Below are 144,179 nucleotides of genomic sequence, written 5' to 3'. Positions count from 1 at the left end.
CACAAGGGGCTTGTGGTCAACGAAGGCCGTGAACGGGTGGCCCTCCAGCAGATGGTGGAAGTGTCGGACCGCCAGGTGGAGTCCGAGCAACTCGGGGTCGAAGGTGCTATACCGGCGTTCGTGCGGGCGAAGCTGCCGGCTGAAAAACGACAGCGGTTGCCAAGCACCACGCACCCATTGCTCATGCACCGCGCCCACCGTGTAATCCGACGCGTCGGTGGTGAATGCGATCGGTGCATCGGGCGCCGGGTGCGCCAGCATGGTGGCGTCGGCCAGAGCCAGCTTTGCGCCCACGAACGCCGCGGCCATCGGCTCCGACCATGCGATGTCACCTTTGCCCGGCTTGCCCCGGAGGGCCTCGTGCAAGGGGCGGAGGAGCTGGGCGATGTGGGGCACGAAGCGGTGGTAAAAGTTTACCATGCCCAGGAACTCCTGGAGCCCCTTGATCGTGCGGGGCCGTGGGAAATCCCTGACCGCCTCCACCTTGGCCGGTCAAGGGACGGCCCCGTGCTCGGTGATGCGGTGCCCCAAGAAGTCGATGGTGGTGACACCGAAACGGCACTTGGCAGGGTTGATGATTAGGCCATGCTGGCCCAGGCGTTCGAACGGCGTGCGGAGGTGGAGCAGGTGGTCCTCCCGGGATGCGCTCGCGACTAGGATGTCGTCCAAGTAGACGAACAGGAAAGGTAAGTCGCGCAAGACACTATCCATAAGCCGCTGGAACGCCTGAGCCGCATTCTTCAACCCAAAGGGCATCCTTAGAAATTCGAAGAGGCCAAAAGGGGTGATGACGGCCGTCTTCGGGACGTCATCCGGTTGGATGGGGACCTGATGGTAGCCCCGGATGAGGTCCACCTTCGAAAACACGGTCGTGTTGGCCAACCGGGCGGAAAAGTCCTGAATGTGTGTGACCGGGTAGCGGTCGGGGGTGGTGGCATCATTGAGCCGGCGGTAGTCCCCGCACGTCCGCCATCCCCCGCCGGGCTTCGGCACGATGTGCAGTGGGGAAGCCCACATGCTGTTGGAGCGCCGCAAGATCCCCAGCCGCTCCAGTGTGGCGAACTCCGCTTTCGCCACCGCGAGCTTCGTGAGCTCGAGCCGGCATGCCCGGGCATAGACCGGCGGCCTGACCGTGGGGATGTGGTGCTCCACCCCGTGTTTAACAGCCACCGCTGAAAAGGTGGGCCACGTGAGGGCCGGGAAACTGGCGAGGAGGCGGGTAAAGTCGTCCGCTGCCGGAAGCGTGCAAACCAAACTCTCCGGGACGGAACCGTCCAGCAAGCCGCTTGGCAAGCCACTCGGTGAGCCGCACAGTAAGCCGCTCAACGAGCTGCTCAGCGAATAAGCGAGCAAGCTAAAGGTTTCGGCCTGGACGAGCCGTCTGCGCTTTACGTCGACCAACAACCCATGCGCACATAGGACGTCCGCACCGAGCAATGCCATGGGCACGCTAGAGGTCACGATCGACCATTGAAAGCGCTGCCCTCCGAACCGCATGGAGAGGCAGTGCTTCCCGAACGTGCAGATGGGTGTACCGTTGGCGGCAAGCAAAGCGGGGCCCCGGCCCACAGTTCGCTTGTCGGACGTGTAGGCTGGGATGACGCTTACCTGCGCTCCTGTATCGCAGAGGATACGGCGCCCGGACAAGATGTCCGTGATAAAGAGGAGGCTGCCGGAATGGCCGACGCTCAGGGCCGCTACCGAGCGCTGGCCTGGTCGTTTCCCGACCTGCCAAACGAGCACGGCAGGCAACACTTCTTAGCCTTGAGGCCGAACCTGGCGTGGAAATAGCACCAGGCTTGCGGTGGCAAGGGCGGTGGCGGCCGCGGTTTTCTCGGCGGCGGTGGTGGTGGGCGGGGCGCGGCAGCGGCCACGAGGGACGCAGTAGCATCAGCCTCGGGATCCATGACGGCTGCACCGTAACTCGCCCGCGTGTCGCAAGCCGCGAAGAACTTGTCGGCCTCTACGGCCAGGGCGTGGGGTTCCCTTATGTTGGAACCGGCCAGCGCGAGGCGTACCTGTAGAGGTAGCTGGCATAGGAAAAGCGCCTGGAATAAGAAATCCGGGGCTTGGTCACCCAACAGCAATAGCATATAATCCATCCGCACGGATGGTCATGTGTCGCCGAGTTCGGGAATGTCCAGGAGGCGGTCGGCCCGTTCGATCTCAGTGAGGCCGAACATGGCGATGAGGAGATGTTTGATCGCCTCGTACTTGTGGTCGGCCGGCGGGTGCCGCAGGATGGACACGACTCGGGCGGTAGTGCCGGGCCCGAGGGAGGCGACCACGTGGTAGTAACGGGTCTCGTCCGCCATTATGCCTCAAAGCTGGAATTGCGCTTCGGCCTGCACGAACCACACATCGGCCTGTGCTTCCCAAAACTCTGGGAGTTTTACCGTGACAGCGTTGTTGGCTATGGCGTGTTCGGTTGTCAGCAACGGTTGAACCCATCGGGGTCACCAGTGAAGTGTGGTGCTGCGCACACAACTTGCTTGCCAAAGAGGTAGGCCACAACGCGTTTGATAAAACCAAGAGTCTTTATTATGAAAGCTCGAACTGCAGCACTGAGCGGCCCCGTGCTTAGAGCCCGCATATTTGTGCCGAGGCCACGCCTCGTCCCCGGGCGTGGCCGATCGGTCGATAGGCAGGGCATGCATTCCAGTTCCCCGCCTGGACGTTCACGCCACCTGCTGGTGCGCTGAATTCGTGTACCTTGCTTGTGTCCGCCACAATATAATTGTTATACAGTGCATTCAGAAAGTATTCAGACCCCTTCACTTTTTTCACATTTTGTTATGTTGCAGCCTTATGCTGAAATCGTTTAAATTCATTTTTTCCCTCATCAGTCTACACTCAATACCCCATAATGATAAACAGAAAACAGGATTTTAGAAAGTTTTGCAAATTTATTAAAAAGAAAAAACTGAAATATCACATTGACATAAGTATTCAGACCCTTTGCTGTGACACTTGAAATTTAGCTCACGTACCTCCCATTTCTCTTGATCATCTTTGAGATGTGTCTACACCTTGATTGGAGTCCACCTGTGGTAAATTCAATTGATTGGACATGATTTGGAAAGGCACACACCTGTCTATATAAGGTCTCACAGCTGACAATGCATATCAGAGCAAAAACCAAGCCATGAGGTCGAAGGAACTGCCTGCAGAGCTTAGAGACAGGATTGTGTCGAGGCCCAGATCTGGGGAAGCCTACAAAAAAATTCTGCTGCATTGAAGGTTCTGAAGAGCACAGTGGCCTCCATAATTCTTAAATGGAAGAAGTTTGGAACAACCAGGACTCTTCCTAGAGCTGACCGCCCGGCCAAACAGCAATCGGGGGGGAAGGGGCTTGGTAAGAGAGGTGACCAAGAACCCGACGGTCACTCTGGCTGAGCTCCAGAGATCCTGTGTGGAGATGGGAGAAACTTCCAGAAGGACAACCATCACTGCAACACTCCACCGATCTGGGCTTTATGGCAGAGTGGCCAGACGATGTGAGATGTGAGAGAGGTGAGAAGTGTTTCTATTGCGCATTGCTTACAACATTATGGCAAAAATATTGTCAAATTGTCTGGAACCTGTGTTGCCAAAATTAGTATTCCCTAACCAGTCATATGCTGTTCCTGGTAGAATAATACATGATAATATATCTCTGGTCAGAGACTTGATACATCTTGCAGACATGACTCGATCTCAAATCGACTTCCTTTCTCTGGATCAAGAGAAAGCATTTGACCATGTGAGCCCTGACCACATCTTCGAGACGTTACACTACTGGTTAGGAAAGAGATATGTAGACATATTTTGGATCTTTGAGACTTTGCCTTTTCATGTCAGCAGAGTTCCTCATTAAAGTCAATAGTTCCTTGCTTGAGACTTTTCCTTTTGAAAGTGCAATAAAGCAAAAGGCCTTTATCTGGCCAGCTCTATTCCCTGTGCATTGAACCTTTTATCTGCCCAATGAGATGAAGGTTAACCGGCATGTGGTGCTACACAACAATATTGCCTTCATTCTTTCTGCTTATGTGGATGATGTTCTTGTGCTTGCAAATAATGCACGAGAAAGTCAAACAGTTTATGACCGTCATCAAATCTATTGGGCAGCCACATCTACTAAAATAAATTGGCGGAAGAGCTCTGGACCTTGTGGTTGGACCCATGTAAGTTGAAGAACTCCCTACGTAGTTCATCAATTAATAATAATAATAATAATACATTTATTTTATATAGCGCTTTTCAAGAAGCCCAAAGGCGCTTTGACAGAGTACAAAAAACAAGTGCAAAAAGACAAAAATCAAAAGGTAAATAATGAAAGCAAAAGGAAGGAGAAGGAGAAGAGATAGTCAGGGGTTAAATGCTGTGGGTTAAATGTTGAATGCAGTGCTGAACAGGTGGGTCTTGAGTGATGTTTTGAATGTGGTGAGTGAGGAGGAGTCTCTGATGGTGTGAGGTAGTGAGTTCCAGAGGGTGGGAGCAGTGATGGAGAAGGCCCTGTCCCCCCAGGATCTGAATTTGGTCCGGATGGGGGGGGGGGGGGGGTCAGGAGGTTCGTACCAGCAGAGCGGAAGGTTGCGGGTGGGAGTGTGTCTGGAGAGGAGGTCAGTCAGGTAGGATGGGGCCAGGTTATGGAGGGCTTTGTAGGTCAAGAGGAGGATTTTGTACTGGATTCTCTGGGGGATGGGGAGCCAGTGAATCTTGTAAAGGACGGGGGTGATGTGGTCACGGGTCCGGGAATGGGTGAGTAAAGTTGACATGAAGTTGCCATGAACTTAAATAGTTGGGGGTCTATTTGTCATCTCACGTAAATGCTCATCGATTCACAACTGGAGGACTCTAGAGGAAAATACTGGTTAAACTGAGAGTCGGGACTGTCTCCACATGGGAGAACTCTTTTCATTGAGAAATTTGTAATTCCAAAACTGTTCAAGCTTTCTTGCACAAGTATTCCAGATGAGCTTCTGGCTAATATGCAAAGGAAGTTGTTAGACTGCTTTTGTAATAGTAAGCATTGGATATCCTTAGGAATCCTGAGCCTGCCTCTTGCTGCAGGTGGACAGAGTTTTCCCTGCCTTCATAGTCACTTTCATACCTTCAGGGTACAAACCATTCCACATTACTTTTATGTGAACCCAATACCAAAATGGTGCATGCTAGCACCATGCTTCTTCAGTAAAGTGCTCAGTCTTGAGTAGAAAAGGCACATATTCACCATCACCTCCCAAAACCTTGTCAGTAGCCAATTGCCTTCTTTTTTAATCAGAAAATGCTGAAGGCCTGGCATGCAGTCAGCTGGAGTAGATTCATAGCAACTTCATGTCAATTGATGAAAAATGTAGGGAGTTCTTAAACTTACATGGGTCAAACCACAAGGACCAGAGCTCTTCCACCAATTTATTTTAGCAGATGATGCTGCCCAATAGTTTGATATGAAAAGAGCAAATGGTCCTCGCCCCGGTGAATACCTGCGAGGAGAGCCGCTTTTCCTTAAACATTCAAAAATAGAGACGACTTACATCAGTAAGCCAAAATGGAATGTGAAAAGGACATAGCCAAAAATATTAAACATAACAGCAATACATTAAGTACTGTATATGAGGGAAAGAAGGGCTAAGGAGTGTTGGACCATTGAGGAATATAACAGGAGAATTGGTGGATGGCAGCCTTTTTTTAAATAGGTTTTATGCTTCTACATTTACATGGGAACAGTCAGGAGAACTTCCAATAGTAGAAAGTATCTCCATTGGGGATTAGCAAGGGCTTTAGCAATTAAGAGTGTAGAAAGTGAAAAAAGCAGCTGGACAAATTAAGAGATGATGAAGCTCCAGAGCTGTATAATGTGCATTATCGAGTATTTCTGTTGGTGACAGAGCAGATACGTGTGGTGTATCTTTAACAACTTTGGAGTCAGGACAGGTACCAGAGGATTGGAGAGTAGCAAATATAACACCACAATCTTAAGAAAGGTTCCAGAGAAGAATTAGGCAAATATAGACCTGTTAGTTTGACTTCCGTTGTGGGAAGGTGTTGGAGACATTAATTAAGGAAATTATAGGGAAACATTTGAATAATTTCAAACTAATTAAAGGTAGTCAGCATGGATTTACCAAAGGGAGATCATGTTTAACAAATTTATTGGAATCCTATGAAGTAGTTTGTGATGTACAGTGCACACAACATTAATTTTAGAATTACTCTAAAATACACAATTTGGTGTCTGTCTGTCTGTCTGCTTTTTGACCGTGATACATTTGATTGTTACTTACCCAATCGCAACCAAACTTGACAGGGAGACTAAGGGTCACACGATGGAGGTTGTAGCAATTTAACTCCCCACTCCCCACCCTAAGGGGGTTTTCCTGGGGGTTGCATGTTGAGGTGTATATCTGTTTTAAGATAGCTTTATCATGGCATTTTCCCAAGCTGCTTTTAATAATAAAAGTAATAACAATGCCAATGATAATAGCATTATATAAATGTTTTTACAAATCAATATTATTATTAATAATACCCCTCTCCCAAAGGGATGTTTCCTCCTTGAACAATGGTTGTGTTAACATATTGTCGTGCGATTCTCCTCGGTGAAGACCGGGAAATCACGGCTGGAAACTAGCGTTAATGAAGGCGTTATTAAATAGCGGATTTCACTGTATACGCGTGGGTGGAAGAGAGAGGAAGAAGAAGTGGGAAGCTTTTACCTGACACAATCTCGTTGGGCAGCCCTCAATCCTGGGGAAATTAACTCAAGCGGGAACGGGTTTAGAAAATACAGGGGAAAATAATGAAAAGGTTTATTTTAACGGAATGCCGGGACAAGGAAACGCGACGATAAAACTAAAACCCCCTAATGAGTGCTCCTACACCAGACGCATCCAACAAACAAAGGAATTTTATATCAAAAATAAAGGGGTCATCATGCGTGTGTGTGTGGGCTTATCTCAATGGCTGAAGTGTCAGGGATAATCAGGCCCGTTGGAGGGAAGAAGGCCTCGACGCGCCCTTGTTCACTAGGCCTCAATAAGGCCTCCCGCGCGAAGCAAGCGAGCGGGCGTGCAACCCGCATCCTCAGCCCTGCAATGTCCTCACGGATTCGGCACGGAACTGTGATGCACCCAACGTTCAGATCAGAAGGGAGAGAGGGTCGAGTGTGAAGGAAGGCGTGAGGGCAAGAGGTCAGAGCAGAAGAATCTTGAGGGCATTAGCGAACGAGGTCCAGGCACCAAGGTCTCCAACAACGAGACAGGAAGAAGAGAGAAAATGTCGGTCTCCTCGAACCTTTAACATCAGCTCCTGATGTCACCGGCACTTCTCCTCCAATCAGCGCGTCACTTCTTGCTCGCCCCTCATGTCCTCCAATCTGAGGGAAGCTTCTTGCCCCACCCCTGGCCAAGCACCAGTCCTTCCTGACTCTGCCAATCGGCGGCCTTCATCCTGCCTCGTGTTTTCCTTCCACCAATCAGTGGCCAGCTTCTTGCCCCGACCTTGACCAATCAAGAGCTTCATCCTGCCTTGTCTCCCTATTGGTGGTGTCTTGTCCAATGGTGTGATCTCCCCATCAAACCCTTTGACCAATCCTTCTCGAGGTGGGCGTGGCCTCAGCCTACCTGAGCAATGTGCGTCTGCCAAGTCAGGGTTGTCAGCCCAATTGCGTCAACTGGGTTCCGGTTAGTTTTATTGTTGGGGGGATTTAATTAGTGTGTGCACTAATGGGCCTAACTACTCTATGTGTCTGTGTGCTTCGCCACATGGGACAATGGATAGATCACAGGTTTCACACACAGGGGAATTAGCATAATCCCTACTCTATTAAACACAAGGCCATCCTTGTATGACCACAAATATACGCTTAATCCGACATCCGGGCTAGATAGGTCCCTGCTGATGTACATAGAGATGGTTCTTCTTCTTCACGATAGTCGGAGCATGATACCTACACAGATCTACCTGATCTAAATATCACTCCACCCCAAAATTCATAACAATATATAAACAGTTTATTGTGCCGTTTTCATGGCAGCAACGACCTCTACCAGAAGTAAAAAAAATTATAAACCAGAAACACATACGATTGATTACCTTTTTAAACAGTCGTTGCTGATGTTTAACAGGAGGCTTAAAGGGAGGAAACCTGGGGTGTGTTTACTCACCAAGCAGCCAGCTAGCACTTGCCAAGCCAGCCGTTCCTTATCAACAGTTTTGAATGGAGTGCTTGCTCGATTGCTCAAGCCACATTCCAAGCTCGCTCTCATAAACTTGGTGAATGGACACACTGCGGGATTATACATTTTTACAGAAATACAGGCGCTTCCAACCAGAAAGTAAAACTAGATTTACTTGGAAATTTTAGCAAATAAGCAAGAGCAGACCCAGTCTCAGGCGCCATTTCATCTGCTTCACAGCAGGCTTCCTCAGGCCAATAGACCACAAGCGCTGGCAGGTATCGGTTTTTATTCACTGTGTGGTCGCTTCTGGTCATGTGCTGGTGTTGGATATCAGATGGAGGAGGTTTTTATTTTTATTTTTGGAAAGCTCAAACAAGATAAACGTCAAAGCACATCATTGATGGGTTGTTCTGCTCTTTGTTTGTTATGACTCACACTTTATCTGATGTTGTATGAGTGTGTATTAGCATGTGTGTGTGCACTTGTTGTTGTTGTTGTGCTACCGGGGCATGACCATGGGTGGTTTCATGTCTGGGTGGATGAGAATAGGTGCGGGTTGTGTCCTTATTGGAGTTTCCGTTGGGTGTTTCACGTGGGTGTGGTGTTTGGGATCGAGTGATGTTGTTGTTTGATACTCACCTTATCCAACTGTTTGCACCATCCAGTTTTCACCATTTGTATGAAAGGTGTGTATTGTGTGGATATGTCCACCGTCTCCCCAGTTAGACCACCCTCTTAGCTCTTCACATGGCATGTTTCCAGTGTTAATCTGTGTCGTTTGTTGGATGTCGTGTCTTGGACACGGGTCCCATCAAAGTGAGATTTGTGGCCAGATTGCGGGAAATGCCGTGATATGGCTGACTGTCACCTTTCCCAGCCCAACTGCTCTATCATGTTCATCTTGCGGCCTTTGTTCAAATTTCTTCCAGTTTCACCAATGTAAAATTGATCACAGTCTGTGCATAATGAGTGGTAAATTACTCTGGATTTATCACCACTTGATATTGTGTCCTTCAGTTTTGAAATGACATTGTGGATGGTGCTTAGAGGCTTGTGGCCTACACCAATCCGTGCGACCAGTACTATCTTGCCAATTCTTTCAGAAAGGCCCCGGGTAGTAAGGCAATACACAGTGCCCAAGCGTCTGGCTCCTTCCGTTCTTTCAGGTTAGTGAGTATCCTTTTGCTATACCCTTTTTTTGAGAAAGACTCCTCCAACTAATCTGATTTGTTTAATTGCATCGGCTTTGGAGGATGACACAGTCCATGCCTGAGCTGCCAAGGTCCGTACTGCACACCATTTGTGGGAGATTGCGCTGCAGGAATTAAAATCCAGTGATTTGTTGGTGTGGGTTGGTTTCCTGTAGACCGACGTCTTTAGGTAGCCATCAGGCTCATGGGACCCAAATATGTTGTGTTCATGTTACTCCATTTCCAAGTTAGCCACAACAGCAGAGACTGGTGAACCCATAGATGTGCCAAATATTTGTCGATAGTGTCTTACCATAGTATTTAAAATACCATCTACAATGTTTTTTGGTTAAATCGCCCCCGCACCTCATCCTAATCCCTCCTCCTTCTAAATTTCAAGTTTTTACTCCTTGGAGTTTCCTTATGTATCCATCTTGTCTACCCTATGCATTCTCTCCTGCTCCCAATCTTCCCCACATCCATTGTTTGTCCAAGTATCCCTCGATCTAGGCCTTCAATCCGCTGTTGGCGATTCCCCCCTCTCTTGACTGTTCCTTTTGCATGCGCCTCTACTGTTCCATTTGCCTCCTGTTACGTTCTGATCTGTTCAGTGTACTATCTCTTCCACAAGCCTCGACAATATATAAAACAAACAAACACGAGACATCATGCAGAGCACGATACGTGCAAAATCCATCCCTCCCCAAAATTAAAGAAAGTTGCCATGGAGACATTAAATTGTCCATTTCATTAAGATTAAAATTGACGATATTAATCAAAGCTCAGGTGAATTGGATTAAAATGATTTTTCAGCTGAAAATTGATGATATTAAAAGTTTGACCTTGAGTTGACGTTTGACCTCAAAAATAGTTGGTTTCCCAATTTGATGAGGCACTGTGCAATTGCTGTTTTATTTTCAAGTCAATCGGATGAAAATTGATGATTTTAGAAGTTTGACCTTGAGTTGACGTTTGACCTAAAAAATAGTTGGTTTCCCAATTTGATGAGGCACTGTGCAATTGCTGTTTTATTTTCATGTCAATCGAATGAAAATTGATGATTTTAGAAGTTTGACCTTGAGTTGACCTTTGATCTCAAAATAGTTGGTTTCCCAATTTGATGAGGCACTGTGCAATTGCTGTTTTATTTTCAAGTCAATCGGATGAAAATTGATGATTTTAGAAGTTTGACCTTGAGTTGATGTTTGACCTAAAAAATAGTTGGTTTCCCAATTTGATGAGGCACTGTGCAATTGCTGTTTTATTTTCATGTCAATCGGATGAAAATTGATGATTTTAGAAGATTGACCATGAGTTGACCTTTGATCTCAAAATAGTTGGTTTCCCAATTTAGTGACTCAATATGCAAATGCTGTTCAACTTTCAAGTCAATTGGAGGAAAAATGACAATTTTAGAAATTTGACCTCAAGGATCTTTAACCTCTTTGAGAACATTTGACCTCAAAATAAATAAGAGTATTTCTTTATGACCAACTTTACCATCTGGTGAAGTTTAGTGAAGATCGGTTTAAAATTGTGACTTGTAGGCGATTGACAGACAAACAAACAGACAGAATAACGCACACGACCAACCAATATACAGGACAATCAATTTTGCAAGTAAAACACCAGCGAAGTGTTGCTCTGTCGAGCCCCAATAAGAGTGAAACTATTCGGTAGCTTTGCTTTTCATCTGCTTGGTGACAGCATTTGACCTTGAGATATTTTCACTGCTTGAGGCTGGCCCTTCTGGGTTTTGCAGTCATGATTTCATCTTGATGGTATCATCATGGCATTTGTTTACCTCAATAATATAATTTGTAGCAATCTGGACTGCTTAAAACATCGGTTATGCCTCCTGGTTGTGATTTGTGGGGCGAAAGACAATATTTCCAGGTGGCAGATGACACTTATTGGTTGCAGTTGTATTCTAGTTTCCTCACCAATCACAGTTGGAGGTGTATCAGCAACAAGTATAAAAGCCGAAAATCTTTGTTGCTGTTTCAAACCCTTCCCGGGTTCCTCTACAGCTGCAGACATTCACAAGTAGCACATACAAAGGGCTTACCTTGTGTAGCTTTTATCAGTTGCTTTATGCAGCTTTCTTTGGATGGAAGAGCAGGGGGTTAATCTATAATAATAAAAGACAGTGTCCGTCTGTCTGTCTCCTCCATAACTCCTAAACCATGAAACCTAGTGGCCCCAAACTTTGCATGCATACACCTGGACCTCCAACAGATTGCAATGATGAAAACTGGGTGTTTGGGTGTGTTATAACACCCTTTTTGAAGATGATTAACGAGGTGCTCATAAGAAAAAAAAACCCCAAAAAGCCTCACCAATATGGCACCCACCATCCTGGTCAGCCCACTGCCACTTGCTAGGTTCTTAAGCCGCCATTTTGTTTTGGCCTATTCAAACGTTCCTTGCCTTGCAAACACGATCGATTATCGTTACATAATTTAAGTGTATCATCAAAACCTGGATTTGGATATGACGATTGTATGCTGTAGACGAAATAAATGTCCAAATCTGGAGTGAAATCTGACAAAATTTACCATATCTAGCGATTTTTATAACTAAGTGTATATATTCATTTATCTAAGCAAGGCTGTCATTCTCCTTCTGGGGATAGTTTTTTTTATTCAACTTAATAATAATTATTTAACTTAATTCATATTTCCATGGGATAGGGTGTCACTCCACTGTACCTGCGATCGGTTTTTGAAATTCCTTGGCCATTTCAACCAGAAGCAATCAGCTTGCTATCGCTTGCTAAGCCAGCCGTTCCTTATCACCCATTTTGTTGGAGTGCTTGCTGGAGTGCTTAAGCCGCTTGGCGAAGGCTCAACAAATGAAGTCAGAAATACCTGTGTACTTAATTAATTGGTCACAAGGCCAGGGAAGTTTGGCTGTTATAATATCCTTTTTGAAAATGATTAACCACCACTTGGTGAAAGCTATTCATGCTGCTTTTGCAAACCATGGCATTACAGTAGAAAGAGCTCCCTTTTTATTTTTATTCAGACTGCTTTTGCAAGCCATGGCATTACAGTAGACAGAGCTCCCTTTTTGTTTACGTACCCATTTTTTTATTGACTAACATTTTTGTGTGATATACTTTCATAGTATTTATTGATAGTTATATTAATATACCTACAAATATGTACTTACTAAAAAACAACAAATCAAACGTCGTGTTTGGAACTCAAATCAAATGTCCACCATTTCGAACTGTATCATTGAAAATGTAAAGTCGACATTTTGTCTGCTCTCAGTGGTTTCCACATTTCGCTGATTTGCTGCTTGATTTTCACATTTTTAGAAGACTATTTAAAGCTAAATCTTTGTGGTTGCTGTTTTTTTGTTTGGTGTACTTCATCTGTGCTGTCCACCTGGAGATGTCCGAAGACATCCAGAGAACAAACTAATGCTTTTTAGCAGTCAGAACTGCTGCTAAGCTCAATTTCGTAGGTTAAATTTTTGATTAAGTCTTAATTCAGCTATATAATTAATTAAGAGTCTCCTGCCATCATAACCTATCATTCTCATTGCATATCATTCTCTTTGCTAACTCCCCCTCTCTCACTCACATTTTCTACCCCCCCCCCCCCTCTCCACCCCCTTCCTCTTTTCCCTCCCCCTCCCCTTTTCACCCCTCTCCTCCCCCTTCCCATTCCCTCTTCCCTTCCCTTCTCCTCCCCCTCCCCTCATCCTCCTCCTCCTTTCCCTTTCCCCTTTCCTCCCATACCCTCTCCTCCCCTCCCTGTTTATTTTTGTGCACCGCTCCTTTCCTATGCCATCTCCAGGCGCTGCATAACGTCATTGCCGGGCACCGAAGGGGGCTCGGCAATGACGCACACTGAAAGGGAGTACTCAGTTTTCACTCCAGGTGTTTGTTTGTTTTCTTGTTTGTTTATTTGTTTGTTTGTCCGGGCCATTATTTGAGCTAGGAAGGTGAAATTTTGGCACAATAGTGAGTACGTACTTTGTCAAAAACATTATTGATTTTTTTTGATTAATCAATTAATTGATTAGTTACTTAATTATTATCGATTAATTAAGTACTTGTATATTTCCTTTCTCTTCTGGGCATTATCTCAGGCACATTCATATTTTATTTATTGATTTTTTTTGATTTTGATTTATTTTTGATTTATTGATTAATCAATTAATCGATTAATTACTTAATTATTCGATTAATGACTTAATTAATTACTTTTTTTAAGTTACAGATTCGGATGAAATGGTGGTGGTTTATGTATTATTTAGCCAATTGATTAATTTTTTTAATGATTATTATTTATTTATTTTCATTAATAGTCATTGATTTATTTTCTTTCTCATCTGGGCAATATCGCAATATCACAATAAGCTGATATTTGGACAGGGCAGTGACCAAGTGATGTGGCTATAAACTATAAAGGATATTTTTGATTTATTGATAAATCAATTAATCGATTAATTATTTATTGATTAATAAATTATTTAATTTTTTAGATTAATGACTTCTTCAATTAATTTTCAAAAAGTTACAGCTTAGGATGAAGTACTGGTGGTTTAGGTATGCTATTAGCCAATTAATTAAGAAAATATTTTATGATTACTATTTATTGATTTTAATTATGCAATTAATCAATTAATTTATTGTACACCTCTCCCTCCCAATACATTCACTATGAGTTGCACGGTGGTATCGCCGGCGCCGAAGGCGCCCCGGAAATTCCGCCCTGGAGGATATTTATTTATTTGGCATGGGGACGGAGTACTTTGAATGTATCTGTACTTGTTATTATTTTCTTTTTTTGACGTTATTTTTCATTGACATTTTTATTTCAGAGTTTACAGTTATATAAATTACCATTTCAAATGCTAGATGTTGATTGAAGTGTTTTGTTGTACGTTTATATTTACGTTTTTACGTAAATTTCATTTACGGATGCTTTACAATGGCTCTGGGATTTTTCCTGGTGTACCGGCTTCGATGTCCGTTTGCACACCAAATTTCTTTCAAACTAATGACAGTTCTATGACACCCGAAAGGTACCGAACAGTAAGCTCAGTCAGTCAGTCGTTAAAAAAAAAAAAAATATATATATATATGTATATATATATATGTATGTATATATATATATATATATATCTATATATATATATACAGTGGTACCTCGGCTTACGAGTGCCCCAACGTACGAGTTTTTCGGGATACGAGCCGTCGCTCGGGCGGTTTGTTGCTTTGGGATACGAGCCGAGATCCGATGTACGAGCTCAAAAAATTTATTTTTTTGAATTTTCCGGTTGTGGCTTCCGGTTCCGGTCACGCGGTTATCTTGCCGTGAAAGCATCTCTGCTTGGATATAAAACACGCAATCGTCGAAATACATGAGCGAGGAATCTCCTTGCTCCAGCCGGTGACGTCATCGGCGGGGATCCCCGCCTCCAGAGTGGCTGGTCACGTGACCGCCAAAGCGTGTCGCGCGTGCGGGTATAATGAGCTACACCTGTGGATCACGTGACCACGGAAGCACGCCTCGCTTGAGAGGCATGGCTTTCGGTTTGCGTTTTGCTTTATAAGGCGCGATAAATGGGCTTTTGAGTGTTAGCGGTTCATGGCGTTGACGGTTCATGGCGGTTCATGGCGGTTGACGGTTCATGACGGTTCATGACGGTTCATGGCGTTGACGGTCAAAAACCCATTACATCAATTTTACCAGGCACTGTACAGTAAGTACAGTGGACACCAAATGCACGGTGGAAGGCTAGAAGTAGAAGATCGTCCAAGACAAGTGAGAATAAGCCATACTTTGGAGGAGATGACGTCATTCGCTGGTCCGATAACCAAAGATGTGGTATAAAAAACCAGGTGAGCTAACAATGCAGCAATGAAGGAATTCGGCCAAGGCACCGGCACACAACGACCTACCTACATCGAAAGACTCAATGCCAATGGTGACAGAAGCCAAGACGGCCGGCTTAAACACCGCCGAAAGACCACGGTGTACCAACTTACGATGCAGAACATCTTGCACTTAATATGATGACAACAGGTGCCATCCTCTGACGTACCATTACAGGTACAGGTACAGTACACGTGAGCACAGAGCAAAAGTTCACTGAAACCGAGATTAAGAAAAAAGAAAAAACACCTCGTGGTCCGTGCTCGATATCCGAGTTTCAATCTTTTCAAACACATGATGCTCTCGGTCACGGTATCTCCTGCGAGCTGCTTCTCCTTCAACCACACAAACAACAACTTCTCCATATCTTCATGGATAGAGGTCCGGAGCTTTGAAATAATCGTAACGCCCTTGGCTGGCGTTATAGCCTTTATGGACTCCTTCTGCTTCAAAATCGTACATATCGTAGAAGGAGTACGATCGTACTGCCTCGCCAAGTCGACAACACGCACACCTCACCTGGCATGCTCTTCTCCTCTGCTTAATAAAACCAGTTTATTTCTTTACATTCTCTTGTATTATGTACAGTATATACGAGGTCGTGCTTGTTTATACATTATTTGTTATTTATAAAGTACATTTTTGTTATTTAAAAGCACCTAACAAAAAAAATTGGTGTTTTTTTTTTGAGGCTGGAACGGATTAATAGCATTTCAATGCATTTGAATGGGAAAATTTGCTTTGACTTACGAGCGATTTGGCTTACGAGCTCCGTCACGGAACGGATTAAACTCGTAAGCCGAGGTACCACTGTATATATATATATATATATATATATATATATATATTGTCGTGTGACTACCCTCTGGTGAACACAGCATGGGGACACAGATGACTAAACAAGCTTTAACTCCGAGGTGTTTAATTCAATTGCGGACCGTCGTTATACGCGTGGGCAGCAAGTGGGGGAGAAGCCGTAAGCGCTTACCTTCACGGATCCCACCAGCAGTCTTCAAACCTGCAATAATTAATTCAACCGACAGGATTTACAATGTGCAAGAAAATGCCGGATTTATTCACCAAAATGCCGGTAACAAAGAAAATGCATGATAAACTAAATTTCTAATTGGAGCGCTCCCATGCAGACCCGAATACAGATAAAATAACTGAAAATAAATATGTGTAGTTTGTGGGACTTAGCTCGAATCGGCTCTTGAATTTCGTCAGGAATCGTCAAAACCCCCTCGCGTCCTTGGCGGGAAAACCACAAGCTGCACTGCCGTGGGCGCGAACTAGGCCTCGCACACCCGCGTTTGCCCAGCCGTGCTCGTCTTTGTCGTCCGTGCACGAGAAACCGCAGTTCTCGATCCGCAGCTCTTCCTCCTCACGATCACTATGAAGATGTCGGAACACAACCACTCGTGATGAATCTTCCTTGCACAAGAGCAATAGCGACCGTTCACTATGGAATCCAGAACGAGCAGCACAAAATGTCAGCACACGACCGTTCACCACCAGATCCAGAACCCGAGACAAAATGTCCACCACTCCAATTGTTTTGTACGCGAGGCTCTGATGTCATCCCACGACGTCTCGGTGTCCGCTCATATCAGCGAGTCCCATCTTACCAGTCCTTGTGCCAATCAAATCCCGGACGAATCACTGCTCTTCTAGGCATGGCCTCACAAAGCTCCTTGTCCTGTGTGCTCACCAAGTTGGTGTTGTCAGCAATAGTGCTCATTGTCTTGTTTCTGGTTGGTTATTATTTTGTGTTATTAATTATGGTGTCGATTGCTTGGCTTGTCTATGGTGTGCAGTGCGATGTCATAAGGAACACAGGAAAAGATTACAGAGGCAATTACACACAGGGCATTAATTTACCCATAATCCCTCGCTAACTAACAAACCCCACCCCTCTCATGGGAACGAAGATACAAGCTCTTCCACGAAATACGGTCTACACAAATTTCCTACTTATTATACCTTGAGGTTTCTTCTTCTTCTTCAAGACAGTCGGAGCACACTAATCTATACACTCTTTTTTGCTCTCAGGTAATCATTGTCTACCACCTTCAAACGCAACAATGTATATATAATTATATATATATATATATATATAATATATATATATATATATATATATATATATATATATATATATATATACATATATATATATATATATATATATATATACATATATATATATATATATATATATATATATATATATATATATACATATATATATATATATATATATATATATATATATATATATATATATATATATACATATATATATATATATATATATATATATATATATACATATATATATATATATATATATATATATATATATATATATATATATATATATATATATATATATATATATATATATATATTACTGTACCTCCATTACAAAGGAAAGATATGGTGTCAGCTCACCGAAGGGCAATGAGTCAGTCTCATTACACATTCACGAGCAGTCCGTGCCTTCTGTAAGATAAGAAATCGCGGATTGCTTCAGGGATTTGCATTGATTTTGTTGGTTTTAAAACCCATGTAAGGTGACCTTGGCCATAGTCTTTTTATGGTCCGCAGTTACATCATCAATAGAAGCAAGGCGTCTGAGTGATTTTTCATCTACAATTTGCTCTCAGCTCGCTTTGCAGTGGTAAGCGTAGCCTTGGCTTGCATTTTTAATGAAATCGATGATCATCAGGAACCGGAGATGGTTTGCACTGGATTGCAAAAAAAATGCATTGCTGATGAATGTGAGACGAAGATGGTTTTGACCAACTTTAAATGATAAGCAAACAAGGATCGTTTGCGTAATTTCTCATATTGTGGGAATATGTAATTCAATGCAGACATCTCACTGTATATGGGATTAAAGGAAAATAGTCAACAAAATATTGTTTCTTATAATTCATAATAACATAGTAATAATAATTGTAATAGGCTAATTCAGGGTAGCATAGAGGTCTAAGCTGTCCAGCCTGGGTTGGAATCCTTACCCAGCTACAAGCGATCGCCCTGTGTGAGTTTCGCATGCAGAGCATCAATGTATATGCACTGTTCATCAGAAGGACGTTAAATGACGTCAAAGATCAATCTGTGTCTTTCACGAAGAGCAAGCGAGTTATCACTTAACAAATTGCAAAACCCTGCCAACATTACGTTCGGTCGAACGGGAGGCCTTGCCAGCCGGTTCGTGAAAGACTTGTGCACAAAACGTTCCACGGTCGACTGCGCAAAGAATGGCACGGGAAGGATTGGGGTCGTTAAATAATTAAAGTGGTCATATTTTATGTTCTTATAATAATATTACATCACTGATTCATTGCATAACAAGGAGATTCAAAAAGGGCTTCTTCGATATACAATTGTTGCAAAGGATGTAAATATAGTGTTTGAAAATGTATAAGCAAATTGTATAGTCGGTTGACATCTTCAGATATTTCTTAAGAGCGATGCATGCGATTAAAAGTTTTAATGTGTTCTTTTTTCTAGGAAAGCCACTCGTGTGCCACTTATTCCGTCAATAGTATGCGCAAAATGGCGGCTAATGGCTTGCATCAGTTGCATGCATACTTTATACCTTGGATATTCTTTCTCATCAAGGTGAACAGATGTCTTCTGCATTTCATCCATTTTATGCTGTGTCGTAAAGCGTGCGACCATCGAGAAATGCACGAAACGCGTGGGCATCGCAGGCACGTACAATGATGATTAGGTTACCTGCATCGAGTTCTTTGCGATTCAATTTTACGGATCTCATAGGTGGTCACATTCACGGAGAATTGCGACATCGTCGATGTTTGTGTTTATACATCAGACGAGCTGCTGGAGAAATTGGATAAACCCTTCAGCGAATCCACATAGGAAGATGTCAAGGGCAGCTGAGATGGCGACAAGAAAATAGAAATGGATGAAAAGGAAAGAAAGTGTCAGAAAGGAAGAAAATAAGCAAACAGGCTCCTGAATTCGCCTCCAGGTATTGACCAAAATATCTCTGCAGTTTTCTTTGCATTTTATAAACAAGAAATATTTCTGAAGCAGAGGTAAAATTATTGTTGTTGAAGGAAACCAAACGTCTTGCTGGCTACATGTTGTGTGCAAACATATGCAATGCGCTCCTATATGGTAAAATATACTGCAGTAAGCATTGTCGTATTTGACCAGTATCTATATAATAATAGCGTAAGGACTCGACTTTGTTATCCCTTTTACGCCGCACCCAGTGACCCGATGCCCACGGCACTAATGTATTTACGATCTACGAACCGCGCTCTTTGTTTATCACGTACAGCCATACTCGAAAAATCTGAATTAGCCGACGTTGGGGCCCAAAAGCATCCGATTAACTGCCGATACGACGCCATCTTACAACGCCATCGTATTGGCGTCTGCTGGGCGACGGCGAAACAAGCCGTCTGCTGATTGGACAGGCGAAGGCGAAATCAAGCCGTCCACTGAGTGGACAATCCAGAGCATGCATTTGTGCCGGTGTCGGCGATCGTTGTTCATATACGCACTCTTCATTCTCATCTTTCTTCCTAACTCTTACTCGGACAAGCAAATCCCCTATGCCATCCATAATGGTACACTCTATCCATACACCACATCCTCCCTTCCGTGGATGTTCCACGGGTTTCGGCTAGTACTGCAGTATTATCAATGCATCTTGATGAAATGATCACATCGTGTTCTGTTCTTTATTATAATTACTACTTACACATGGACACACCATGGCAATACTCATAGGTGTTTTGAAGGCAAAACGAGATGGAAAAGTGAACTGATTCAATTACAGATTAGAAAAAGGTTTTTCCAACTCAATTTCACCTCCAAACACAGTTTCATGCATGGTGCATCCATGTACTGTTGCTGATTAGAATTGATGACTTATCAAGATGTGATCATTTCGAAATAAGGTTTGATGAAAGTGTTGCAATGCTTATGATTACAGTATACAGTATTTCTTTCACGTGACAACTCTGGACCATAAAATCCAAAATAACAAATTATGCAGTACATCAGAATAATGTAGACATTTACAATGGGCCATTTATTTATTACATATGCTAGATTGAGGGCTCGTGGGATGGCCTAGTTATACGCAGAATGGTCTATAAGTCGTATCGAGCCAGGGTTCGAAGCCTGGCCTAGTTTAGTTATAAGCTGCCATCCTGGTGTTACACATCATTGTTTGCTGTCCTTCGGATGAACGTTACACCGGGCATCCTGTCTGCTGGCATTAGTTGGTGGACGTAAACTATCCCATGGTGTCCTTCACGAACAGTAGGCAAGCTATCTTGAACAAATTCCAAAATTTGTTTCCAAACAAAAAAAAATTGTTGGCATCCTTAATAAATCCCAAATTACTGCCCTGATTTCCTGAGTCGGAGTGGCGACTCGTCCAGTAATATAGCCGATAGTAACTGCTTCGGCACAGCACTGACGCTAGGCCTAGGCCATGGTGCATGATGATGATGATGATGATGAAAATGTTGATGCTGATGATGCAAATGTTGATGATGATGATGGTATTGATGATGATGGTAGTGATGATGATGGTGATGATGATGATTATGATGACGATGAGTGTGATGCTAGAGTGGGGGGAATTTTGACTTTCTTTTCCCTTTTTATCCCATTCTTTCCCAACATCCTTTTATTTGTTCCACAAACGTTTCGCTTCACACCCCTCCCTCCCTATTCCTGTCTACTCCAAATCTTTTTTTCCATTTCTCTTAATGTTTCCCGAACCACTACTTATTTTAACGACCCCAATCCTCCTTATTGTAGGGTTGTTGTGGGGAATCCTTTTGGCCCAAATATTTCACAAACCGGTTGGCCAGGGTTAGAGTTAGGGTTGGACTGAAGGTGGCAGGAATTTGTAATTTGTTCAGGATGTCGGTGCCAACTCACCTACTTTTCACGAAGGACTCACCTACTTTGGAATATTTATCATTCACAAACGACCAGTGTCAGCAGACGGATACTCCAGCTTAATGCTCAACTGAAGGAGCGCAGACATTGATGTCCTAGTTTAAAGTTTGTCAAATAATTGCCCTGCACGAGAAACACCAGGATGACAGTTTAAAGTTGGGTCGAGATTCGAACCCAGGCTGGACAACTCAAAGGCTGGAGGGCATACTATCTGGAGCAATCCTGCAAGCGCTTATGCCTCCCCTAAATCCGTGGCACGATTCACTTAGTTTTTCACATTTATCAACCACCCCACCCCAACTCACAACTCATTCCCTTGTGTCCATACTAAGTATGTGCTCCAAATGGATTTCAAATTACCCTTAATTCCTCAAAACTTGGGTCTGGTTTGATAGCTCTTTCAGTTAATAATGCAACTCTGTCTGAGTGTGAGAATAAATATATCTCACATTCCCTTTAGTACACATTGATATTTTTCACATTTCTCTGCAAAATAATAAACAAGCGTTGCTATTGTATGATGTGTTGTTTGATTTGAGATTATTATACTTTCACTAATTTGCAGCAGAGTCTACATGCGTAGCATTTCGGAGATGTTCACCCGGTAGCACCTCTTTGTGGATGCCTAAGGCCTACCTATACGTTACCTTTCGTTAGCCAACAACCCAGTGCAATCCTGGCCAATCCTTCAGGCAGCACACCAGAAAGAAAGTGCGTCTACCCACAATTCAATGCTAAAAGGGATTTCCAAGCTCGCAGATCTCCATTGTGCATCGGTTCCCTCTGAGTAGTGGTGCCAGTTATAGAGTTTGGATGTTGGTTGTGCAACTAAACTTATGCCATCCACTTTGCTATTTTTCTATATTTTTGCCGTTGATTTTTTTTTAAACCTGTTCTATAAGTTCCTCTTCATGCCTTGCACTGGCACATTTCCAAATACATGGTGCATAAGTGGCCTTGAGCACCAAAGTTATAAGCTGACTGCGATACAGGATCAGAAGGAGACTGGTGCATTGGCAGGACGGAAGAGTTATTGAAAACGGACTTTGGATGTAACCAATAAAAAGTATCAAGCCACTCTGCACGTGGAAAGCATCAATATAGCCTTCGGCACGAGACAAAACAAGCTCCGATTTGGGAGTCCGAACGTATGAAAATTGAGACAATATGGAAAACACGAAGTACTCAAAAAGGGCATTTATGATTTTGCGTAACCTTAGCAGTTCCAGTTCAAATTCACCTGGCAGCGGTGTTGTGTTGAGTGAAGGTTAAAATTAACTTGTGCGTTTGCGAGAAGGGGAAAAAAAAAACCAAACAACAATTGCTTTGACAGGATTTAATGAAATACCAGTGTACCTATCCTATTTTTATTCTTAGCTGTGCGTGTTCGAGGTCGAAGATCGTGAGACTTCATTCGCGACAGAGACATTTTGTGCTGTTATGCGACGGAATATTTGAAATTTTGTATCCAAATGAATTTCCTTGCACTCAACACCTGGTCCCCGTATTACCACCTTACCGACGACCCTGCACTGCCCAAACATCTCTTCCTTTCAGCCACAGGACGTCAAATCCCCCACCTCTCCTTTCTCATCCACTAGCATCCACGCGCTTTTCCCCTTCGCTGCTTTATGGGCGCTATTGTCTGCTGGTGTCCTTGAGACGTGTTCCCAATTTTAAAAGGGTTGCAGCTTGTGCGGGTATTTGCCTTGGCTGTGTGCACGGTTCTAAAGCTGCGACTGTAAGCTGTTTGCCAACCATCCTACAGCCTTGAGAGATCATCAACAGCTGAGCCAGACACAAGTTGAGATTGAGAAAGGTGTCTACTTTGAAGGCCGAGTTACCGAGCTATCGAGTGAGATGCATTTTGTGTGCTTCTGATTGGTGGACTGGGTTTATGGAAACGCATCGGTTTCGCTTGTTAAGAATATTTGCTGTTATTTCACCAGATACTTCCCCAACACGTTTGAGCAGTATTGCTTCAGATACCGATTCAGGCTTGATTTTAATTTTGATGATTCATCATGCTGGTAGAACCTGATGAGGTTTGGACCATTTAAGTAACAGGAATAGCATCCGACAGGAGAAACAAAAGTACTTGGTCTCCTTTTTGGTCCAAACATTCCATTGTTCCCAGGAACTTGGACCTCCTGAAACTATACTTTGTTTGCATGATGCTTGCGTACCGTGTGGTTTATTAGAGAGTTTGGTTTATCATTCAATGGATGAAAGTGAAAACATCTTTAGTATAAATTAGTGTGATATTGTGTTGCATTGCATAAGCTCATTGTTACCTCCGCCACCGAAGGTGGATGGCGGTTATGTTTTCACCCCTGTCTGTCTGTTTGCGAACAAGATATCTCAAAAGGTTGTGGACGGATTTGGACGAAACTTGGTGGAGAGGTTGGGTGCTTGACAAGGACGATTCGATTTTGGTGAAGATCTGAAAATGGATTCGGATACGAGAATTATTTTATTCTTAAGTGATTATTCACCATTGAGAGATCGGGCTAAAACCAACATATAGCAGGATATCTCAAAATGTTATGGACGGATTTGGACGAAACTTGGTGGACCGGTTGAGAGAGAGACAAGGGCGAATCGATTCGATTTTGGTGAAGATCTGAATATGGGTTCGGATACGATAATTATTTAATTCTTAAGTGATTCTTCACCATTGAGAGATAGGTCCAAAAAATGATACATAGCAGGATATCTCAAAACGTTATGGACGGATTTGGACGAAACTTGGTGGACAGGTTGTGTGTGAGATAAGGACGAATCGATTCGATTTTGATGAAGATCTGAATATGGATTCGGATACGAGAATTATGTAATCTTTAAATGATTCTTCGCCATTGAGAGATTGGGCAAAAAGCGATATATGACATGATATTTAAAAAGGTTATGGATGAGTTATGACGAAACTTGGTGGATGAGTTGGTTAGGTGACAATAACAAGCCGATTAGATCTTGGTTCAGATCCGGATCCAGATCCGGCCTATCAGTGGGATACAAAACATAAACTGTTCAGCCTGGCGGAAGTATGCTCTCTACCGAGTGCCGTTCTCGTTACAAATAATAAAAAATTTAATTTTTTTTAAATTGAAGATACAATTGAAGTTAATATGGATGTGTAAATAAGGGAGATGTAAGTAGTGATCCAATGCAGTGAGTCCAGAAATATGATGTGGCATGAAGAATTTGGCCAAGTGAAAGCAAAGGGTTGGACCGTTAGTGTATAAAAGGTTGACAGACGTTGGCAGAGACAAAAACGTGGCGATGACTCCAAGCGAGAACTATATTAATTCCCTGAACTCTTCTCCTCTCAAATTAATGGGCTGCTATTAGAGGCACTGACACAAATGACTTGCATTTGAAAAAAAGGTTTGGGGGAAAAAAAAAGTAAGCACTTTGGAAAAATGGCTTGCTTTTTGCAGATTTCACGTCAGGCAGGTGATTCCTTTTTGCCTTATCACTACCGCACACCTTGTTTCTTGTTTGCTACCCGTACAATGTTCCCATGCGGATCCTAGTTGCACAGCACAACTTCGTATTTTTCACTTTTCAGTCTTCTGTCAACCTCGACGACACAAAACCCAAATGCACAGATTGTCAATTCCGTCGAGTTTAAATAGTTCTCTTTATAGAACTGCATTGATTCACTTTTAATTATCATCAGTATGTAAGGTGGGTATTTATAATAGTGTGGAAATGGTAAGACCTTTTTAACAGAAGTAAGAACTCATTTCCAAATGTTCAAAAATAACAGCCTTTGGTATATATACAGGATTAGTCACAAAAATGTCCCCGATTTTAATTGTTATATCCGCCATCAAATGTGGATGGAGGTTATGTTTTCACCCCTGTCCGTCTGTCTGTCTGTTTGTTACTTGCAAGATCGAAGATTTTTCAAGTATATGTTGCGTTTATGGTCCATTGCGTTTGTTATTCTGTTCGTTTGTCTGTCTGTCTGTCACGATAGGTCATAATCCTAAACCGATAGTCATGAAACTTCACCAAGTTGTAGAAGTCGTCACGATCAAGAAGCCTATTAATTTTGAGGTCAAAGGTCATCTGGAGGTCAAACTTCTAAAATCATCAATTTTCATCTGAAAAATCATCACTTTTCATCCGATTGATTTGAAAATTTAACAGCATTTGTATATTGAGTCACTAAATTGGAAAACCAACTATTTTTGGTCAAAAGGGCAACTCAAGGTCAAACTTCCGAAATCATCAATTTTCATCCGATCAACTTGAAAATTGAACAGCATTTGCACATTTGGTCAGGAGATTGGAAAATTAAGTATTTTGAGGTCAAAAGGTCAAAGATCAAATCAAGGTCAAACTTCCAAAATCATAAATTTTCATCTGAAAAAAACCATCAATTTTCTTCCGATTGACTTGAAAATAGAACAGCATTTACACATTGAGTCACTAAATTGGGAAACCAATTACTTTTGAGGTCAAAAGGTCAAAGGTCAACTCCAGGTCAAATTTCCAAAATCATCAATTTTCATCTGAAAACCTGTCAATTTTATCTGATTGACTTGAAAGTTTAACAACAATTACATAGTGCCTCAATGAATTGGGAAACCAACTATTTTAAGGTCAAAAGGTCAAAGGTCAACTCTAGGGCAAACCTCTAAAATCATCAATTTTTACCTCAAACATCGTCACTTTCATCCTTTAAACCGAGCTTTGATCAGGATAGTCAATTTAAATCTTGATGAAATGGACAATTTGATGGAACAATGGCATCCATTTTTGAGGGAATGGGGGGGGGGGGGGGAGGTTGGATTTTGCAAGTATCGTGCTCTGCATGACGTCTTCTCGTTCTGTCATTCGTACATTCCTCTGGTAGTGGATGTCATTTATCATAATTAAATTCCCGGTTTTTTTTCTGTCGTTAAATCATGTAAATAATTCTAGAATAAAAACAAAGGAACAGGTAAATTACCTGTTTGTTTTGCTTCTTATTACCCTGCACACATAAAGCGAAATGCGGGGTTAAACAATTAATTGGTTCATATCCGTCCATATATGTTGGCTTAGCCAACAGCTATGTCCATATATGTTGTTGTCCAGTCCATATATATGTAAGTCCATATATGTTGGCTTAGCCAACATATACTTTTTCCACATGCGAAATTTGCATTTATGTTTATTTAAATGATACAATGGACGACAAAATGTAAATGTTTCATGATATTTGTTATATTACATCACATTTATCTATCAATATTGTTGAAATGAAGATCAAATAGCTGTATGTTGAAATATGTTGAAAAAGTCAAAACTTTACATGGGGTGTACTTACTTTTTCACGTGACTGTATATATATAAAAATTCACTTGCTGCAGAGGAGACCAAAGTCAGAAACCCCCCCCAAAACAAACAACACTAAAGTGGCTGCAGTAAAGGCTTGACAAAGGATATCAAAGGAAGATAGCAAGAGTTTGGTGATATCGATGGGTCACAGACATATATATATATATACATATATATTGTTGTTGTTCTCGTTTTTTTCCCTTTACAAGTGGTGAGCTCCAATGGTACTAACCTCCTACCCTGCCTTGACCACAATGCTCCTCCACTCCCCTCTGTCCTGAGCCAACTCTCTCCACTCTCCACCACCCCCACCTTACTGATATACTGTACATCTTCACACAATACTTCCATCTCAACCATGGTCTAATCTACCTCTATTCCTCCCACCTTGTTCTCTCCACCTATCCAGTCTCTTTGCCATTCTCTCTTCCCCCAAACACACCAAATGTCCAGCCCATCTCAGCCAGCATTTCATCAATCTCCCCGTCAAGCTCATCAGCACACCAATCTCCTCCCTCAGTTCATCCATTCTCCTTCTATCCACCCTCCTCACTCTGGCAATCCTCCTGACCCAGTTGTTGTCTCTCTGGCAGTGCCTTTCTTTTATTGTCAGTCTCTCTTTTATTTCTCTCTCTTCACATTTATCAATGCAGTTATTAGTCCCCTACCGGTGTACACCGGAGGGGACTATAGGTTTGCACGCCGTCCCTCTGTCTGTCAGTCCGTCAGTCCATCACGCAAAGAACAGTTTTCTGGACTTTCTTTTTCCTAAACTCTTAATGCTAATGATTTCAAACTTGGTACATGGTTTCCTCATGATAAGCTACAGATAAAGTTCGAACTTCACGACGTTTCGATCATTTTTGACAAAGTTATGGCACTTTGAACTTTGGGAATTCTGATAATTCTGATGATCCTTAAATCAGTGCCATTTTAAGTTTTAATTTCCTTTAAAAAATATTTTCTCTGCAATAATAGAACCTATTGAGATCTAATTTTCAGCGTAGGGGGGACTCGGTCTGTAGAATATTTTAATGGTAATTATGACGTCACAGGTCACGTGGTTCAGCCGCCATATTGTTTTTCGTGAAAACACGAAAACCCCTTTTTCTCTGCAACGGCTGAACAGATCGAGGCCAATTTTTGCAGGCAGAATCGCAAACCCATGTCGAAAAAAAGGTCAGTGAGCATGACGTCATGCGTCACATGGTTTCAGAGTTATGACGTTTTTAAGCATGAACCTTTAAATTTTTGATCCAATCGAGGGGAAACTTCACAAATCTGTTCAGCATGTCAGTCTACTAAAATGTCCTTTTGGAATTTGCGATAGGGCACGTGGTTTGGCAGATATCGTTAATAAAACGAAAATATTTTTTAAAAATGGATATCTCTTGAATCGCTAGTACCTCAGACCGTGAGTTGGTAATTATATAATTCACACAGTGCAATACGTGCAGGCCGCTCCACGGAGCGACCTTGCGGGCTTATCAACGAGGCGAGGCGTGACACACATGTGTCTCAGCATACCTCAGATCAAGTTTGAAAACCAGCATCAACCGTGCATAAATTTGCATATTAGATCATTTTTGACAAAGTTATGGCACTTTCAACTTTGTTAGGGGACATGTATTGCAGCGCAATACTCAGAATGCTTGTGTTATTTAAGGCCTGGCCTCGATGAGGACTATATAGTCCGTGACTGGAGCGTTCAACATTAATATAAAAAAAAAACTTTCAAAATATCAAGCATTTGCACAATGCAAGCAACTACTCAGATGCATCCCACATGTGTTCTACGAACAAAATTATACATAAAAACTTGAGAGATCATATCGAACACGATGCCCCGTGCAGTGCTGCACAAGTATACACAAGGATACTAGACACAGGAGGAAGCCATTCGGCCCATAGCACCTATGTCACATCAACACCAGATCCATTTTATCCATCAGAACTATGCAATTTAATTGGGGGATGAGAGGAGGAATACGTACAAATGAGATAATGTTGCTGGTCTTGCTTAACACGAGATTGACATACATTTGGAGGACATCCGATGTCCTTGAGGCTTTCTATCTATATACTTGAGGCATTCTATCGATGCGCTTATTACATTCCCCCACATATGAATCGGAAACGGACCCGAGCCACCCTGACTAGCTAGGCCTCTAGATAGGCCCCAATTAACTTTAGCTAATAAAGGAGCTTAAATGAGTCTTTACCCATGAATGATGTATCCTATTGCCTATCTGATTTTTCTAATCATCAGATTATATGTGCACTGTATTCCTAATGGCTGCTACAGTTGTTTAATACTCACCTGAGGGAAATTTGGAGTGAATTGGATGCATACATGTATACCTACACACGGACGGTGGATAGGCTGAGTCACTGGTCCGCACACCTACCGGAAGTAAAAAAAATTATAACCACAAATTAATCAGTCAATTTCGTCCGATGTTAATGGCATAATGAAAATGATTGTGGCATAATAATATTAATGTTATGACAAAATAATAGCAATGTTAACAATAGTAATAATTATGAGGATAATGACATGGCTGAGTCTAAAGCATCATAGGCTCAGTGAGTGTGAAAATGTATAAATAAGGCATAAAGGATTTTGAATACAAATGGAACCAGCCTACTATTATATAGAATGGTGCGCATATGCACATACACAAGTCAGCCCTCCCCCCGCCCATCCCCTCACTCCCTCTCGACCAATCCCATGGGAGCTTGTGCATGCACCAATAACTGTCTTGTTCCTGATATTATGAACAGTGTACTGTTGGTTCACCACTGGTCATGATCATGTGCAACCATGCTCTATACAGAGCGTCGGTTCTGCCGAAGCAGCTTCTTGGCTCGGGTTCGAATCCTGCACAGGTTGCCACTCCGACAGAGTAAGTCGGGGCATGAATTTGGAATTTGGCCAGGGTGCCGGCGATTGTTAATAGCTGAGTTGAGATTCAAACCCAAGGTTAGACAGCTGTGCGTACCTCTAGGGCAATCCTGCCAGCCCACAGTGGTAAGTGTGCGTACGGTACATCTAGGCCACCTTGCCAGCCCACTACCTGGTCCACATGTTAATTAATGGAATTGTTTCTTCCCAATCCCTTTTTTTTGTATGCATCGATGAACCATCTCGATTTTCATAAAGTGTCAATATGCCTCTCTGAACACACATCCTTTGGACAGCAGGTCAGACTGTCACTGCTAATCATGCCAATATCGTTTTTGGCCTAGTCTCTCAATGGAAAATAATCACTTAGAATTTTCAGATCTTCACCAAAATCTAAATTCCTCCTTGTCACATACCCAACTTGTCCACCAAGTTTCGTCCGAAATCGTACATATTTTTTTGAGATATCCTGCGCACAGACAAAAACAAACAAACAGACAGACATGGGTAAAGGTGGCAGAGCTAACAAGAAAAAGAGCAATCGGAGATTGCAAACCCTCACCAGGATGTATTTTCAGTGGTTTTTAAGGCTTCTGTGTTAAAACAAATATGGCGGCCGAACCACGTGACCGATGACGTCATCATTATTTTTTTTCTAAACTAATTTATTCCGAGATTATGCTCAAGAAATTTCATCTTGATCGGATGAAGTTTTGTACTTGTCGAATTATGACGTCATAATGGAGGCACCTATGACATCATCATTAACATATTTCATTCCCCATGGAGAGTTCTTTACAATGAGCCATGTCTCAATTTTTTCTGTGCAGCACTTTCGGAGATATCGAGGTGCAACGTTTTTCGGGTTTTCCAAGATGGCGGCCGAACCACGTGACCTATGGACGTCATCAATATTTTTTTTTCTCCACCAATTTATGCCGACAGGACGCTCCAGAAATTTCATCTTGATCGGATGAAGTTTTGTACTTGTCGAATTAGAATGTGATAATGGAGGAACCTATGACATCATCATTAACATATTTTATTCCCCATGAAGAGTTCTTTACAATGAGCCGTGTCTCAATTTTTCTATTCAGCACTTTCGGAGATGTAGAGGTGCAAAATCTTTCGGTTTTTCCAAGATGGCGGCCGAACCACGTGACCGATGACGTCATCAATTGGGCACAGTCAATTTCAGGGCTAGACAAATACATGTGCAAAGTTTGGCGATTCTACGTGCAAGGGTGCAGATGTAGTACTGCAAACAGACAAACAGACAAACAGATGAAAAATCGGTCAGAGACCGAGGACTTGCCGGAATGTACTTTTTTATCGACCATTTTGGACAAATATGGCGTCCGAACCACGTGACCGATGACATCTCATTAACATATTTTATTCCCCATGGAGAGTTCTTTACAATAAGCCATGTCTCAATTTTTTCTATTCAGCACTTTCGGAGATATAGTGGTGCAAATTCTTTCTGTTTGTCCAAGATGGCGGCCAAACCACGTGACCGATGACATCATCATTAACACATTTTATTCCCCATGGAGAGTTCTTTACAATGAGCCATGTCTCAATTTTTTCTATTCAGCACTTTCGGAGATATAGAGTTGCAAAGTTTTTCGGTTTTTCCAAGATGGCGGCCGAACCACGTGACCGATGACATCATCATTGACATATTTTATTCCCCATGGAGAGTTCTTTACAATGAGCCATGTCTCAATTTTTTTCTGTTCAGCACTTTCGGAGATATAGTGGTGCAAAGTTTTTCGGTTTTTCCAATATGGCGGCCGAACCACGTGACTGATGACATCATCATTAACATATTTTATTCCCCATGGGGCGTTCTTTACAATGAGCCATGTCTCAATTTTTTCTATTCAGCACTTTCAGAGATATGGAGGTGCAAAGTTTTTCGGTTTTTCCAAGATGGCGGCCGAACCACGTGACCGGTGACGTCGTCATTATTTTTTTTCTCCACCAGTTTATGCCGTCATGTCGCTCAAGAAATTGCATCTTGATTGGATGAAGTTTTGTACTTGTCGAATTATCAAATTATGACGTCAAAATGGAAGCCTTGGGCCGAGAGAGTTAAAAATTGGGCACAGTCTATTCCAGGGCAAGACAAATATGTGTGTAAACAGGGTGGGGCAAACAGACAGACAAACCAACCGATCAACATATTTGCTGGAATCTTTTCCGGCAAGTAACAAACAGAAATGAAATACCCTCTCCTCTGGCGAGGGTAATAATTTGTAGCACTTCGATGAGGCGAAATTTTTTTTATCCACAAAAACATAACGTGAAGGAGACTTGCTTCCCGTAACAAAAGAATGGAGAGAGAAGAGGATTTCATTGAACAGGTGGAGTTGGGGTGGGGGCAAGAGGGGTAAAACGTCCACCCATACTTCATGACCCAGTGACCATTCATAATTAACTCCTCTCACGTTTTCCAAAGTCGATAAATAAAAAAAAGAATGGTTAATTGAAGAAACAGGTTCATATTTTTCGAAAATTAACTCATTTATATTTTCAGAAAATGTCTCGCAACAAATTATAGTTGTAGAAATATTCTCTAATGGAGGAACTTTCTTTTAAAAAGAACATTGATTTCTCATTTTCCCTAAGTGCGGGCAAAGTAAAACAGGAGGGTTATTGATTTTTGAAACAGGGTGGGGCAAAAGTTTAAATAATTCATCACGTTTTAGTATCCCTTCTTCAGTATAACGATGTAAATAAATATGACATAATGAGTGAAAAACGACTCAAGTTATTGGGCTTTTATTCTCCTATTCCATTGCAATTTATATTTATATCTAAACATATCAATACGTATTTTCGAATTCTCAATTCGTACCTCCTAGCTCAAAAGATGTCCAGTTCTAATCAACAACGATTTTCGACGATGTGAGATACAAGGGGTATTCAAAAAGTTAAATGAATCAGAGCTGATCGAAACATATCCATAACTGTTTCTCATGACTAATACATCATTACAAATTGTAAGGACGAGGACATCTCGAAAAGGCTTTCTTTGTATGCTGCGTAATTGAGTCTTGAAGTCCACACTTTATCTCCTCATTAAGTCCTTAATAACACAAAATCACCGAGTGAGCCTTTAAAGGAGACCTGCCTATTGAACAATGACGTTGACTCACAAGGGTAAAAGCTTTGCTGATGCATGCATATGTCCATTATGGCTTCTGTTCAAATCCCAAATAATTTACCACGTGCATATTAGTTGATAATTGCACTGCACTAGTCTGTAAAACACTCAATAATCGACTCTTGCAGACATAGCAACTTTGCAGGCTATAGTATTGTCGTGCGAATCCCTCCGGTAAATACCAGGGACCGCGGATGGACCAAACGGATCTACTGGAGGCGACGGTCAAACACGGATTTTACTTATGTAGAGGAAGAAGAATGGAAGAGGAAGAAGCAGGAAAATCGCTTACCTGGAGCGTGCCGACTGCAGCTCCGGTCCTGTAGGGAATTAATGTACTCGAACACCGAATTAGAATGTACAAAAAGAGAGATTTATTAACGAACCCGTGACAATGAAACGCGACGATGAAACTAAATCCTACGTTGGGATCCCACACACCTCACTTCAGATACGAACAAGGGGAGATGAATTAATAAAATAAATCGTCATGTACTTGTAAATGTAGGGTGTGAGTGCAGTCTTATCTTGTCTGTAGTCTTGTCCGTGTATCGTCCAACACGGCTCCAAACTCCGGTGCAGAGAAACCCTCCGTCCGCCTCGCACGCTTCGCTAGGCCTGAGCCAACGCCCTCGCTCCAATCCCCTCGCCGTTCGCACACGAGGTTCCGCCCGTTCACAGCACCGAGCCTCGTTCCTGCACCACGCTCCGCTCCAAGCACCACAACGAATGCGAACCAACGACCACCAAGACCTCTCAAGATAGCCAGAGAGCGCAGGAGCTCGAGAGACGTGCAGCGCAAGAGGCAGAGAGAACCAAGAGATCGAGAGACGTGCAGCGCAAGAGGGAAAATGGCATCCGGGACGCCCTTTTATAACATGGGTCCACTCTCCTCCAATGTTCTGTCCAATGAACCACCTCCTTCTCAGTTGCATCTTCGCGCCTCCCGCCCTGATTGGCTGGAGGTTCGCGCCTTCCTCATCACCCAATCACACGTTCCCTGTAGCGTGGTTATAGCTCGTGTCACTCGATGTTGCAAGGCCTGACGGAGGTGTAGCTGGCGGCGGCCATCCGGCAGTGCCCCGATCTGGCTTCCTGCCTGTCTTCCAAAGTTGTTGTAAGGGGAGGGGATCTAATTATTGTGTGCATTAAAGGGCCTATCTCAGTGTTTATATGTGTATGCATTGCCATCAGGGACAAAGGTTTGGCGACAGGGACGACGACGAACAAAGGAATCTTATCCATAATCCCTTGACTATTTAGCACGCCCTGCTCCCCCGTAGCGGGGACATCAATACAGCTTATCCCGACAATCCTGACTACACATGGAACTTATTACAGGGTATATTCCCGATCGCGACAGTCGAAGCATGTTACCTATACAGATCTACCTGGTTCTAGATATCACTCAACCCAAATTCATAACACAACACTCCCCCCCCCGCCCCCCCCTGGAACCGTAGCTCCTGCAATGTTCACTGCAGGCGCAACCATTCCAGTCTTAACACTTACTGTCACACACTTAATTAGCCTATGAAATATATCAGGAGGGCTGTGGGAAGTGAGCCGGACTTCCTACCTATTCTCCTTAACATGCTAATCCCTTTAACAACCATGCAAGTATGTACATTTCAAATATTTACAATGATCCTGGTTCGTTCCTGCGGTGGGAGGAAACAAACAACACTCAAAAATCCTATCTTAACCACAAACTTATCCTTATTCAAAAATTCAAAAACTTCCAAAACTCTAAACATTTGTACAACCCCGGGTCTACAGACCGCGTCCCCCAGTGGATGCCACAAGACACAACCTTACCTGTGGGGTCATACCAATGCGCCTCTAAATTTCCATGGGCCCTGTCCTGGTGTTACAGGTGAGTGACATGACTCGGTGGATTTCGCCCCCATTCATGCAACACAAACCCTTTATCCACTCATTCACATTCCATAAATCCTTGCACACAAAATCATTTCAAGAACTTACTTCACCCCCCTGCAGGACCATAGCATTGATGTCATTCGTGTGTGCATGTCTCAACTAGGCAGAGGGGAGGTACCGCACAACAAGATGGTGGGGGCGCTTCAGGCTGTGGTGCCCGCAGTCCCAAACACATGTCAATCGACTCACAAGTTCATTGCCCCCCCCCCCTTTACCTCTTGGCCCCGTGACAGCCCTTTCCGCCGTTACCCCGTGGGTGAGGGTCTCCACACACCAGGCTCCATTGCCTTCTGCTTCCGCGCAGGTCCACGGGTCGCCGAGGGTCTCCTTTACCCCACATCGCCCAACCAGACCCTCCACCGGCAAGCACCAATTTCCAGATACCACTGGCTGCCAGGGGTAATTGCCGCAGAGGGGGGGTCGCAGGCATAGCTCTTCCGAGCTTTATCTGTACCTGTGGGGACACACACCTTCCCCACCCACAAGGTCCCAAAACACATTTCCTCCCCCGCTGCCATTCAATTGTCACACATTTCCATAGATGGTGTTACAAAAAAGATGTTTCAAAAGTTGTCATGGCCTGCTTCACGTGAAATCCCATTCACAGTTAACCAATACATTTCCAAGAGCACATATCAAAACTCAATAATCATCACTCATTCATTTTCTCCAACCTCACGACCACATGAAAACACATAACCACCACACAAAAACAAACGCCACCCACAAGACTCTGTGGCACACATTCCATCCTCCTCACCGACCATGTCATCACTCTCACCCGCCTCCCAACTCCAAATTACATGTCCCAATTTATTAAGCAAGTCCTGAAGCCTGGGACAGTAAACATCAAGGCCTTACCTCTACCTTGATTTGCAGGTAATTACCGGTTGGTCAGGTCCAAAGTGCCATCCACCCACAAAATCCCAAAATTTCTCATTCGACCAATCAAATTTCACCAAATTTCTCTTTTGTCCCCACTATACTGGCAGGTATGTGGGTCCGCATCCAAAGGTGAACCGTTCTAAACAACTATCTGTGGCTACGATAGCTCCGCCCCTCTACCGTGCAGGGGTCATCAGGACAAGGAGAGCAGTCAAAACGCCAACATGGCACATGAGTGTCCATAAGGGTGTGACCCAACATCCATCCTTCGGCCCCCCTGGGAGGAACACAGCTGCACTGGCCCCAGCTGGCCAATATGGTGAGCACCTGCTGCCAACAACACTACCACACACACAATCTCGGCCCTGGGGGAGACGGTTGCAGTGCGTGGCATTCCCTTCACGTCACCTACGCTGCCCTCGTCCCCCAGTCCACAGAACTGCAGCCCCCCAGTGCTCACCCACACTTGACCACACCAAGGTCCAGTCGACAGCCATGCTCCACCAGGAGACCCACCCAGAAGACATGGTCCACACACCTCGGACACGCACAGCACCACGTTGACCCTCAGACTACACAACTACATCCCCATAATCCCGCGTCCCAAATATTGGTGGTCGCCCCCGCAACCAGTTGAAGGCTGTGTCTTGCTAACCTATGAATTATTATTCCAGCCTCCAACACTCTGGTCCAGTAGACCTGGATCAATAATGGTGTCACTGTGCAGTGACCACCATTTCTCTTCACAAAATTCACCCTTTAATTTGCATCTAACCCACAGTTTACCCATGCCCAACATTTATTCACATTTTCTGAACCTCACCAAAGAAAGATGCTTTGCCATACACATGCCAGCAGAGCATGGCCCATATACTCGGCTCGTTACGCATTCCCGATTCAACAATCCCGTGGCTCTCTTCCCAAAACCGAGAGTCCACAAACCATAACGAGACATCTATGGAAGATCATTCTCACCATCATGTTCCACAGATGCCCCAATGGTTGTCCGGTGGGCTATAAACCATCCCTGTCCATGTGGTTCGACCTGCGTCCATAGCCCAGCACAGCATGTCAGGTCACCACATGCTGGCTGTCCCAGAGTCTCAGGAGGGGGGTGTCAGGCCGCATGCCCGGGTGGTCACCACATCAGGCCCAAGTTGGCCGTCCGCAATGCCACCACCAAAGCGCAACCCACAACACCTCCCCCTAGTGGTCCTCAATAAATGCCATCCCAGGCTTGAGAAAACACCTCGGACCCCGTGGAGGTCTTAACCCCCACCAGGATCCGGTGACCCTGTCGGCCTGAGCCACACGCTCGGGCGGCGCCCCGACAGACAAGGGACGGCACACTCTACCAGACCCCCCGTGGGGCCCAGGTCGTACCATGACACCCATGGCTGGACCCCACGTCCAAATCTCGCCAGCACAGCCCCCCAAAATCTCGCCAGCACAGCCCCCCAGCTGGCTGGCATACACAAATTTACAAAGGGGCAAATTTTCCCCGAGGCCATCCCCAATGACCTCTCCTGGTCCAAATTCCGCAGCCCGGGGACCAACTCCAACCAAGGCTGCTCCAAATCCAACTCCCATTTAAGTATAAATTTCTTTCTCCTTTTAAAAATTTTCATTCCCACTGCCAAACTGCAGCTGCAGGTAACAACCCCCTCAGGTTGTTCTGCCCCTCCCTGCAGCTGTTCCAAATTCCCTACGGGGACCAAATTTCCAGAGGCTCGATCTCCCGATCCCTCTCTGTCAAATCCAGCCCAGAGCCAACACACTCCCCAACTGGTTCTGCAATTTCAGAGCCTCTGTTACCAAACCGCAGTGCGTGGTGAGGGTCCCTTCGGTCACTTCAAGCACCTCCTCGGACCGACTCACCTCCTCCCCCAAACTCCTTTGGGCCTGGTCAAACTTGTCCTCCGTGGGACTGTCCCAGGTCCCCAACCGCTGTGTCAAATCATTTTCATCACCATTACAAATCATTTGCGGCCCCGACAGGCCTTCCCCAATAAATACCCGGTCCGGCTCCATTACTCGGACCCCCCCCTATTGTTATCCCCTGTTGCTATGAACCACCGCCCTGGCACAGCAAGGATTCAAATCCATCCCCCAGTTGGTGTGTTGGGGCATCCACCCGGCCCCGATAAACCTCCAGGCCAGCATGTAACAAACATTTCCCATTTACCTCCAGCTGTTAATTCATCTCCCCTATTTCATTCCCCTGTTCACTCATTCGTTCGTGCATCACATCCATTTTTCCCTCCAATCCATCAATTTTATTTTCCATCCCTTCAAATTGTTCTTTCAACCCCCCCTTCAATCCATCAATTTGCCCCTCCAGCTCTTCCTTCAATGTTTCAATTTTATCACTCTGGGCATTCAATTCCCCCTTCAACCCATCAATTTTATTTCCCATTCCTTCAATGTGTCCCTCCAATCGATCACCCATTCCCTTCATTCCTTCCCTAAATTCTTTCCCCTGGGACTCCATGTTGTTATTCAATCCCTCAATTCTTCCTTCCAACCGCTCACCCTGAGAATCCATTTTGTTTTTCATTTTTCCCATTTGATTTTCCAATCGAGCCATGAATTGCATTCTGACCTGGTTGTCTATGGGGGCCGTCCCTACGGCGAGGGAAGCTCCGTCGCTATGCTGAATTCCCCCATCTACATCCGACTCACTTCTCATGCTATCCCCATCTTCCATTCTCCTCTCCTCCATATTGCTCACCTCATCCATCCGTGAAGAGGAGGTCGCTTTCCCGCATGGCTTTTACCAGGACTAAGATTTAACTTTCAACAACGCTCCGTCAGCGTCTCGTAAGCCCAATCGACTATGCAAATTTATCGCCTCCTACTACGAAATTTTGCGTTCAAATTCTCCACTCCTTGACACCAATTTTATTCAGGGTTCAATCCCACTCCTGACGACCAGTTGTCGTGCGAATCCCTCCGGTTAATACCAGGGACCGCAGATGGACCAAACGGATCTAATGGAGGCGACGGTCAAACACGGATTTTACTTATGTAGCGCGGGAAGAAGCAGGGAAGAGGAAGAAGCGGGAAAATCGCTTACCTGGAGCGCGCCAACTGCAGCTCCGGTCCTGCAGGGAATTAATGTACTCGAACACCGAATTAGAATGTACAAAAATAGAGATTTATTAACGAACCTGTGACAATGAAACGCGACGATGAAACTAAATCCTACGTTGGGATCCCACAAACCTCACTTCAGATACGAACAAGGGAAGATGAATTAATAAAATAAATCGTCATGTACTTGTAAATGTGGGGTGTGAGTGCAGTCTTATCTTGTCTGTAGTCTTGTCCGTGTATCGTCTAACACGGCTCCAAACTCCGGTGCAGAGAAACCCTCCGTCTGCCCCGCATGCTTCGCTAGGCCTGAGCCAACGCCTTCGCTCCAATCCCCTCGCCGTTCGCACACGAGGTCCCGCCCATTCACAGCACTGAGCCTCGTTCCTGCACCACGCTCCGCTCCAAGCACCACGACGAATGTGAACCAACGACCACCAAGACCTCTCAAGACAGCCAGAGAGCGCAGGAGGTATAGGTAACATGGAGCTCGAGAGATGTGCAGTGCAAGAGGCAGAGAGAACCAAGAGCTCAAGAGACGTGCAGCGCAGAGGGAGAATGTCGTCCGGGACGCCCTTTTATAACCTGGGTCCACTCTCCTCCATTGTTCTGTCCAATGAACCACCTCCTTCTCAGTTGCGTCTTCGCGCCTCCCGCCCTGAGGGGTCATATGCAACCATAGGATGACTAGGTAAAAAGTTATGGCCATTTGAATTTCGCCTACCCCTAATATTCGGAAATCACTGACACAGGGGGGGGGGGGGGGGGTAACATCAAAATATGCGTGGGAGGTACTTTGGGAATGAGTTTTTTTCTGTTGACATGGTTTTTCCTAACCCCTAGGGTGGGGGGTACATGGACATACCCGGGAAGTTAAGTTGTGGGGGGGGGGGGGGGGGGGGTGCATGTAAACTCTACTCAGCCCACGGACTATGAAGTGATGTGAGTTGACAAAGTGGTAGACGCAAGAGGGCCATCTTGGATTTTGACTTGGCGACCCAATTTTCAATAGCCTTCTTCCTTATGCGTAGATACACCCACACACCAGATTAGAAGTTGGTACTTCGCTTATTTTTCAAGATATTCCGCTCACAATGTTCAGACATACATGGCGGCGGCCATCTTGGATTTTGACGTGGCGACCCAATTTTCAAATGCGTTCTTCCTTATGCGAAGATACACCCACGCACCACATTAGAAGTTAGTAGTTCGTTTATTTTTCAAGATATTTCGCTCACAGGTTTCTCTTTTTTTTTTTTTTTTGCATACAAGATCGAGGCATGTGAAAGAGCAAACATTAATCACACAGAAAGACAAACCGACACATAAAACATATAACATGGGGAGCTTTCGACAAGATGGGGAGAGAGGGGGAAGGACACAAACACAACATTTGAGAGCAGGGACATCGAGAGATCTGTGGGAGGGAGAGGGCTTTGGGGGGGATGGGGGAAGGCATGGGAAGGGGGGGGGGGTGGGGGTGGGAGAGGTATAAAACATATGGACACTGCCAGGACTTCCAGGAAAGAAGTTGGAATTTCAAACAAGGTGAATCTGGGGTGAATTAGCGGGGGTAGAAAAGATCAAGGTTTTGGATGGGGGAAGATAAGAGATGGTGGTGAACAGCTGTTTTAAAGACCTGGAGGGAGGAGTGGGATTGAAAGGAGTGTGGGAGTTTGTTCCAGAGGCGGGAGAAAAGAGGAATAAAAGAGTGAAGGTGAGCAGAGAGCCGAGATTTCGGCAGTTTAACCATCAGAGGGTTGCTGGCAGATCTTGTGCGACCTGTAGGAATATTTGGGGGACAAAGCACAGAGAGAGCTGGGGGAGCAAGGCTGGAGAGGAGTCGGTAGAAGGCAGAAAGACCACCTACCTGTCTGCAGCAGTGAGTGAGTGAAAGGCCCTTGGAGATAGCTTCATCGCTGGAGATTCCAATGATTCTGAAAGCTTTGGTTTCAACAGCGTGAAGCCGAGCTAGGTGTGAGGCAGGAGCACCGGCCCATAGGGGTGAACAGTATTCCATTGAGCTGCGGATGAAAGCCTTGTAAGTGTTGAGGAGCTCAGGTGTGCCTAGGAAGGACTTTGCACGACCGAGGATGCCCAGTCGGCGACTGGCTTTGGAGGCCAGCTTGGAAATGTGGTTTTCCCAAGAAAGATCATGGCAGATAGTGAGACCCAAAAGCTTGAGCGACATAACTTATTGGAGAGGATTGTTGAGAAAGTAGATGGGAGGGTTGTCCAGTCGATCTTTTCGGAGAGACATAGTAAGAATGTGAGATTTGTCAGGATTGAAAGACATGTTCCACTTGTTTGACCAGTCTGTGATTTTGTCCAGGTCTTCAGAGAGTGAGGAGGCTGCAGACTGCCGATCTGAGGGAAGAGGAATGGAGCGGCAGAGAGTGCAGTCATCAGCAAAGAGATAGAGAGGATTTTCCAGAGAGTCGGAGAGATCATTGATAAAGACCAGAAAAAGCACAGGGCCCAGAACACTGCCTTGGGGAACTCCAGCCTGAACAGGAAGGGGAGATGAGAGAAATCCATGCAGGGCCACACGTTTACTACGACCAGGTTCAGACATATATATGGTGGCGGCCATCTTGGATTTTGACGTGGCGATCCAATTTTCAATAGCCTTCTTCCTTATGCCTAGATACACCCACACACCAGATTAGAAGTTGGTACTTCGCTTATTTTTCAAGATATTCCGCTCACAATGTTCAGACATACATGGCGGCGGCCATCTTGGATTTTGACGTGGCGACCTAATTTTCAATAGGGTTCTTCCATATGCCTAGTTGCACCCACACACCAAATTAGAATTCGGTCCTTCACTTACGCACGCACGCACGGACGGACGGACGGACGCACACACGGACGGAGGGGAAAACCATAGTCCCCCGCTCCGCGGTGCGACGGGGGACAAAAATGTCGTCCAGGACGCCCTTTTATAACCTGGGTCCACTCTCCTCCAATGTTCTGTCCAATGAACCACCTCCTTCTCAGTTGCGTCTTCGCGCCTCCTGCCCTGATTGGCTGGAGGTTCGCGCCTTCCTCGTCACCCAATCACACGTTCCCTGAAGCGTGGTTATAGCTTGTTTCACTCGATGTTGCTCGGCCTGACGGAGGTGTAGCTGGCGGCGGCCATGCGGCAGTGCCACAATCTGGCTTCCTGCCTGTCTTCCAAAGTCGTTGGAAGGGGAGGGGATATAATTACTGTGTGCACTAAAGGGCCTATCTAAGTGTTTATATGTGTATGCATTGCCATCAGGGACAAAGGCTTGGCGACAGGGACGACGACTAACAAAGGCATCGTATCCATTAATCCATTGACTATTTAGCACCCCCTGCTCCCGTGTAGCGGGGACATCAATACAGCCTATCCAGGCAACCCGGACTACACATGCAACTTATTACAGGGTAGATTCCCTATCGCAACAGTCAAAGCATGTTACCTATACAGATCTACCTGGCTCTAGATATCACTCTACCCAAATTCATAATAGTATATAATTATATGTACAGTCACGTGAAAAAGTAAGTACACCCCATGTAAAGTTTTGACTTTTTCAACATATTTCAACATACAGCTATTTGATCTCCATTTCAACAATATTGATCGATAAAGGTGATATAATATAACAAATATCATGAAACATTTACATTTTGTAGTCCCTTGTATAATTAAAATAAACATAAATGCAAATTTCGCTTGTGGAAAAAGTAAGTACACCCTTGGCTCTAATAGGTGGTATTGCCCCCTTTGGCAGAAACAACCTCAAGTAGGCGTTTCTTATAACTGTCTACCAGTCTCTGACATCGACTGAGAGAAATGTTTGCCCACTCCTCCATGCAGAATTCTTTCAGCTGATCGCACAGCTGTCAGGTTTCTTGCATGCACAGCTCGTTTCAAATCCCCCCACAACATCTCGATGGGATTTAGATCCGGGCTTTGACTTGGCCATTCCAGAACCCTCCATTTCTTTCTTTTCAGCCATTCCTTGGTGGATTTACTGGTATGTTTAGGGTCATTGTCATGCTGCAAGGTCCACCTTCGGTTGAGCTTCTACTTTCCGACAGATGGCCTCACATTATCTTCAAGCACCCTCTGGTACAATGAAGAATTCATAGTTGATTCTGTGATGGTGAGCTGCCCAGGCCCTGATGCAGCAAAGCTGCCCCAAACCATAATATTTCCACCACCATGCTTTACAGTTGGTATCAGGTTCTTGTGGTCAAATGCTGTCTTTGGTTTTCGCCAAACATGTCTTCTGGTACTGTGGCCAAATAGCTCTACCTTTGACTCATCTGTCCAGAGCACATTGTTCCAGAAGTGCTGGTCTTTGCCTAGGTGTTCATTGGCAAACTTTAGGCTTGCCCTGATGTTCTTTCTGGACAGCAAAGGTTTCCTCCTGGCACACCTCCCATGTAGATCAAATTTGTGCAACCTCTTTCTCATGGTAGACTCGTGCACTTTGATATCAACAGTGGCAAGAGCTACCTGAAGGTCCCGTGATGACATTCTGGGGTTCTTAGAGACTTCTTTCAGCATCTTGCGGTCTGCTCTCAGGCTGAACTTGCTTGGGGCGGCCTGCCCTGAACAAGTTGGCAGTTGTTTGGAATCTTCTCCACTTGTAGATGATCTTCCGGACAGTCGGATGATTGATTTCAAATTGTTTGGAGATCTTTTTAAATCCCTTCCCAGACTCGTAGGCATCTATAACCTTCTTTCTGAAGGCCTCAGAGAGCTCTTTTGGTCTCGGCATGGTGACCCCGCACACTTCAACAACAAAGAGCAAACCAAACTTAATGTCTGAGGTTTAAATAAGACAGGTTCCTCCAAGATCCTCTCTAACGATGTTCTAAGCATTTGCACCTGAGCTGGTGCACCTGATTCTAATTTTAGGTATTTGAAGTAGTGATAAATGTAGGGGTGTACTTACTTTTTCCACATGCGAAATTTGCATTTATGTTTATTTAAATGATACAATGGACTACAAAATGTAAATGTTTCATGATATTTGTTACATTATATTGAAGTGCGGTGCTACGCACACAACTTGTTTGCCAAAAAAGGTAAGCCACAATGCATAGGATCAAAACCAAAAGGTCTTTATTGTAAAGCTCAAACTGTAGCACTGACTTGCTCGGGGCTGCGAGCCCCGTGTATATCCCGAGGCAACGCCTACCCCTCGGGCGTGGCCGACACCCCATTGGTGCGAGGAATGATGTCACCGCGCCAGCGAGCCATCGTGTCCGCCACACGCACCCCCCCAGAATTCCCGCGCACCTGAAGGGTCAGTTTGCGGGGCAAACGGATGACCCGGCCGAAGCTCCCTCTGGCGGCTGGCGGCGTTTGGGATGCCTGGATGCCATCTGGGATGCCTCTGGTGGCATCTGGTATGGGGCAGGACAGGGGGGTGGCGTGCCGGTGGGGCTGGGCGGTGCCGGGGGTCCGCCCGCCGGGGGGCGGCCCCGACGCGGGGGCCGAGCCGCTTACGGGGGGTGGTCCATGTCGAGGTGGGCCGGCTTGAGGCGGTCCACGGAAACGCAGTCAGGAGTACCGCCGATGTCCAGGGTGAAATGCTTCGCCCCGGTCTCCAGCACGTGGAAGGGCCCGTCGTACGGGGGTCGCAGCGGTGTCCGGTGGGCGTCGTGGAGGATGAAAACGTACTCCGCCGTACGAAGCTCCAGGGCGACGTGCGTTGGCGGGCACCCATGGTGCGCCGTCGGCACCGGGGCGAACCTCTGTGCAGTCTCCTGCAGTGCGGAGCGCTGCTGCGCTGCGGACCATGGTGCCGTGGAGTCGGGGAGGAACTCGCCCGGCAACCGCAGCGGTTGTCCGAAGACCAACTCCGCCGCGGATGCACGCAGGTCGTCCTTGGGTGCCGTCCTGAGGCCCAGCAGGACCCAGGGGAGCCTGGCGACCCAGCCGCCGTCGCGGAGGGTGGCCCGGAGCGCGGCCTTCAAGGAGCGATGGAAGCGCTCGCACAGGCCGTTGGCCTGGGGGTGGTAGGCCGTGGTGCAGTGCAGCTAGACGCCGAGCCCCCGCGCTACCGCCCCCCAGAGCTCCGAGGTGAACTGGGGGCCGGGTTCGGACAAGATGTCCGATGGGGCGCCGAACCGGGCAACCCAGGTGGCGATGAACGCCTGCGTGACGTCCGCCGCCGTCGTCGCCGCCAAAGGCTCGGCCTCCGGCCACCGGGTGGTGCGGTCCACCATGGTGAGGACGTGGGTGAAACCCCGCGAGGGGGGCAGAGGTCCCACCAAGTCCACGTGAACATGGTCGTATCGACGTTCGGGCACAGTAAACGGGGCCAACGGGGCCTGGGTGTGGTGGTGAACCTTCGCGCGCTGGCACGCGAGGCACGTCCTGGCCCAATCGCGGATGGCCTTCCGGAGGCCATGCCAGACGAACTTGTCGGCGACCAGCCTCTGGGAGGCCTTCGTGCCCGGGTGGCACAGGCCGTGGATGGCGTGAAAAACCCGGCGCTGCCAGCCCGTGGGCACGATGGGGCGAGGCCGGCTGAGGGAGACGTCGCACAAGAGGGCCGTGCCCGCGCCGTCGAACGGCACCTCGGTGACGCGGAGGCCCGTGACGGCGGTCCGCAAGGCCTGGACGTCAGGGTCCGCTGCCATCCAGGCATAGTCGATCCCGAGGTGGACCGCATGGGCGACGGACCGGGAAAGGCAATCCGCCACCGGGTTGTCCTTCCCCACGACGTGCCGGATGTCTGTCGTGTACTCGGACACGGCCGAGAGGTGACGCTGCTGCCGGGCCGACCACGGCTCGGCGACCTTGCCCATCGCGAAGACCAGGGGCTTGTGGTCGACGAAGGCCGTGAACGAACGGCCCTCGAGCAGATGGCGGAAATGCCGGACCGCCAGGTGAAGCCTGAGGAGCTCGCGGTCGAAGGTACTGTACCGCCGTTCGTGCGGGCGGAACTTCCGGCTAAAAAACGCCAGCGGCTGCCAAGCTCCCTTCACCCATTGCTCGTGCACCGCACCCACCGCGTAGTCCGACGCGTCGGTGGTGAGGGTGATCGGTGCATCGGGCGCGCGAGCATGGTGGCGTTAGCCAAGGCGAGCTTCGCGCCCGCGAACGCCGCGTCCATCGGCTCGGTCCAAGCAACGTCACCTTTGCCCGGCTTCCCCCGGAGGGTCTCGTGCAGGGGGCGCAGGAGCTGGGCGACGCGGGGCAGGAAGCGGTGGTAAAAGTTCACCATGCCCAGGAACTCCTGGAGCCCCTTGATCGTGCGGGGGCGTGGAAACCCCCTGACCGCCTCCACCTTGGCCGGTAAGGGGATGGCCCCGTGCCTGGTGACGCGGTGCCCCAAAAAGTCGATTTCGGCGACGCCGAACCGGCACTTGGCGGGGTTGATGATCAGGCCATGCCGTCCCAGGCGTTCGAAGAGCGTGCAGAGATGGCGGAGGTGCTCCTCACGGGACGCGCTTGCGACGAGGATGTCGTCCAGGTAGACGTAAACGAAGTCCAAGTCACGCAAGATGCTGTCCAACAGCCGTTGGAATGCCTGAGCCGCATTCTTCAACCCGGAGGGCATCCGCAGAAACTCGAAGAGGCCGAATGGTGTGATGACGGCTGTCTTCGGTATGTCCTCCGGCCTGACGGGGACCTGGTGGTATCCGCGGATGAGGTCCACCTTGGAGAAGAGGGACATTTTTGCCAATCGGGCGGAAAAGTCTTGGATGTGAGGGACCGGGTAGCGGTCGGGGGTGGTAGCATCGTTGAGGCGGCGGTAGTCTCCGCACGGCCGCCATCCCCCGCTGGGCTTCGGCACGTTGTGCAGCGGCGATGTCCAAGCGCTCTTGGAGCGCCGTACGATGCCCAGCCGCTCCAGCGTAGCGAAATCCGCTTTCGCCACCGCGAGCTTCGTCGGCTCGAGGCGGCGTGCCCGGGCGTAGACCGGTGGCCCGACGGTGGGGATGTGATGCTCCACCCCATGCTTGACGGTCACCGCCGAGAAGGTGGGCCGTGTGAGGGTCGGAAAACGGGCGAGGAGGCGGGTAAAGTCATCCGCTGCCAGAAGCGTACAAACCAAACTCGCTGGGACGGAACCGATTAGCAAGCCGCTTGGTGAGCCGCTCGGTGAGCCGCTCAACGAGCTGCTCAGTGAACAAGCGAGTGAGCTAAAGGTTTCGGCCTGGACGAGCTGTCTGTGCTTCACGTCCACCAACAACCCATTTGCATATAGGAAGTCCTCACCGAGCAATGCGATGGGCACGCTGGTGGTTAGGAACGACCATTGAAAGCGCTGCCCTCCGAACCGCAGGGAGAGGCAGCGCTTCCCGAATGTGCGTATGGGTGTACCGTTGGCTGCAAGCAACGCGGGGCCCCGGCCCGCGGTTTGCTTGTCGGACGTGTGGGCTGGGATGACGCTTACCTGCGCTCCTGTATCGCAGAGGAAACGGCGCCCGGACAAGGTGTCCGTGATGAATAAGAGGCTGCCGGAATTGCCGACACTCAGGGCCGCTACCGAGCACCGGCTCGGTCGTTTCCCGACTTGCCAAACGAGCACGGCGGGCAACACTTCTTAGCCTTGTGGCCAAACCTGGCGTGGAAACGGCACCAGGCTTGCGGCGGGAGCGGCGGAGGCTGCGGCTTTCGCAGCTGCGGTGGTGGTGGGTGGGGCGTGGCGGCGGCCACGAGGTGTGCATCCGCATCAGCCTCGGGATCCACGAGGTGTGCAGCCGCATCTGCCTCAGGATCCACGACGGCCGCACCGAAGCTCGCCCGCATGTCACAAGCCGCGAAAAACTTGTCGGCCTCGATGGCCAGAGCGCGGGGTTCCCCTATTTTGGAACCGGCCAATGCGAGGCATACCTGTGCCGGTAGCTGGCGTAGAAAAAGCGCCCGGAATATAAAATCCGGGGCTTTGTCACCCAGCAACGGCAGCATGTAATCCATCCGCACCGATGGCCGTGTGTCGCCGAGTTCGGGAAGGTCCAGGAGGCGGTCCGCCCGTTCGAACTCCGTGCGGCCGAAGGAGGCGATGAGGAGACGTTTGAGCGCCTTGTACTTGTGCTCTGCCGGTGGGTGCCGCAGGATGGACAGGACTCGGGCGGCTGTGCCAGGCCTGAGGGCAGCGATCATGTGGTAGTAACGCGTCTCGTCCGCCGTTATTCCTCGAAGCTGGAACTGTGCTTCGGCCTGCACGAACCATACCTAGGCCTGTGCTTCCCAAAACCCAGGGAGCTTTACCGCGACCGCGTTGCTGGCCATGGCGCGTTCTGTGGTCAGCGATGGCTGAACCAAACGGGGTCACCAGTGAAGTGCGGTGCTATGCACACAACTTGTTTGCCAAAAAAGGTAAGCCACAACGCGTAGGATCAAAACCAAAAGAGTCTTTATTGTAAAGCTCAAACTGTAGCACTGACTTGCTCGGGGCTGCGAGCCCCGTGTATATCCCGAGGCCACGCCTACCCCTCGGGCGTGGCCGACACCCCATTGGTGCGCGGAATGATGCCACCGCGCCAGCGAGCCATCGTGTCCGCCACAATATCACCTTTATCTCTCAATATTGTTGAAATGAAGATCAAATAGCTGTATGTTGAAATATGTTGAAAAAGTCAAAACTTTACATGGGGTGCACTTACTTTTTCACGTGACTGTATATACAGTGGGGAGAACAAGTATTTGATACACTGCCGATTTTGCAGGTTTTCCCACTTACAAAGCACGTAAAGGTCTGTAATTTTTATCATAGGTACACTTCAACTGTGGAAGACGGAATCTAAAAAAAAATCCTGAAAATCACATTGTATGATTTTTAAGTAATTAATTTGCATTTTATTGCATGAAATAAGTATTTGATCACCTACCAACCAGTAAGAATTCCGGCTCTCACAGACCTGTTAGTTTTTTCTTTAAGAAGCCCTCCCATTCTCCACTCATTACCTGTATTAACTGCACCTGTTTGAACTCGTTATCTGCATAAAAGACGTCTCCAGACCGTCTCCGACCACAAAGACCGCAAAGACCGACCGCAAAGCCGTCTCCAGACCTGTCCACACTCAATCAGACTCCAACCTCTCCACAATGGGCAAGACCAGAGAGCTGTCTAAGGACATCAGGGACAAATTTGTAGACTTGCACAAGGCTGGGATGGGCTACAGGACAATAGGCAAGCAGCTTGGTGAGAAGGCAACAACTGTTGGCGCAATTATTAGAAAATGGAAGAAGTTCAAGATGACAGTCAATCTCCCTCGGTCTGGGGCTCCATGCAAGATCTCACCTCGTGGAGCCTCAATGATCATGAGAAAGGTGAGGGATCAGCCCAGAACTACACGGCAGGACCTGGTCAATGACCTGAAGAGAGCTGGGACCACAGTATCAAAGAAAACCATAAGTAACACACTACGCCGTCATGGATTAAAATCCTGCAGCGCACGCAAGGTCCCTCTGCTCAAGCCAGCGCATGTCCAGGCCCGTCTGAAGTTTGCCAATGACCATCTGGATGATCCAGAGGAGGAATGGGAGAAGGTCATGTGGTCTGATGAGACCAAAATAGAGCTTTTTGGTTTAAACTCCACTCGCCGTGTTTGGAGGAAGAAGAAGGATGAGTACAACCCCAAGAACACCATCCCAACCGTGAAGCATGGAGGTGGAAACATCATTCTTTGGGGATGCTTTTCTGCAAAGGGGACAGGACGACTGCACCGTATTGAGGGGAGGATGGATGGGGCCATGTATCGCGAGATCTTGGCCAACAATCTCCTTCCCTCAATAAGAGCATTGAAGATGGGGCGTGGCTGGGTCTTCCAGCATGACAACGACCCGAAACACACAGCCAGGGCAACTAAGGAGTGGCTCCGTACGAAGCATCTCAAGGTCCTGGAGTGGCCTAGCCAGTCTCCAGACCTGAACCCAATAGAAAATCTTTGGAGGGAGCTGAAAGTCTGTGTTGCGCAGCGACAGCCCCGAAACCTGAAGGATCTGGTGAAGATCTGTATGGAGGAGTGGGCCAAAATCCCTGCTGCAGTGTGTGCAAACCTGGTTAAGAACTACAGGAAACGTCTGATCTCTGTAATTGCAAACAAAGGTTTCTGTACCAAATATTAAGTTCTGTTTTTCTGATGTATCAAATACTTATTTCACCCGACGTTGACCAAATCGCGCTATGCTAAATCAATGATTGGAAAGGACACAACGACTGGGATAGATGAAACGACGCAAGGGGTACAGTTCTCCACCCGACGTTGACCAAATCGCGCTATGCTAAATCAATGATTGGAAAGGACACAACGACTGGGATAGATGAAACGACGCAAGGGGTACAGTTCTCAAGACCTCCAGAGGAGGATATAATTAGTGGTGGAGAAAAGGGGTAGATTACAAGGTAGAGTGAGGTGAAAGACACAGAAGAGATGGGCACTTAAATACACTCTTATTTTAACCCAGACAGACCACAGACAAACGGGACAAGGCTGACTTACACAGGGATTGATGGCAGGGAAGGACAGGTAGTCGATAGCTCAAGGTGCACCTTGGCTCGGGGACAGGATAAAGCACGGTCCAAAAGATGCAGGGAGGCCTCACAGCGCTCGGAGGTGGCGTCTTTCTTCTCCAAGCTCAGCCTGCATCTGACGTCACCTCCCTCTTTCTGCACATGCTCAGCGGGGAGTCACACGCCCTCGGCTGGTTGGCTCCGCCCCAGATGGGACCGGTCCGCCGCTTCTATTGGGTGCGGGGGTTACCGGGCTCCGCCCTTGACGAGGAGCTGACAGCGAGCCCCTACTTGGTAACCCCGTCGAGCACATGTTCGATGGCGGCTCGTTGGAAAGGCCTGGTGCCCTCCCAACACCCCCTACCAACCAAGCCGGAGTGAGGACGCGCACTCCCCGCGCCGCCGCCGTTGTTGTTGTTGTTGTTGTTGTTGCTGAAACGTGAGGAAGAGCTGCGGGGAGGTATTGGGAGGTCCTAAACTTCCTAACGGTGCCATACAATCACATTCTGGTGCAACGAAGAGTCAGAATTAATGGAAACGAGTCCTTAACTGACATAGACTAAGAATAACTAGCAAGATGTCCTATAGTTGTCTTACATGAGATGCGGTGGACCTGGATGCGACATTTAATGGGGGAAATAGGGGGAGGTCGGGTCTACAGAGTGTTGTTTACAGAAAATGGGACTAGGGAATGGGGGATTGGGGATAGTTGGGAAGTATTGAGGAAATAGGGGAATATTTACAAGCGGATATGGATGGATGCAAATCCCATATCCGCAACAATATATATATATATATATGTATATATATGTGTGTGTGTGTATAAATATATAAAATGTGCAGGTTCCTCATGGCATAAATTTTGACGACGAACGGATGTTCCAACTCATTCACCTTAGCTTATTCACTTAATTTTTTTCATTAAAAAAAAACAACATCCCTATCACTTTTACACGTCAATAACAAATGCAGGCAGTGTCTGGATATCAATATTAACAGAATATGAATATGTGCATGTATTTGTCAATATATGTATGCGTGTACTGACTGTATCAACTGTAAACTCACTCTCGTTGAGGAAGGTGAGAGCCGTTAACGGAACCTCTCTCCTTTTTGTATGTATTTTATTTATGTATCAATATCAAAGCAATGTCTTATATGCATGCCAGCTGTTCTTGTGGACTGAGAAGGCCTATTTGGTCGAAAGCTCGTCGAAAATAAAAAAAATCGTCCTAAACCTACATCCGTAACTTATTTAGAAACTTCCGAATATACACTACATGCCCAAAAGTATGCGGACACCCTTCTAATTAGTGGATTCGGCTATTTCAGCAACACTCATTGCTGGTATATTTCAGCCACACCACACCCACATTTCAGACAGGTACATAAAATCAAGCACGCAGCCATGCAATCTCCATAGACAAACATTGGCAGTAGAACGGGCAATAGTGAAGAGCTCAGTGACTTTCAACCTGGCACCGTCATAGGATGCCACCTTTCCAACTAGTCAGTTCGTCAAATTTCTGCCCTGCTAAAGCTGCCCCGGTCAACTGTAAGTGCGGTTATTGTGAAGTGGAAACGTCCAGGAGCAATAACAGCTCAGCCGCGAGGTGGTAGGCCACATGAGCTCACAGAACGGGACCGCCGAGTGCTGAACGCATAGCGCGTAAAAATCGTCTGTCCTCGGTTGCAACACTCACTTCCGAGTTCCAAAATGCCTCTGGATGAAGCGTCAGCACAACAATTGTTTGTCAGGAGCTTCATGAAATGGGTTTCCATGGCCAAGCAGCCGCACACAAGCCTAATATCATGCGCAATGCCAAGCGTTGGATGGAGTGGTGTAAAGCTCGTCGCCATTGGACTCTGGAGCAGTGGAAACGCGTTCTCTGGAGTGATGAATCACGCTTCACCATCTGGCAGTCCGACGGACGAATCTGGGTTTGGCGGATGCCAGGAGAACACTACCTGCCCGAATGCATAGTGCCAACTGTAAAGATTGGTGGAGGAGGAATAATGGTCTGGGGTTGTTTTTCATTGTTCAGGCTTGGCCACTTAGTTCCAGTGAAGGGAAATCATAACATCCGCTGATGCAGTGCCCCAAATACCAGTGAACTTGTACTCAATTTGCCGACCTCGGAAGGATGACAGGCTGAATCAACCCCCCTGGCGTTAATTCAACGATCGACTGGGATTCGAACTCAGGATCCTAGGATCCCAAGCCAGCACCCTAACCATTAAGCCAACACCAGACTTCAGGCTTGTTGTCTTAGGCCAACCAGAAAACCAAGATGGCGGCCATATTATTTTGTCTGGGTGCCATGGTGGGTGGAGTCAAGCGACAAATGTGGGTGGGGTCCGGCAGCTGTCTGACCAATGGGTGCTCATTTCAAAAAATCGTCCCCCAACATAAATCACAACAACAACAACCTTGCGGAGCTTTTCTAGACCTGTGGCATAAGAGGTAAAGAAAGAGTTAGTAGGAGTGTGGGCCCATTGAGGAATAGCGAAGGGGAGTTGATGAACGATGAGGGTGAGATGGCAGCCTTATTAAATAGTTTTTTGTTTCTACATTTACACAGGAACATCAGAGGAACTTCAAAAAGCGGATGGCAGCTTCCTGGGGGACGAGCAAGGGCTTTTAGAAGAGATCCATGTAGCAGTAGCTGAGGTGAAGAAGCAGCCGGAACAATTAAGGGTTGATACAACTCCAGGACCGGATAGTATATTGAGTATTGAGGGAGAGCATTGAGGTATTGAGGGAGGTATATTTGGTATTGCAAATTGAGTATTGAGGTAGGTATATTGAGTATTGAGAATTGAACATTGAGGGAGTTATTGATTGTTTGCCAAGAGTATTGAGGAAGGTACAAAGCAGATACATGTGGTGTTAGCGGATGTCTTTAACAGATTGTTGGAGTCGGACAGGTACCAGAGGAAAAGAGAGAAGCAAATGGAACACCACAATTTAAGAAAGGATCCAGAGAAGAATCAGGGAACGATATACCTGTTAGCTTGACTTCAGTTGAGGGGAAGGTGTTGGAGACGTTAAATAAGGACTCTATATGGAAATATTTGACTAATTTTAAACTAATTAAAGGTAGTCAGCAAGGATTTACCAAAGGGAGATCATGTTTAACAAATTTATTGGAGTTCTATGAAGTAGTTTCTGATTGGGCGTGTGAGAGGTGTGTGAGGGATGTGTAGTGGATGTCGTGTATCTTGTGACTTTCAGATGGCATTTGATAAGATAGCACATAGGAGGTTGTTTCCATAGGTGAGGGCGTGTGGAGTGGCTGGTAGAGTGGCTAACTGGATTGGAAATGGCTTAGTGATAGCAAGCAGAGTAGCTGTGAGTGGGAGGATGGCTGTCTGGGAGAATGCAAGACGTCGTAGTGGGGTACCTCAAGGATCAGTCCTGGGAGCATTATTATTCATAATTTACATCAATGATTTGGATAGTTGGGTTAAGCAGCGACTTTCTAAATCTGCAGATGACACAAACTTGGAGGTAAGGTAGATACCAGTGAGGGTGCATGGTGATGAGATTCGAGATACATTAATCGATTGGGATGAAAATTGGCAGATGCCGTTTAACAGAAAGAAATGTGTGGTGCTGGGGATGGGTAGGAATAATAAAAATAGAGATTACATGATGCAAGTGGCAGTGTTGGAGTGTGTCACACAGCAGAAGGATCTAGTAGTGGTAAAATACATGGGTGGCAAGGTGAGCAGACAGCACAGAGCCAAGCACCTATAGTTAAAGCTAGGAGTGTTTTTGGTTATATATGTAGACGGTTAAATTGGAAATAGAGAGGTAGTGTTAACACTATACCGAAATTTAGTGAACCCCATCTACTGCAGTCATAATTGGGGAGCAGGGGGTACACCAACAGAGGAGTTGAAGGCCAAGATAGAGGGAGACTTGGACAAACAATAGGTGTGGGAAGGAATGGGGGGGGGGGGCGGTAGGAAAGGATGCATGGGTGGACACGATGGATAAAGAAGGAAACTCTCTGGAAGGAAAAGCTGGAAATTGGAATTGGGAAGGAGGGCTTGGGATGGGTTAACGATGCTATAAAAGATCAAGTTTTTGGATTAGGAGTGATCTGAGATGGTGGTGAAGAGCTGTCTTGAAGACCGGGAGGGAAGAATGAGATTGAAGAGAGCGTGGAGGTTGGTTCCACAGGTGAGAAAAAAGAGGAACAACAGAGTGATTCCATATCTAGGTAGACCAAGCTATGAGGAACGTTTGAAGGAGACAGGATTACATACATTGAAAAGGAGGCGATTGCGATCTGTTGGAGATGCTTTAAATAATGAAGGGTGCGGAAAAGATAGGTGAAGTGGACTTTTCAGTCAAGTGTTAGGATCAGGGACCATAGTTTATGGGTAAATAAGATCAGAATTAGGGCAGTTTAAGGCAGTGGTCTTTCAGTTGGAGATAGGTTATTGCATGCATGTGTAGTGGCAGCTGAGGGGCTGGATAATTGAAAATGGAGATTAGATAAGCAGCTGGATGCATTAGAGATAGAGGGGAATGGGGATGTTGGCTTGTGTGCATGGTAGGGAGCTTGTGTGTGGATGCTTGATGATACTGGGGTTGATGAAGCTCAGGCGTGACCGGCCTTGAATGGCCTCCTCCACTGGGTCAAAGTACCTTGTGTGTAAATACATGCTCCATATTTCCCTTCCGAAAACATTTTTTGAGGCGGGGATTATCTCCCTACATCCATCCACCCAATGGCATACTAGTACATAGATAGTGCAAACCCCATTCGATGTCGTGTGACGAGGAATTCCTTGTCGGCATACTAGTACAATGTACATAGACAGTGCAAACCCCATCCACTGTCTTGTGACGAGGAATTCCTTGTCACATTGGCTATTGCAGCACATTGATTCGAACGAACATGAGACTTCTGCTACACACCATCTGGTTATGGCCCAAAAACATATCATGAGAGGTAGCTCAGATAATTACCCATTTAAAAAAATGACAAAACATCCAGCAATGAATGGGCAGACTGCAAAACATTCCGGTGAATTATCACGAATACGAGATAAAATGGTATTCTCTGCAAGAGCTTCACTGAGCGGCAGTATCTTTTTTCTGCAGTCTGTTTTTGCCCACGAGTTTATCCTTCTTTTAATTGCATGTACACACTGTCCACAACTGCAATTGAAGGCCATAACACTTTTTTCAGTTTCAAAAAGTTTTCAACTGATAATTTTGCTCTAAGCTTCAAAAACGACGCACAGGAGCATTTGACAAGGCAGAGGCCTTCTGAGCTCACTACGCGGTGTGCCAGTACGTGATGTCACAGACAATCTGCCGTCCACCGGTTGCATTTGTCCAATAGCTCTGCTAATACTGTCTATCTGATGTTCTCTGACATCAATGACTAATAGGCATGCTGGGATTTAATGCGGAACCTTCGCTTTGTGCAAATGTGGAATGAAAGCTTGCAGCATTAATTTTCAGGTTAAATGGTGCAGTTGAAAGAAGGCAAGTAATAATTCATTTGCCGGGTGCTTTCGATGTGCTTTGAGGTCGAATAATTGCATTGCATTCGAGTGCAGCAAACATTCCTTCAATGTCTCGATTCAAACTATTGCAAGAGCTTCACTCAACATAGTCCAAAATGTATTTCAGAAATGATTTTGGCACAGGAAGATCCATGATTTGCTGTAATTGCAAAAGATGTAACTTTTCCATGAACATCGATCTTTAAAAATATCCAGGTTGAGATACTAAGCGACGGGGGCGGCTGGGGGAGAGTGGACTACATACACCAGAAAGGAGGCCATTACAAGAGGATCTGATGGAGAAGTTGAATATGACGAAGGGTAGAAACAGAATAAGCGCAGAGTATTTCTGCATAATTGTTTGACAGGACCAGGGGCCACAGCTTGAGAATAAAGAACAGGAGAGTTAAGATGACGTTAAGGCAAGGGTACGTGGTCTCTTTCACTCACCGAGTAGTTAATCCATGGAATTGCAGGGGCCGCAGAAATAGCAGATATAATTAAACCATAATTGGATAGGTACTTGGAAGTAATAAGGATAGAGGGGTACAAGGAGATTGTCAGGGTTGTAGATACTTGATTGGTCGAATGGCCTCCTCCTGCATTGAAGCTCATTGTGTGATTCATTGTGTAGATTGTAAAGGTGTTACCAATGAAGTCTCCACTTTTTCATTGCAACATTATTCTTTACAGGTTTTCCACATCTATTGCAATCTGTATCAATGAATATAGATGTGATTGTAATGCTTCCAACTTCCAACATATATGTATAAATACTAGCTTGGCTCGGCTCGCTCCGCTCGCCTCACCAAGCGTCGTTACTGAGGAACGGGCTTATTGTAGCTGAGGATAATGACTGTACCTGAGTTGCTGTGTTGTCATGATTTACACCAATCATAGTACAAACAATTATTTTGCACAAATGTATTTGTTGTGTTTGTGATATTACATTTTTATAGGCAATTTAGGTTGAAGATTTCGGGTGAATGTTTTTTTTTCAAGAAAGAAACCCTCAGCACATACATAGGGGAGGAGTAGGTGCAGACTGGATGTTTAGGACGATTACACCTCACCACCACGTCAATCAAAACACCTCACAGCCATAAAACACGAAATTAAAAACACCTCACAGCCATAAAACACGTAATAAAAACACCTCACAGCCATAAAACACGTAATAAAAACACCTCACCACCACGAAATTGAAAACACCTCACAGCGATAAAACACGTAATAAAAACACCTCACAGCCATAAAACACGAAATTAAAAACACCTCACCACCACGTAATTCAAAACACCTCACCACCACGAAATTAAAAACTCCTCATCACCACGTAATTCAAAACACCTCACCACCAAGTAATTTAAAACACCTCACAGCAATAAAACACTAATAAAAACACCTCACCACCACGAAATTAAAAACACCTCACCACCACGTAATTCAAAACACCTCACCACCACAAAATTAAAAACACCTCATCACCACGTAATTCAAAACACCTCACCACCAAGTAATTTAAAACACCTCACAGCCATAAAACACGTAATAAAAACACCTCACCACCACGAAATTAAAAACACCTCACCACCACGAAATTAAAAACTCCTCATCACCACGTAATTCAAAACACCTCACCACCAAGTAATTTAAAACACCTCACAGCCATAAAACGCTAATAAAAACACCTCACCACCACGAAATTAAAAACACCTCACCACCACGTAATTCAAAACACCTCACCACCACAAAATTAAAAACACCTCATCACCACGTAATTCAAAACACCTCACCACCAAGTAATTTAAAACACCTCACAGCCATAAAACACGTAATAAAAACACCTCACCACCACGAAATTAAAAACACCTCACCACCACGAAATTAAAAACACCTCACCACCACGAAATTAAAAACACCTCACCACCACGAAATTAAAAACACCTCACCACCACGAAATTAAAAACACCTCACCACCACGAAATTAAAAACACCTCACCACCATGTCTTTAAAAAAACCTCACCACCAAGTAATTCAAAACACCTCACCACCACGAAATTAAAAACACCTCACCACCACGAAATTAAAAACACCTCACCACCAAGTAATTCAAAACACCTCACCACCACGAAATTAAAAACACCTCACCACCAAGTAATTCAAAAACCTCACCACAACGAAATTAAAAACACCTCACCACCACGAAATTCAAAACACCTCACAGCCATAAAACACATAATAAAAACACCTCACCACCACGTCATTTAAAAAACCTCACCACCAAGTAATTCAAAACACCTCACCACCAAGTAATTCAAAACACCTCACCACCAAGTAATTTAAAACACCTCACCACCACGAAATTGAAAACACCTCACAGCCATAAAACACAAAATAAAAACACCTCACCACCACGAAATTAAAAACACCTCACCACCACGAAATTGAAAACACCTCACAGCCTCACAAAACCTCACAAAAAACACCTCACAAACACCTCAGAGCGAAAAATGCCTCAACTCTGTGTTTGCCTCGAAATCTTGTGTCCCAAACCCATCCCTCTCTGTACCCACCGTACCCAGTCGTACCCAGCTGCTCCTGGACTCTGTGTCCTTTCCTCCTGACAAGGTGGAAAAGTTTCTGTCAACCCTCGACTCGGATTCTGCAAATGGACCTGACGGCATCAGCCCACGGGTCCTAAAATCCTGTTCTTCCGCTCTTTCACTCCCTGTCTCTGTTCTCTTCACCCTCTCTTTTGCTCAAGGTCATCTTCCATCTGCTTGGAAATCTGCCAACATCACCGCTTTGCACAAAAAAGGTGCAAAAACAGATCCCAGCAACTACAGACCAATCAGCCTTCTCCCAATTATCAGCAAAGTCATGGAATCCATCATTGCTTCAGATATGAAATCTTTCCTCTTCTCCAATGGCTTGATCTCTGATCATCAATTTGGTTTCAGACCTGGACACTCTACTCTGGACATGCTGCTTCTGCTTTCTCAACAATGGATGGAGGTCCTCAATGCCAAACAGGAAATTAGAGCAGTCTCCCTTGACATATCACGTGCCTTCGATACGGTCTGGCACCCCGCTCTGCTCACCAAACTCTCCTCTTTTGGTATCCATGGAAATCTCCACGCATGGCTGGCGGACTTCCTCTCTAGTCGTAGTCAACGTGTGGCCCTGAATGGGTTTCTCTCATCTCCTCTTCCTGTTCAGGCTGGAGTTCCACAAGGCAGTGTTCTTGGCCCTGTCCTTTTTCTGGTCTTCATCAATGATCTCTCTGACTCTCTTGAAAATCCTCTGTATCTCTTTGCTGATGACTCTACTCTCTGTCGCTCCATTCTTCATCCCTCAGATCGGCAGTCTGCTGCCTCCTCACTCTCTGCAGACCTGGACAAAATCACAGACTGGGCAAACAAGTGGAACATGTCTTTCAATCCTGACAAATCTCACACTCTTACGATGTCTCTCCGAAAAGACCGACTGGACAACCCTCCCATCCACTTTCTGAATAATCCTCTCCAAGAAGTTCTGTCACTCAAGCTTTTGGGTCTCACTATCTGCCATGATCTTTCCTGGGAAAACCACATTTCAAATCTGGCCTCCAAAGCCAGTCGCCGACTGGGCATCCTCCGTCGTGCGAAGTCCTTCCTTGGCACACCTGAGCTCCTCACCACATACAAGGCTTTCATCCACAGCTCAATGGAATACTGCTCTCCCCTCTGGGCTGGTGCTCCTGCCTCACACCTAGCTCGTCTTCACGCTGTTGAAACCAAAGCATTCAGAATCATTGGAATCTCCCGCGATGAAGCTAACTCCAAGGGCCTCTCACTCACTCACCGCAGGCAGGTTGGTGGTGTTTCCATCTTCTACCGACTCCTCTCTGGCCTTGCCCCCCCAGCTCTCTCTGGGCTCTGTCCCGCAAATATTCCTACAGGTCGCACAAGATTTGCCTGCAACCCTCTTATGGTCAAACTGCCAAAATCAAGACTCTCTGCTCACCTTCACTCCTTCATTCCTCTTTTCTCCCGCCTCTGGAACAAACTCCCTCACTCTCTTCAATCCCACTCCACCCTCCAGGTCTTTAAAACAGCTGTTCACCACCATCTCTTATCTTCCCCCATCCAAAACCTTGATCTTTTCTACCCCCGCTAATTTCACCCCAATTCCACTTTTTGAAATGCCAACTTCTGTCCTGGAAGTCATTGGTGTCCTTGTGTTTTATACTTCTCCCTCCACCCCCCCCCCCCCTTCCCATGCCTCCTCCCCCCAAGCCCTCTCCCTTCCACACATCTCCCTGCTCTCAAATGTTGTGTTTGTGTGCTTCACCTTCTCTCCCCATCTTGTTTTCCGCTCCCGCTTTTTATATATTTTGTATGTCTGGTTGATTTGTTTGTGAAATAAATGTTAGCTCTTTCACGAGCCTCGATTCAGTATACAAAAAAAAAAAAAAAAAAAAAAAGCCATAAAAAACGTAATAAAAACACCTCACAGCCACAAAATTAAAAACACCTCACCACCATGTCATTTAAAAACACCTCACCACCAAGTAATTCAAAACACCTCACCACCACGTAATCCAAACACCTCATCACCAACTAATTCAAAACACCTCACCACCACATAATTAAAAACACCTCACCACCACATATTTAAAAACACCTCACCACCACATAATTAAAAATACCTCACCACCACATAATTAAAAACACCTCACCACCACATAATTAAAAACACCTCACCACCACATAATTCAAAATACCTCAACACCACGTGATTAAAAACCACCACAACGTTATTAAAAACACTTCACAACCACGGAAACAAAAGTTTGAGGGAGTCTTTAAGTGACAACACAGACACTGCCCAGATGTGTAGATATCTATCTATAATTCCAGTAATCTCTGTGTGTGTGTGTGTGTCTGTGTGTGTGTGTGTGTGTTTGTCTGTGACCGTTGTTTCTCGACAACTACCGGTCCGATATACTTGAAACTTGCCAGGTATATTGCTGGGGACCCGAGGATGTGCCTTTTCAAGGTTTGAAATTAATCGGAGAAGTAGTTACCGAGCTATGGCGATTTAGCCGTTCGCCGTTCGCTTTGGCTTTGCGAATGGACCAAACCATTTCATGTAAATAGAGGGGGGGGGGTTCTGTGGTCGTTGCGAATGGACCAAACCATTTCATGTAAATAGAGGGGGGGGGGTTCTGTGGTCGTTACTGCCACGACGCCACGTGGTTTCAAAGTTTTTTTTTGTTGTTGTTGTTTGCACGCATGCTTTTTTGCACGCACGTACGGGCACCCACGTACGGGCACGTCCTAGTCTATCTATAATTCCAGTAATCTCTGTGTGTATGTGTGTGTGTATGTGTGTGTGTATGTGTGTGTGTTTGTCTGTGACCGCTGTTTCTCGACAACTACCGGTCCGATATACTTGAAACTTGCCAGGTATATTGCTGGGGACCCGAGGATGTGCCTTTTCAAGGTTTCATATTAATCGGAGAAGTAGTTACCGAGCTATGGCGATTTATTTACCAAACTCCGCAAGCCGTTCGCTTTGGCTTTGCGAATGGACCAAACCATTTCATGTAAATAGAGGGGGGGGGGGGGGATTGTCACCGTACTCGCAAGCCGTTCGCTTTGGCTTTGCGAATGGACCAAACCATTTCATGTAAATAGAGGGGGGGGGATTGTCACCGTACTCGCAAGCCGTTCGCTTTGGCTTTGCGAATGGACCAAACCATTTCATGTAAATAGAGGGGGGGGATATAATTTTAGATATATATATAGTACGGGCATGCCCTAGTATAGATAAATGACTGTACCCGAGTTGCGTTTTGTCATGGTTTAAACCAATCATAATTCAAACAATTATTTTGCACAAATGTATTTGTAATGTACGTGATATCACATTTTATAAACAATTGAGGTTGAAAAAAAAAATTCCCGAAAAAAATAAAATAATAATAATTGGAAAAATTAGGACATACCGACGGGAGAAATATGTGCATACCAGAAGTTTTTGGTAAGATTTCACAAAAGTTTGAGAAAGTAGTTCAGTGACAGGACAAGACAAGACAAGACAAGACAACACAGACACTGCACAGATATATATATATATATATATTGTTACAGACGCGGTTGTGGATGTTGGTTTACCGAGCGGTTTGGTATGACCGCGTCTGCACAGTTTACCCGATTATACTCGAACGTTGGCCGAGTCGCGCTACGCTAAATCAATTGAGGAAAGGACACAACGGCTGGGTTAAAATGACACGACACCAGGGGTACAGTTCTCAAGACCTCCGGAGGAGGTTATAATATTTCGGAACGTTAGATTACAAGGACGAGAGAGACAGCATAGGAAGGTAGGCACTTAAATACGGTCTTATAGTAGCCCCGACAGACGACAGATAAACAGGACAAAACTGACTCACACAGGGATTGATGGCAAGGAAGGGCAGGTAGTCGATGGCTCAAGGTGCACCTTGGCTCAGGGGCAGAATCGACCCGGTCCGGTCCAGAGATGCGGGAGGTCTCTCTCAGCGCTAGAAGGTGACGTTCTTTCTCCAAGCTGGGGGCGCATCTGACGTCACGTCCGGTAAGTGGCTGCGTATATCCGGCGGGGAGTGACACGCCCTCGGCTCGTTAGCTCCGCCCCAGATGGAATCGGCCCGTTGCTTCTCATTGGGTGTGGGGGGTTACCGGGCTCCGCCCTTGACGAGGGGCCGACAGTCAGCCCCTTCGTGGTAACCCCGTCGGCGCACATGGGCAATGGCGGCTAACCGAGCCGGAGTGAGGACGCACACTCCCCGCGCGCTGTTGTGGTAGTTGTTGTTGTTGTTTCATGAGGAAGATGGGAGGAGGTATGGGGAGGTCCTAAACTCACTACTGGTGCCATACAATCACATTCTGGTGCAACGAAGAGTCAGAATTAATGGAAACGAGTCCTTAACTGACATAGACTAAGAATAACTAGCAAGATGTCCGAAAGTTGTCTACGTGAGATGCGGTGGACCTGGGCACGACATTTAATGGGGGAAAAAGGGGAAGGTCGGTTCTACAGAGTGTTGTTTACAGACAATGGGACTAGGGAATGGGGGAATGGGGATAGTTGGGGAGTATTGGGGAAATAGGGGAATATTTACAAGCGGATATGGAGGCCAAATCCCATATCCGCAACAATATGTATATATATATATATATATATATATATATATATATATATATATATGTACAGTGGTACCTCGGCTTACGAGTGCCCCAACGTACGAGTTTTTCGGGATACGAGCCGTCGCTCGGGCGGTTTGTTGCTTTGGGATACGAGCCGAGATCCGATGTACGAGCTCAAAAAATTTATTTTTTTGAATTTTCCGGTTGTGGCTTCCGGTTCCGGTCACGTGGTTATCTTGCCGTGAAAGCATCTCTGCTTGGATATAAAACACGCAATCGTCGAAATACATTAGCGAGGAATCTCCTTGCTCCAGCCGGTGACGTCATCGGCGGGGATCCCCGCCTCCAGAGTGGCTGGTCACGTGACCGCCAAAGCGTGTCGCGCGTGCGGGTATAATGAGCTACACCTGTGGATCACGTGACCACGGAAGCACGCCTCGCTTGAGAGGCATGGCTTTCGGTTTGCGTTTTGCTTTATAAGGCGCGATAAATGGGCTTTTGAGTGTTAGCGGTTCATGGCGTTGACGGTTCATGACGGTTCATGGTCAAAAACCCATTACATCAATTTTACCAGGCACTGTACAGTAAGTACAGTGGACACCAAATGCACGGTGGAAGGCTAGAAGTAGAAGATCGTCCAAGACAAGTGAGAATAAGCCATACTTTGGAGATGACGTCATTCGCTGGTCCGATAACCAAAGATGTGGTATAAAAAACCAGGTGAGCTAACAATGCAGCAATGAAGGAATTCGGCCAAGGCACCGGCACACAACGACCTACCTACATCGAAAGACTCAATGCCAATGGTGACAGAAGCCAAGACGGCCGGCTTAAACACCGCCGAAAGACCACGGTGTACCAACTTACGATGCAGAACATCTTGCACTTAATATGATGACAACAGGTGCCATCCTCTGACGTACCATTACAGGTACAGGTACAGTACACGTGAGCACAGAGCAAAAGTTCACTGAAACCGAGATTAAGAAAAAAGAAAAAACACCTCGTGGTCCGTGCTCGATATCCGAGTTTCAATCTTTTCAAACACATGATGCTCTCGGTCACGGTATCTCCTGCGAGCTGCTTCTCCTTCAACCACACAAACAACAACTTCTCCATATCTTCATGGATAGAGGTCCAGTTTATTTCTTTACATTCTCTTGTATTATGTACAGTATATACGAGGTCGTGCTTGTTTATACATTATTTGTTATTTATAAAGTACATTTTTGTTATTTAAAAGCACCTAACAAAAAAAATTGGTGTTTTTTTTTTGAGGCTGGAACGGATTAATAGCATTTCAATGCATTTGAATGGGAAAATTTGCTTTGACTTACGAGCGATTTGGCTTACGAGCTCCGTCACGGAACGGATTAAACTCGTAAGCCGAGGTACCACTGTATATATATATATATATATATATATATATATATATATATATAGACATACACACACACACACACATATATATATATATATATATATATATATATATTAGGGTGGTGCTCAAAATAATTTTTTTTTAATATTTACTGGGACATGGCTTTATGTTGTTCCTTTTGTTCCACAATGAAAAGACACCAAATATGAAAGCAATCTGATTTTATTTAGGGGTGCCACATCAGCCTTCAAACTAAAGGTGTCTACAAAACTTTTCTATCTATGGATCGAAAGCAAAACCAGAAGTTTGTTTTATGAAAATCCACCCTCCACTCACTTTCTTTATATTCTAGCAAACACAAGTTACAATAGCTGCACAAATAGCACTATATTGCTATGAAAACTCAAATTCAATGATAACAATCCAAATGTTCAGTTCATAAAATGAAGAGACACCATATCACATAATATTAAAAAACCCAAATATAATGAGAAATGTAACTCCTATTTCTGGGCCTGTTTCACCACTGTTGCCTTCTTGGCATCGGGGTACATCTTCCTGTGAGCAGCAACAACTTGGAGCAGAGCTTGCCTTTGCTCTTCATCCTTTGTAAGGAGCTTATTGTAGTCTTGTATCAATGCGACACCCCTTTCTGCCCTGTCATTCACCACGACTAAGCCACTGGCGGCTTTCTTTGCTTCCTGAAAGCTGGTTTCTTGCTCCCATGAACCAGGATCCTTATCCATCCAATCAGTTGGGGTCCCTAGGATGCTGAAGAAATGCTTGGTGTGTTTTGTTATGAGGCCAGCGATTGACAGGGCGGTTCCTCGTTTGATAGCTGGTCTCTTTGGAGAGGGGTTTTCACCGTCATTTTTCAATGCTTCAATCATATTGATCTTGCTTTCTTTGTCAATTCTGGTGTCAAAGAATGCAAATGCCACTAGTACTGGGCTCATGTACCACGTGTGGCGGCCAAGTGCCTTCAAGGCTGCCTGAGCCATCTTCTGATTGATTTGTTCAAACTTTTCCAACTTCTTGAAGAGGTTAATGTCATTCAGGGGAGCCTCAATAGCTTGTGGAGCCCGAAACCAAGCCTGTACATACACAAGGCAGACAAAAATGTTGAAGGCTCAGAGTTCTCTCGCCTCTCTAAGTGTCAAGTGGAACTCTGACCGAAACATGAACACCTGTAGTGAATATAGTGCTTTTGCCATCCATCTGGCTCTGTGCATTGCTCCTGGAGCCATGATCCGGATTCCACGAGGTGGGATTCCTCCCATGTAGATGACAGTCAGTTATAGGAGTTCACGATAATCATCTCGTGGCTGCTGATCTTTCAAACACACAAGAACGTTTTTGCTTCCAACACAGTGTCTACAGATCCCATTGAAGCCTTCCTCTCTGAGAATTGATCGTGAAGAAACTTCCTGTCCTCGGGGTTGGTGATTATGGCCTCCGAATCTGCATGCCTAAGATCAAACGTCTTCTCCAAGGAGGCCTTGAAGGATGCTTCCTTTTTCTCTTGGGTCGCACCACCCCGCTTTGCACCTTTTTGGAGGCTCCTCCATTCTTCATATAGCCTCTCCAAACGATGGATGCAGTGCTGCTTCGTCGTTGTAGGTAGGTGAGCTTTTTCCCAGAACTTCACAACCTCTTCAATGGTGAGGGTTGCACTCTCCCGGGCAGTGCGATTCTCCTTCTTCAGGTGATGGAAAAACAGGACAAGAGATTGATGCACAGTCGGGAGCTTGGCACCTTTGATGGCATCTCCAGAAGTGGACCCAATGAGATACACATTATCCTGAGCCCGAGTTTTCAATGAAACACTGGTACTAGCACATGCCATATCTGCAAAATAAGCAAGAATGTGGGTAAAATCCTGTTAATTCTTACTCCACAGGGTCACTCTCTACAAAAGAGCCACAGTCAATAAGTTAGGCCTACATATTACACACTAAAAAAGCGTACCCCTGACCCCGGGAACCTGTACAAAACATGCATGAAAATTGCCCAGATAGTGATCATAGGAAGTCTCAAAACTGTATGTATAATATATTGTATATATATAATGTATAATGTGTATTTATGTATATTTATTATTTAATGTATATTTACTATATATTTATTTTTAATATTATATTTAATGTATATATATAATTATGTATTTATTTTGTGTATATACAGCCCAAAAAATGGGAATTCCTATTTTTGCATGGGGGAAAATTCATCACTGATGTGGCACCCCTAAATATTATTGGATTCCATTCAAATTTGGTGTGGTTTCCTTGGACACAAAAAGGAACATAAATAGACCATGTCCCGGAGACAATCTGCATTTTGCTTTTTTGAAGCCCACCCTAAATTATATATACTAGGGCATGCCCGTACTATATATAAGCTAGGACGTGCCCGTACGTGGGTGCCCGTTCCTTGCCAAAAAAAAAAAAAAAAAAAATTTGTGTAGGGGTGTGTGTGTGTAAACATCCTAGGGCGTGCCCGTACGTGGGTGCAAAAAAACATGCGTGCAAACAACAACAACAAAAAAAAACTTTGAAACCACGTGGCAGTAACGACCACAGAACCCCCCCCCCCTCTATTTACATGAATGGTTTGGTCCATTCGCAACGACCACAGAACCCCCCCCTCTATTTACATGCAATGGTTTGGTCCATTCGCAACGCCAAAGCGAACGGCGAACGGCTAAATCGCCATAGCTCGGTAAGTACTTGTCCGATTAATTTCAAACCTTGAAAAGGCACATCCTCGGGTCCCCAGCAATATACCTGGCAAGTTTAAAGTATATCGGACCCGTGGTTGTCGAGAAACAGCGGTCACAGACAAACAAACAAACGTACAAACGTACAAACGTACAAACGTACAAACAAACACACAGAGATTACTGGAATTATAGATAGATATATATATATATATATATATATATATATGTATATATATATATATATATATATATATATATATATATATATATATATATATATATATATGTATATATATACTGTTACAGTTTTGAGATGTGTACAGTAAGGTCAATAAATGTTAAAGGTTTTCCCCCCATAGTTAGTCAAACGAGCAACATGTAGGCCCATTTGTAGTATAGTTATGTCTTAGTATATGTGAGAATAGGCCATTTCCTCTGTTAGTTCTGTGTTGTGTAAAGACAGGAGAATAGGCCCTACTTCTGCAAACCATCTACCTCTGCAGGCGCAATCCATTTTGCTACGCATTGGTTGTTCATTAGTTGAGTTAACACGAGGTAGGCCTATGAAGGTGGGGGCGGCGTTGAGGGTGGAGCGGCGTAAGGAGCTGACGGTAAGCGCAAGCCGCCAATCAGAGCTGGAAGGTGGTGGCGTCGGCGTTGTGTCAGAGGGCATGGTGAAAAAGTCTGGTGAGTTCCAGAGGGTTCGAGGGGCGTATCTATAAAGCCCGCTGCGCGAAAGCACTCGACAGGACTTGCGTGACAGGACTTGCGTCACAGGACTTGCAGAGAGGGGACTTGATGAGAGAACTCGCACTGCACCGCTTGATGAACTTGACCATCGCATGAGAACGCGTGTGCTAACCAACACCAAGGCATTGAAGAAGAGGAGTTGGTCGTTGAATATACGCGGGCGCAGCCAGGCGCGTTTATAACGAACTTGCGCATTTCAGCCAAGCGAGTGAATGAGGCTGAGTAACCGCCCTTTGCTGTAAAAGCCATCCCGCCCTTTGCCGTAAAAGTCCTCTCTACCGTTCGCCCCAATATTATCTCCGTGGTTCGAGAGACACGCTACGTGGCCCTGCCTTTGCCTACCTTCATCTTCACGGATGTGCTGGGGACCGTGGAGAGCTGGACGAGGACCATGCTTGGACATGCTGGGGAACACCTGCCAATCTGCAATACCCCGTGTGTGTGAGATGGGCCCATTGTCCCTGGGATAATTAAGACTGTCTAAGCTTGCTCTGTGTCTCTTCGTCCTTGAGCTGTATATATGTGTAATAATAATTAAACCAATCTGTTCTTTCTTCTTGATTCGATCTTCTTTGTGGTTTCATCATTGACTAAGCGTGGCACCAATAAGATCGCTTAAATCGGGGTCCATTATTCCAGGGTCCATAACTGCGCGGATCACGTGAACGCAAACCGCTCGGCGTGTTCCAACCACACGTGGTTCGTGCGAGGCTTGTTTCCTCGCTTCCAGGGCAGCACGAGTACTTCGGTATGAGCGAGAATTTGGGCCCGAAACCCTATTTGGCACTGTCCAGAAGGGACGTTGCAAGCCCAGATTCCGCCAGGCCCAGTAAAGACAAGGGGATTAATCCCCCCTTGATAAGGGGAAGAAGGCCGGCAAGAGAACCATAACAATTGGTGTCAGCGGTGTGATAGGACCCGAAGTGCGCATAACGCACTCAAATTACGAGCGACCGAAATTTAATTTTTAAGATCCAAAAATTAAATTCGTGTCATGGCTAGTCAAGGCGATCGAATGCCTGTGGGGGTAGAAGAGGAGGTATCTGATGAAGTAGAATCAATAACCCAGGACCCACAGGAAGAATTGGGGGAAGAAGAGGCAATTGATGAGGGTGCGGCAGCAGAGGTAGCAGGGGAAGAAAATGGCGGTGCCTCACACGTGGCAACGAGGGCCGCGCCCGCTGCGCAAGTGGGGGTTATGGACATGCAATCCTATATGGGCACCTTCATGCCGCAAATACAGGCATCCATAAAAATGGAGGGGGATCGAATAAATGGGAGAATGGACATCCAAGAGAATGAAATGAAAGGAATGAGGGATGAAGCAAGATGTAACATGGGAAAATTGGAAAGTAAAATGGGTGGCCAATTGAAAGAAATGGGGGACAAATCCACCCGGGAAATGGAAAAATTTATGGCGGCATCGAAGAAGGACACAAAAAAAGCAGGGAAGGACATAAGGCGCAGGTTGAGCGAGGAAGTCGCATTGGTACGCGACAGGGTAACGCAGTGCGAGGAACGCGGGGAGAGCGGGGTAGAGCAGAGCGTGGCTACATGGACCGAGGGAGTAGAAATCGCGACTCGGGGTGTAGAAGAGCCGACGGCCGTCGAATTGGAAAAATAAATTTTATTGGCGCCAGCGGTCGTCGAGGCAAAATAAATTATAGTTGAAATTGGGGCCGAAGAGACGGCAGAATCAGAAATTAAATCGGAGAAAGAAATGGAATGTAATCAAAGTCTGTATTTGCACCGTGATGCCGGGCTTGCTAACCCCACTGAAGGTTTGCAGGTGGTGCTGCCGCGGAAGAAGGTCCCTAAGGTGAGCAGGAATGTGTATGGCGGGAAAAGATTTTTGGCGCGCTTGGGATCCCGACGAAACCCGGGCGCTCATGGAAGGTCAGTGGTGCGGTGTACGTGAACGAATGGCGCGTGTGTGAGAAAGGAGTGTGCACCGGCACGCGAGTGAATGACGGAATGTGAGTGGGAAGAGTGCGTCGAAGGAGAGTGTGAAACAGAGTGTGCGATGGCCGCAAGTGAGAGAGGATGCACACCAGAGCGTGTTGTAGAGAGTGTGCAGGAGTGCACACCAGAGCTTGTGATTGGGTGCGCAACAGGAGAGTGCACACCCATGGGTAAGTGTGCGCTGATTGGGTGTGTACCAGAAGAGTGCACACCCATGGTTGTTACTGAGTGTGTAACAAAAGAGTGTGCGCGAGGGTGTGCGATGGCCGATGGTGTTACAGAGTGTGTAATGGAGTGCATGGGCGGCGCTGGAGTGCCTCGGTGTGCGAGAGTGGAACGGGTCATGTGGGGTGAGAATGCGGCCCGAGCATCGACGCAGACCGGGGTAGCGTTTAGCGCGACGTATAGCCGACACGAGCCCTCGGTGCATGGTGTGCTTTGTGTGCGGCGGGGATTGGCGAGGATGGGTGCCGCGGCGGTCTCGCAAGGAATGCCATGCATGGTTCGCGCCGGGCCCCGCCCTGTATGGTCGGTGCCGCGCCTTGGCGGGAAAGGCGATCGGCACGGTTCAAGGGGGGGGTAGGAGAGGTCGGAGCCACGCCCCCTGGTGGGTGCGGTGCTCCGACCGTGGGCAGTTGGGCCATCGTGCATGGGACCGCAAGGCATCGCGCAGAGATGGCGCCTTGAACCTTGGCCCAACAAAGCCTCCTCCCCTGAATCGAAAATGCCGGACGGACCCAACCTACAGTAGACCAACCACACGCATGCATCGCTCGGCTTTTTGAAGCCGAGCTGTGACGACGATGTATTTCCACACGGAGAGGCCAAGTGGAGTGGACAGATAGCCATAGTGTTGGCGAATGGTACCCTGCGTAGGGGAATGGCAGTTTCACCATTCCTCATATTTGGGGCTCATGAGCATTAGATTATGGGGATGGCAGTGAAAGCTCGCTGAGGGCGGGCTAGGTTAATTGCTAGGGAATTAGCTGACTTTAGAAGACAAGATTTAAGTAGGGACATTTGTACAGGTGGAGGGGACGTAGTTAGATTAGATGGATGATAATGACGAGGGTGTGCTTAGTTTAATGGGAAGACGGGGAAGCACGAGTTTTAGGGGAAGTAGTCAGCTAGATGATGCTGTGTGTGTGAGGAATTGTGTATGGAGACAAATGGAATTGTGTTTGAGGGGTGTGAATTGACTTGCATGGTGTGCAAGTGGGGAGCAGGTGTGTGAGCACAAGAGGTGTGCAAGAGAACTTGGTGTGTGTGGGAATGCTTGGTGTGGAAATAAAAGGTGTGGAATGCATGGTGCGAATGAGTGAATGGGGGGAGATGGACCCCTTCACGAATACCCGGGGTGGGTAGTGTAAACCCAGGTAGAGGGCTTAGGTAAATTGTTTGGATATTGACACCTGTGGTGCAGGAAGTAGCAAGAAGTGCTTGGTTGGGTGCATGAGTCTATGAAATGGCTGGGCGTGTGGGCTTTGATGGTGCGTATGGTTATTGGAGCACTCTGCCACTGGTAGTTTGTCGGCCAGGTGAGGCCGCAGGTAGGCTCCGGGAGCCAGTTAGAGTTGTGAGTAGTGTTCAGTGGGGCCCGAGGATCCTAGGAGAAGACCCAGGTAGCCCAATGCCGAGGAGGACATCAGGGGGTGAGAGAGCCAGGAGGGGCCTTCCCCAGTTAGGTAGTCGCAGGAGCAAGGTAAGCTCGGGTGGCGACTTCAGTGGCGGAGGTGCGCAGGTAGGTGGACCTGCTAGTGGAGCCACACGACCCAGCCCCGAAATTGTGCAAAGGCACAGTGTGAAAAATTGGGGAGTGAGACCCAAATTTGGATGGCATCACAGAGTGGTCAATGGGGAATTCGGTTTTTAGAACCACATAGTTTAAAGATGGCCAATTGAATTGGCAGGGCACGACCCCGGGTAGTTTAAACAAGTTGGTGTCATTAGGATAGTTAGGAAGAGGAATTCCCTTCGTGCCATCCACATCCATTCACTGAGACGAACTCCCCACCAGGGTTTGGTAAACTGTTTGAGAATGTAAGACGCATCACGACGTAGTGTGACATTGTGTGTTATTCCATCTCTTCCTTCTTGGGAGGGATTGGAAGACGAATTTGGTATAGAGGGGGATATAGGAGACAAAACGTAGCGACAAATTTGTAAATACCAGGATGGGCTAGGGAACTGTAGTGTTGCCGACGTTGGGGGGGGGGTACGGACGGATAGTGACAAGTCTGCTCTGCTCGCTCTTCCGCGCCCCTCATGCTGCATTACCTTGTTTTGATGTGTACCTTTGCACCCTTTCTGCTTTGCTGACTGTGCTTTGTCTCTTCTCCCCACCCATGGACCCACTTTGGAGGAGGAGTTGTGCAGCAACATCGAACTGTGCAGCACCCCTGCTGCATTTTGCTGCACCTTTGCAGCTGAACTGCACAGCACCTTGCTACCATATCGTTTGTTATGACTTTGCTGCAAGTGTGCAGCACCCTGCTGCCACAAACACTTTGCACATCACATTACATTTATGGACCACACATTCTGTGGCCTTGCACATCTGCTATGCGGCATTTGCTGCAAACTTACCTTGCATCTTCGGACCACTTGTTCTAAGTGGCGTCAACGGTCCATAGGATTGGCCCTGCTGGCAACTAAAACGAACTCGGGTTTTTGTACATTTTATTCTGGTGTGCCAGGAAAGAAGAACTAAGTTTTATTGCACATAGAAGATGCGACATGCAGGCAGCAAAGACGCAAGATGCAGCAGCCCAGCAGCAAATGTGAACTCTTTTTTTTGAAATGTGTATTGTTGCTATGATGTGCTTTCTCTCCCCTCCAATCTTCTTTCCACAAAGAACAGGTCCTGGGTTATAGAAATGTAAATAATTAGGTTTTGTGGTTGTAAATAAGATGCTACCCACCGGATTTATGTGTAGTTTGAAAATAATTCTGCAATTTGGTTAATTGTGGGTGTGAGTCTGTTCGAGTTAGTTACACAACGCAGTAGGTGGGACATATCTAGTGTTGTAAAACTGCCGCATACACGGGGTTAGATTGAACGCTAGGGGGACCCACACCTATATGCCACACGTAATTAAAAATTAATTCCAAGTCTTTCTCAAAACCGGTCGTTCTCACTTGTGTAGGTTCGACTCGGGGACGAGTCTGACGAGGGAGGGGGGCAGTGTTACAGTTTTGAGATGTGTACAGTAAGGTCAATAAATGTTAAAGGTTTGCCCCCCATAGTTAGTCACACGAGCAACATGTAGGCCCATTTGTAGTATAGTTATGTCTTAGCATATGTGAGAATAGGCCATTTCCGCTGTTAGTTCTGCTTTGTGTAAAGACAGGAGAATAGGCCCTACTTCTGCAAACCATTCTACCTCTGTAGGCGCAATCCATTTTGCTACCCATTGGTTATTCATTAGTCGAGTTAACATGAGGTAGGCCTAAGAAGGTGGGGGCGGCGTTGAGGGTGGAGCGGCGTAAGGAGCTGACGGTAAGCGCAAGCCGCCAATCAGAGCTCGAAGGTGGTGGCGTCGGCGTTGCGTCAGAGGGCGTGGCGAAAAAGTCTGGTGAGTTCCAGAGGGTTCGAGGGGCATATCTATAAAGCCCGCTGCGCAAAAGCCCTCGACAAGACTTGTGTGACAGGACTTGCGTCACAGGACTTGCAGAGAGGGGACTTCTTCTTTTTTTTGTATACAGAGTCGAGGCTCGTGAAAGAGCTAACATTTATCCAACAAACAAATCAAACAAACAAGCAAACAAAGTATATAAAAAGGGGAGCGGTCGACAAGATGGGGAGAGAAGGGGAGGAAGCACACAAACACAACATTTGAGAGCAGGGACATCGGGAGATGTGTGGGAGGGAGAGGGCCTGGGGGGAGGCAGGATAGGCATAAAACGCAAGGACACCAAAGACTTCCAGGAAAGAAGTCGTCACCTCAAAAAAGTGTATTTGGGGTGAAATTAGCGGGGGTAGAAAAGATCAAGGTTTTGGATTGGGGAAGATAAGAGATGGTGGTGAACAGCTGTTTTAAAGACCTGGAGGGAGGAGTGGGATTGAAGAGAGTGAGGGAGTTTGTTCCAGAGGTGGGAGAAAAGAGGAATGAAGGAGTGAAGGTGACCAGAGAGTCTTGATTTTGGCAGTTTAACCATAAGAGGGTTGCAGGCAGATCTTGTGCGACCTGTTGGAATATTTGGGGGACAGAGCCCAGAGAGAGCTGGGGGAGCAAGGCTGGAGAGGAGTCGGTAGAAGACGGAAAGACAACCAAACTGCCTGTGGTGAGTAAGTGAAAGGCCCTCGGAGATAGCGTCATCGCGGGACATTCCAATGATTCTGAACGCTTTGGTTTCAACAGCGTGAAGACGAGCTAGGTGTGAGGCAGGAGCACCAGCCCAGAGGAGAGAGCAGTACTCTATTGAGCTGCGGATGAAAGCCTTGTATGTGGTGAGGAGCTCAGATGTGCCAAGGAAGGACTTCACACGACGGAGGATGCCCAGTCGGCGACTGGCTTTGGAGGCCAGCTTGGAAATGTGGTTTTCCCAGGAACGATCATGGCAGATAGTGAGACCCAAAAGCTTGAGTGACAGAACTTCTTGGAGAGGATTATTCAGAAAGTAGACGGGACGGTTGTGCAGTCGGTCTTTTCGGAGAGACATCGTAAGAGTGTGAGATTTCTCAGGATTTAAAGACATGTTCCACTTGTTTGCCCAGTCTGTGATTTTGTCCAGGTCTGCAGAGAGTGAGGAAGCTGCAGACTGCCGATCTGAGGGATGAGGGATGAGGAACTGGGTATGGCGGCAGAGAGTGGAGTCATCAGCAAAGAGATAGAGAGGATTTTCAAGAGAGTCAGAGAGATCATTGATGAAGACCAGAAAAAGCACAGGGCCCAGAACACTGCCTTGGGGAACTCCAGCCTGAACAGGAAGAGATGAGAGAAACCCATTCAGGGCCACACGTTGACTACGACTAGAGAGGAAGTCCGCCTGCCATGCATGAAGATTTCAATGGATACCAAAGGAGGAGGGTTTGGTGAGCAGAGCGGGGTGCCAGACCATATCGAAGGCACGTGAATGTCGAGGGAGACAGCTCTAAATTCCTGTTTGGCATTGAGGACCTCCATCCATTGTTGAGACAGCAGAAGCAGCATGTCCAGAGTGGAGTGACCTGGTCTGAAACCAAATTGATGATCAGAGATCAAGCCATTGGAGAAGAGGAAAGATTTCATATCCGAAGCAATGATGGATTCCATGACTTTGCTGATAATTGGGAGAAGGCTGATTGGTCTGTAGTTGCTAGGATCTGTTTTTGCACCTTTTTGTGTAAAGCGGTGATGTTGGCTGATTTCCAAGCAGATGGCAGTTGACCTTGAGCAAAAGAGAGGGTGAAGAGAACAGAGAGAGGGAGTGAAAGAGCGGAAGAACAGGATTTTAGGACCCGTGGGCTGATGCCGTCAGGTCCAGTTGCAGAATCAGAGTCGAGGGTTGATATAAACTTTTCCACCTTGTCAGGAGGAAAGGACATGGAGTCCAGCAGCAGCTGGGTACGACTGGGTATGGTGGGTACAGAGAGGGATGGGTTTGAGAAACAAGATTTAGAGGCAAACACAGAGTTGAGGCATTCAGCCTTTTCACGTGCGGAGTCAGCTGTGTAGCCGTTTGAGGTAAGGGAGGGGATGGAGGGGGAACAAACACCAGAAACAGATTTGACCAGATGCCACCAGGATTTGGAAGAGGGAGACAGATAAGAGAGTTCGGTCTTGAGAACGGAGAGATATTGTTTCCTGGCTCTCCTGAGGGTGGACACACACTTGTTTCAGGCTTTGTGAAAGGAAATGAGATTTCCTTCCGTTGGATTTGCTTTCCAGGAGACAAAGGCAAGTTGTTTCTGGGCAACAGCCTCACCACAAGATTCCGTGTACCATGGACGGGAGGAAGGGTACAACAACTGAAGACGAGATGGGATAAGTCTGTGCATGAGAGAGAGCAATTTACTTTGGAAGAATTCCCAGGATGAGTTGATGTCAGAGGTGGTAGAGATGGGAGACCAGTCCAAATGATTGATGGCTGCTTGAAGACCGTGCCAGTTCACCTGAGTGAAATGCCAGACTCGTCGACGCTGAGCAGGCTCCCTGAGAATGGTCAGAGAGATGTCCACTTTAACAAGCACATGATCAGATGAGCCGATTGGAGCAGAAGAAGAGCAGCAGACATTTTCAGGGAAGTTAGTCATAACCAAGTCCAGAGGAGAAGACTTGATTAGAGAACTCGCACTGTACCGCTTGATGAACTTGACCATCGCATGAGAACGCGCACGCTAACCAACACCAAGGCATTGAAGAAGAGGAGTTGGTCATTGAATATATGCGGGCGCAGCCAGGCGGGTTTATAACGAACTTGTGCATTTCAGCCAAGCGAGTGAACGAGGCTGAGTAACCGCCCTTTGCCGTAAAAGCTGTCCCGCCCTTTGCCGTAAAAGTCCTCTGTACCGTTCGCCCCGATATTATTTCCGTGGTTCGAGAGACACGCTACGAGCCCCTGCCTTCGCCTACCTCCATCTTCGCGGACGTGCCGGGGACCGTGGAGAGCTGGACGAGGACCATCCATGAACACGCTGGGGAACACCTGCCCATCTGCAATACCCCATGTGTGTATGAGACGGGCACGTTGTCCCTGGGATAATTAAGACTGTCTAAGCTTGCTCTGTGTCTCTTCGTCCTTGATCTGTATATACGTGTAATAATAATTAAACCAATCTGTTCGTTCTTCTTGATTCGATCGTCTTTGTGGTTTCATCATTGACTAAGCGTGGCACGAATAAGATCGCTTAAATCGGGGTCCATTAATTATAACTGCACGAATCATGTGAACGCAAACCGCTCGGCATGTTCCAACCACACGTGGTTCATATGAGGCTTGTTTCCTCACTTCCAGGGCAGCGCGAGTACTTAGGTACGAGCGAGAATTTGGTCCTGAAACCCTATTTGGCGCTGTCCGGAAGGGCCGTTGCAAGCCCCGGTTCCGCCAGGCCCAGTAAAGACAAGGGGATTAATCCCCCTTGATAAGGGGAAGAAGGCCGGTGAGAGAACCATAACAATATATATATATATACAGTGAAACCTTGACTTACGAGTTTAATTCGTTCTGTGACCGAGCTCGTAACTCAATTTGGTCGTTTCTCAAATTAAATTTCCCCATTAAAATGAATTGAAATGCTATTAATCCGTTCCAGCCCGCCAAAAACCACACCAATTTTTTTTTAAATATACAGTATATATAAAAATATCTCGCGCTTTATATTTCACCTGTATGCAGCATACAAGTTGGCAGGATGGCCTGGACTGGAGGTACGCACACTTGACTCTAAACTGTCCAGCCTGGGTTTGAATCCCGACCCAGCTATAACCTGTCATGGGTGAATCACAGGCAGGGTGATTCATCAATGTGTGTACCGCTAAACTGGGCGCCCCGTTTGCGTCCCATTAGTTGTTGGATGTTAAGGATCTCACCGTGTTTTCCACAAAGAGAAGGCGAGCTATCGCCGGCACTCTGAACAAGTTGTGGCCTGGCATGCTCTTCTCCTCTGCCGTTATATACGTCCTCCTCGGCATCTTTTTCCAGAAGAGCCCTGTCTCGTCACAGTTGAAGATTTGCTGGGGGATGTATCGTTCGGCTTCTATCAGTTCGGCAAAAGTTATAATAAAATCTTCAGCTGCCTTCACATCCGAGCTTGCTGCCTCACCATGCCTGACGACGGAGTGAATGCCGGTCCTCTTCTTAAAATTATCAAACCATCCCCGACTGGCTTTGAATGACTTACGATGCCTCGTCCGTTGATGTTCCCGCCGTCTGCTGCACCAAATCCCCGTAAATGTCTCGTGCCTTCTCACACATGATGCTCTCGGTCACGGTATCTCCTGCGAGCTGCTTCTCCGTCAACCACACAAACAACAACTTCTCCATCTCTTCATGGACAGAGGTCCGGAGCTTTGAAATAATCGTAACGCCCTTGGCTGGCGTTATAGCCTCTATCGACTCCTTCTGCTTCAAAATCGTACATATCGTAGAAGTACTACGATCGTACTGCCTCACCAAGTCGACAACACGCACACCTCGCTCATGTTTTTCGACGATTGCGTGTTTTATATCCAAGCACATCATCCTCTTCTTCTTCTCAGCACTGCCCTTGGCACTCAATTTCTTAGGACCCATGGTTAAAACTAAGAAATTTTCCAAAATAACCAAAATGCGAAAACAAAGCAGCAGCGATATACGGCAGAGATGCTTGCACGGCAAGATAACCACGTGACCGGAACCCACCTGGTGGCGGGTGGCGTAAGCTCGTAACTCAGATCTCGGCTCGCATCTCAAAGCAAAAAACCGCCCGAGCGACGGCTCGTATCTCGGAAAACTCGTAAGTTGGTGCACTCGTAAGTCAAGGTTTCACTGTATATATATATATATTGTTGCGGTTTTGTGTTTTATAATAAAGGTTAATTTCCCCTCCTAGTTTAGTTACACTACAACATATAGTCTGGTTAAAGCTCAGTTATTTCTTAGTAAATGTAAGTGTAGACCTTTCCTGTGTTAGTTTTGCGTTGAGTAGAATTATGAGAATTAGGTTCTTTACGGTGCCTCCATGCTTTTGGCGCGAAATACCACGAGGCAGGCCTGAACAAGTCGACCAAGGGTGAAGGAAGGCGGAGGAGGAGCCAACGTTAAGCGCGAGCTGCCAATCAGGGCTCGAGGGGAGTGACTTACCACTGCGGCAAAAGGCGGGGTTTGGAACATTCGATGTGGGCTAGGGCGGGGGCAATATAACCCTGTGCCCGGAGCCCCCACCTCAGTTATGATTTGGAGGGCGAGTTATGAGCTCGAGTTATGAGATGCGCGCAGGGCAAGCCAGACGAGTTATGAGATGCGTGCAGGGCAAGCCAGTGGAGTTACGGGGCAAATGAGTTGAGTGATAAGGCAGATGAGTTATCAGTCGGGGCCATATACGAGAGTTCTCAGTTGATACGAACGTTGGTATACGAACTTTGCCCTGCTCCCCGCGCTCCGCGCAGTTGTATTAATCGCACTGTGAAAAACAGCCATGCCGGGCCACAGACGCGCGTATATTACCTTCTGCCTGCCTTTGCCGAGATACGCGCCGCGAGGATTTTCCCGCCTGCCTGCCTGCCTTCACCGGGATACATGCGGTGACCGCCAGAGCGCCACGCCGGGTGAGCTGTTCCTGGAGGACCAAAGCCGGCGCGTTCGGCACATGAACATTCTTCCTTCATCTCCCTGTGTGTGTAAGTGGGCCAATTGTCTGGGTAATAAGTTAAGACTGCTTAAGACTGCCCTGTGTCTCTTTCTTCTTCTTCTACCGTTGTACATTGTGTAAATAATAATTAAATCAGTTATTCCTTTGATTCGACCGTTTTGTCTCTCCATCATTGGCTTTGCAAGGTACGAATTAGATCGCTCTGATCGGGTTCCAGAAGAAAGGTAACAGCGCGGGTCACATGGTACGCCATCCGCTCGGGTGTACTCAATTACCCGTGGCTCGTGCGAGACTCGATCCCCGCCTCCGCTGCGGCGTGGGTACTTAAGGTAAGTGCGAAAGTTGTCCCGAGACCCTTTCCCAGGTCTGCCCGGAAGTGGCGACTCAGTCTCGCGGGTCAAAGACCCAAGGAGAAAAAGGGGCTTAATCTCCCCTTTCTAAGGGAACGGGCTTCACAAAACCGCAACAATATATATATATATATATATATATATATATATATATACATATACATACATATATATATATATATATATATATATATATATATATATATACATATACATACATATATATATATATATATATATATATATATATATATCTATCTATATATATATATATATATATATATATATATATATATATATATATATATATATATATATATATATACAGTCACTTGAAAAAGTAAGTACACCCCATGTAAAGTTTTGACTTTTTCAACATATTTCAACATACAGCTATTTGATCTTCATTTCAACAATATTGATAGATAAAGGTGATATAATATAACAAATATCATGAAACATTTACATTTTGTAGTCCATTGTATAATTTAAATAAACATAAATGCAAATTTCGCATGTGGAAAAAGTAAGTACACCCTTCGCTCTAATCGGTGGTATTGTCCCCTTTGGCAGAAACAACCTCAAGTAGGCGTTTCTTATAACTGTCTACCAGTCTCTGACATCGACTGGGAGAAATTTTTGCCCACTCCTCCATGCAGAATTCTTTCAGCTGTGTGATGTTTGAGGGGTTTCTTGCATGCACAGCTCGTTTCAAATCCCCCCACAACATCTCGATGGGATTTAGATCCGGGCTTTGACTTGGCCATTTCAGAACCCTTCATTTCTTTATTTTCATCCATTCCTTGGTGGATGTACTGGTATGTTTAGGGTCACTGTCATGTTGCAAGGTCCACCTTAGGTTGAGCTTCAACTCTCTGACCGATGGCCTCACATTATCCTCAAGCACCCTCTGCTACAATGAAGAATTCAGAGTGGATTCTATGATGGTGAGCTGCCCAGGCCCTGATGCAGCAAAGCTGCCCCAAACCATAATATTTCCACCACCATGCTTTACAGTTGGTATCACGTTCTTGTGGTCAAATGCTGTCTTTGGTTTTTGCCAAACATGGCTTCTGGTACAGTGGCCAAATAGCTCTACCTTTGACTCATCTGTCCAGAGCACATTGTTCCAGGAGTGCTGGTCTTTGCCTAGGTGTTCATTGGCAAACTTTAGTCTTGCCCTGATGTTCTTTCTGGACAGGAAAGGTTTCCTCCTGGCACACCTCCCATGTAGATCAAATTTGTGCAGCCTCTTTCTAATGGTAGACTCGTGCACTTTGACATCAACAGTGGCAAGAGCTACCTGTAGGTCCCGTGATGACATTCTGGGGTTCTTAGAGATTTCTTTCAGCATCTTGCGGTCTGCTCTCGGGCTGAACTTGCTGGGGCGGCATGGCCTGAACACTGGTGAACTGGTGTTGTCCTGTGTCGTCACTGAACTACTCCCTCAAACTTTTGTGAAATCCTACCAAACTTCTGGTATGCACCTATCTCTCTCGTCGGTATGTCCTAAGCGTATTTATTTTAAAAAAATTCCTTTTTTGGGGGGGGGGGGGGGGATTTTTTTTGGAATTTTTTTTTTTTCAACTTCAATTGTTTATTAAATGTAATATGACGTATATTACAAATACATTTGTGCATTATGATTGTTTGAATTATGATTGGTGTAAACCATGACAAACAGCCACTCAGGTACAGTCATTTATCTATACTAGAAACGGTACCTGCCCTACGGGCGGGGCTTCAATTGGGAAGCCGAAATGAAAAGGCAAAATATCAGAAATTGAAGGCAGAATTTTTTTATTTTAAACGATTCATATAAACATCCGTCAAATCATATCGCACGTAAATCATCAAAATCGAATTGCACGAATATGTGAATTGTGATTGTGTTTCATTGTGATGTTTGTGCGGCGATGGGCAGTGTGTACAAAGGGCAGGGACTTAATCAACGCGAGCTGATGACTTGCGCTTACTGGGAATTCCTCGTTCGTGGGACACTGTCTGTGTCTCAAGCCCCAGTCCCCATCACGAATGGGGCTCAGCGGTTTACCCAAGCCTGATGGTGAAGGGCAAGGTACACACTGGCCCGTCCAGTGTAGCGTGCGTGCGGCCCCGGACATCAAAGGGCATTAAACGTTTATTAAACATTAAACGTTAATTAAAGGATTACGAAACGAAAAACATGATGAAATTACGGATTGCACGAATATGTGAATTGTGATTGTGTTTCATTGTGATGTTTGTGCGGCGACGGGCGGTGTGTACAAAGGTCAGGGACTTAATCAACGCGAGCTGATGACTCGCGCTTACTGGGAATTCCTCGTCCGTGGGACACTGTCTCAAGCCCCTGTCCCCATCACGGATGGGGCTCAGCGGTTTACCCGAGCATGACGGCGAAGGGCAAGGTACACACTGGCCCGTCCAGTGTAGCACGCATGCGGCCCTAGACATCGAAGGGCATTGAACGTTCATTAAACATTAAACGTTCATTAAAGGATTACGAAACGAAAAACATTACGAAATTGCGTTCACACCGTCACGTCAAACACTACCGTGAACACATAACATCGTCACAATGAGAACATCGTCACAATGAACGTTATGTGAACGCGAATGCTATGCGGGAGTCCAAACCTGAGAATGCTGGAGACCAAAGCTGAAATTGGGAAAACTAAATAGCCTATTTTACTCCCAGGGGTCCCAGGATTACCCACCCAAAATATCTTTGCGATCGGTTCAGCAGTTTTTACGGTACCTTCGAACAGACGGACGGACATTTGTTGAATTATAGTAAGATATCTACATATCTTGGCGGTGTCTGTTGTCACTGAACTACTCACTGAAACTTTTGTTTCCGTGGTTGTGAAGTGTTTTTAATAACGTGGTGGTGGTTTTGAATCATGTGGGGGTGAGGTATTTTGAATTATGTGGTGGTGAGGTGTTTTTAAATCATGTGGTGGTGAGGTGTTTTGAATTACTTGGTGGTGAGGTGTTTTTTATTATGTTGTGGTGAGGTGTTTTGAATTAGTTGATGATGAGGTGTTTTGAATTACTCGGTGGTGAGGTTTTTTAAAATTACGTGGTGGTAGGGTGTTTTGAATTAAGTGGTGGTGAGGTGTTTTAAATTATGTGGTGGTGAGGTGTTTTGAATTACGTGGTGGTGAGGTGTTTTGATTTACATGGTGGTGAGGTGTTTTGATTTACATGGTGGGAAGGTGTTTTGAATTACATGGGGATGAGGTGTTTTGGATTACTTGGTGGTGAGGTGTTTTAAATTTGGTGGGGTTGAGGTGTTTTAACTTACGTGGGGGTGAGGTGTTTTAAATTACTTGGTGGAGATGTGTTTTAAATTAGGTGGGCTGAGGTGTTTTAAATTACGTGGGGGTGAGGTATTTTAAATTACATGGGGATGAGGTGTTTTGAATTACGTGGTGGTTAGGTGTTTTTAATTATGCGGTGGTGAGGTGTTTTGAACTACGTGGTGGTGAGGTGTTTTAAATTACATGGTGGTGATGTGTTTTAAATGACATGTGGGTGAGGTATTTTAAATTACATGGGGGTGAGGTGTTTTGAATTACGTGGTGGTGAGGTGTACTCGGCCCAAACTTCCAGTCTGCACCTACCCCTCTCAATTCTCATACATATGTACTGAGGGGTTCTTTTTTGAATTCTATATATTTTTTCAACCTAAATTGCTTATAAAAATTTGATATCACAAACACTACAAATAAATTTGTGCAAAATAATTGTTTGTATTATGATTGGTGTAAATCATGACAACACAGAAACTCAGGTACAGTCATTATCCTCAGCTAAAATGAGCCCGTTCCTCAGTAACGACGCATGGTGAGGCGAGCGCAGCGAGCTGAGCCGAGCCAAGCTAGTATATACAGACTTGGCATTTAATATGGATTTTTTTTCTTTTTCTTGACTTGGGTTTAATTTCTGAACTCGGTATATCAATCTGGTGAGTTTCTTTTATGCTTCGGTGATTTCTTTGTTAAAAGAACCATGTCACTGATTGTCTGTCGCAGCAAGAAGTCAATAACAGCATTATATCACAGGTGGCATGACAAAATGTAAGGACAGGTACATTTGACGATTGGCTTCACAATCGGGTATATAAGGGTTGTTGCGTTCTGTATTGGTGGAAAACAACAGCTACACGTCTACAAAAGTTATTGCCGCTTCCTCTGGAGATGGTCCGTAAACTTGACAATGTTGTTTGTCATGGAGTGGTGGCTTTACGAAATTCTGGCATGAAACAGCGTGCTATTGCTCGGCAGTATGGCATCAGTCAAGGTCAGGTGTCAAAGATCTTGAAACGAAATGCTCAGAGGGGTGTCCGTACTCCAATACCGAGGCCAGGACATCCCCGCAGAACCACAAGGAGAGATGATCGCCAGCTGCACCGGTTAGTCTGCAATGGCCGTACCAAGTCAGCTAATCAGCTTAGGGCTGAGCGGCAGCAACTGACAAATGTGCCTGTATCCAGAAGGCTAGTCAACCAACGACTGGTTCAAGCAGGCTATTGTGCCAGGCCTCCCCTGAGAAAGCCACGCCTGACAAGACAACACAGCCAGCGCCGATTGCAGTGGGCCAGAGAGCACCGTCAATGGCAGCCAGGACACTGGAATCACGTGACCTTCAGTGACGAGTCTAGATTTCTGGTCTATCGTCAAGATGGCCGCGACCGAGTGCGCAGACAAGTGCATGAAGCCCACAACGAAGTTTGTATAGTGCCAAGAGTCCAAGCTGGAGGTGGTGGGGTGACCGTTTGGGCTGCTTTTCATGCAGGGGGCAAAACTGACCTGGTTGTTCTGAATGGAAACCTGAACCAGTTCAAGTACAGAGTCATTCTGGAAGAACCATTGCTTCCATTTGCTCGTGCAGCCTTTCGAGGAAACTTTGTCTTCCAAAATGACAATGCACGGCCTCATCATGCTCGCATGATCCAACACTTTCTTGATGACCCTGGTGTAGAGCATATGGAGTGGCCTGCCATGTCCCCGGATATGAATCCGATAGAGAACTTGTGGGCAGAATTAATGCGTCAAATCGACAACTTGGACCAGCAGCCTACCTCTGTGTGTGAATTGCAGCAGGCAGTTGCCACTGCATGGCAAGCGATTCCTGTCCAACCCTTGGCAAATCTCGGGAACAGCATGCCTCGACGTGTACGTGCTCTCCTGAATGCTCATGGGGGTTACACGAAGTAGTGAACTGTAATTTTACTGTCCGTAATCCCAGTCATAATTTAGGTTTTGTTTTTGTTGAATTTTTTTTGGGCTAATGTGCAAAATAAAGAGATAATTCTGGAAAACGCACAGAGGTTTAACACAGTACTGTCCGTGAATTGAGTTCGATATCAGTTTACATCACTTTCAAGGATCAATTTATTTGCTTCGAAATGTCATGTGGTTTTTGTTTCTTTTAAAGGTCACATTAACAAAATCTAGAATAATTTCAACATAATTCCAATGAACTTTTGGTTCTAAGTCATCTTGAAAAGTAAGTTCACCCCCACAAAAAAAAGATTCCATATTAAATACCAAGTCTGTATATATTGTTACGGATCTCAGTCGTCGGCCTTTTCCCCTTACCAAGGGGGGGTTAGCCCCTTGTCTGATACTGACCGACGTGAGTCCTGGAAATCCCAACGCTCCTTCCGGTCGGGAGCAGCCAGGGTAATTGGTCAATGAAAAGTCCCAAGGACCTGAGTGCCACTCCTGACCGTGAAGCAGGGAAGAGACCCCGCTTGAACCATGGTTTTAGATAGACTAGTTGCCGAGCGGTTTTTAGCAACCCGGAGTTCGAGCCATTTAACAAAGACTAACCCGATTATAAACGTTGGCCGAAATCGCACCACAGGAACTCAATGGGGAAATCTCTAAAACGATCGGATGAGCATGAAGAAGAAGACGAAGGTAGGAAGAACAGATATTTATTAATTATTTACACAAACCAAAATCAAGGAGCAGAGAGGAAATAAAAGTAATATACAGGGAAATGGAAGGAGCAGAAGGACACAGAGCAATTCTTAAAACAAGCTGAACTTATTCCCCAGACAACACAGAGGACAGACGACGAGCAGACTCACACAAATGGGATGGAATAGGAAGGATGGTATGGGAAGGCAGAGAAGGGTCCAGTCAGATGGTAGGCGTGGAGGTCCGGCTCCAAGCGCGCACTCCGATCCACGCTTTGGGGTCGAGGCAAAACCCGGAAAACAGCTCTGCTCCGGGCTGGCAGCGAGGAGCCGGCAGCTCCATGTATTCGGCTTCACACCGGCAGCTTTCTCAGGCGTACTCTGCCTCACGCGCGTCCTCTGACTCATGCGTCTCCGAAGTTCTCTCAACACTCCACAGAATCTGCCTCTGGTCCAGCGCACCTCCCTCAAAACTCTCTCTCTCCTCTGGCCCGTTACACATCTCTCTCGGTGGGGGCTGATGCAATGGGTTTTATAACCCCGCCCTCTTGAGCCATACCCACTCATCCTTGGTTGGTCGGCAAGGGCTTTCCTGGCTCCACCTTCTGATGACGATGGGCGGGCAACGCCCTTCTTCTCCGGGCTGACCGCGTGCGTAATGGAGTCAAATGCAGTTGGTGATGCGGTTGGCAATGGAGGTTCTGGGGCCATTGAAAGGGGATTCTACCTTATTTCATTTGATGCAACGCAATGAACTAGTGGAAAAACAGAGCCTTATACTGACATATAATAATGAGATAACTATTGAGGGAAGCCTATTATTTGCTACGTGATGTGATGGACTAACTAAGGTGCAAACAATTAACAGCCAATTAAGGGGAAATGTACACGGGGGTTATTAGGGATTTTAATATTAAATTTGATAAAGTGAAGGTTCTAAAAACCGTAACAATATATGTATATATATATATATATATATATATATATATATATATATATATATATATATTGTTACTGATCGCGGTTTAGATGTTATGATGGGCCGAGCGGATGGTCCAACCGCGACCGTTACAGGATCCCCGACTCACCCGATTCCACCCAAACGTTGGCCGGATCGCACCGCAGCTATTCAATAGGGAAAAGACTAAAACGACGAATGCAAAGAGGAAAAGGAATAAAACGAGAAGACGTACAGACGAGTAATGGGATTTATTATTTACGCAAGCAAAAAGGAGCAATCAAGGTTTATTTACAACACATAAGACGCAGGTGACACAGTGAAAATACTAGCTTATTCAGACTTAACTTATTCCCAGGACAGAACAAACAAAGACACTGACTCACGCGGGGAATTGCAGAGTGGATTGCTGGAAGGAGGTGTGTGGCTGGAGGGGGGGGACGGCACGGAGCTGGCTGGAGCTTGATCCCGCACGGGACGTCGGGCTGGACCTCGACGGCCGCTGATGCCACCGGGCCTGTCGTGTGCGCGGGATCACGGGTCGGAGCTGCTTGGTGGAGCCGATGCGCTGGTGGGGGGGTCTGGCGTGACGGGTTCTCTCATCCTTACGCGCTCTTGCTCTGATGACCCAGCTCTTTTTCGTCCCTCCTTGTCTCTACTCAAAGTGCATCTCCTCTGGGAACACCCCCGCCGTGGGTTATATAGGCCCCGCCCCTCAACCTTTGCGAACCTCCCCCAAACGTTCTCTCCCCGCCCTCTCAAGCCAAACCCCTTGTTCATGGTTGGTCGAGTGGGGCTGGCTCACTCCTCCCCTCTCTGACGAGGTGGGGACACGCCTTTCTTCCCCAACCCTGCCTCGTGGTCAATGGCGGATGAAGGGAAAACCGCCCAACATGCAGTTGGCAATGCGAATTGCAATTGACGAAAAGGGGGGAATGGAAGTGTTGGGAGTGGGAATGAAGGGAATCTATCTCTTTCACTGGTGCAATGGAGTATTTCAATTAATGGGAGACACAGCCTTACTCTAAAAACACATAATAAGAGATAACTATCAAACAGGGGTCTTCTATTATTTGGCTGATGTGTATGCTTGTGGACTAATTATGGGATGCCCTTTCACCTTTACACAGCTCCGGAGGTAGGGGGGCGCAGAATAAACAATAATAATAATAATACAGCACACAATCAAAAAAATACAGTCCTCATCTCCGCAACAATATATATATATATATATATATATATATATATATATATATACATATATATATATATACATATATGTATATATATATATATATATATATATATACATATATATATATATATATATATATATATATATATATATATATATATATATATATATATATATATACAGACTTGGATTTAATATGGAATTTTTTTTTTTCTTGACTTGGGTTTACTTTCTTAACTCAGTATATCAATCTGGTGAGTTTCTTTTACACTTTGGTGATTTATTTGTTAAAAGAACCATGTCACTGATTGTCTGTCACAGCAATAAGTCAACAACAGGATTATATCACAGGTGGCGTGGCAAAATGTACGGACAGGTGCATTTGACAATTGGCTTCACAGTTGGGTATACAAGGGTTGTTGCGTTCTGTATTAGTGGAAAACAACTGCTGCACGTCTCCAAAAGTTATTGCCACTTCCTCTGGAGATGGTCCGTCAACTCGACAATGCTGTTTGTCATGGAGTGGTGGCTTTACTAAATTACGGCATGAAAGACCGTGCTATTCCTCGGCAGTATGGCATCACTCAAGGTCAGGTGTCAAAGATACTGAAACGAAATGCTCAGAGGGGTGTCGCTACTCCAATACCGAGGCCAGGACATCCCCGCAGAACCACAAGGAGGGATGATCGCCAGCTGCACCGGTTAGTCCGCAATGGCCATACCAAGTCAGCTAATCGGCTTAGGGCTGAGTGGCAGCAACTGACAAATGTGCCTGTATCCAGAAGGCTAGTCAACCAACGACTGGTTCAAGCAGGCTATTGTGCCAGGCCTCCCCTGAGAAAGCCACGCCTGACAAGACAACACAGCCAGCGCCGATTGCAGTGGGCCAGAGAGCACCGTCAATGGCAGCCAGGACACTGGAATCACATGATCTTCAGTGACGAGTCTAGATTTCTGGTCTATCGTCAAGATGGCCGCGTCCGAGTGTGCAGACAAGTGCATGAAGCGTACAACAAAGATTGTATAGTGCCAAGAGTCCAAGCTGGAGGTGGTGGGGTGACAGTTTGGGCTGCTTTTCATGCATGGGGCAAAACTGACCTGGTTGTTCTGAATGGAAACCTGAACCAGTTCAAGTACAGGGCCATTCTGGAAGAAACATTGCTTCCATGTGCTCGTGCAGCCTTTCGAGGAAACTTTGTCTTCCAAGATGGCAATACACGGCCTCATCGTGATCGCATGTTCCAACACTTTCTTGCTGACCGTGGTGCAGAGGATATGGAGTGGCCTGCCATGTCCCCGGATATTAATCCGATAGAGAACTTGTGGGCAGAATTAACGTGTCAAATCGACCACTTGGACCAGCAGCCGACCTCTGTGCGTGAATTGCAGCAGGCTATTGTCACTGCATGGCAAGCAATTCCTGTCCAAACCTTGGCAAATCTCGTGAACAGCATGCCTCAACGTGTACGTGCTCTCCTGAATGCTCGTGAGGGTTACACGAAGTACTGAACTGTAATTTTACTGTCCGTAATCCCAGTCGTGATTTAACTTTTGTTTTTGTTAAAACATTTTTTGGCTCATGTGCAAAATAAAGAGATACTTCTGGAAAACGTACAGAAGTTTAACACAGTACTGTCCATGAATTGAGTTCGATATCAGTTTACATCACTTTCAAGGATCAATTTATTTGTTTCGAAAATTCAAATGTGGTTTTTGTTTCTTTTAAAGGTCACTAACAAAATCTAGAATAATTTCAACATAATTCCAATGAACTTTTGGTTCTAAGACATCTTGAAAAGTAAGTTCACCCCCACAAAAAAAATATTCCATATTAAATGCCAAGTCTGTATATATATATATATATATATATTGTTGCGGATTTGAGAATCCTGTGTTTTTTTTTTATTGCTGTAGTGTAATGAATCTTGTTGTAAATATCACCCTCCGTAGTGTAAAGGTCAAAGGTCGTCCTCCTAGTTAATCCATCGCATTCACGTAGCCAATCATATACCCTTTTAAGTAGTTATCTCCTTATTATGTGTATTAGTTTAAGGCTCCGTCTTCCATTAAGTGACACTGCATTGCACCGAATTCAAATAAGATAGGCCCCCTTCTGGTTTTCTATCCCAGCGGTGCGAGTGGTTTTCTTTCCCAGCGGTGTGAGTGGTTTTCTACCCTGCAAGACGCCATTGGCCATGTGCTCTGTCTCGGAGAAGAAGTGGGAGGAGCCGCCAAATCACGGGCGTGGCCCGCCCCTCCTCACCAGGAGGTGGAGCCAGGAAGCCCTCGCGCCCAACCAGGACTCAGTGGGTATGGCTTGGTAGGGCGTGGGATATAACCCACGGCGGGAAGCCCCCCCCTCAGAGGATATGCGGGAGATGCGTGGACCAAGGAGAAGCATGAAAGAGCACGAACCAAGCGTTCCATGGTGAGGTGCGACCGAAAACGCTGCTTCCACCGAGTCCCTACCGCACGGAGCCCTGACGCGCTGCTGTGAACCAACCTGCCAGTGCGCGGTGTACAGCCAAATCTTGACCGAACGTGGGTGGGTGAGACTCATGACTCAAATACTCAAATACTCAAAATGGTGAGACTCAAATACTCATGACGTGGGTGAGACATTGTGCTTTATTGTTCCATCTCTCCCTCCTTATGAGGATTGATGATGAATTGGTGATGGCAAATTTTGGATTAGAGGGATTGTGGTGACGAATTTGGTATAGGGGAAATATGGGGAAGACGTGACGGTAGTGACGGATTTGTTATGTGTAAATTGTTGTAAATATGGGGTAAGGGCAAGGGTAGGGTAGGTAACAGGGGGGGGGGGGGGGTGACGTATGGTAGGGACGAGCTTTTCTCCGCTCGGTCTCCAGGCACACCTCACCTTGCATTGCCTTTATTGATGTGTACCCTTGTGACCTTACCTGTCGCTCACCTGTCTTCCTTCCCCGACCCATGGATCGTGCTCTCTGGGCACCGAGGGGAGCGTGCGGGAGTCTGCCATTGTGTGCCAGAACCACCGCAACCAGCTGCCTGCATCGATGCACCACTTATGGACCACATGTCTGTGGCTGAGCACCACTTATGGACCCCACGGGTTGGGGCATGGCCCCTCTGCTGGAACCGGCCATGATGGCCCGAGATCTTGCTGGCGGACCTCGGTAACGTGGCACCTATGCCATACAGGTGAACCACCCCTAGTCGGCCCCTGTGGGCCATAAATAAAGATGGACACGTTTTGTGCATTTTTCATTTTATTATGTCCAAATAGGCCGCCAGCAAGAAGAACATGAAGAAAGACAACATCTGGAAGAACATTGGCCAGCAGAGGGAGCCAAAGAGCAAGAGCACCAGGGGTTTGTTTTCTTTATTATGAACTGTGGTGACTGTGCACTCCGGTGCGTTTTGGTGCATTGTGGTGCTTTGATGATGGTGCTGGTGTGTCGATGCAGCGCAGGCTGTCTCCCCCCCAAAAGAACAATCACAGGTCCTGGGTTAGTTTTGTAAATACCATTAGCGTCAATTGTAAATAATGCTCCCCACCGTTCATGTATAGTTTGAAGACAATTCCGCAATTCGGTTATCCTGTGGGCGTAAATCTGTTACGCAGGGTGCAATGCAGCACGGGGACATACTTATTTGTGTTTTAAAACTGTCACACTCAGGGTCAGGTTAAATGTAGAGCTGCTGGCTCCTCGCTTCCTGCCCGGAGTGAACCTGCTCGCTGTGCCCTGTGATTCCACCTGCTCATCCCTCCAGCCAATCCTACCTGCATTCCCCCCCCCCCCCCCCCCGTGTAAGTCTGACTGTCGTCCGTCTTCTATGTTGTCCTGGGGTTTAAGTAAGCTTGTATAGGTAAGCTAATAATTTCACTGTGTCTTCTGGTCCTTCCATCCTTTCTGTCTTTATTTTCTTATCTTTCCTTCTCCTTGGTTCTTTTGGTCTTGTACATAATAGTTAGTAATAAATTATATTTGTTCTTCCTACCTTGCCTTCTTTCCTTCACATCCGTTAGTCCTTGTCTTTTCCATCATTGAATACCTGTGGCACGATTTGGCCAACGTTTAGGATCGGGTTTAGTCTTTGGTAATGGCTCGAACGTCGTGTTGCTAACACCGCTCGGCAATTATAACATCTAAAACCGGGGTTCGAGCGGGAGTCCCTCCCCTGCTGGTGGTCAGGAGTGGCACTCAGGTCCTTGGGACTTTTCGTAGACCAAATACCCTGACTGCTCCCGACCGGGAGGAGCGTTGGGACCCCCAGGACTCACGTCGGTCAGTCGCGGACAAGGGGATTGATCCCCCCTTGATAAGGGGAAAAGGGGCCGACGGAGAGATCCGCAACAATATATCCTTGATAAGGGGAAAAGGGGCCGACGGAGAGATCCGCAACAATATATATATATATATATATATATATATATATATATATATATATATATATATATATATATATATATATATATATATATATATATATATATATATATATATATATATATATATATTGTTGCGGATATGAGATTGGCATCCATCCATATCCGCTTGTAAATATTCCCCTATTTCCTCCATACTTCCCAACTATCCCCAATCCCCCATTCCCTAGTCCCATTTCCTGTAAACAACACTCTGTAGACCCGATCTCCCCCTATTTCCCCCATTAAATGTCGCATCCAGGTCCACCGCATCTCACGTAGACAACTATAGGACATCTTGCTAGTTATTCTTAGTCTATGTCAGTTAAGGACTCGTTTCCATTAATTCTGACTCTTCGTTGCACCAGAATGTGAATGTATGGCACCGTTAGGAAGGTTAGGACCTCCCAATACCTCCCCGCAGCTCTTCCTCACGGTTCAACAACAACAACAACAACAACAACAGCGGCGGCGGCGCGGGGAGTGGGCGTCCTCACTCCGGCTTGGTTGGTAGGGGGTGTTGAAAGGGCACCAAGCCTTTCCAACGAGCCGCCATCGAGCATGTGCTCGACGGGGTTACCACGTAGGGGCTCGCTGTCAGCTCCTCGTCAAGGGCGGAGCCCGGTAACCCCCCGCACCCAATAGAAGCGGCGGACCGATCCCATCTGGGGCGGAGCCAACGAGCCGAGGGCGTGTCACTCCCCGCTGAGCATGCGCAGGAAGAGGGAGGTGACGTCAGATGCGCGCTGAGCTTGGAGAGAGAAGGACGCCACCAACCGAGCGCTGTGACACCTCCCTGCATCTTTTGGACCGTGCTGTATCCTGTCCCTGAGCCAAGGTGCACCTTGTGCTATCGACTGCCTGTCCTTCCCTGCCATCAATCCCTGTGTAAGTCAGTCTTGTTCCGTTTGTCTGTGGTCTGTCTGGGATAGATAAGATTGTGTCTAAGTGCCTATCTCTTCTGTGCTTTACCTCATACCTTGTAATCTACCCCTTTTCTCCACCACCAATTATATCCTCCTCCGGAGGTCTTGAGAACTGTACCCCTTGTGTCGTTTCATTTATCCCAGTCGTTGTGTCCTTTCCAAATCATTGATTTAGCATAGCGCGACTTGGTCAACGTCGGGTGGAATCGGGTGAGTTGGGGAAGAATCGGGGGAATTGTTAGGTCGCGGCAATACCACCGCTCGGTAAATAACATCTAATCCGCGATCCGTAACAATATATATATATATATATATATATATGTATATATATATATATATATTGTTATGTTTGTCGGGGTAGGTGAATAAATACCTTAGAGAGGTCAGAATGTGTAGGTTTTAGTGTGGACCGTGTGACGCGGAGAAGAAGAAGCCATCTCATTGTGCATAAGTAGGGTAAATGTTCAGGTTAAGTGTTTGCATGTCGCCATAAGGAGAGTGGTTTCGTGCTAATTCGTTGTTGGGCTTATGATAAATAATCCCCATTATGTATTGCCTCCCTGGATCCCTGGTGTTGGGCTAGTGGCTAGGGTGCCGGCTTAGGATCCTAGGATCCTGGGTTCGAATCTCGGTCGATCGCCGAATTAATGCCAGGGGGGTTGACTCAGCCTGTCATCCTTCCGAGGTCGGCTAATTGAGTACCAGTTCACTGGTAATTCCCTGTTTGTCGTTGAAGGCGGCAAAAAGGGTTGGCGTCAGGAAGGGCATCCGGCCGTAAAACATTGCTTCAAAAAGGGGACCAAAAAACAACAACTACCACGGTCCCCGAAAAGGCCAACCCCCGCTTTGCGGGGACAAATGGCCTCTAAACGGTGGTTTATGTATTGCCTCCCTGTGATTTTTCTCTAATGTTCTTATAAAATTCAGCAGGCCAATGCGATGGGCTCCATTAGCCAACCACGCCGCCACGGCCGACAGAAACAGCATTTTCCAATCGGCAAGTAAACCCCCGACGTCATCCGAACATTCCCGAACAGGGACTAGACTCCACCCCCCGACAAATCGTAACGGAGAGACCATGCCCTACGCTTCGTGATTGGTGGAGGCGTGATGGGGGTGATGGGCAGGGCTCAGGTGATTGGTAGAGATTAAAGCCATCGTCGAACATTTGAGAGCTGAAGGAAAAAGATGCCATCTCGCCATCTTGGTGGTCAGGAGTGGTCCTGGGATTCATATTCTTATGAATTCATTCTTATGATCCTGGGATTCATAGTGGACGGTCGTGTTTGCTGCTCTCTCTTTTGTCCTGAGTTTGGTTGAGGGCAGTCGCATCTATCTTCCTTTTCTTGTCTTGGTCGCACTTGCAAATGGCTGTGTCTCAGGCCATGTCGATTTGTGAAGCTTTGGATAGTGGAGGGAGGAGGAAGAGGAAGATGTCTCGCCCTTGCTAATTATCTTGCCTCCGTCACACGAGGAAACGGTCGTTTATTTTGGCCTCGTGCACCTTCAGAGACGTTCCGTATCTTTCCGGAGCTCGGAAGCCCTCACACGGTAAAGGGAGGAGCTGTTGTAGCCACGTGTATTAGTGTAATAAATGTCACCGGAGGAGGTGGATCCATATGCTTGCCAGTACAGCTGGATAAAATGAAAAATCTGGGGCAATTCATAGGCCCCATGGGATAAATTTGGAATTCGGCATTGTGGATGATGCTCTTGGATCCGACTGACCTGTGACAACCTGCACATAAGGTAAGGTGCCTTGATGTGTGCTGTCCCAGGTGTTTAGTACTTGCTCACTAATTGGGACATGAGTAATTTGGAGTGGGTGCGGGTGAGAGTGACGACATGGTTAGTGAGTGGATCGGGTTGTGTGACAAAGTGTCTTCTGGTTGGTGTTCGTTATGTGTAAAAGGTTTTGTGTTTTTGTGTTGTCGTGAAGAAAGATGAGTTGTGCTTGGATTGTGAATGTGGAGAATTCACATGTAAGCAGACCTTGGCAGTGTAGGAACACAACATCTTTTTGCACTACAGTGTTGGAGAATTGAATGGCAGCGAGGGAGGGAATGTCAGTTTCGATTTTGTGGGTGGGGAAGGTGTGAGCGTCCGCAGGAATGGATCAAGCTCTGGAGGAGCGGTGACTGCCCGCCCCCCCCCCCCGAGGTAATTTTGCCTTGGCAGCCGGTGGTGTCTGGAATTGGAGACCCATCGGAGAGGGGTCTGGTTGGGCGACCAGTGGGTATGGAGACCGCTGGCTACCCGGGAGAGGCTATGAGAACCTGAGGCCGAAAGATCCTGGATGATGCGTAGACCCTCCCCAGCGGGACATACATCTTAGGAGCTGTTTGGCTGTCAGCAGCTGAGAGTTGAAGAGGGGGGTGGGGGACTGGGGGAGGGTTGTTTTTGGACAGTCAGAAGTCATAAGTCGGGTGACTTGTTTTTAGACTGTGGTAGCCACAGCCTGAAGCACCCCCACCATCTGGTTGTCGGTACCTCCCCACTGCCTAACTGAGGATCACACATGTAGGTAACCAGTGGTGTGCCACGGTCTTGCAGGGTTTGGACTGAGTGCTTTTGGTGATTGGGGTTTCTGTGTGTGAGTGTGTGAGGAAAGATCCACCGAGCGATGTCACTAACCTGCACCACAAGGACAGGGCCCGTGGAAATTTGGGTAAATTGGGATGTCTCCGCAGGTAATGTTGGGTATTGTGGCATCCACTGGGGAACGTGGTCTATAGTGGGGTTGTACAAACGTTAAGTTTTTGTAAAGGTTTTGTCAGTAAGGTACTTTTTCTTGTGTGGTGTTGACATTTTCTACCCGCTCCTGGAGTTAGGAGCAAGGAATTCAAGATTTGTACATATTTGTTACTTGCAAAATCGAAGATTTTTCAAGTATTTTGGACGGTTGCGTTTGCGGTTCTGTCTGTCTGTTTGTTTGTCTGTTTGTCTGTTTGTTACTTGGCAAAAAAAATATAAAAAATTGCAAGTATGTTGATCACTCCGGTTTGTGTGTGTTTGTTTGTGTGTGTGCTTGTTTGTGTGTGTGTTTGTTTGTATGACCGTTCACTTATACTTGCCTAGAGGTCACAATTTTAAACCGATCTTCACAAAACTTTACCAAATGGTACAGTTCGTGGTCCGACAACATCCTATATATTTTTGGGGTCAAAAGGTCAACATAGGCCAAAGGTCAACCACTTTTTTCAAATTTCTAAAATCCTCAATTTTCATCCGTTTGACTTGAAATTTGAAAAGGATTTTCATATCATCTTACAGAAAGCAACCACCAACAATTTTTGAGGTCAACATAGGCCAAAAGGTCAACATAGGCTGAATTTCTAAAATTGTCAATTTTCATCCGATTAACTTAAACTTTGAAGACGGTTTGCATATCAGGTCATTGAATTCAACCACTAATTGTTTTTGAGGTCAAAATGATGCTCCACTGAGTGCCATTCTACTTTGTTCTCTTTTGCCAAGTGTCACTCGATGAGTGATTTTTCATTTGTCTGTTTGTTTGTCCCGACCTACAGGTCACAATTCTAAACCGATCGTCACGAAACTTCACCAAGTTATATAGGCCGTCCCAATTGAGAAGCCTATTGTTTTTGGGGTCAAAAGGTCAAAGGTCAACATATGCCAAAGTTCACCAACTTTGACAAATTTCTAAAATCCTTAATTTTCATCCAATTGACTTGAAATTTGAAGAGGACATGCATATCTGGTCACTGAATCTTCCTCTCCGCTCCCACCTTTTGTTCATATGTGTTCTGTACCATACTCCAAACAGTGATGACTCCATTTACATTTCGCTGTCGGACAACATGGACCAACTTCTATCAACTCATCCAAACTCTCTCTTCCTCATATGTGGCGACTTCAACTGTCATCATGCCAGCTGGCTGGGTGTGGGTTCATCTCTCACCAGCCATGGCACCTCAGCAAAGGACTTCTGCGACTCATTGGGACTGACACAATCTGTCAATTTCCCGACCCGGATCTCAGTCAATGGAGTATCTTCTCTTCTGGATTTGGTTATGACGAACTTCCCTGCAAATGTCTGCTGCTCTTCTTCTGCTCCAATCGGTTCTTCTGATCATGTGCTTGTTAGCCTCCTCAGTGCTAACGAGTCTGGCATTTCTCTCAGGCTGACTGGCACGGTCTGCAAGCAGCCATCAATCATCTGGACTGGTCTCCCATCTCTACTGCCTCTGACATAAATTCTTCCTGGGAATTCTTCCAAAGCAAACTGCTCTCTCTCATGCACAGATTTATCCCACCTCGTCTTCAGTTGTCTTACCCTTCCTCCCGTCCATGGTACACTGAATCTTGTGGTGAGGCAGTTGCCCTGAAACAACTTGCCTTTGCCTCTTGGAAGGCAAATCCAACTGAAGGCAATCTCAGTTCCTTCCACCAAGCTCGGAACAAGTGTGTGTCTACCCTCAGGAGTGCCAGGAAGCACTATCTCTCCACACTCAAGATTGAACTCTCAAACCTGTCTCCTTCCTCCAAATCCTGGTGGCGTCTGGTCAAATCCGTTTCTGGTGTTTGTTCCCCCTCCATCCCCTCCCTTACCTCAAATGGCTACACAGTTGACACCGCACGTGACAAAGCCGAATGCCTCAACTCTGTGTTTGCCTCAAAATCTTGTGTCCCAAACCCATCGCTCTCTGTTCCCACCTTTCTCAGTCGAACCCAACTGGTCCTAGACACTGTGTCCTTCTCTCCTGACAAGGTGGAGAAGTTTCTGTCAAACCTCGACTCTGATTCTGCAACTGGACCAGACGGCATCAGCCCACGGGTCCTAAAATCCTGCTCTGCCGCTCTATCTCACCCTCTCTCTGTTCTTTTCACCCTCTCTTTTGCTCAAGGTCATCTGCCAGCATCTTGGAAATCAGCAAACATTACCGCTTTACACACAAGGGTGCATAAACAGATCCTTGCAACAACAGACCAATCAGCCTGCTTCCAATTATCAGCAAAGTCATGGCATCCATCATTGTTTCGGATATCAAATCCTTCCTCTTCTCCAACGGCTTGATCTCTGACCATCAATTTGGATTCAGACCAGGTCATTCTACTCTGGACATGTTGCTTCTGCTGTCTCAACAATGGATGGAGGTCCTCAATGCCAAACAGGAAATCAGAGCTGTCTCACTTGACATATCACGTGCCTTCGATACGGTCTGGCACCCAGCTCTGCTCACCAAACTCTCCTCCTATGGTATCCATGGAAACCTCCACTCATGGCTTGCGGACTTCCTCTCTGGTCGAAGGCAATGTGTGGCCCTGAATGGATTTCTCTCATCTCCCCTTCCTGTTCTGGCTGGAGTTCCCCAAGCAAGGTAGTGTTCTGGGCCCTGTGCTATTTCTGGTCTTCATCAATGATCTCTCCGACTCTCTGGAAAATCCTCTCTATCTCTTTGCTGATGACTCCACTATCTGCCGCTCCATTCCTCATCCCTCAGATCGGCAGTCTGCAGCCTCCTCACTCTCTGCAGGCCTGGAAAAAATCACAGACTGGTCAAGCAAGTGGAACATGTCTTTCAATCCTGACAAATCGCACACTCTTACAATGTCTCTCCGAAAGGACTGACTGGAAAACCCTCCCATCTACTTTCTCAACAATCCTCTCCAAGAAGTTCTGTCACTCAAGCTTTTGGGTCTCACTATCTGCCATGATCTTTCTTGGGAAAACCACATTTCCAAGCTGGCCTCCAAAACCAGTCGCCGACTGGGCATCCTCCTTCCTTGGCACACCTGAGCTCCTCACCACATACAAGGCTTTCATCTGCAGCTCAATGGAATACTGTTCCCCCCCTCTGGGCTGGTGCTCCTGCCTCACACCTAGCTTGGCTTCACGCTGTTGAAACCAAGGCTTTCAGAATCATTGGAATCCCCTGCGATGAAGTTAACTCCGAGGGCCTTTCACTCACTCACCGCAGGCAGGTTGGTGGTCTTTCTGTCTTCTCCCGACTCCTCTCCGGCCTTGCTCCCCCAGCTCTCCCTGTGCTCTGTCCCCCACATATTCCTCCAGGTCGCACAAGATCTGCCAGCAACCCTCTTATGGTTAAACTGCCAAAATCTAGGCTCTCTGCTCACCTTCACTCTTTCATTCCCCTTTTCTCCCCCCTGTGGAACAAACTCCCTCACTTCTTCAATCCCACACCTCCCTCCAGGTCTTTAAAACAGCTGTTCACCACCATCTCTTATCTTCCCCCATCCAAAACCTTGATCTTTTCTACCCCCGCTAATTTCACCCCAGATCCACTTTTTGGAAATTCCAACTTCTTTCCTGGAAGTCCTTGCAGTGTTCATATGTTTTATACCTCTCCCACCTCCCCCAAAGCCCTCGCCCTCCCACATTTCTCACGTTGTCCCTGCTCTCAAATGTTGTGTTTGTGTCCTTCCCCCTATAATCGCATCTTGTCTGTCGCCCCCCTTATTTTTTGTGTTTTGTGTGTCGGTTTGACTTTTTGTGTGATTAATGTTAGCTCTTTCACGAGCTTCGATCTTGTATACAAAAGGAAAAACAAAAAAAAATTCAACCACCAAGTATATTTGAGGTCAACATAGGCCAAAAGGTCAACATAGGCCAAATTTCTAAAATCCTCAATTTTTTTCTAATTGACTTTAAATTTGAAGAGGACTTGCATATCTGGTCAATTAATTCAACCAGCATGTATATTTGAGGTCAACATCGGCCTAAAGATCAACATAGGCCAAAGTTCTAAAATCCTAAATTTTCATCCGATTGACTTGAAATTTGAAGAGATCTTGCATATCTGGTCACTGAATTGAACCACCAAGTATTTTTGAGGTCAACATAGGCCAAAAGGTCAACACAGGCCAAAATGTCAACATAGGCCAAATTTCTAAAATCCTCAATTTTCATCCAATTAACTTGAAATTTGAAGAGGACGTGCATATCTGGTCAATCAATTCAACCACAAATTATATTTTAGGTGAACATCGGGAAAAAGGTCAACATAGGCCAAAAGGTCAACATAGGCCAAATTTCTAAAATCACAAATTTTCATTTGATTGACTTGAAATTCTAAGAGGATTTACATATATGGTCACTGAATTCAACCACCAACTATTTTTGAGGTCAACATAGGCCAAAAGGTTAACATAGGCCAAGTTTTTAAAATCCCCAATTTTCATCCGATTGACTTGAAAATTGAACAGCATTTGCACATTGAGTCAGTAAATAGGGAAACTAACTATTTTTGAGGTCAAAAGGTCAAAGGTAAACTCAAGGTCAACCTTACAAAATCATCATTTTTCATCAGAAAAATCGTCACTCTTCTTCCTGTTGACCCGAGCTTTAATCAAGATTGTCAATTTTAATCTTGATGAAATGGACAATTTGCTGTATCAATGGAATTTTTTTCTTGGGGGTGGGGGGCGGATTTTGCAAGTATCGTGCTCCGCATGACGTCTTCTTGTTGAATTGTTGCTTCAGGGGCGTAGAATGGTAAGGAGAACATGTAAGTTAGCTCTTGCTCGCTTGCCACAGCCACTCCTGATTTATTTCATAGACGAATTAAGTGTGAGTCGGGAAGTGTTAAGGCTGGAACGGTAACGCCTCCAATGAACCTTAAACTCAGCCGGCCGGCCAACCTTCTTATAAAACTCAGCCGGCCAGGCGATGGGCTCCATTCGGCAACCACGCCGCCAGGGCCGACAAAAACAGCATTTGCCGATCGGCAAGTAAACCCCGACGTCATCCAAACATTCTCGAACAGCAACTAGACTCCGTCCCCCAACGACTCATATCAGAGAGACCATGCCCTGAGCTTCGTGATTGGTGGAGGTGTCATGGGCAGGGCTCAGGCTATTGGTAGAGTAAAGCCATCGTCGAACATTCGAAAGCTGAAGGAAAAAGATGCCATCTCGCCACCTTGGTCTCTTCTTCTGATCCTGGGATTCATAGCGGACAGTCATGTTTGTCTTTCTTTCTTTCTTTCTTTCTTTCTTTCTTTCTCTTTCTCTTTCTCTTTCTCTCTCTCTCTCTCTCTCTCTCTCTCTCTCTCTCTCTCTCTCTCTCTCTCTCTCTCTCTCTCTCTGTGGTCGCATCTATCTTCCTCTTCTTGTCTTGGTCTCGCTGGCAAATGGCTGCGTCCCAGGCCATGTCCGTTCGTGAAGCTTTGGATAGTGTAGGGAGGAGGAAGAGGAAGACGTCTCTTGCCTTGCTAATTCTCTTGCCTCGGTCATGCGAGCAAACGGTTGTTTTTTGGCCTTGTGTACGGACCTTTGGTGGAACCTTTGCGATTGTGATGAGGAGGAATAAGGCAGCGGTTTGCGGAGCTCTTGGTGTGTCCGTCGGAAGGAGACAAGAGCAGGAGAGGACCGGCCACACGAAATCCCTTCACGTTTGTGGTGACACGGAGAGGGGTTTGCGCCATCGTGTCCATCTTTCCCACGCATGTCTTCGGGCCACTTTGTGCTGCCGACTTCATTTGACGGCCTCGCTTGAACAACAACGCTAAGTGCCGGCACTATATACACCATTTTATTTTCATTAGCTTTTCCCCCGTCTGTATTTTGTGTCAGAATGGAGGGTCCTTCATTTAGGATTTAGTTTTTTTTATCTCACCTTTCATGGTTATTTGCATTTGTCTTCATTAAATCGTTTATTGTTGCATTTTATCCTTTCGGTCTTGTCTTGTTTCTCTATTTGTGGGTCAAGGAATACAATCCTGTGTCGGCCGCCTGTCCCAGGTAAGGCTTTGGTCCCTGCCATGCGCAAGCCAGAAATAATTCCGCCAAGTTCGGGCATATGCCTCAGAGTTAAAGCTCATTTCGCTCACCCGTCACCCAGGGGTCTTAACCCCGGAGACGTGACAATATACAGTAGTTTTAAAAATGTCGCACTCAGGGTGAGGTTAAAAGTAGAGGGTTACTACACCTGAGTGTCACACTAAGTTAAAGTTTTGTCGGCACGGGACGTGGCTGGAGGAGAGAAGGGTGCAGTGTTATGGTTTTTAGAACCTTCACTTGTAAAATAATAAGCCTTGTAAATAATTCCCTGTAAATATCCCCATATTCTAAAGGTCAAAGTTCGCACCCTAGCTAGGCCATATTGGAGCACGTAGGACACCATAGGAACCTTCTTCAGTTATTTCATTAGTATGTGTTTCAGGTGAGGCTCTGTTTCCAATAGTTTGACTCTGCGTTGCATTAATCAAATAACCTAGGCCCCTTGTTCAATCCCCTTCATTTTGTGGCGTAGCCTCCCTCCAAAGTGTATTGCGCGTCTCTGCCAGCCGCAGCGCTGGCTCCAAACGCCATTAACCACACGGTCAAACTGGAGAAGAAGGGGGGAGGAGTTATAAATTGTGTTCCCTTGCTTGCCAGCAGCGTTCGCTGCCCGGCTCAAACGCCATTAACCATGCGGTCAGAGCGGAGAAAAAGGGGGAGGAGTTGTCGGAGCGAGGCGTGGCCCCATCAACGTGTCACGAAGGGAGGATCCGGTGAACCCTCACGACCAATCAGGGCCGAGGCGTGTTCACCGGTAGGCGGACCAAAAAGGCATGCGGCTTGATACGCGAGCGCGTAATAAAAGCGTTCGTGTGGGACTACTTCAAGAGTCGAACACCAAGAGAGATGAGACGGGAGGACGGGAGAAAGAGAAAGAGAAAGAGAAAGAGAAAGAGAAAGAGAGAGAGAGAGAGAGAGAGAGAGAGAGAGAGAGAGAGAGAGAAAGAGAGAGAGAAAGAGAAAGAGAGAGAGAGAGGGAGCTGGCATGGAGCTGAGTGCATGAACGACTTATAGCTGGGACTTCTGCCGAACATCCGTGCATCAGGAACGTTCAAAGCCTCCCTCCCCGATTTATGAACCCCGATAACTAAGGTCCGCTCGCGTTCAACGATCAATGAACAGCGCTGCCTGCCGGGTTTCGCCGCTGAACCAAAGCGTGGACCGGAGTGGAGCGTGAACCTGGAGCCGGACCTTCCTCCCCTGCCATCTGCCTGGACCTTCTCCTCCTTCCTGCTATTCCCCTTTCATGTAAGTCTGTCTGTATTGTCCGGGGCGTGATAATTAAGAGTGTGTAAGCTTGCCCTGTGTCCTTTTGCTTTTCTTCTTGTATATGCCCTTCTTTCGTTTCCTCTTTTAGTAGTATAGTTAATAAACCATATTTGTTCTTTCTTTACACTTTTGGTTTCCTCTCATCCGATCGCTTTCATGATTTCCCCATTGAGTACCTGTGGCACGATTAGAACTGCTCAGAATCGGGTTAGTCTATGGTTAATGGCCCGAGTCGCAGCTCGCTTCGCTCGGCGTATCCATTAACGCTGCGGCTCAGGTGGGAGTTATCTTCTCGCTTACGTTCGGTACTAGTAAGCAGGTATTTGGGACTGCATTAACCAATCACCCTGGCTAATACCGACGGGAAGTGACGTCATAGCTTCCAGGATCGGAGACGGCCAGCTTAAAAGACAAGGGGACTAACGCCCCCCCCCCTCCCCTTGGTAACGGGAGTGCCGTACTCCGTATCTGCAACAATATATACAGTCACGTGAAAAGGTAAGTACACCCCATGTAAAGTTTTGACTTTTTCAACATATTTCAACATACAGCTATTTGAACTTCATTTCAACAATATTGATAGATAAAGGTGATATAATATAACAAATATCATGAAACATTTACATTTTGTAGTCCATTGTATAATTTAAATAAACATAAATGCAAATTTTGCATGTGGAAAAAGTAAGTACACCCTTGGCTCTAATAGGTGGTATTGCCCCCTTTGGCAGAAACAACCTCAAGTAGGCGTTTCTAATAACTGTCCACCAGTCGCTGACATCGACTGGGAGAAATTTTTGCCCAATCCTCCATGCAGAATTCTTTCAGCTGTTCGATGTTTGAGGGGTTTCTTGCATGCACAGCTCGTTTCAATTCCCCCCACAACATCTCGATGGGATTTCGATCTGGGCTTTGACTTGGCCATTCCAGAACCCTCCATTTCTTTCGTTTCAGCCATTCCTTGGTGGATTTACTGGTACTAGGGCATGCCCGTACTATATATAAGCTAGGACGTGCCCGTACGTGGGTGCCCGTTCCTTGCCAAAAAAAAAAAAAAAAAAACATGAATGGTTTGGTCCATTCGCAACGACCACAGAACCCCCCCCCTCTATTTACATGCAATGGTTTGGTCCAAAGCGAACGGTTTGGTCCATTCGATGTGATTCGATGATTCGATGTGAATGGTTTGGTCCATTCGCAACGACCACAGAACCCCCCCCCCCTCTATTTACATGAATGGTTTGGTCCATTCGCAAAGCCAAAGCGAACGACCACAGAACCCCCCCCCTCTATTTACATGAATGGTTTGGTCCATTCGCAAAGCCAAAGCGAACGACCACAGAACCCCCCCCCCCCCCTCTATTTACATGAATGGTTTGGTCCATTCGCAACGGCAAAGCGAACGGCGAACGGCTAAATCGCCATAGCTCGGTAAGTACTTGTCCGATTAATTTCAAACCTTGAAAAGGCACATCCTCGGGTCCCCAGCAATATACCTGGCAAGTTTCAAGTATATCGGACCGGTAGTTGTCGAGAAACAGCGGTCACAGACAAACAGACAAACGTACAAACGTACAAACGTACAAACGTACAAACGTACAAACGTACAGAGATTACTGGAATTATAGATAGATGTTCAGGGTCCACCTTCGGTTGAGCTTCAACTTTCCAACAGATGGCCTGACATTATCCTCAAGCACCCTCTGGTACAATGAAGAATTCATAGTGGATTCTCTGATGGTGAGCTGCCAAGGCCCTGATGCAGCAAAGATGCCCCAAACCATAATATTTCCACCACCATGCTTTACAGTTGGTATCAGGTTCTTGTGGTCAAATGCTGTCTTTGGTTTTTGCCAAACATGTCTTCTGGTACTGTGGCCAAATAGCTCTACCTTTGACTCATCTGTCCAAAGCACATTGTTCCAGGAGTGCTGGTCTTTGCCTAGGTGTTCATTGGAAAACTTTAGCCTTGCACTGATGTTCTTTCTGGACAGCAATGGTTTCCTCCTGGCACACCTCCCATGTAGATGAAATTTGTGCAGCCTCTTTCTAATGGTAGACTCGTGCACTTTGACATCAACAGTGGCAAGAGCTACCTGTCGGTCCCGTGATGACAGTCTGGGGTTCTTAGAGACTCTTTCAGCATCTTGAGGTCTGCTCTCGGGCTGAACTTGCTGGGGCGGCCTGGCCTGAACAAGTTGGCAGTTGTTTGGAATCTTCTCCACTTGTAGATGATCTTCCGGACAGTCGAATGATCGATTTCAAATTGTTTGGACATCTTTTAAAATCCCTTCCCAGACTCGTAGGCATCAATAACCTTCTTTCTGAAGGCCTCAGAGAGCTCTTTTGATCTAGGCATGGTGACGCCGCACACTTCAACAACAAAGAGCAAACCAAACTAAATGTCTGAGGTTTAAATAAGACAGGTTCCTCCAAGATCTTCTCTAATGATGTTCTAATCATTTGCACCTGAGCTGGTGCACCTGATTCTAATTTTGGGTATTTGAAGTAGTGATAAATGTAGGGGTGTACTTACTTTTTCCACATGCGAAATTTGCATTTATGTTTATTTAAATTATACAATGGACTACAAAATGTAAATCTTTCATGATATTTGTTATATTATATCACCTTTATCTGTCAGTATTGTTGAAATGAAGATCAAATAGCTGTATGTTGAAATATGTTGAAAAAGTCAAAACTTTACATGGGGTGTACTTACTTTTTCACGTGACTGTATATATATATATATATATATATATATATATATATATATATATATATATATATATATATATATATATATATATATATATATATATATATATATATATATATATATTTCTATATATATATTTCTATATATAGATATAGATATATAGGCATATATATATAGGCATATATATTTAAATATGTATGTATATATATTTAGAAAAAAGGAGGGATATAAATAGTCACATAATTCTTGCAAACTCCATGAAAGAATTCCAGGGGCACTCACGTTGAGTCATGAATTGCTGAGATTCAATCCGATACAGGTCACTTATTCTGGCGATGGTATGGAGATTGGGGCAAACCATGGCCTATTCTGGCAAGACGCCGTGGGATATATGACGACCAGCAATGGATGTTGGCAGAGGAAACATCCCTCCCCATGAGCATCCTTTCGTAGGCCGGTGTGCTTTCTGATGCAGCGCCCTGTCAGCAAAGCACCACGGTGATATTCGGTTAATCGTGTCAGGAATCAAACTCAGACTGAAGAACACACAAATTGTCAACCTAGGATGTTTATCAACCCAAATGATTGTATAATATGTTGTGTTGTTCATGGTAAGTTAATGGCTTTATGTTATACATTTAGATCATTTGATCACAACTGAAGGATGTTAGATCTGAACTGAAGGATGTTGAAGCTGAAGGGAAAGGTGTATGCTGCATGTGTGAGAAGTGTTATGATTTATGGGAGCGAGACATGGGTAATGAACGTAGAGCAGCAACGAAGGTTGGAAAGGGTGGAAATGCGAATGGTTCGACGGATGTGTGGAGTATCGTTGAGAGAGAGGAAGACAAATGATGAATTGCGAAAGATGATGGGAATAGAGCCTGTGATTGATGCTGTGAAGAGGAACAGGTTGAGATGGTTTGGTCATGTGTTGAGGAAGGATGAAAGTGACTGGTTGAGAAGAGTGATGGAAATGAATGTAGAAGGAAGTAGAAGACGGGGAAGACCGAGAAAGACTTGGCTAAAGATGGTGGAAGAAGAAATGCGGGCAAGGGGGTTAACAAGGAGAGATGCAGAAAATAGGGCAAAATGGAGAAGATTGTCATGGGGACCGCAAGGCTAACCCCCGCTCTAGCAGGGAAAATGGCCTTTAAAATGCATGTTGTTGTTGTTGTTGTTGATCACAACTCTTTTGGTAGTGGGAGAGTTGGGTTTTCAGATTTCTAGAGTAAAACTTATGATTATATAGTGGCGTGGCTTTGAGGTCACCATTTTTACTCCCACTAAGAAAATGGGTCCGATCAATCAAATAGATTATTATTATTATTATCTCATGTGTAGAGCATGGCTGCTGGCTTGCGTTATTGCTGGAGGGCTGCTCAGGATAGCCTTGGCCCTTAAGGTATGCCGCTCGTCTCTGAGCTGTCTAGCCTGGGTTTGAATCCCGGCCTGGATAAAAACTGTCATTTTTATCTGTGGGTGTTAGAACTGGGTGTCCCGTCTGCTAGCTTTAGTTGTTCGACATTATAGACCCTTCGTGAAGACTTGGCGAGCTATCTTCAGCTTCCTGGCCAAATTCATGCTCTAACCTACAGGGGGCACTGCATCAAATACATAAGTGCAACCACCAGCCATGTGTTGTATCCGAATGGGTGGAGGATGAGCAGTGCTGGCAGAGATGGATCCCCTCGCTGAATGTCCATTCAAGGGACGGCATACACATTATTGATGCGCCATGCGCAACACAAGAATAAACACTTTACATCTGCGTCCAGATTCAAACAAAGGATCGAAAGCTCACAGGTGAATAATGAAATAGGTTATCTAGGTGAAATAGGTTATTCTGAACAATTCCTGAACACGTTATTTATACACACACACGATCCTCCCCACAATTCCAAAGAATGCACACCACAAGACTCCAGAATAACTTACGCGTCAATTTATTTTCAAAATGATTTGAGTTATTTTTAGATTTTAGTTGCAAGTAACCAAGATCTGTATTTTTTGGGCTTTCTAAAAAAAATAAAAAAAACCGTGTCCGAAGGAAGCGGTTCAGTTTGGCATTTTAAACATGGAATAGGCAAAGCTTAGAAAAAAATGAAACCCAATGGAATTACACTTTGGAACCTATAAGAATTACCCATTGGAATTACCTATGAGAATTAACCTTTAGAATTACCCATTAGAATTACCCATCAGAATTACCCTTTAGAATTACCCATGAGAATTACCCTTCAGAATTACCCATTAGAATTACCCTTTAGAATTACCCTTTAAAATTACCCTTTAAAATTAACCTTTAGAATTACCCAATAGAATTACCCATTAGAATTACCCTTCAGAATTACCCTTTATAATTACCTATTAGAATTAGTATTTAGAATTACATTATGGAATTAAACTTTAGAATTACCCATTAGAATTACCCATCAGAATTACCCTTTAGAATTACCCATGAGAATTACCCTTCAGAATTACCCATTAGAATTACCCTTTAGAATTACCCTTTAAAATTACCCTTTAAAAGTACCCTTTAGAATTACCCAATAGAATTACCCATTATAATTACCCTTTAGAATTACCCATTAGAATTACCCTTCAGAATTACCCTTTATAATTACCTATTAGAATTAGTATTTAGAATTACATTATGGAATTAAACTTTAGAACTCTTCAGCATTAAACACGGTTGGTTAGAAAGTCGTTATTTTTCATTTTTGACGGCCGGATGGATTTAGCCAAATATTGAAGCGGCTTCACTGCTGAAAATAATCCAAAAACGAACGATGTTCATATCGATGGTGGGTACTTTAGTCTGAAATAGACAAGTGACGTTACACCACAATCAGTAAAGGTGGCCTAATCGGCTATACCTTACATTTGAGCTTAACGTAACGTGCACATGCCTTGTATTTAACAACACAAGTTCTACACGTCGCCAGACCTGTCGTCAGGTTGTTGTAAGGTTTGGCATATCAGTAAATGCAGCAAGGTACAGGTGTAGTCCGCTTCAGACGCCACGCCTTCTCCCTCTCACCTATTCTCAAATTAACGCGGCACTTTTACACCGGCATGTTGTGATGTACTGTTGGCATGCTAAAAACGGTTCTACCTGCATGGGTCCATGCGAAGCCTATTTAAAGGGTCATTCCTCGGGTGCCCGTGCAGGCACGAGTGGAGACACCGCGTCCGTGCGTTCACGAGCGTGCGCAGAGAGTCACAGCGTGAGTGGAGGCCCCCCGCCACCATGAGGGTGAGTGACAGCCCCTAATAATGGCTCTCGGTCGGTGTAGGGCATGCGGAGGATGAGATGGGGTTCGTGGGGTAAAATCGGTCGGGCCCATGACAGTTTGCCCAGATTGACCGGGGTTTAATTACCGGCGGAATGAGTCGAAGGATGCTCCGGGGGCCGCCTCGGGTGCTCATCGGCGCACCTGTCCTCTCGGCTCCCACGCCTGCCCGAAGGCGATATCACCGCCCCTCGCCGGTCCCCGGTATCAGCGCTACCTAGCGAGGGCACCTTCACGCTGCTCGATCGTGCATTATTGATACCACACAATAGGCCGCTTTGGTGGAAGAATGGTGCACTTAAATATCTTTAACTCCCTCCTAAAGGCTCACGTGTCATTGGAAAATCGAGGCTCGGAGTGCTGTGCAGGTGCAAAGAATTAAAGTGCTTTTTAATGCCTCTCGATGTTGCGCTGCTGAGGTTCCGCGTTTTATTTCCACATTTGATGCGGACTGCGGCATTCCGCTCGGCTGTGGGTCTTTGTTTATAGACTGTGTCCGCCAACTGCACCCCACCCTCCCCTCCCACCCCAAGCAGAGATCACCCACATCCCCCCACCAGTAGGGGCATCACCCTCTCACTGTAAAACGCCCTTTTCCCTCCCACCAGTGGGGCCATCACCCTCTCACTGTAAAACGCCCTGTCAAAAAGCACAGCTGGAAAGAAAATTCGAGCGTCTGTTTTGTAAATGATGTGTACGCGTACATGCGGGATTTCGAACTAATAAATCACCTTTAGAGGCCATTTCACCCTGCAGAGCAGGGGTTGGCCTTTTTTGGGCACCGTGGTCCCCTTTTTGAAGCAATGTTTTATGGCCGGATGCCCTTCCTGCCATCAACCCAGTTAGTTGCCTCCCACACAGGGAATTACCAGTGGACTGGTACTCACTTTGCCGACCTCGGAATGATAACAGGCTGAGTCAACCCCCCTGGCGTTAATTCAGCGATCAACTGCGATTCGAACCCTGCTTCGAACTGCGATTCGATCCAAGGATCCCAAGCCGGCACCCAAACCGCTAAGCCAACACCAGGCTCCAGTATTTCAAACTAATATTGCGGGAAAAAAAATACTTTCAAGGATGGTGTATATTTTTGAAAGGTTACATTGTTGTTGTTCTTCTTTTCAAATCCTGGCATTTATTATAATCAAACGTCCTTAATATAGTGGTCAACAACAGAATATAATTAATTCAAATAATGATGTCGTTTTGTGTTATTGTTGCTGTTATTACCCTCGCCTGAGGAGAGGGTATTGCATTTGAGTCTGTTTGTTTGTCTGTCTGTCTGTCTGTTTGTCCGCACAGAATAAATATGATTTTCTCTGCAACCGTTGGTCCGATTGACATGAAATTTTCACCATAGGAGCAACTCCTCTAGAATATTTTAATGATAATCATGACGTCATCGGGCATGTGTTACAGGCGCCATCTTGGAAAAACCGAAAACTTTGCACCTCTATATCTCCGAAAGTGCTGAATAGAAAAAATTGAGACATGGCTCATTGTAAAGGACTCTCCATGGAGGAATAAAATATGTTAATGATGATGTCATAGGTGCCTCCATTATGACGTCATAATTCGACAAGTACAAAACTTCATCCTATCAAGATGAAATTTCTTGAGCGTCATATTGGCATAAATTGGCAGAGAAAAAAATAATGACGTCATCGGTCACGTGGTTCGACCGCCATCTTGGAAAAACCAAAAACATTTGCACCTCTATATCTCCGAAAACGCTGCATGGGAAAAAATTGAGACATGGCTCATTGTAAAGAGCTATCCATGTGGAATAACATCTGTTAATGATGATGTCATAGGTGCCTCCATTATGAGATCATAATTTGACAAGTACAAAACTTCATCCAATCAAGATTGATTTTTCTTGAGCATAATCTAGGAATAAATTAATTTAGAAAACAAATAATGAGACGTAATCGGTCACGTGGTTCGGCCGCCATATTTGTTTTAACACAAAAGCCTTAAAAACCACTGAAAATACATCCTGGCGAGGGTTTGCAATCTCGGATTGCTCTTTCTTGTTATTATTATTTTTCAATGCACAGTCGTGTGCTCTGCTTCTTGAAATCTCTGAAATCTCTGCTTCTTGGTTCGATGCCCATAGGAATCAAATCTGATCCAATGTACCCTCTGATACAGTGCAAGCTCGGATCGCTTCATCTGGAGCAGGGTAAGCCGTCTCAGGGTCGGGTGGCGTCTTTTCCAAGGATGATGGTGTGAGTCGTCGTTTTTTCGCCGAATCTCTTCCCTTCGTCGGCGTGCTCATTGTGCGTTGTGCGATGGCTGTACAAGTCCAATGCGTGAGCCACAGCGTAAACCGCAAACAGCGGTACCGTTTCCAAGGACTGCAAGGATAAGGCTAATTTGAACCCATATCATGGAATCAAAACTCAAATTTCCAAGATGGGAGTGGTTTGATTATCTTGCAATGCTTTATTAATGCTCGGCCACCAAATGGAGATAGGATAAATATCAAGTCAGGAGTATTCAATGGCAATTTCTAAGCAACACGCGCAAGGGCGTTTTCAAGGTCGATTGCGGACTGTTAATTCGAGAAAATCTAAAAGTACACAGAGGTTTTTTTTTGTTGTTTTTTTTGTATACAAGATCGAGGCTCGTGAAAGAGCTAACATTATTCACACAAAAAGTCAAACCGACACAGAAAACACAAAATAAGGGGAGCGGTAGACAAGATGGGGAGAGAGGGGGAAGGAACAAACACAACATTTGAGAGCAGGGACATTGAGATATTCCTTATGATATCCCCATCCACACTCACCCTATCAATGTGGTATTTGACACCTGAATGTCACATGCACATACACAATAAATATTTGGGACCGATTCAAAATAATTTCTGGATTTGTGCTTCGACATGTTCTTGCGTCGTTTGCTTAATGGCGCCCATATGTTACTTGAGTAGTCCAAATCTCAAACAACAGGTCAGGACCATCTTGCGGGACATATGTCATCCATTCGCCACAGTCTGGCATTCTACTATGCCAATAGCACACAAGGCCGCCATCATACCTGGCTTTCTGACTTCCTCCACTCGCAAAATCAATTCATTGCAATCAATAGAACCCTCTCCTCTTCCGGTGGAGGATGAATGTGACCCAAGGCAGTCTTGGGCCCGGTCAATTTCTCACGTACCGAAACGACTTTTCAGATGAACTGGAAAGCCCTCTTCCATTTGTGGATAACTCCACGTTGTGTCGCACAGTAACCCATCCAATTTACTGGTAGACAGCAGCTGTTTCACTCTCGGCTGATCTAGAATTGATTAGATGCTAGTCTGATAAATGAAGCATGTCTTTTAATCTTGGCAAATCTCACAGTGTCACCTTGTCACTCCAGAAAGTTCATGAAATGAACACACCTATCTATTAAAAAACTCTGCTCCTTTATCAGTACACATCATCAGCAAATGGGAAAGATTCAGTCTAATGAGTTTCTAGACATCACCATAAGCCATGATTTAATAACTGACCATAATGCAAAGCTGACTTCTAAATCAGCTGTAGAGTGGGCCTCTTCCAACTTTGCAAGTCGTTCCTTGAAACATCAGAGCTAATCATGGTATGCAAGACCTTTATCCATAGCTCAATGGAGCACTGCTCTTCCCTAATGACTGGTGCCTCTGCATCAAATCAGTTTCTCCTGTATTCTGTGGAATCTAAAGATCCACAAGTATTATTGCTGTTCTGTGCAATGAGGCTGACACACAAGACCTGTTGCTCTCACATTACAGAGAGATGAGTTGTCTCTGGTTTTTATGGCGTAGCCCTAAGGGCAATGCCATCTGTGACAGCATTTGTCTTGTAATGTATGTATGTATGTATAATGTATATACGTATGACTATATGTATGTCTATATGTATGTCTGTGCCTTCCGTCGGCATTTCATGGGGTTATTCCCTTTAAAATTCGTTTTCTTTGCAACCGTTGGTCCGATTAACACAAAATTTTCAACATAGGAGTGCCGACCCCTCTGCATAATGTTGTAATGATAATTATGACGTCATAGGTTACGTTGTACGGGCGCTATCTTGGAAAAACTGAAAAACTTTGCACCTTTATCTCTGAAACTGCTCCATGGAAAAATGGAAAGGTGGCTCATTGTAAAGTCGTCCTGATGGGGAATAACACATGTGAACTAGAATGACACTCGGTAGAGCACAAACCTCCGCCAGGCTGAACAGTTTGTTTTGTATCCCACTGATAGGCAGGATCTGGATTCGGACCTGAACCAAAATCTAATCGTCTTGTTCTTGTCACCGAACCAACTCGTCCACCAAGTTTATTCATAACTCGTCCATAACTTTTTTTAATATCATGTTATATAATCGCTTTTAGCTCTTTCTCTCAATGGTGAAGAATCACTTAAAAATTAAACAATTCACATAACCGAATCCATATTCAGATCTTCACCAAAATCGAAACGATTAGTCCTTGTCACATACCCAACCTGTCCACCAAGTTTTGTCTATATCCGTCCATAACATTTTGAGCTATTCTGCTAAATGTCGGTTTTGGCCCTATCACCCAATGGTGAAGAATCACTGAAAAAATTTAAGTAGCCGGATCTGGATTCGGATCTTCACCAAAATCTAATCATTTCGTCCTTGTCACTACCTCTCTGCCAAATTTCGTCCAAACCCATCCATAACTTTTTGAGATATCGTGATATGTATCGTTTTTGGCCCAATATCCCAGTGCTGAAGAATCACTTAAAATTTTTTAAAAATCGCATATCCGAATCCATAATCAAATCTTCACCAAAATTGAATCGAATTGTCCTTGTCACACACCCAACCTGTCCACCATCTTTCGTCCAAATCCGTCCACAAGCTTTTTGAGATATCCTGCTATGTATCGTTTTTGGCCCGATCTCCCAATGGTGAAGAATCACTTAAAAATTCTAGTAGCCGGATCCGGATCCGGATCTTCACCAAAATATAATCATTTCGTCCTTGTCACATACGCTACATCTCTGCCAAATTTCGTCCGAATCCGTCCACAACTTTTTGAGATATTTTGTTCATAAACAAACAAACAAACAGATGAAAAATCGGTCACAGACTGAGGACTTGCCGGAATGTACTTTTTTATCAGCCATTTTGGACAAATATGGCGGCCGAACCACGTGACCGATGACATCATTATTTGTTTTCTAAACTAATTTATTCCTAGATTATGCTCAAAAATTTTTCATCTTGATCGGATGAAGTTTTGTACGTGTCGAATTATGACGTCATAATGGAGGTACCTATGACCATCATTAACATATTTTATTCCCCATGTAGAGTTCTTTACAATGAGCCATGTCTCAATTCTTTCTATTCAGCACTTTCGGAGATATAGAGGTGCAAAGTTTTTTGGTTTTTCCAAGATGGCGGCCGAATCTCGTGACCGATAACGTCATCATTATTTGTTTTCAAAACTAATTTATTCCTAGATTATGCTCAAGAAATTTCATCTTGATCGAAGAAGTTTTGTACTTGTCGATTTATGACGTCATAATGGAGGCACCTATGACATCATCATTAAGATATTTTATTCCCCAGGGAGTTCTTTACAATGAGCCATGTCTCAAATTTTTCTATTCAGAACTTTCGGAGATATAGAGGTGCAAAGTTTTTTGCCTTTTCCAAGATGGCGGCCGAATCACGTGACCGATGACGTCATAATTATTTGTTTTCTAAACTAATTTATTCCTAGATTATGTTCAAGAAATTTCATCTTGATCAATGAAGTTTTGTACTTGTCGATTTATGACATCATAATGGAGGCACCTATGACATCATCATTAACATATTTTATTCCCCATGGGGAATTCTTTTCAATGAGCCATGTCTCAATTTTTTCTATTCAGCACTTTCGGATATATAGAGGTGCAAATTTTTTCGGTTTTTCCAAGACGGCGACAAAACCACGTGACCGATGACGTTATCATCATTTTATTTCTCCACCAGTTTATGGCCACATGGCGCTCAAGAAATTGCATCTTGATTGGATGAAGTTTTGTACTTGTCGAGTTATCGAATTATGACGTCATAATGGAGGCCTTGGGCCGAGAGAGTTAAAAATTGGTCTCTGACCACCGATTCCAGGGAAAGACAAATATGTGTGTAACGTTTGGCGATTCTATGTGCAACGGTGCAGACGTAGTACTGCGCACAATCAGACAAACAGACAGACAGACAAACAGACAGACAGACAGACAGGCAGACAGACAATCCAACCAACCAACATACTTGCCGCAATCTTTTCCGGCAAGTAACAAGACAGGCAGGGGTGAAAACATAACCTCCATCCACCCTTGGTGGCAGAGGTAATGACGATGTCATATGTGCTTTCATTATGACATCATAAATCGACAAGTAGAACGCATGATCCGATCAGCATGAAATTTCTTGAGCGTGGATCTCGGAATAAATTGGTCGAAATTTTTTTTAATGACGTCATTAGTTCCGTGCTTCTGCAGCCATATTTTTACAGTGTAACCAGTATGGCAGTGCAGTCTGGAACAGCGTTTGTCTGTGCATCTGGTGTATGTATGTATGTCCCTCGCAGACGTCCACCAATCAGAGCTGAGGATCTGTTCACATGACAGGGGGACAGCAGATCCTCCACTCAGCAGGTCCTCCACTCAGCAGATCAAAGCCTGGATACACCGTTGTTGGACGATCAGTCTTGTTTTTTTTAAAATGCTGTTTACTTCAGTCTGGTTTCAACTTCTCTCTAAACTCTGTTACTCTCCAGCCCATACTGATGCACATGTCCTTCTAGTAATCCCCTCATTAAATTTCCATAATCCAGGCTTAGCACACACAATTCCACTATTAGTTCCTATTTTCTGTGACTTTGTGTAACTTCCTTCTGGAGGTGTTTCAATTATTCCTTTCCCTTTGTGGTTGCGATAGGGTTTATGTGCACAAGCAAGGAATTTTGCAGTAGGCACACATTTGCTACAGAAAGAGGGTGCCATATGCAGTACGTCCAGAAACACTTCTGCCTGGAAGTGATGGATTGGGCTGCAGTTTCTTCCCTGGCCACCACAGAATCCTAACAGAAATGTTATTGAACAAAAACTGGGAACATGGATCAGGAAGTGTGAAAATTCGACCTCTTCTTAAGTAATCCATAACAGCTGCAACAAAAACTACGACACATTATGCAAGATTTAGGCCCGGCTATCATCCAGAAAAATATGACGTCATAGCCCATTTGAGTAGGACAACCCTCCGACTGGACAACCCTCCCATCCACTTTCTGAATAATCCTCTCCAATAAGTTCTGTCACTCAAGCTTTTGGGTCTCACTATTTGCCATGATCTTTCCTGGGAAAACCACATTTCAAATCTGGCCTCCAAAGCCAGTCGCCGACTGGGCATCCTCCGTCGTGCAAAGTCCTTCCTTGGCACACCTGAGCTCCTCACCACATACAAGGCTTTCATCCGCAGCTCTATGGAATACTGCTCTCCCCTCTGGTCTGGTGCTCCTGCCTCACACCTAGCTCGTCTTCACGCTGTTGAAACCAAAGCGTTCAGAATCATTGGAATCTCCCGTGATGAAGCTAACTCCAAGGGCCTTTCACTCACTCACCGCAGGCAGGTTGGTGGTCTTTCTGTCTTCTACCGACTCCTCTCTGGCCTTGCCCCCCCCAGCTCTCTCTGGGCTCTGTCCCCCAAATATTCCTACAGGTCGCACAAGATCTGCCTGCAACCCTCTTATGGTTAAACTGCCAAAATCAAGACTTTCTGCTCACCTTCACTCCTTCATTCCTCTTTTCTCCCGCCTCTGGAACAAACTCCCTCACTCTCTTCAATCCCACTCCACCCTCCAGGTCTTTAAAACAGCTGTTCACCACCATCTCTTATCCTCCCCCATCCAAAACCTTGATCTTTTCTACCCCCGCTAATTTCGGTCCCCTTGTGTTTTATACCTCTCCCCCCCCCCCACCCCTCCCCTTCCCACGCCTCCTCCCCCCAAGCCCTCTCCCTCCCACACTTCTCCCTGCTCTCAAATGTTGTGGTTGTGTGCTTCCACTTCTCTCCCCATCTTGTCTTCCGCTCCCTCTTTTTGTATATTTTGTTTGTCTGGTTGATTTGTTTGTGAAATAAATGTTAGTTCTTTCACGAGCCTCGATTCAGTATACAAAAAAAACCAAAAATAAAAAAAACCTGGATGCAACCTGGATATGATTCGAGTTTCAGCCGCTACTCATCATAGGAACGCCATCATCATAGGAGAACAAACAATTACCAAAAGCATGGCAAGTCATGTGACCCAAAATGCAATATAATTAAATATGTAATATTTAAAGTGTGCTGTCATTACCATGATTACTGAATAAATTTACACATTAATTATTATGACTACTTCGCAATTAGCAATATTTAAAACATATCAATACTTAAGCACAGCATAGATCAGAGACATAGACACATGAATCACTTGTAATTTCTTCCTTTATAATGTGTAAAGTCCGTTCTCCTGTTTTCAACGTCCATTATGGGTTGCATTATATATCCAGATAAATAACTCGAGTAAATCAACAAATGGTGATTAGAATGATTTACAACTTTTAAAAGTTTACAGCTATGGTAATTTTTAATGTAAATATGGCAAAAGGTATAAAATAAGAGATGAAAGAGATGCTAGCAACCAGTTCCAGTGGAATCTGCATTGCGGGTCACGTGACCTGCAGTGAGCAGACAGAGTATGCACCGGCAGACTTTTATTCATGGATATTTTTGATTACCGAAAATTCCCGACTGTTTTGTGATTTTTTATTCCTGGGATATTGGCTTCCAGTTGCATCAGTATGCAACATTTCAGCTTTCTACCCAACCTAGATGTTGCTAAACATTTATATGAGTGAGTGAGTGGGTGGGTTAGTCAGTGGTTAGAAAGAGGTCTATGTGTATATTAGATTAAATAAATACATTCAAAAAAGCATGCAAATGAGAGCAATTTTTGCTTCAGTGTCTCTCCACATGCACAAAGTTTATTAGCCTGTTTTTGTCAGGACGAGTGATATGACTTTGTGCAGAACAAAAAGTTTGATCTCATCGTTTATGAATCCCTGAACTTAAGCAATAGTTGTGTGTGCCCTGATGTTACTCATCTCATTTGGAACAGCAAAATGGAAGCTTTGCCACTAATTTATTTTGTATGGACACAAAGCAGACCTTTACAATCTCTGAAGCATAAGTTGCTCGGAGCTGATTGGCCACACACTAAAATGAGCAAAAATGAAGTACTCTAGCTAATCTTTACCACTGGAAAATGGAGAAGTTTTTCCTCCGAATTCCTTGCAGCACCACTGACTTCATCAAACTTCATCATCTCCTGGCTCCTCAACAATTCTCACTAGTAGGGGGAATATGTTGGTTCTGGCTCACTTTTGGGTATCACTTATCGATTTTAGGTTCCAATTACAAATCTTCCCCATCTGGAAAAAATAACATTTCTGGCTCACTTATCGTATGTGGACCACTTTGGGGCATCCCTTATCGATTTTAGCTTCAGATTTTAAAAGTCGTACATCAGGCAGATGTTGATCGGCGAGTGGTTTACTCAAACAAAATTCATAAGGAATTCAGGGCACAGAAGGAAGTTAATGAATAGATTAGAGAATGTAACCTGAGCCTGAAGTAATGATTTTTCCAAGCTACAACCAGCCTAAAAAGTAAGCAAGTTCTGAGAAAATTTACTGGTAAGTGTTGTTTACATAAATTTTGTTTTTTAAATGTTATTCTGTTATGTTATATGATTAACAAAGTTTATTTAATTATCAAATTTGGCTATAATATTTGTACCTAGTGATATCTGTTACCTAGTGATATCTGTTAAGCTATCCTATAGCATTCATATTTCATATTGTTATGAATTTTGGGGTAGAGTGATATATAGATTCAGGTAGATCTGTGTAGGTATCATGCTCCGACTGTCATGAAGAAAAAGAACCATCTCGATGTACATAAGTAGAGAACCTGTCTAGCCTGGATGTCGGGTTAAGTTTGTATATTTGTGGTCATACAAGGATGGCCTTGTGATAACTAGAGTAGGGATTATGCTAATTCCCCTGTTCGTGAGACCTGTGATTTATTCTTCCTCCCGTATGGTAACGCACTAGACAAGTAGGGCAGGAAAGGCCCAATCGCACCACACACACGAATTAAATCCCCCCACAACAAAACTCACCGGAAGAGGAGTAGTGCAGGCAGGAAGCGCCCACGCATTGCACCAGCATGGTGATAAAACATTGCTCAGGCAGGCTGAGGCCATGCCCACCTCGGGATGGATTGGTCGAGGGGATTTGATGGGGAGGTCACACCATTGGGCCAGGTGTCGACCAACGGAAAGGCAGAGTCAGGAAGGACTTGTGATTGGCCAGGGGCAGAGCAAAGAGCGACCAGCTGATTGGTAGGAAGAAGCGATGAACTGATTGGCCACCGACCGATGGCATGAGAGAGAAGTGACGCGGCCACTGGTGGAGAATTGAGCCTGTGATGTTGGCCAGCAGGGATTGGCAGAGATAGAGAGAGAGAGAGAGAGAGAGAGAGAGAGAGAGAGAGAGAGAGAGAGAGTGAGAGAGAGTGAGAGAGATGATGTCACGAGGGGTTGATAAAAAGTGGAGAGAGACCGACATTTTCTCTCTTGCGCTGGACCTTCTGCTTGCCCTGGACTTCCCTTGCGTTCCTCTATATCCTCTTGCCTTCGGACGTTGGTGGAGAGACGGTTGAGCAAGCACGAATAGTTGGGTTCTCCGTGCGAGCGACGGGCGTACCAGCACGGCTTGCCGCTGCAGCGTGAAGAGGCAGGGGTGAGCGAGACGTCCGGTGAGGCTAAGCAGCGCGGAACGAGAGGTTTGCGCCAACGACCGGGTGGCCTTCTTCCCGCCAAGCGCGGAGCCGTGTCCGGACGGCGAGTTTGGGGCCGACAGTTCCTGACAGGATACTTCAGCCATTTGAGCTAAGCCCACACACACCACACATAACAGTTCTTTTCATTTAATTATCCCTTCGTCTGTGTGTAACTCTGGTGTGGGGACGTCACAATTTAGAACATTTATTTGAGCATCGCGTTTTATTTTGTATTATCGGCATCCCGTGGCAATAAAGCCTTTTTTATTTTTGTACATAAAATCCGGTTCGTATGAGTTAAATTTCCACAGGATTGAAGACTGCTCAGAGATTGCGTCAGGTAAAGGCGTCCAGCTTCTTCTTCTTCACTCTTCCTCCCGCACATATATAGTGAAATCCGCTATTGAATAACGCCCCAAAGTAACGCTGAATTGGTCATTCGTGGTATGCTCCGTTTTCATAGAGCCGTCCACGCGACAATATATACACTCTTGGAGAACCTATCTTCATAGGCACAATGTTATATCGACCTCTTATCTCGCTTATATCACATAGCACTCACTCCTCTGGCACACATCCTGAGTGCTATACGAGGTATTATTGCACCATAATAAATGACGAAAAACACAAGAGAGATGCATAACAAACTTTTCACAAAACATTGTATGAAGAACCAAAAACAGCGGTTTCTACATAACTTTTAAAAAGTACATTAAGAAAAGGAGCAATTTGTATATATTATTTGAATGGAAATCCTGCCAATCTTGCCAAAACCCAAATGGAAGCTTAAGTACCGAAGTGTATAGGAAACCCACCCAGACCGACCGTTACCTCGATTTTACGTCTTGCCATCTGATGCACCACAAAAGAGCTGTGGTGAACACACTCATAAAAAGGGCAAGGAATATACCGTCCACCTTGGAGGACAAAAGGAGAGAGATCAAGCATGTCAAATGGGTATTGAAAGCCAATGGCTACCCAGACCACCTCTGCCCAAAAAATGAAATGGTACTGGCAGCTCCAAGAACCCAGGACGTGCCACAGGAACCACCGAAGGGCTTCTGCGTGCTACCATTTGTGCCACGAGTAGCCCAGAGGATTGGCAGGATTTTGAGACCGGTCGGGGTGGGGGTTAACTACCAGCCTATATACACCTTGAGACTTGCACTGACCAAGGTCATAGACAAAAAACAAAAGAATGACTGTACAGGTGTGGAAAACACCATTCCATGTGACTGTGGTGGAGAATACATAGGTGAGACCGGAAGAACATTAGGCCAGCGCATTAATGAACACCAGAATGCCTTTGAATGTAATCACCCGGAAAGATCTGCTATCGCCAAGCATGGAATAAGGGCGGGCCATGTTCCTCTATGGGACAATGTGAATGTGCTGGCGGCATCCCAGAACCGGGCCAGGAGGCGAATACTGGAGGCCTGGCACACTGGCCAAATGAGGGATAACGTTGACAGAGGAGACTGTGGTGTTACCACAGGCATACAGACCTCTCATTCATAAATACACCAGAGAGACACCGATGCTGGGAGGAGGACAAGGACAAAGTGGGACATAACCGACACAGGCAACAAGGATAACAAAACACAATACACTGCTGAAACAGCACAAAACACTGGCAACACAAGCCTATCACAGGTCAATGGTCACGAGGTCTCGCAACACAGCTTTGCGATTGGTTGATAGAATAGGCCCACCCTTTCCCCCAGGTATATCTGGGAGAAGGTAAACAAGGGAATTTCTCTTGGTAAAGGCGAGTGGAGGCTCGGCGCACGCTGGGTTGCTGGCTGAAACGTTGAGTTTCTAAGACAAAGCTATAGGATGGGGAACGATAAAATAGATGTCGTGGATATATATATATATATATGTGTGGCGGACACAAAAGCCCACTGGCGTGGTGACATCATTCCACGCACCAAGTGGGCGGTGGCAACGCCCGAGGGGTAGGCGTGGCCTCATGATATACACCGGGCGACCAGCCCGGAGGAGTTCAGTGTTACAGTGTTACAGTGTAGTCTTACAATAAAGACGTTTATATGTTACCGCTTGTCCGCTTCCTCCTTGCTCACAAGCAGCGCGCGTAACGCCGCGCTTTACTGGTGACCCTCGACGTTGGATCTGCCGTAGCGATCCTTCCGAACACGACGCCATTGCAATGGCCAACGACAAGGCAATGGCGATTAAACTTCCCGAATTTTGGGAGGCCCAGGCCGAAGTCTGGTTCGTTCAAGCCGAAGCCCAATTTCAGCTTCGGCGCCTCACCAACGACGACCTGCGCTACTGCCATGTCGTCGCCTCCCTCGGGCCCGGCACGGCCGCTCGAGTTGTGTCCGTCCTTCGCCACCCACCGGACGGCCACAAGTACGAGGCACTCAAGCGGCTACTCCTAGCCACGTTCGGCCTCACGGACGACGCACGGGCCGATCGCCTCCTGGATCTCCCCGAGCTCGGTGAGACGTGCCCGTCGGTCCGAATGGACCATATGCTGTCACTGTTGGGCGACGAAGCCCCCGGTTCGCTATTCCGGGCGCTTTTCCGTCGCCAACTTCCAGCGCAGGTTCGCCTCGCGTTGGCCGGGACCGGGCTAACGGAACCCCGAGCATTGGCGGCCGAGGCGGACAAGTACTTCGCCGCTTCGGACACGCGGGCGAGCGTTGGCGTGGCCGTCACGGCCTTCGACGCTGATGTTCCACAGCATCATCTTCTACAGCACGCTGAGGTTCAGCAGCATGCTGATACGCACCTCGTGAACGCCGCCACGCCCCGCCACCGCCGCGGCGAAAACCGCCACCGCGGGGAAACCCGTCGACTCCACCGGCCTGGCGGAGCCAGCCGCGCTCCTCCAGCTCCACCACCTGGTGCTGGTTCCACGCCAAGTTCGGCCACGAAGCTCGGCGGTGTCATCCGCCGTGCTCCTTCAACGGGTCGGGAAACGCCCGGGCCGGCGCTCAATTGTGGCGATGAGCGCCGGCCGTTCGAGCAGCCTGCTGTTCATAACGGACACCTTCTCCGGGCGCCGTTACCTGTGCGACACGGGAGCACAAGTGAGTGTCATTCCCGCCGGCACGTCAGACAAGCACGCCGCGGGTGGGGGCCCCGCGCTGCTTGCCGCGAACGGGACGCCCATCCGTACGTATGGAAAACGCTGCCTCTCTCTGCGGTTTGGAGGGCAGGTTTTCCGATGGACGTTCGTCACCGCCGACGTGCCCATGGCACTGCTTGGCGCGGACTTCCTGTGCGCTAATGGGCTCCTGGTCGACGTCAAGCGCAGACGGCTTGTCCAGGCCGAGACGTTCAGCTCGCTCGCATGTGCGTTGCCCAGCTCAACGAGCGGCTTGCCAAGCGGCTTGCCGAACGATTCGGTTCCGGCCACGTTGGTCTGTACGCTTCCGGCAGCGGACGCATTCACCCGCCTCCTCGCCGGCTTCCCGGCCCTCACGCGACCCACCTTCTCGGCGGGGGCCGTCAAGCACGGGGTGGCCCATCACATCCCCACCGTCGGGCCACCGGTCTACGCCCGGGCACGCCGCCTCGAGCCGACGAAGCTGGCGGTGGCAAAAGCGGCGTTCGCTACCCTGGAGCGACTCGGCATCGTTCGGCGCTCAGAGAGCGCTTGGGCGTCGCCGCTGCACATCGTGCCGAAGCCCGGCGGGGGATGGCGACCGTGCGGGGACTATCGCTGTCTCAATGACGCCACGACTCCCGACCGCTACCCCGTCCCCCACATTCAGGACTTTTCCGCCCGTTTGGCGGGCAGGTCCTTCTTCTCGAAGGTGGACCTCATACGCGGCTACCATCAGGTCCCCGTCAGGCCGGAGGACGTCCCGAAGACGGCGGTCATCATGCCATTCGGACTCTTCGAGTTCCTGCGCATGCCCTTCGGTCTGAAGAATGCGGCTCAGGCGTTCCAGCGACTGATGGACAGCGTCCTGCGCGACTTGGATTTTGTCTACGTCTACCTGGACGATATCCTCGTCGCCAGCGCGTCCAGCGAAGAGCACCTACGCCACCTCCGCACGCTCTTCGAACGCCTGGGCCAGCATGGCCTGATTGTGAACCCCGCAAAGTGCCGGTTCGGCGCCGCCACAATCGATTTTCTGGGGCACCGTGTCACCAGGCACGGAGCCGTCCCCCTGCCGGCCAAGGTGGAGGCGGTGAAGGGGTTTCCGCGCCCCCGCACGATCAGAGGGCTGCAGGAGTTCCTGGGCATGGTGAACTTTTACCATCGGTTCCTGCCCCGTATCGCCCAGCTCCTGCGCCCCCTGCACGAAGCTCTCCGAGGTAAGCCGGGCAAAGGCGACGTTACCTGGACCGAGCAGATGGACACGCGTTCACGGGCGCGAAGCTCGCCTTGGCTAACGCCACCATGCTCGCGCACCCGGCGCCCGATGCACCGATCGCCCTCACCACCGATGCCTCGGATTACGCGGTGGGCGCGGTGCACGAGCAATGGGTGCGTGGAGCTTGGCAACCGCTGGCGTTCTTTAGCCGGCAGCTTCGCCCGCCCGAACGCCGTTACAGTACCTTCGACCGCGAGTTGCTCGGACTTCACTTGGCGGTCAGGCACTTCCGCCATCTGCTCGAGGGCCGGGCGTTCACTGCCTTCGTCGACCACAAGCCGCTGATCTTCGCGATGGGCAAGGTCACCGAGCCGTGGTCGGCCCGGCAGCAGCGTCACCTCTCGGCCGTGTCCGAGTACACGACGGACATCCAGCACGTCGCGGGGAAGGACAACCCGGTTGCGGATTGCCTTTCCCGGGCCGTCGCCCACGCAGTCCACCTCGGCATCGACTATGCCCGGATGGCAGCGGACCAGGCCGCTGACCCCGACGTCCAGGCCTTGCGGACCGCCGTCACGGGCCTCCGCGTCACCGAGGTGCCGTTCGACGGCGCGGGCCCGGCCCTCTTGTGCGACGTCTCCCTCGGGCGTCCTCGCCCCATTGTGCCCGCGGGCTGGCAGCGCCAGGTGTTTGACGCCATCCACGGCCTGTCCCACCCGGGCGCGAGGGCCTCCCAAAGGCTGATCGCCGACAAGTTCGTCTGGCATGGCCTCCGGAAGGCCGTCCGCGGCTGGGCCAGGACATGCCTCGCGTGCCAGCGCGCCAAGGTGCACCGGCACACCCAGGCCCCGTTGGCCCCGTTCACGGTGCCGGAACGCCGGTTTGACCACGTCCACGTGGACCTGGTGGGACCTCTGCCCCCCTCGCGGGGTTTCACCCACGTCCTCACCATGGTGGACCGCACCACCCGGTGGCCGGAGGCCGTGCCCTTGGCGTCGACAACGGCGGCCGATGTCGCGCAGGCTTTCATCGCCACCTGGGTCGCCCGGTTCGGCGCCCCCTCAGACATCTCATCCGACCGCGGCCCCCAGTTCACCTCGGAGCTCTGGGGGGCGGTTGCGCAGGGGCTCGGGGTCCGGCTGCACCGAACCACGGCCTACCACCCCCAGGCTAACGGCCTGTGTGAGCGATTTCACCGCTCATTGAAGGCCGCGCTCCGGGCCACCCTCCGCGACGGCGGCTGGGTCGACAGGCTCCCCTGGGTCCTGCTGGGCCTCCGGACGGCGCCCAAGGAGGACCTGCGCGCATCCGCGGCGGAGTTGGTCTTCGGGCAACCGCTGCGGGTGCCGGGCGAGTTCCTCCCCGACTCCACGGCACCATGGTCCGCGGCACAGCAGCGCTCCGCTCTGCAAGAGACCGCCCAGAGGTTCGCCCCGGTGCCAACGGCATGCCACGGGCACCCACCGACGCACGTCGCCCCGGAGCTTCGCACGGCGGAGTACGTCTTCGTCCGCCACGATGCCCATCGGACACCACTGCGGCCCCCGTACGACGGGCCTTTCCGCGTGCTGGAGACCGGGGCGAAGCACTTCACCCTGGACATCGGCGGTACTCCTGACCGCGTTTCGGTAGACCGCCTCAAGCCGGCCCACCTCGATGTGGACCATCCACCGCCAGTGGCCCGACCCCCACGTCGGGGCCGCCCTCCTGCGGGCGGACCCCCGGCACCGCCCAGCCCCGCCGCCACGGCGCCCCCCGGTCCTGCACCCATCCCAGGGGCAGCCAGGGGCATCCCACCTGGTATCCCTGCACCCCGGACGCCGCCGATCGCCAGGGGGCGCTTCGGCCGGGTCATTCGACTGCCCCACAAACTGGCCCTCCAGGTGCGCGGGAATTCTGGGGGGGGCGCGTGTGGCGGACACAAAAGCCCACTGGCGTGGTGACATCATTCCACGCACCAAGTGGGCGGTGGCCACGCCCGAGGGGTAGGCGTGGCCTCATGATATACACCGGGCGACCAGCCCGGAGGAGTTCAGTGTTACAGTGTAGTCTTACAATAAAGACGTTTATATGTTACCGCTTGTCCGCTTCCTCCTTGCTCACAAGCAGCGCGCGTAACGCCGCGCTTTATATGTATATACGTATATATATATATATATATATATATATATATATATATATATATATATATATATATATATACACAAAGAATTAAGTTAAGCACCCCCCCCGTTTTTTTACAACCTCGCACATTACAAGTTTGTTGTCGTCAAAACAGTGTAATATACCCATGATATTGCTATATTTTCTGGAGAAGTGATATTATGGTCACATAAAAACATAACAATCATGCCGTTTTCAATATTTTATTCTGAATAATTTAAGGTGAAATTTTTTGGGAATTGTAGGCATATTTTCACCTCAATTTAAGTATGGAGCTATAGGTCCATCACGGACAGTGTGGATGACGTTTATGTTTTCTAACGTACAGTCATTGTTCTGAGAAGACCTCTAGCGATCTTTGCGTCAATAACGTGTGTAGGACCCACGTGATCGGATCACTGACTCAACCAATCACTTTTTTTCACTTTGATCACTCAATTTCATCAATGGATAATTGCTAATGTCATACCAATCATTATTTGATCTCACATACCTTAGAATATATGCCACTGTATACATATACACAAAGAATATATATTAGGGGGTGCTTACCTTAATTCGTTGTGTAGGGGTGCTTAACTTAATTCTTTGTGTATATAAGCAGCGGGATGTCATCCATTCATCCCTCTGTTATTTTGTTTGCTGAGATGTCATTATGGCGTTATATCAGACGTCATTATGGCGTTACATCTTGTGTTAGACTATGCCTCTCCGGCTGGGCCGGCCCGAGGATTTTGGTGGCCCTAAACAATTTGTTTGTGGCCCCAAAACACTCCCAGTGCAAACCCCAAATCACGCACTGCTCATAACTGAATGGACACACACACACACACACACACACACACACACACACACACACACACACACACACACACACACACACACACACACACACACACACACACACACACACACACACACACACACACACACACACACACACACACACACACAATGGAGATGGACAAATGAATTAACAACAAATCTCTTACTTTATTTGAAAACAATGTATATTAAAAATATATAAAAATTTGAGAAGTTAAGAAACAAGTAAGTAGACAATGCCAAATGAGCACCAATAAAAACAAAAAATATTTTGACAATTACAGTAAATAACAATGAACAATCAATATGAGTTCAAAATATTCAAAATAAATGAAGTGAACACGACAAAAATGTTAACTCTCCCAGGGTACACCCTCCTCCGTCCAGTATGATAGACCTGAGCCTCGTCCTGGAGGTGGGGTTGCTATCTTTATAAAAAACTCTTCCTCACTCGCCCTGCACTGCCCTCTCTCCACCTCACCCCCAGGAATACCTTTGGCTATGGCTTCCCCTTCGCTCCAACCTTTTGTTCATATGTGTGTTGTACCGTCCACCAAACAGTGATGACTCCATCTACATCTCGCTGTCTGATAATATGGACCAACTTCTATCTACCCATCCCAACTCTCTCTTCCTCATATGTGGTGATTTCAACTGTCACCATGCCAGTTGGCTGGGTGTGGGTACCTCTCTCACCAGCCATGGCTCTTCAGCAAAGGACTTCTGTGACTCACTGGGACTGACACAATCTGTCAATTTCCCGACCCGGATCTCAGTAAACGGAGCATCTTCTCTTCTGGACTTGATTATGACTAACTCCCCTGAAAATGTCTGCTGCTCTTCTGCTCCAATCGGCTCTTCTGATCATGTGCTTGTTAAAGTGGACATCTCTCTGACCATTCTCAGAGAGCCTCCTCAGCATCGACGAGTCTGGCATTTCACTCAGGCCAACTGGCACGGTCTGCAAGCAGCCATCAATCATCTGGACTGGTCTCCCATCTATACGGCCTCTGACATCAACTCATCCTGGGAATTCTTCCAAAGTAAATTGATCTCTCTCATGCACAGATTTATCCCATCTCGTCTTCAGTTGTCATACCCTTCCTCCCGTCCATGGCACATGGAATCTTGTGGTGAGACTATTGCCCAGAAACAACTTGCTTTCGTCTCCTGGAAAGCAAATCCAACGGAAGGAAATCTCATTTCCTTTCACAAAGCCCAAAACAAGTGTGTGTCCACCCTCAGGAGAGCCAGGAAACAATATCTCTCCGTTCTCAGGACCGAACTCTCTTATCTGTCTCCCTCTTCCAAATCCTGGTGGCGTCTGGTCAAATCTGTTTCTGGTGTTTGTTCCCCCTCCATCCCCTCCCTCACCTCAAATGGCCACACGGCTAACTCCGCACGTGAAAAAGCTGGATGCCTCAACCATGTGTTTGCCTCTAAATGTTGTGCCCCAAACCCATCCCTCTCTGTACCCACCATACCCAGTCGTACCCAGCTGCTCCTGGACTCTGTTTCCTTTCCTCCTGACAAGGTGGAAAAGTTTCTGTCAACCCTCGACTCTGATTCTGCAACTGGACCTGACGGCATCAGCCCACGGGTCCTAAAATCCTGTTCTTCCGCTCTTTCACTCCCTCTCTCTGTTCCCTTCACTCTCTCTTTTGCTCAAGGTCATCTTCCATCTGCTTGGAAATCTGCCAACATCACCGCTGTGCACAAAAAAGGTGCAAAAACAGATCCCAGCAACTACAGACCAATCAGCCTTCTCCCAATTATCAGCAAAGTCATGGAATCCATCATTGCTTCAGATATGAAAGCTTACCTCTTCTCCAATGGCTTGATCTCTGATCATCAATTTGGTTTCAGACCTGGTCACTCTACTCTGGACATGCTGCTTCTGCTTTCTCAACAATGGATGGAGGTCCTCAATGCCAAACAGGAAATTAGAGCAGTCTCCCTTGACATATCACGTGCCTTCGATACGGTCTGGCACCCCGCTCTGCTCACCAAACCCTCCTCTTTTGGTATCCATGGAAATCTCCACGCATGGCTGGCGGACTTCCTCTCTAGTCGTAGTCAACGTGTGGCCCTGAATGGGTTTCTCTCATCTCCTCTTCCTGTTCAGGCTGGAGTTCCGCAAGGCAGTGTTCTGGGCCCTGTGCTTTTTCTGGTCTTCATCAATGATCTCTCTGACTCTCTTGAGAATCCTCTCTATCTCTTTGCTGATGACTCTACTCTCTGTCGCTCCATTATTCATCCCTCATATCGGCAGTCTGCAGCCTCCTCACTCTCTGCAGACCTGGACAAAATCACAGACTGGGCAAACAAGTGGAACATGTCTTTCAATCCTGACAAATCTCACACTCTTACGATGTCTCTCCGAAAAGACCGACTGGACAACCCTCCCATCCACTTTCTGAATAATCCTCTCCAAGAAGTTCTGTCACTCAAGCTTTTGGGTCTCACTATCTGCCATGATATTTCCTGGGAAAACCACATTTCAAATCTGGCCTCCAAAGCCAGTCGCCGACTGGGCATCCTCCGTCGTGCGAAATCCTTCCTTGGCGCACCTGAGCTCCTCACCACATACAAGGCTTTCATCCGCAGCTCAATGGAATACTGCACTCCCCTCTGGGCTGGTGCTCCTGCCTCACACCTAGCTCGTCTTCATGCTGTTGAAACCAAAGCATTCAGAATCATTGGAATCTCCCGCGATGAAGCTAACTCCAAGGGCCTCTCACTCACTCACCGCAGGCAGGTTGGTGGTCTTTCCGTCTTCTACCGACTCCTCTCTGGCCTTGCCCCCCCAGCTCTCTCTGGGCTCTGTCCCGCAAATATTCCTGCAGGTCGCACAAGATCTGCCTGCAACCCTCTTATGGTTAAACTGCCAAAATCAAGACTCTGCTCACCTTCACTCCTTCATTCCTCTTTTCTCCCGCCTCTGGAACAAACTCCCCCTCACTCTCTTCAATCCCACTCCACCCTCCAGGTCTTTAAAACAGCTGTTCACCACCATCTCTTATCTTCCCCCATCCAAAACCTTGATCTTTTCTACCCCCGCTAATTTCACCCCAATTCCACTTTTTTGAAATACCAACTTCTGTCCTGGAAGTCCTTGGTGTCTTTGTGTTTTATACTTCTCCCTCCCCCCCCCCCCCCCCTTCCCACGCCTCCTCCCCCCAAGCCCTCTCCCTTCCACACATCTCCCTGCTCTCAAATGTTGTGTTTGTGTGCTTCCCCTTCTCTCCCCATCTTGTCTTCCGCTCCCTCCTTTTGTATATTTTGTTTGTCTGGTTGATTTGTTTGTGAAGTAAATGTTAGCTCTTTCACGAGCCTCGATTCAGTATCCCAAAAAAAAACAAAAAAAACGATTGTACAAAACAACAGCTATAGGCTACTGTAGAAACTATAGCGATCCAGCCTTTCACCACCATCCAACATCAGTGAGAAAGTCCTCAAAATCTTTGCCTCCTTGATTTTCTTGAAGCAAAATCGTGAATGACATCATCGTAAGACACCTGCCTGCCAACCTCTTGGTTAATACTAATGACTAGCCGAAACCCGTGGAACATCCACGGAAGGGAGTATGTGGTGTATGGATAGAGTGTACCATTATGGATGGCATAGGGGATTTGCTTGTCCGAGTAAGAGTTAGGAAGAAAGATGAGAATGAAGAGTGCGTCTATGAACAACGATCGCGGACACCGGCACAAATGCATGCTCTGGATTGTCCACTCAGTGGACGGCTTGCTTTCGCCTTCGCCTGTCCAATCAGCGGACGGCTTGCTTCGCCTTCGCCCAGCAGACGCCAATACGATGGCGTCGTAAGTTGGCGTCGTATCGGTAGTTAATCGGATGCTTTTGGGCCCCAACGTCGGCTAATTCAGATTTTTCGAGTATGGCTGTACGTGATTAACAAAGAGCGCGGTTCGTAGATCGTAAATCCATTAGTGCCGTGGGCATCGGGTCACTGGGTGTGGCGTAAAAGGGTTAACAAAGTCGAGTCCTTACGCTATTATTATATAGATGATGGCAAGTCCAGTGAGGCGGTCTTGCGCCATAGATGATCGGAGGTATGTCTTCATCAGCTTAAGCTTTGAAAAGCTTCTTTCAGCTGATGCCACTGTCACTGGCAGGGTACAGGCAATCCTCAGGGATATCCAAAGATTTGGATATAACTCTGTCAGTTCCTTCTTGTGGACAAAGTCCAGCAGTTCAAATGCAGTCATCCTGTTTGTGGGAACTGAGGAAGGTTCCTGATTTCCATGGCCAGCTCTCTCCCATCAATGTCGGCTTCCTCTCCACTCCGCAGTGTGTTCACAAGCTCCTCACATTGTTTCTCTAGTGCTTCATCATTCAAGGTTGGGAAGTTTTGCAGTACCCCAAACTTGCTTTTAACTTGTCCAAGTGTTTCAAACCAGTTGTCCAAAGATGAAATGGCAGAGTCAATGTGGTCTCTAGCCTCTTTAGGGCATCCCTGACTGGCTCATCTGGTGCTTCATAGGCAAAGTGAGTCTTCGTGCTTCACAGTGTCTTCTCCTTGAGTACGGTCTCCACATGCATGTGGAGTCGAAGCTCCAGTTCTTTCCATGTGACCATATGCTTTGTGTGATCAGGGTTGTTTTCATGGGCTTTCAACAAGGCCCCAATGTTCATCCAGTCTGACAGTCCCTCTTTAACCAACTTGTATGTCTTGTTGGAGAACAGTTTGCAACAGAAGCATTAAACTGCATTGTTTTTCCTGGAGTAGACGAGGCAGCTCCCCTTAATTGTTTCCTCATTTACCAGTGTCCTGTATGTGTAGTGGTGATGAAAACGTCTACCATCCTGCCTTCTGGGAAAGGTGAATGCTGGGGCAACCTGAAACGGCCCTCTGCGTACAATATCTGTCCTGTCTGCATCTGACAGGATAGTTGGCCAGTCAAATGGATCTTGCGCTTGTGCTGCAACTGGATATTGGGAGGTGGCAGATGGAATATCAGTGGATGATGTAGAAGGCTGTGGTACCTCAGTTACGACCTCTGCAGCACACGCAGTCACATCAGAGGAGGGAGTAGATGCCCCCGAAGTCTTTGAATCTGACAATGTTCCCTCCCTCAGCAGCAGTCATGTCAGCTGACGAGGTAGATGGTCCTGGTGCAGCGGAGATTGCTCCAAAATATTTCAATAATGCCCCTGAAAAGATTATACATTAGATTTTTTTTTATTTTTTAATACAGGCTGGAAGACATTGCATGGGTATGTTATATGTATCTTCCAGGCCTATTTATATGTAGTCAGTTTATCCAAATAATGCCTATTTGGAACAGGCATGTTTTGAACGGGCACTGCACAAGTTATTTTAAAAGACGACTTTAATGTTGCAAGAAAAACGACTGTCACATTCATTCAATCAGAACAAACAAACAAACAAACAAACAATCACATACCTTTATCCTGTGTTCTTTTTACCATCTCCAATTTCTCTTCTTCCTCCCTTGAGCGCCAGACATACATTTTATTTTAGGAGCCATTTGTGTACTCTGTTGGTCAAAATAAGTTGCGAATGGGAGATTGGGAGAGAGAAGGCAGGTGCTGGCGATGGTGCTGCTACATAACAACAAAACGTTGACGGCAACGTTACCCCAGCGTTACATGGCTACACACTGAGTTAGCCATGTGTGGCCCCCCCTAGCGGTGGTGGCCCTAAACAACCGCATAGAGTGTTTATACCAGCGGCCGGCTTTGCTCTCCGGACGTACATGCCATCCCGACATCCAGCACTCAACCCGCCCCGTCGCTTCACTGATGGCAGTTGAACACCAGAACCCATATATCTTACAACCATAGGCGATATCCTGAATTTCAGGCACTAGGCATCGGGATGACAGATTTAGGAAGATCGTCTGTGACGTCATTATGGCGATACGTCTCGCGCTAGGCTCGGCTAGGCCTCTATGGCGGTGTATTATTCATGACTCAATGAGAATTGCATTTTGCAACGTCTGATCGCTGGTAACATAAAAACAAATGCATCATATTGTTTGTTTGTGAATAAGTGTGCATATTACTAAAATTAATGCTGGGCTGTTTGCAATACAGGGTAAAGAAAACGTTTCTGGAATTAAAAAAGATTGCAACAACTGACTGTCAATAAATTGTATTACTAATACTGTATTGTGGCGGACACAAAAGCCCACTGGCGTGGTGACATCATTCCACGCACCAAGTGGGCGGTGGCCACGCCCGAGGGGTAGGCGTGGCCTCATGATATACACCGGGCGACCAGCCCGGAGCAGTTCAGTGTTACAGTGTGCTCTTACAATAAAGACGTTTATATGTTGCCGCTTGTCCGCTTCCTCCTTGCTCACAAGCAGCGCGCGTAACACCGCGCTTTACTGGTGACCCTCGACGTTGGATCTGCCGTAGCGATCCTTCCGAACACGACGCCATTGCAATGGCCAACGACAAGGCAATGGCGATTAAACTTCCCGAATTTTGGGAGGCCCAGGCTGAAGTCTGGTTCGTTCAAGCCGAAGCCCAATTTCAGCTTCGGCGCCTCACCAACGACGACCTGCGCTACTGCCATGTCGTCGCCTCCCTCGGGCCCGGCACGGCCGCTCGAGTTGTGTCCGTCCTTCGCCACCCACCGGACGGCCACAAGTATGAGGCACTCAAGCGGCTACTCCTAGCCACGTTCGGCCTCACGGACGACGCACAGGCCGACCGCCTCCTGGATCTCCCCGAGCTCGGTGAGACTCGCCCGTCGGTCCGAATGGACCATATGCTGTCACTGTTGGGTGACGAAGCCCCCGGTTCGCTATTCCGGGCGCTTTTCCGCGCCAACTTCCAGCGCAGGTTCGCCTCGCGTTGGCCGGGACCGAGCTAACGGAACCCCGAGCATTGGCAGCCGAGGCGGACAGGTACTTCGCCGCTTCGGACACGCGGGCGAGCATCGGCGTGGCCGTCACGGCCCTCGACGCTGATGTTCAGCAGCATGTTCCACAGCATCAGCTTCTACAGCACGCTGATGATCAGCAGCATGCTGATACGCACCTCGTGAACGCCGCCACGCCCCGCCCACCGCCGCGGCGAAAACCGCCACCGCGGGGAAACCCGCCAACTCCACCGGCCTGGCGGAGCCAGCCGCGCTCCTCCAGCTCCACCACCTGGTGCTGGTTCCACGCCAAGTTCGGCCACGAAGCTCGGCGGTGTCATCCGCCGTGCTCCTTCAACGGGTCGGGAAACGCCCGGGCCGGCGCTCAATAGTGGCGATGAGCGCCGGCCGTTCGAGCAGCCTGCTGTTCATAACGGACACCTTCTCCGGGCGCCGTTACCTGTGCGACACGGGAGCGCAGGTGAGTGTCATTCCCGCCGGCACGTCAGACAAGCACGCCGCGGGTGGGGGCCCCGCGCTGCTTGCCGCGAACGGGACGCCCATCCGTACGTACGGAAAACGCTGCCTCTCTCTGCGGTTTGGAGGGCAGGTTTTCCGATGGACGTTCGTCACCGCCGACGTGCCCATGGCACTGCTTGGTGCGGACTTCCTGTGCGCTAATGGGCTCCTGGTCGACGTCAAGCGCAGACGGCTTGTCCAGGCCGAGACGTTCAGCTCACTCGCTTGTGCGTTGCCCAGCTCAACGAGCGGCTTGCCAAGTAGCTTGCCGAACGATTCGGTTCCGGCCACGTTGGTCTGTACGCTTCCGGCAGCGGACGCATTCACCCGCCTCCTCGCCGGCTTCCCGGCCCTCACGCGGCCCACCTTCTCGGCGGGGGCCGTCAAGCACGGGGTGGCCCATCACATCCCCACCGTCGGGCCACCGGTCTACGCCCGGGCACGCCGCCTCGAGCCGACGAAGCTGGCGGTGGCAAAAGCGGCGTTCGCTACCCTGGAGCGACTCGGCATCGTTCGGCGCTCAGAGAGCGCTTGGGCGTCGCCGCTGCACATCGTGCCGAAGCCCGGCGGGCGATGGCGACCGTGCGGGGACTATCGCCGTCTCAATGACGCCACGACTCCCGACCGCTACCCCGTCCCCCACATTCAGGACTTTTCCGCCCGTTTGGCGGGCAGGTCCTTCTTCTCGAAGGTGGACCTCATACGCGGCTACCATCAGGTCCCCGTCAGGCCGGAGGACGTCCCGAAGACGGCGGTCATCACGCCATTCGGACTCTTCGAGTTCCTGCGCATGCCCTTCGGTCTGAAGAATGCGGCTCAGGCGTTCCAGCGACTGATGGACAGCGTCCTGCGCGACTTGGATTTTGTCTATGTCTACCTGGACGATATCCTCGTCGCCAGCGCGTCCCGCGAAGAGCACCTCCACCACCTCCGCACGCTCTTCGAACGCCTGGGCCAGCATGGCCTGATTGTGAACCCCGCAAAGTGCCGGTTCGGCGCCGCCACAATCGATTTTCTGGGGCACCGTGTCACCAGGCACGGAGCCGTCCCCCTGCCGGCCAAGGTGGAGGCGGTGAAGGGGTTTCCGCGCCCCCGCACGATCAGAGGGCTGCAGGAGTTCCTGGGCATGGTGAACTTTTACCATCGGTTCCTGCCCCGTATCGCCCAGCTCCTGCGCCCCCTGCACGAAGCTCTCCGAGGTAAGCCGGGCAAAGGCGACGTTACCTGGACCGAGCAGATGGACACGGCGTTCACGGGCGCGAAGCTCGCCTTGGCTAACGCCACCATGCTCGCGCACCCGGCGCCCGATGCACCGATCGCCCTCACCACCGATGCCTCGGACTACGCGGTGGGCGCGGTGCACGAGCAATGGGTGCGTGGAGCTTGGCAACCGCTGGCGTTCTTTAGCCGGCAGCTTTGCCCGCCCGAACGCCGTTACAGTACCTTCGACCGCGAGTTGCTCGGACTTCACTTGGCGGTCAGGCACTTCCGCCATCTGCTCGAGGGCCGGGCGTTCACTGCCTTCGTCGACCACAAGCCGCTGATCTTCGCGATGGGCAAGGTCACCGAGCCGTGGTCGGCCCGGCAGCAGCGTCACCTCTCGGCCATGTCCGAGTACACGACGGTCATCCAGCACGTCGCGGGGAAGGACAACCCGGTGGCGGATTGCCTTTCCCGGGCCGTCGCCCACGCAGTCCACCTCGGCATCGACTATGCCTGGATGGCAGCGGACCAGGCCGCTGACCCCGACGTCCAGGCCTTGCAGACCGCCGTCACGGGCCTCCGCGTCACCGAGGTGCCGTTCGACAGTGCGGGCGCGGCCCTCTTGTGTGACGTCTCACTCAGGCGTCCTCGCCCCATCGTGCCCGCGGGCTGGCAGCGCCAGGTGTTTGACGCCATCCACGGCCTGTCCCACCCGGGCGCGAGGGCCTCCCAAAGGCTGATCGCCGACAAGTTCGTCTGGCATGGCCTCCGGAAGGCCGTCCGCGGCTGGGCCAGGACTTGCCTCGCGTGCCAGCGCGCCAAGGTGCACTGGCACACCCAGGCCCCGTTGGCCCCGTTCACAGTGCCGGAACGCCGGTTTGACCACGTCCACGTGGACCTGGTGGGACCTCTGCCCCCCTCGCGGGGTTTCACCTATGTCCTCACCATGGTGGACCGCACCACCCGGTGGCCGGAGGCCGTGCCCTTGGCGTCGACAACGGCGGCCGATGTCGCGCAGGCTTTCATCGCCACCTGGGTCGCCCGGTTCGGCACCCCCTCAGACCTCTCATCCGACCGCGGCCCCCAGTTCACCTCGGAGCTCTGGGGGGCGGTTGCGCAAGGGCTCGGGGTCCGGCTGCACCGAACCACGGCCTACCACCCCCAGGCTAACGGCCTGTGTGAGCGATTTCACCGCTCATTGAAGGCCGCGCTCCGGGCCACCCTCCGCGACGGCGGCTGGGTCGACAGGCTCCCCTGGGTCCTGCTGGGCCTCCGGACGGCGCCCAAGGAGGACCTGCGCGCATCCGCGGCGGAGTTGGTCTTCGGGCAACCGCTGCGGGTGCCGGGCGAGTTCCTCCCCGACTCCACGGCACCATGGTCCGCGGCACAGCAGCGCTCCGCTCTGCAAGAGACCGCCCAGAGGTTCGCCCCGGTGCCAACGGCATGCCACGGGCACCCACCGACGCACGTCGCCCCGGAGCTTCGCACGGCGGTGTACGTCTTCGTCCGCCACGATGCCCATCGGACACCACTGCGGCCCCCGTACGACGGGCCTTTCCGCGTGCTGGAGACCGGGGCGAAGCACTTCACCCTGGACATCGGCGGTACTCCTGACCGCGTTTCGGTAGACCGCCTCAAGCCGGCCCACCTCGATGTGGACCATCCACCGCCAGTGGCCCGACCCCCACCTCGGGGCCGCCCTCCTGCGGGCGGACCCCCGGCACCGCCCAGCCCCGCCGCCCCCCGCTCCTGCACCCATCCCAGGGGCAGCCAGGGGCATCCCACCTGGCATCCCTGCACCCCGGACGCCGCCGATTGCCAGGGGGCGCTTCGGCCGGGTCATTCGTCTGCCCCGCAAACTGGCCCTCCAGGTGCGCGGGAATTCTGGGGGGGCGCGTGTGGCGGACACAAAAGCCCACTGGCGTGGTGACATCATTCCACGCACCAAGTGGGCGGTGGCCACGCCCGAGGGGTAGGCGTGGCCTCATGATATACACCGGGTGACCAGCCCGGAGCAGTTCAGTGTTACAGTGTGCTCTTACAATAAAGACGTTTATATGTTACCGCTTGTCCGCTTCCTCCTTGCTCACAAGCAGCGCGCGTAACACCGCGCTTTAGTATAGTATAAACACTTCAGTGGGAAGATACGGGTGTCAACATTAATGGAGAAAAGTTCAACCATCTAAGATTAGAAGCCGACATTGTTTACATAGAAGAAAGCTTCGAGAAAATCGAAACCATACTCCGGGAACTCAGTGAATCTAGCATGAAGTGTGGGCTGAAGATGAATACCGTATGTCAAAAACCAAAGTAGGAAGAAACCCCTTTGTACCTCATGCAGAAATCATAATACACTGAAACCAAATTGAAGAAGTAGAAAAATACATATACCTAGAGCCAAAACGAGCATGATGAAGATGGTGTTTGGTGTGGAATGCCAGCGATCCACCTCCTCAACCACGCCTCGTGGACCCCTTTGTCATTTAAGCAAGGCCTCCTGGGGGTGCCCACCATCCTATTCTTGGATCCGAACATCCGGGTACTTTCACCGGAAGCGACCGGTCTACAATCCACTGGGTGAAAACAACTGCGTAGTAACACAGAGCAACGAAGGCGTTCAATGTTTGGAAGTGTCGCATGCCGTGCCATGCCGTGCCATGCCGTGCCGTGCCGTGCCGTGCCGTAGCTTTCTTTCTTGTGTTGTCTAATATAAACCATTAAAAATGCCAAAAAGGTGCTGTGCTGTTGGTTGCCACAATCATAATATGATGGTGGGGAAATCACTGTCATTTTGCATATTTCCCAATCGTGTGAAATGCCGCGAAAGATGGGGGAAATGGGTTGACGCCGTCAGTTGGAAAAATCCAGACACCAACAAGCGGTGGGAGCCTTCATCAAAATACACCTACGTTTGTTCTGAACATTTCATTTCAGGAATGAATACATGAGAGTCTGATCATTATTTGCCATGTTCACAGATTAAATAAAATATGAAATTCCGCCAGAAATATCCGAAATGACATCAGAAACTCAAGTGCATATTAATAACCTACGTGGTGGGACTGACCGCTACCTCCCCTCTACCTCTCAACACTGACGGACAAACTACCCCAACTACTGCCTCAATCCCCCACTACCTCTCAACACTGACGGACAAACTACCCCAAATACTGCCTCAATCCCCCACTGCCTCTCAACAAAGACGGACAAACTACCCCAACTACTGCCTCAATCCCCTGCTACCTCTCAACACAGACGGACAAACTACCCCAACTACTGCCTCAATCCCCCGCTACCTCTCAACACTGACGGACAAACTACCCCAACTACTGCCTCAATCCCCCACTACCTCTCAACACTGACAGACAAACTACCCCAAATACTGCCTCAATCCCCCACTGCCTCTCAACAAAGACGGACAAACTACCCCAACTACTGCCTCAATCCCCTGCTACCTCTCAACACAGATGGACAAACTACCCCAACTACTGCCTCAATCCCCCGCTACCTCACAACACTGACGAACGAACTACCCCAACTACTGTCCCAGATCCCCATCTAACTCTCAACACAGACGGACAAACTACCCCAACTACTGTCTCAGATCCCCATCTACCTCTCAACACAGACGGACAAACTACCCCAACTACTGTCTCAGATTCCCCACTGCCTCTCAACAAAGACGGACAAACTACCCCAACTACTGCCTCAATCCCCTGCTACCTCTCAACACAGACGGACAAACTACCCCAACTACTGCCTCAATCCCCCGCTACCTCTCAACACTGACGGACAAACTACCCCAACTACTGCCTCAATCCCCCGCTACCTCTCAACACTGACGGACAAACTACACCAACTACTGCCTCAATCCCCCACTACCTCTCAACACTGACGGACAAACTACCCCAAATACTGCCTCAATCCCCCACTGCCTCTCAACAAAGACGGACAAACTACCCCAACTACTGCCTCAATCCCCTGCTACCTCTCAACACAGATGGACAAACTACCCCAACTACTGCCTCAATCCCCCGCTACCTCACAACACTGACGAACGAACTACCCCAACTACTGTCCCAGATCCCCATCTAACTCTCAACACAGACGGACAAACTACCCCAACTACTGTCTCAGATCCCCATCTACCTCTCAACACAGACGGACAAACTACCCCAACTACTGTCTCAGATTCCCCACTACCTCTCAACACTGACGGACAAACTACCCCAACCCAGACCCACGGCACGGAGTTTCTCCTCGTACCGCTCACGAGCGAGAGTATCCAATTCGTCTGCATAATTTATACACCATAATATGCGGTAACAAACTTTGTTGGTCCTAGAATGTTACACTCTTGATTAAAATATACAATGTATAAGCAACAAGCGATCAAAACACGAAACAGAAGCTAAAACCGAGGTGCACCAACTGCAACGCTGACGCAATCAACACAGCGGAGAGTTTTGTTTTCACCCATACCGAGTGTCACGAGGTCGTATCCAGGGCCAATGCCAGGAAGTGACGTCATGTCGGATCCAATAATTCTTCCACACTCCACCAGCACAGGGTGAACCCAGCTTGGGTCAATCCAAGAGAAAAAGCCACACTTGGTCAACTCCAAAACTACGTACGGTAATCAGTTTGTCTGTCATCTTTCCACAAAAGGCTTTTGCGATCGTCTCTCGGTCTCTCCTGCTCCCTCTTTCCTCAAGTGTGGTTTCTCACCTACTTCCTCCTTCTGAGCAGAATTCTCTGCTCTCGCCATTCCACCCAAGGGGGCGGCACCTATAAAAAATAATTGCAGGATGCCACTTCCGTCTCCAGAGCACATTACGCCAACATAGCCAACATACACTGGCCAGACAGATGTGTGCCTCTCTCATAAGAAGTTCCAGCCTACTAGTCCCACCTGCCACATGAGGTGTTCACGCCCACATATTAACGTCTATCCTGTCGATAAATAACATACGCTGCTTCCTCAGCATCACGTGTAAGGTGGTATAACAAACGACTTAACTTGACAGGTCCCTGTTTCATGTCAATTTAACAGCTACTCGAAACACACGGACCATACTACACTTACAACGGTCTAGCTATGGACCTCCCTTCTTCGTAACAATATTCTCTCTCATTTATTTAGGATTAAATTTGTTAACCTTTCACCATGTCTATAACACCAACACCATTAACAATTTATCCTGTCCCTTCCTCTCTTTCTTCCTCCTTGGTTTCCCTCTCAATTTCTTCTTTAGCTTCTATTACTTTATTTATTTCAGCATCTATAATTTTTTGATGTTCTTTAAACCTAGGTATATTTCTGACAGCATTTTTCTCCTTTTCTCCCAGTTGAGACAATTTGGGCGTAAACCCTTATCATTTCTTTAATTTCCTCTAGCAACTGCTGTCTTTTTTCTTGTTATTATTTTTCAGGAGAATTAATATCCCCATCACCAGAGGCTTCTTCATCCCCAAATATCCCTGCAACACACAAGATATCAAACGTATATTCTTCTGGATTTCTCAAAATTCCTGTATCTGTAATTTCTTTCTTCACAACATTATACCAATGACATGTGTTTTAGATTTCTAAAATAAATCTATACGCATTTCATTAACTTCAGAACCCTATCATCTATCTATAATTCCAGTAATCTCTGTGTGTATGTATGTATGTATGTATGTCTGTATGTCTGTGACCGCTGTTTCTCGACAACCACGGGTCCGATATACTTGAAACTTGCCAGGTATATTGCTGGGGACCCGAGGATGTGCCTTTTCAAGGTTTCATATTAATCGGACAAGTAGTTACCGAGCTATGTCCAAAAAACGATTCAACCAATCAGAGAGCAGCGAGCTATCACGTGTGCCGAACGTGCCGAACAGACTCTGCCTCGGACGGCACATTTGAGAGCGTATTCATTTATTTCACGTTGGCAAACTATGTTGGCGTTAAACTATGTTTTAAAACTAATTAAAACTAATTTGCGATTCTTTCGCTTTCCTGCGCGTTTGTGCACGCTATGGCGATTTCTTTACCAAACTCCGCAAGCCGTTCGCTTTGGACCAAACCATTTCATGTAAATAGAGGGGGGGGGGATTGTCACCGTACTCGCAAGCCGTTCGCTTTGGACCAAACCATTTCATGTAAATAGAGAGGGGGGGGATTGTCACCGTACTCGCAAGCCATTCGCTTTGGACCAAACCATTTCATGTAAATAGAGGGGGGGGGGATATAATTTTAGATATATATATAGTACGGGCATGCCCTAGTTATTTAAAATTCAAGTTAAATCTGCATTTTTAGGTTTATCAACTTCAGTGTAAAGCCACTCTGAAATTTAAAATCTCCCATTTTGATGTTGTAGAATGTATTGTTACGTTTATGGGGGGTAGGAAATGAAATACCTTAGTCAAGGTAGATTGTATAGATTAGCGTGCTCCGTATGTCATGTAGCCACGCTCATGTACTTCAGTCAGGCCGTATGTCGCGTATGGTTGTATATTTGTCTCAATGTGAGGGGTGGAGCTATGATAATTAGTTAGGGTATAAGGAATAATTCCCTGTATGTAAATTGCCTCTGTGGTTTTCCCTTCGTTCCTTATGACACACACAACACCAGCCATGCGCCTATACTAAAGGCACTAAATAAAGTGACTGGATCCAGACATTTGAACACTACTACTGACGCCACCAGCCGAGTCATCACAAGGGCCGGCAAGAAGGGGGCCGTTAGGCCCCACCCCGAGAGGTGATGATTTGTCATGGCCGTGGAGCTATGCAATGGCACTCACTGATTGGAGTGTGCCTGGATGTCATCATAGAATGTTTCAGCATGAGGGACAAAAAGTACAAGTCCCGCCATTTTCCCTCTCTTGGTTCAGACATTCATATCAAACAGATGCAGCTCTCTTGGTGCTGGCTTTGATTGCAAGCAGAGGCATTTTACTCTCTCTTGGTTCGTGGCTGGCATAATAGGCGGCCGCAGTTCGAGCACTCTTCGTGCTGGCCTTCGATATGTACAGTCGCCTTTCTGATCCCTCTGTTCCTGGCTGCGAGTGAAGGAGAACACATCCTTCTCATCTTTCTCACTCTCCTTGGTGTTGGCTTTGTGACGGCAGTGTTCCATGGAGGGTGCGCCTGAGAGACCTCGGCGCTTTGTGGAGCGTGGGATGGCGAGGAAGGAGTGAGGGCCTGTTCGTTTCACGGCGGCGGCTGGCGGGTGAACGCGACTTCGGCCAACATGTATTGTCCCGCGCAGAGACGCGGGATCTTTGATGACCCCGGATGGTCAAGGACACCAGAGCGGAGTAGCAGGCATACGCACCACACACATTTTTACTTTCGTTATTTTATTTCTCCCTGTGTCTATTTCATGAGTCTGTGTGGAGGCGTCTCAATTTAGGAATTTCAGTTACCGTACATTCATTCTTGTTATCCTGGCATTTATTTTATTAAACCCTTTATTTGTTGAATTTCAATTCCTTGTCTTGTCCGTTTATTTGTTGTGGGAATCAGATAACCCCATGCCACGTCGGCCCATCCAGATAAGTTTGCTGCCCTCCACTACACCCTCACGCGTATAAAAGGCACCGCCATAGTTTGGGTGAATGCTTCGGAGTTAAAGCTCCGTTGGCCATCCGTCACCAGAGATGTTAATCCCGGCGGGGACACGACAGTATTTACTAAAATATGGAACATCTTTCTCTTGCAAATAACCTTGAACACAAAAAAGGTAATTTTATTGAAGCTTCATATCTGTTCTTGCAAGTGGTCTTACAAATATTCTTATGGTTGTTATTACAGTTAGAGATATTCTTGCAGATGTTTCTCCAGATCTTATTCTAAAACTTTCTATTGTCATTTATGTATCAAGAAAAAGTTATTCTTCAATAAAACATTTGTTTCAGAATTATATGAAACGTTAATATTGTTGCAGGAATGTGATAGGAGATAATGGGTATAATATAGGTTCATTATGCCATCAGTAATTGTTTACGGCATCTGTGTGAAAACGATAACTTGAGGTGCATGTACCAAAATTTATAACGTGCGAGTTGAGAAACATGGTGCGAAGACGGTGTGAACATGACTAAAATTCGAATCGCACTACACACCACCCCTCCCCTTCTCCCTCAGCACCCCCATGGTGATAAATCCATGTTTTAGTGATTGATAGAGGGGATTCAGCTATTTTGAAATATGGATGCCATTCTATTCTATTCTATTTTTTTGGTTTTTATTCTGGCGTTGGTGCTGAGTCAGCAGAGGCCGCAGATGCCAATGGGTCAGGAGAAGCTCAAATTTGTGCAGGAAGGCCTGAATAACCAGATAATGACCTGTGGTGGGAAATACCATGAGGGCACAGTGGGTGCGGGGAGCACCAGACACAAGGGGGTGGGGGGGGGGGGGGGATCAGAGAGGGCCACTCTCCCCCAGGATTCGGCTTAGGAGTGTGGTGGCTCCCAGACCTCAAGAGCTCATGACTGCCGAATAGCAGGGCAGGAGAGGATCCTGCAGAGGGGGCCACACTACTCAGCCACAAGATTGTGAAAGAACACAGAGTGAAGATTTGAGAGCCTGGCCCAATCGGAATAGAGCAGAAGCATGTGAAGTGGCGGGTAATTTGATTATGTAAAACCATGACACGGGGGTTAAAAATAACACAGGATAATGTTTTGAAAGTGATCGGTCAGAATGGAGATGCTTCATCTTCGCACCATTTTGTTGTCTGCTGCCACTAGAAAGGACAGGTGGAGCATAATTGAGTTTTTTAAGGGCCTTTTGAGTCCCAAATTGTTAAAGTAGGGAAA

Source organism: Myxine glutinosa, chromosome 1, assembly GCF_964187855.1.
Source record: "Myxine glutinosa chromosome 1, kmMyxGlut1.1, whole genome shotgun sequence".
NCBI classification, from domain to species: domain Eukaryota; kingdom Metazoa; phylum Chordata; class Myxini; order Myxiniformes; family Myxinidae; genus Myxine; species Myxine glutinosa.
The sequence above is the reverse complement of the archived record's forward strand: the minus strand, read 5'-3'. Positions refer to the sequence as shown.